Genomic DNA, 121896 nt, shown 5'->3' with positions numbered 1-121896 from the left:
GACTATTTATTCGAAGTCAGATACGCTAACCATTATACCATTAGGGCTCTGTTATTCGTATTAATAAATAATTATATTCATATTTTCGACTTTCTTAAATTATAACAAAAAGTAAAACTCATTTTCGGAAAATTTTGAGTAGTATTATTACAAAAAAAAATGGCAAACGAAGTTTGAAATACTTACCTATCGTGAAGTTCGAAATACTCACCTATTTTTAACTGAAATAATATTGTATAGCTACAGAGAGATGGGGAAAAATAAAATAAAAACAGGGTTTGAGTTTTCAACTTTATTTAAATGAAATCAAAATACATAAAAACTATTTACGAATTACTTGCACATAATTCCATATAATTAATTTCATCTTAAAAAAATTTTTTTGCATCAACTTTTTTTTACAAACCAAATACCACACAAAAATAAAATGAAAATCCAAAAAGAATATTACGTATTTACAATCCAACTTGTTTATCTCACCTATATTTTATAAGAATTTGTTTGTACCTTTACTAAAAAAAAATTAATTAGTTAATTAATAATTTTGTTCTGAAAGGAAAAATGGGATAGAATAAAATAAAACAAAATTTAAAATATATAACGATATTTATTTATTTATATTAATTTGAAAACGTTATCCCGAAAATTGATTTTTTACTATATAAAATAACCATTATTATTATTCATTCAAATTTTTTATAGGTGACATATGTACAAATATATATAATACAAGTGAAAACAAACAATTGACTGAGTTAATTGTTTAAATACCATGCATAGTCAGTGTTGATTTATTTATCACATTACACATACAAACATGTGACACATACATAACTGATAATCAAGTATAGTACCTATTATAAAATTTCCGCCTAATTGGCGCCCTCACGAGTAAACAGTGATGTTTATGAAAAAAAATTTTACATTTAAACTTTTGTTCTATCTCTAACGGTTTACAAGATGGGTCCTACGGATCCAAGACCCAATTCACCTATGATGCTCATTTACGAACTTGACCTCACTTTTTACGTCCTGAGTACGCTGTAAAAATTTCAGCTCGATATCTTTTTTCGTTTTTGAGTTATCGTGTCCACAGACGGACGGATGGACGGACGGACAACCGGAAATGGACTAATTAGGTGATTTTATGAACACCTATGACAAAATTTTTATACTAACATCATTATTTTTAAGCGTTACAAACTTGGGACTAAACTTAATATACTATGTATATTTCATATATACATGGTATAAAAAGAGTGTAAAATTTAAATAAAAGGAAAAATTCATTTTTTTAAAAGTAAAAATTTTATCCATTTTTTTTTGTTGATATGTACTACCATCAAATATACATGTATATTTGATAGTAGTACATATCAAAAAAAAAAAAATTATAAAAAAAATATTTCCCCTACTCTGTCTGGTTTATAGTGAAAAGCTGTGCGTAAGTACTCACTGCCCTGATAAAACCATCCGGCTCAAAGCATGCGCGTTACGACAGAGACAACTTTTTTAATTTTTTTTAATATTAAATTAAACTGACCAATTATTTATATTAGCTGACCAATTATCAGCGAATGCTTCCCAATCGCGCATAGGTGGAGTTTTTTATTTTTTCTGCGAATGAGGTGCTAAACTTATTAATTGACCTTGAAAAACTTTAATCTTTAATAAAAAATTTTCTGATGCTGACCAATTAATGAGACCAACTGACCTTTTATGACCAATTTCTGACCTTTCAGATGGTATAATTGGTCAATCGAAATTCCGCACATGAGGTGCTAAGATCGCGGAGCTAAAATGGCTTTGTTATGCTAAAATTTGAAACTTTTTAATAGGAAGGAGATCATGTTATTTTATAGTTGATCTCACTTATATTCTCCTATTACAAAATATTAAAATTAGTGTAATTATAAATATAAATAAATCACTCGTTAAGACTAAAATTTTGTAACAGGAGAACATGTTATATATTTTATTCCATTTTTTTTAAATAACATATTCGCCTATTACAAAATATTTAAAAAAATACTTATTTTGCTTGTTTTTTTGTTGTTTTATAATATTTGTATGCATTATATGAAATTTTTTAAGATTTTGTAATAGGAGAATATGTTATTTAAAAAAAAAATTAATTATGTTAGTCCCACTTTCACAGTTATGTCATAAATTATTCTTCTGACAGGGGGTGGGAATTAAAATAATCATATGTCGCTCTCTTACTTATTTATGGCTTTTGGTTCTCATAACAATTATCTAAAAAAAGTGCTTAAAAATATTTAATTAAAAATTATTCGGACCAACGTCAGATACGAACCGAGGTACTCTGTTACCGGCAGCGACTTAGCTAGCCACTACTCCACCTTTGACATATTATTCTTAGAAATAGTGTAATATATATACGTTTAACTCACCCTTTTCAATTAAATTGTTTTCTTAAACTTAGTATTTATTTTCTTTTACTTACCTTTTTTATATAAGTTAAGTATAAGTATAAAAAAAAACAATTTTTTTCAATTAAAAATGTAGAATTTATTTATTTTTACATATATACTTTGACAATAAATACATATTGGAAAAAAAGGAACAGTAGGTTGTGGGAGAATAGTTTTCGTATTTTTTTGAATTGAATATTGACTTATATAATATTTTTCAGTTGGTTAAATAATTTACTTAAAATACTAAATTTTGGGAATCTTTCGTCTATTTTATTAACAAAATTACATATTTAAATAAAATTTTTTATTAATTTTATTTTAATCATATATAAAAATCAAAGATTGAGAGCGTTCAAATAAATACACGTAAATAGATATTTAATTTAGCCTTTTCGATCCAAAATGAATTAATAAAATAAAAATTTAGTACAACTATAAAAAAAAAAACTACATCCTCACAGCAAAAAGGATTTGTCAATATAAATTCTAAAAGAATAAATGGATCTAAAATTAACAAAAAAGGGTTTACATGTTTTTTGAACGTTTTCTCCTTTGTCAAACATACTATGATAGTAAAGGCAGACCTTGCCACGAAATAATACTGTTTATAGTGATGAATTTCTTATCAAATGTGTTTTTAGTTTTTTTTTAAAACAACAATGCCAAAAAAGTATCGGAAATTTGCAATTTAAAAAAGCCATTGTTAATTAATAATAAGTTGGTGTTTCCAGTAACGGATTTGATGGTGTTTTTAAATGTTTCCGTCCTAGACTCAGACTTCACGGGCCCAAGCCTAACCTAGATGATTCTGGTTAAATTAATACAACTAAGTAGTGCGTAACGATTTTTACAACGAAATAATGTAAGCATAAATGTGACAAATGTCATTTTTTCAACTACTACCGTACTGGAAACGCCGGCATTTTTTTGAAGACACTGGCTTATAGGTTGTTGCAACAAGGGAAGCCTAATTTAAAGGCAAAAATTTAAATATTGATAATTGAATGAAAATTATAAGTTTAATAATTCCCGATACAATTTTAATACAATGGTATGCAAAAATACATTTTTTCTGAATGTACGTACGCAAAAAAAAAAAACACGATTGTTTGATTCTATGATACTCTTAATGTTGAGTATTTCATGATAAAATTGTTTAAATACCATTGGAAAGTTTTATAATTATCTAAAATTTTCATATTTTTTAATATGTATGTCATGCGTAGATTCGATAAGAGCTGCCTTCACTTCAAATTTTAGCTTGTATTTAAATAAGATCGTATCATAGTTAATAAAGTATACATTTTTGTCTATTGACTTATTAAAATTAATTCAAGATTGAAAATGCATTTAATTCACTAATTTAATCAATTCAAAGTTAATTATCTTATATTTTTGGTAACAATTACCATCTATTACCACTTCTAAAACCGCCACGATTACCAAAACGGTTACCACCATAGCCACCACCTCTATTAAAACCACCTCGGCCACCACCAAATCCTCTATTATTACCGAAACCACCCGATTGATTACCATTTCCAAATCGGCCAAATTTAGCTGGACCACCATCTCCAGTTGAATGGCCTCGTGGAGGTCGTCTGGAAATGAAGGCTGGAGTACCAGATGATTCTCGTTCTATATTAAAACTACCCGCATGTAATTTACATAATTCACGAATTACATTTAGTACCTAAACAAGTAAAATACCGCACATTAGTTAATTTTACACTTCAATCAGTTTTTATTTAAATCATAGATAAATACAATTATTCAAATTAAGGTAGTACGAGCGCCAGGGCAAGTTTAGACTTGTGGTTGAAATTATTTTTACATTTAGAAGATTATTTTTAATGGAGGAGATTATATGTGCATTCATCTTAGTTAGACTGTAGCACATGGATATACAGTAGAATCTCGATAACTTAAACCTCGGTAACATAAAAACCTCTGTTACTTCAAAAAATACTATGTTCCCTTCCCATCAGAGCCCAAAACCTCTATAACTTAAAATACGCAACCTCTATAACTTAAATAAATAATCTCTGTATAGGCCCTCAGTAACTACATAGAAACATGTACATACCTCTATATTAACTAGGGTACATAGAAACATGTACATACCTCTATATTAACCTTTACCTAACATAGACACTTGATATCTTAAAACCTCTATAACTTAAAATATTTTGTGTTTCCCTTGGACTTTAACTTATCGAGATTCTACTGTAGTAATATTTTAAAAGGGATGGAGTGTAACCGAGTGGGGAGTCTCACTCAGGGGAAGAGGCAGGGTATCAATGTGCCTACTTTCTATTGGCTGTTAACTAGACGCATGCTGAAAGTATGGATAGTGCTTTAGACACTCCCTTCGTCTAAAGTAGGACTATATACTACATCCGTACTATAATTACTAGATCTGTGCTGTAGCAGTAACAATAAAAAAAACGTTAGTATGGGTAATAGAACTACCTTATTCAATTCAATTAAAAGAAAATGAAAATTAATATATGAAATATTACCTTGGCATCAACTTCACTTGGTTCACGCACTTGCTCTGGATCCTTTGATGCACGAATTACTAAACTTTCTAATGCTGGTCGTAATGCAACAATTTTTGCTGCTACATTTGGATCCATTTTTAAATTAATCCAATTGTCAAGACGTACACTCCCATCAACCTAAATCAAAATTTTCGATTAGTTTCCTAAAATAAGATGAAGTGGTAGTTATTTAATTAACATCTTACCCAATCAACTTTTCGTGATCCAAATAGTAAAAGATGAATTGGTGTAACCATGGACATTTGTTTACATGAAACTGCACGTGTCCGTATTTTTTCACCAAACACAAAGAATGGATAGGGGAATTTTTGTTCAGTATTGTTACAATTTACTGATGTTTTATGTATAAGTGCAGCTTTACTTTCAGTTGTTAAAACCTGAAATATTAAGATCAAAATTAACCTCGACGTAAACTCAGTTGGTTAAAGCGTAACCAATTTAATTCCCAACGTCACAACAAAAACATTAATTTAATTAATAGTTGTGTTGGGTTGGTGTAGGGCGTGGTATATACATGAAGGAGATGTACGAGGCTTAGTACATCTCCTTCATGTATATACCACGCCCTACACCAACCCAAATTCAAAATAATTGAGGAGTTGATAAATCAAATTATCAGCGGAAAAGGTTATAAAATACATACATATGGGTCCTGTGTCTCTCGTGGGTAGCCAATATAACCAAACCTCACCGTGAAATCTATACTAATATTATTTTAAATTTTTATTTTTTATTTGTAAAGGACAAACTCAAAAACTACTAGACCGATTTTAAAAATTATTTCATTACTATAAAAAATTGCACTAAAATTTTACGGGTGAAATGACCCACACCAGGAATCATGTTAAAAAAGATGCTCCTGTATGTAAAAATAAGTTTAAGCACCATGGTGTCAGTTTTGCCCGTTACAGGTGAGAATATGAATATCACATTCCTTGGTGTCTCACCCGTGCACTAGCAAATATATACGGGGTTGCTGAATACTAACTGCACATAATTATTCGAAGCGAATAACATAAGGTCCGTACAGAAATAAATCACGTAGAGCTACGGAAATTGATGGGAAATCAAAAATTTTTTAACTTTCGGTACCGAAGTTAAAGTCATTATAATAAATAAACTAAAAAACTACTGGACCGATTAAAAAAATTGTTTTACCTATAGAAAGCTAGATTATAACCCACTAACATGGGCTAGGTTTCCGTATCAAAAATTAAAATCCATGAAATTGTGAACAAAGGGGGTTGGGGGTAAATGGGAGCAAGGGAAGTGAAGGCTATACCGAGGTAATCTTTGTTTTTAAAGTTATAATTCCCCAGCGGAGCGGGTGAGTAACTGTTAACTCTCAATAATTAAGTTTTAACAATATGTATATTAAAAGAATTTTCAAATTACCTTTCGTTTTTCTTTATGATAACACACATTTGGATATAATCCCATACACATTAATGCCATAACCATGTCTAATTTTGGATCTGGTCCAACTGCATCTAAAAATTGTATAGTCATCGATTCTTCTGGGAATCCAATGGAAACAAGTAATTGTTGTAATTGATTTTTAGCTTCCCATGTTACTCGTAATGTTGGCATACTTAAGCCTTTATATTCACAAAATTGTTGTTCAGATGCTTCTCCATTTTGTCTCGCTTGTTCCCATAACTAAAAATAAATACATCTAGTTACTTTTTGTTTTTAGAGAGATTTATAAAGGTTGTTAAAAAGCAGTACTGGCCAAAAACCAAAATAAGATGTGACCTTAGCCATAGCCAATAATATTTTAAGTTACACGGTATAAAATTTATCATACCTGAAATCCAATAAGCATGGCCACATGATCAGAATTTCGTCCACCAGCTAACGCTCTTTGATGATAACTTAAACGTCTTTGACGTGGTTCCATTACAAATATTTCAGGGAATGTACTAGAATTTGCTGCCATTGTTGATAATGCATCACCACACATAAAAATACAACCTAAAACCATCATTTTTCCCAAACGTGGATCAATTGGTAATTTAGCCAAAATTCTTCCCAATGGGGTTAATTCATCATTTGAATCTAAGCATTTCATTTCACGAAGCATAACCTTAAAAATAAAAAATCGTTAAACATGAACTTTAATTTCTTATTCCTGTATGTATGTGTGAATTTGTTTTACCTCAGCTTCGATGACAGCATCCAATGGCGGTGGTTCAATAGCTTTACTTAAAAATTGTCCAATTGCACCCAAACGTAATAATTTAATACTAAGTGCGAGTTCATGTAGTGGTGTTCTAAACATTTCCGGTGTCATATGTTCTTCTAATTTTTCAAATCGTGCACGTGAACATAAATGGAAACACATACCAGGTCGAACACGACCAGCACGACCTTTACGTTGTTCCAAATTTGTTCTTGATGCCCATACAGTTGCATAACTTGTCATATTATTATGTGATGTAAAATGTTTCATTTTTGCTTTACAACTATCAATTACGAATACGACATCATCAATTGTTATGGATGTTTCAGCAATATTTGTTGATAAAATTATCTATAAAAGAAATTTAAGATTATTGTAATACGATATTTTTAATAAATACAGCACTAAAATCCTCGCAGAGCTTAAATATGCTTAGTCTACCAAATTTTTTATGGGGTTTTAATGCTAAGAAAGACACAATCTAAATGCGAATAATTCATACATACCTTTGTAACATTTGGAGGTACAGGATCAAATACTTTACGTTGATCTTCTCTAGGTAACTGAGAATGTAATGGAATAATTGTGTATTTTGAAGTACCAAATACTGGATGTTGTGAAAGATGTTTGGACATGGCAAAAATTAAATTCCAACCAGGTAAAAATACAAGAACTGCTCCAGGTATATTTAACCCTTTTATGTACACTAATAAAGCTTCGAATAATTCAAAGCTTATTTCTTTTTCACTTAACTGTGCCATTGCATTACGTGTTCTTGGTGAATAATCACCACTGATTACCTAAAAAGTAAAATAAAAAAAACTTGAAAAAACTAGTCCACATTTTAAAGCTAGTTAATAAATTTTTGATCCAATAGATATATTATTACTTACTTTATTTAAATTTTCATCTGCATCTTCTGGATTTCCACCTTCATCATCGTCATCGCCACCACCTCCACCACCTTTACGTTTTCTAGAATTTTCCAAACTAGGTACAAAATTGGTTAATTCAACACAATCTTCTAAGAAATATTGTTGAACAGGATATGCTCTACCAGGTATTTCAATTACTGGACAATCATTGAAATATTTTGAGAATAATGTTGTATCAATTGTTGCTGACATCAATATTACACGTAAATCTGGGTATGTGTGAATCATATCACGTAATACGACCTAAAAATTTATTTAATGATAATACTAAATATGTATTCAAAGTAATGTTGTAGTTTTTAAATAAAATAAGCCGTTATAATGCAATATCTCTATCTAAGTCAATCTACCCTCATCAAGTTTTCTAATGAAAGGAATATTTTATACAAGATAATGTATATATAGAGTTCAAAGAGTTTCTATGTATTATATATAAAAATGTAGCTAATAACATTAGTATATTACGAGCACGATAGTATAGGGGTGGATTTGATGTCTATTACGGCCGATTATTAAATAGATGAGAAGAAGTCATCTTCAAAGCTATAAAGAAACACCTTATAGTAGCTGTTTTATTAATGAGCGAAATTTTAAATTAAAATGAGAGTAGAAAAATTGACTAATTTAATAAAAACGTTTGAAATTAGAAAAAATATATACCATGATAAAATCACTGTTGACATCACGTTCATGAATTTCATCGACAATAACATGAGAAACACCTCGTAAACCATTTTCAAGTTTACGTAAGAGCACACCAATTGTGCAGAACATAATTGAACCGTATGGCCTTGGTAATACAGATTCAAAGCGTACAGAATATCCAACCGATTGTCCAATTTCCTCACAACGTTCATTAGCGATACGCTCAGCTACTGACACAGCTGATATACGACGTGGCTGTGTTACAGCAACATTACACCATGCACCTTGACCAGATGCAATGTAATCATCCAAAATAAATTGGCATACTTGTGTTGTTTTACCGCAACCAGTGTTACCGCGGATAATAATAACAGGATGTTCATTAATTGTTTCCATAATGGCTTTTCTTGAATTGTGTACAGGTAAATTAGCTCGCCCTTTTATGGATGCTTGTAACGCTGCATTATTTTGTAATTTATCTCGAGATTCACTTAATAATTGATCACTAAGTTGGTCCAACGTTGCATTTGCTAACGGCCCTTCATCAATATTACATCCGGTCCATGGATTCCAATTTGGTTGGGGTGGGGACCATGGTACTACACCAGCTGGTTGTGGCTTATTTGCCATAAAATCATCCAAAACATGTGAACTTAACAATGAAGTTGATTCATTTGATTCCTGTGATACTTGAACTGGATCAATTTGCAAAGCCTCTAATACGCGCGACACTTGATTAACTAAATCTGGATTTACAGCAACTTCGAATGGTACCATTTGATCACCAGTTCGTTCCTTTTTTAATGTACCAGAAAATGCTTCAATGACACCAAGATGGAATAATTGACGTACTAACGATAAAGCACACGATTTACTAGCCGTTTGCTTATTTGAGCCAGTTTCTCGTGCTGTAACAGTTCTACCGAGCTGTTTTACGTAGAAGCTCAATTCAGCTACAAAACTCCTGTTTGATTATGGATGGATAGATAACAAACATTTTAGCAGTTGATCGAATTTCAAACAATTAAAATCCATGATTGACTCTTAAATATGCTCCTATAAACAAACAAGAAAGTTCTAATTAGAAACTTTATTGTATGTTTATATTTCATTTAAAAATTGAAACCATAAGATTGCATTTTATATAGCGAAATGTAATCTCAGGGCTTTCTCTTTAAAAGTCAACCATGAAATAGAAATATTTTTTTTTATCTGCGTTATGATTTATTAACATAAACATCTTTCTAGAAGAAAATGCCTTATCATTTAAATCTAGAAATTTATGAAATTAAATCACAACTTTAAAAATTATAAGATAATTTGAAGTTATTGAAAAAATTCAATACATTTTTCCAAAAACTTCTGAAATAAAAAGTAATTAAAATAATATGTAATATTTATTTTCGAATGACTAATTAATAATATTTACTTACAAAAAAATATTTTTGTGATATATTTTCCTAATTAAAGGCATTTATTTTAAAATATTCTTAATAATATGAGTGCTTAATCATATTTTAATATCTTTTCTACATATTTATTTGTTTTTGAATAACTCATACCTAAATTTTAATTTTTGATTTTAACTCAAACTGACTTTTTACGCCTGGAGTACGCTATAAAAATTTCAACTTGGTATCTCTTTTCGTTTTTGAGTTACCGAGTTGATGGGTGGACAGGCAGACAAACGGAATTGGACTAATAAGGTGATTTTATGAACACCTATACAAAAATTTTGTTCGTATCATCAATATTTCTAAGCATTACAAACTTGGGACTGAAATTAGTATACCTTGATATGTTTCATATATACAAAGTATAAAAATTTTAACTCGGAGTAGTTGCTTTTAATTTTGCAATATCGCATATTCTATTAAAAACCAAGGTCTTAGAACGAATCCTTTGGTTTTATTATACATATTTTTCAGCAAGTTTTTTATCATCTTACTAATAATAAACTTAGAATTCTTTCTAAATTTTTTCATAGCTGAAAGCTGATCCAAATGGAATTTGCAAATTAGTTTTGAAACTAAAAACTAATTAAAACTAAAAGGGGCCGTTCATAAAATACGTCACGCTAAAATTAGGATTTTGAGACCCCCTCCCCCGGGAATAGAGAATATTCATGAAATTTAAATTTGGTTCAAATATTTTTCTTCCGTAACTTTAATGACTGGATATTTCAACTAAACCATTATTTTAGTAATTAATACCTTTTTAATTACTTAAAATTAATTAATAAAAGTACAAATTCAGTGAGGGCATTTAAAAATTTCTAAAACGGAAATTCAAATTTTTATACGGACGTGACATCAAAGTACGGGCTTGTCAAATTTGTTGACATCCTGTATGATATTAATTACTTACATTTTATATGGTATTTCATTAAATTATACTATTCTACGTCTTTTTATTAGAAAACTTAATAATAACGAGTGTAAATTCTATGTTGTAAATTCATTTTTTTTAAATGTAAATATACATTGAACTGTCACCAATTGGTAGATCACGTACTTATACGTCATCAACAGAGAGCGCCAAAAAACTGCGTTTAAATATCTCAAAATTATAATGTATTTTAAATATTTGTTTACACTTATATACAGCATTTTTAAACATTATTTATATTTTTTACTTTGTTATAACGGTGTAAACTATGAATTAACAATATAAAAAAAATACATGAATATTCCCTATTAACAAAATAGAATCTTCAACAAGAAAGAATCACATACCTTGTATGATTTGGCCCAACAGGTGTGTACCTATAATCAGCATTAATTTTATTACTCTGCATAAATTGATGTAATTTTGATTTAGCATTTTCAATTGTCCAATTTCCATGTATCTGTGCATTTACATCCAAATCTTCAGCTTCTTCAAGTCTTTGCTGTTGTTGAACTCGATCCATATATGAATAACTACCACGATCATAATTACCGTCTCTTTGATAAGGACGATACGCTTCCCCCAATTGATTTGGTCCCATTCCTGGTTGAAATACTTCAACTCTATTACCACCATCATCAGATAACAGTGGTGGTGGTTGAATAGAAGATGCTGGTGCCACACTTTCCATAACTTCATCAGGTACATCTTTACGATTCAAAATTCCTTGTCGCACTAAATAGTTAATAAAATCTTTACAAGCATTAGCTTGTGCATCTTTTTTTGATGTTGAATTGCCAGCACCAACATAATCATGTCCATCTACACGTACTTCACATAGAAATCTTTGACGATGTTTAGGCCCTGCGCAAATATTAACATTCAGGTAAAATTGATTATAAGTATGTGAGAAAAATATGTTTTTGCTTAAAAACAATTTCTGTTTTTATCAGGTTTTAGTTGCACAAAGTTTCTGATGGAAATAAGAACTTAAGAAATTACAAATGTATGTATTTACCTGTAGGTCGAATATCAAAACTTGGCTCAACTTTAGTTTTCGAACACCAAACATGAAAAAATGCCTTTGTATCACCCATTTTAAAAAACACAAAATGTAAATTATTTCCTAGATACCGGCTTTACGTTCAATATTTTTTAATGTTAATGATGCAGCTAACTTGCAATCAATAACTGATTAATTTAATACATAATAATATCACACAATTAATCCTTAAAATTTCCTAATTTCGTACAATTAATAATCGGCACTTTTGCAAATATTTTTAGCCAAATCACAAAATCAATTTATGTGAAATGGCGTTAAATTTTAATAATGGTAAATGGCGTTGCTTTGGCGTTTGGCGTTAGGAAATAATGTATGAAAATGACGTTAGTTAAGGTAGTATGGCTTTTTCAAAGTCATACCACTCTAGTCAAATCAAAAATAGTTTATTTTTTTTCAATATAATATTTCTCATAATATTATTATGCGTTTAAAATTTATAATAATAATTTATAAATTGAAACTAACAGGTATTTTTAAGATATAAATTTATATGAATTATTTTGACAATTTTAAAGTTGGTATAATAATGTATTACTGATTTAAAATGTCAAATGTGTGATATTTCAATTTATATTGAGTAAACAAACACACTTGTAAAATTTTAATTATTTTCAATAACAATGGTAAATATAACTTAAATAAGCAGGAGTGGGCGATTTATAAAACAATCTCAACAATAATTGAACTTCCAGAATTTGAATTTAGCGCTCTTAAACAGTCCTCCATTATTCTTTAAATTTATTTTGTATATCTCTAAATATGGCTGTTACCAGAAACAAAGACAAACGCTTAAATTAAAAAAAAACGTTACGGTAAACCGTGTTGATATTCAATAAAAATTCCTTTTTAGTGCTATTTAGTACATCACGATGCTTTCTATTATAGGTGAACTGTATTTTGCATACAAAAACCATATTTCCGGTAAAACTGAACAAAGTTAATCATAAGAGACCGTGTTTTTTGCAAAATTTTAATTAATTATATCTCTTAAACGGTATGGTAAGAAAATCTATTTTATAAAATATTTTCTCTTAACGTAGATAACTCTTTTGAATAAATTTAAAAAAGAAAGTAGTTAACTGTGGCCCTTGATACTGATGTACTACCTTAACCATAGAGTAGTTTTTTTTTATTTATAACTGAGCGTTTCATAGACTGTAACTAAAGTAGACTTTTTTAAATTTATGATTATTTTGTATAGACCTTTAAATTTTAAAATCACGATTTACTTTTGTTTCCAACTAAATGATTTATACCAAATGTGATAAAATGAATAACAAATATCTTTTATCTTAGTTCAACTTATTGCTGTCAGTCCGAAAAGATTTAGAAATTCATTCCGTTATGGATTGATTGTTAAAAATATACTACAGTACTTTAGGATAATTAATGACGTTATAAAATGTCATAAATCACTGGAATTTTTGTACTGCGAGTATTGGCGCTTTACCATATATGTAATACTTCTATTCTAGCCGCCGTTTGAGTCCGTAAGAGGAACAGTCACGGGAAGAGTGAGATGAAAATTGAAATATGCATAGCTTTTTGCGGAGTATTTATTACATGTATGCGTTCTGCAGATAAGGTAACGTACTCTCAGTGCTTGAATCACGTGATAAATAAAAACAGTGCCATTTTTATAATAAAATTTTTTGTTTTATTTAAATTATTTTTATAATAAGATATCACTGTTACCGTTAATATGCGTTAAGTAGCTTGAAAACAAATATTTTTACATGAAAAGTATCCTTACTTTTATTAAAAATTTGGGGGATAATGTTATAACAAATTTGACTTTATCCCCGTTGCGCCACTCTTACTATTATCGGATAAGGTCGGTATGAAATTAGGATTAATAAATTTGAAACCTAAGCTGCATCCTAACAGCTAACAAGCCATCGAATCGTGTTGCCATGAGTCATATTTACATAATTTTTTTGATAAGGATAAAACAAGGAAACATATTTTTAATATGTAGTATATTTTCTTGTCTCTTTAAAGTTAAATCTGTTTATCTAATGTAGCATGTTCATCTAGAAGCTACTGCTGTTCACTTTTATCGCGAGTTTATCCAGAATTTTAAGTATTTATTATTGTACGTAGCAATTTGCAGCACTTGAATTGAATTACGGAAACAGTTCGAGGAAATTTATCCACTCGACAATTTAGATAATTGTTTATTTACATTATATCTAAAGTAAGTACGTAATTATGTATACATTTTTTAAAATACTACTCAATTTTCTGTATCTTATTATTATAACATTTCGTAGACAGTGGAGTTACCAGGAGGTAAGATTGGTATTTCGCAGCAGAAGAGAATCAAGTTATCGGATAATCAAAAGGTTCAAATGATAAAAATTTTTTGGAAAATAATATTTTTAAGTTATTATATTTAAAAATTAAAGTTACTTATATATGACTATAAGTAAAAGCTTGAGGCGCTTAGTCAACTCAGTAGTCATCACCATCAACATCAGTAGTGCCTTGAGGATCTTTTACAATAGCCATGCATATTGATAAGTAACTTAGGAAAAAACTTTGGGATTGTTTTTTCTTGTTGTTGTTTTCTTTTTTATTTAATTACTCTCAAACGTTGTTAATTAATTTCATTGTGACTATTATTTAATGCATAATATATATAGCTAAAGAAATTCCTTTAGTTCCAACCGAATGTCCCTGGGTATCACTAAAAAATGCTTCTTACGGATTTAAAAAAATTAAGAAATGTTAGAGCTAAATTCGATAGCAATACAGGCAATTCAGAAAATTGAACACTGTTCTTTAAGTTTTGATAAAAAAGAAGAAAAGATAATGACTGTTTTAATAAGGCTAATAAAAGATTGTAGAAAATTTCAAAAAGGAAAAGCTAAAAAAATAAAGACTCAAAATAAATTACTTTAACTTACCCAATACTGTATACGGTTTAAAATTGTACTGTAGCTACGCTTCTGTTAATACAAATTATTAATTACAATTTATTAATTAAAATCAAGGAAAATAATTACTTAAATATCTTATCAATAACAATTATCACAGATTTCAACTTCTATAAATACGTCATTTTTCAAAATGAAGACAATAGTGTATAATGAAATTCGTAATAGTGTCAATATTACTTTTGGGAGCAGTTTTTGCTGCACCCAAAATAGATTCACGTTTAGATCAAGCTAAAGAATGTAGTGCAAATGTTGCCTGCAAATTACCAGATTGCCTTTGTTCATCCACAAATATACCTGGCAATTTGAATGCATCAAGTATTCCGCAAGTATGCATACAAAATTTATGATGAGGCTATTTTGAAGTACATTAATTAAGCGTTTTTAAATTATTTATTGATTTTTAGATTGTGTTATTGACGTTTGATGATGCTGTACAAACAGGAAATTATTATCCTTACTATCAAAAAATATTTAATAATCGATTAAATCCCGATAAATGCCCAATACAAGGCACTTTCTTTGCATCACATGAATATACGAATTATTCGTTGGTAAGTTATCATAATTTTTAAACTTCTTAATTAACAACATTATTTTCCTTCCAAAATTAAAAGTCTGCACAATTGCATTTTAAAATAGGCTCGGAAGCCTTTAAGGGAAATTATATATACTGGCCAAAATAAGTATAGGATCTTTTTCTCGAATATACTGTCTGTGTGAGTTTTACTATTTAGTTACTTAAAGAAAAAAAATTTAGTCATCCACTTAAAACTTTATAGATAAAAGAATATTTTTAGCTTGGAAATTTGGCCACTTAAAAGCATACTTCAAGTTGTTGCCGTAACTGATAATGTTTCACTAGAAAATTTTTCAAAAAGTCTATCAAGTTTCATTATTTATATTTAAAAATATAATTTACTTAATGAAATCTGATCAAATTAATTAAAATTATCAATAAATTTTAATTATAAGTATATGATAAACAGGTAAATTTCCAATAATAGCGTGATCGTAAGTGGATAAAAATTTATCAATGCCATCCAAAAATACCTCCGTTACAAAACAAACGCATTATTCATATATAAAAACCATATTTTAATAGTTTGTGTAGGAATTTTAATGCAGTTACCTAATAACTATTTAATATGGTTCTGCGGGGATTACACTGAGCGAGTTTACTAGCTACTAGTAAATTCACCAATGCAATCATAAAGTGTTATCCCAGCTTTAGGCATGGTTAGTTGTAGTTAACTAAATTCGCGACCCCAAGAAGAAGCAATACAGGGCACTCTAACGACATTTGAAGAGGGCGTAAACATCTGTCTCCTTGGTATAAACAAACAAAAACCATAAAACATAATCTATTTTATACCATTCACAACTATATAGTTCGTTAGTCAATTAGTAGAAAATCTTTTTTTATGTCAATTATATGTCAACTCGGTATTTTGGAGTTACGAATAGATTGAAATTTCTACACACACTATCAAATTCGAAGTTTTTGTAGATTGATGTTTGTTTTGAAACAGGTGAGAGTATCTTATACTGTTCTATTTTCCATTCACGAAAGTCTTATATATTTTGAGATTTCTTGGCTTTTTACGAAACTATATAACATAAATGTGCTGTATGTTTTATAGTTGCCATTATATCGATGTTTTTATAAAACAATTATGCGCCCTTATCACCTTATCAATGCTTTTGGTAATAAAATATTTCATTTGATAACCAAATTATATTGCTTAGGAGAAAAATTGTTCTTTCTAAAAAAAACTCTTACAGCTGTAACACATACGTATTTACTCGAATTGGTTGTGTTAATATTCGTAATCTCAGATATGAATTAAAATAAAATTTCTGTGATTTATATTTTTAGGTACGAGATTTGTACAATGAAGGTCATGAAATCGCTTTGCATTCAATATCACATGTACCTAATGTTACTTATTGGCAAGCAGCATCAACTAATCTTATGACAGACGAAATTATAGGTGAACGCGATTTAATAAGTTATTTTGCAAAAATTCCGAAAGAAGATATAAAAGGAGTTCGTTTACCATTTTTACAAATGTCAGGCGACACTAGTTTTGAAGTAATGAGCAAAAACGGTTTATTGTATGATTGCTCGTGGCCTACACAAGTATTTACAGATCCACCATTATGGCCATACACACTAGAGTACAAGACCATCCAAGATTGTCAAATTGGACCATGTCCCGAATCCAGTTTTCCAAAGTCGTGGGTTGTTCCAATGATCGACTGGACAGATGATAAAAACGTACCATGCAGCATGGTTGATGCTTGTGCAAACATGTAATTATTACATTAATATTTCATATTTTCACATAGTCTTAGTGACTTTTATGTCTTAGATCAACGCTTATGGTCTAAGAGACGTTATAAGATCGATTTTCACCCATCTGATAACCACATGACCATATTTTTTATGAAATTTTATTGATTTTTCATAAAAAATATTTCTCATCTGGTTAAGAGATGGGTGAACATCGACCTTATACTGTCTCTTGTCTTCTCTTGTCTTATTAACTATTCGTAAAAACAATGGACTTAACAGTAGATCTAAGACTCTTGGATTCGAATTTAAAAAATTTGTATTTATTTGTATGTGGCATGTGAATTTAAGGCTGTTATCTCGCTATGGTCACAGTATCAGAAAATTCTAAATTTTTTAATTCTTATTAAGGATATTATAATACAATTACCATAAAAATTTGAAGTCGATTGATCGTCTCTAACTCGACGAAGATATATATATATAATTTAATATATATATATATATATATATATATATATATATATATAAATATATATATATATTAAATCTCATTGATGCGATAGAACATTTCTTATAGTTTTTGGGGTGCTGAATTCGAATTCTGTTGCAAAATTTCTCTAATACATAAGCGTTTTCGGTTATATTTAAAATTAATTATATTAAAAATCAAATTTTCGATCGATTTTGTTTTCAGACCAACTGATGTGGATGGTATACTGGCATTCATGAAACGGAATTTTAAACGTCATTATGAAACAAATAAAGCACCATTCGGTTTCTTTGTTCATGCTGCATGGTTCCAAGCATTAGAAGTACATTTTACAGCATATTTAAAATTTGTGGAGTATCTTCAGAGTTTACCAGATGTATATATTGTAAGTAATTAGTCTAAAATATTTTTAAATGTTATACAGATATTTTTACCAAAATAAATAATGAATTTTGTTCAACAGGTGAGTGTTAGCCGAATGTTAGAATGGGTCAAAAATCCAGCAGACTTAAAAAATTTATCAAAACCGTGGCCGAAATGTAACGAACCTAAGAAAACATCTTGTAAATTAACCACATGTCCTCATAAGAAACAAGGAGAATGGGGTGAAGAAGATAGATATATGACACATTGTGAAGCAACTTGTCCGAAATCTTATCCATGGGTTGGAAATCCATTGGGAAATAAGTAATTGTAATTTAATGTCGTAGTGTAATGTCTTGTATTTATAACGTAAAATACAAAATTTTTTCTGAATATAGACCCGAGCTTTGGTTTATTACATCCTTCTTTAATTTTATTGTTAAACAGAAACGACTCTAGTTAGTGGTTGAAGAGAGATATCTATATTAAAAAAAATTCTAAACACCTTGAACACAATGTATTGTATGAGAAATAGTTACGTGGTATTGTAAAGCAACAAATAACACATTATTTGAAGAATAATATGTTATAATATAACCGTGCATATAAACCAAAACTTTTTTCCAATACTGTAGAGGGACAACAAACAGCCTTAAGTCCAATTGTCGGGTAAAATATATAATAAATTATATATACAACGATATGAATGTTTAAATACTTTTTTTTTTATTAGCACAACTAAAATAACGAACAAAAGAAATGCTGTGACAAATATTGTTTAAAGTTTTCTAAATCTTTTGCTATGTCATACACATTTAATATAATTAAAACATCGTGAATACTTACATAATTAGTATAGATAATCTAGTTACACATTTTTTTTTTTGTCTAATAATTACGTTTAATAACTTATATCAATTTAATTATTGATGCTCTGCACTTTCAACAATAAGCATTATAGACTGTTGAGGTGTCTCAGCAGTAACAGCACGTACACATTCAACTTGATGTGATGTCCAATCTTTTCGTTGACAGAATGTCGAACAATATGGTGTTCGTCTACACAATGAGCATTCGGCAAGAGCGTCTCTATTACAATTGGCACACTGTAATAAAAAATTAATTATATTTAATCTTATTTGGTATTTGTCTAGCCTATTTTTCTGTGAATCTGCGAAAACTGCTTAGCTACTAGCATCTATATCAGGAGAGACGGGCCTTTATATATCAACGTGTCATTTTTTTTAAAGAATTTTTTGAACGGGGTGTCTGTTGCCACCAGCAACAGATATTCGTGCCTACAATTTCAGACACGGATATCGGATCGAGCTAGCACGAGTCTGTTGTAATCCTTAAAGGCACGGATATCTGTGGCTGATGGTAATAGCAGCACTCTTTCTTGATATAAGTAAAAATATATAAAAATTATTTTAGAATTTAACTACAAAAATAATAAAATATCCTGACTTTTCTCTTTTTTCACGGAATTCTCTGACATTTCCCTAAATTTCCTAGTAGAATTTGAATTTCCTGACATTCCCAGGTTTTTTTTAAAGCTCTACAGAAAGAATTCACTTTAAAAACCAAAACAGAAAAACATTTGAAATATTCCGCACTGGTACTCCGCTCCATGTTACACTAGTTTAGTACTTTGAGGCGGAAATATTTTTTGTAAATAAATAAAATTTGATGTAAAAACTATAGTTTAAAGATTCAAAAATATTTGTAGTAAAGAAATAATTTTACCTTCTTGTGATTGTCATTATCTAAAGCAGGCTGTAAAGTAGAATCAGCTGTAGTCGCTGAATCCGGTTGCAGTGCCGCAACTTGAGCTTCAACTCTCGCTGCTAAAACCGCTGCCTCTCTATCTCGTGAAAATCTTTCAACTTGTCGTACACACAATTCTCGTGCCTCGTCAACCACTCTCCGAAACTCACTAGCTAATCGCATCATATTATTACTCATTTCTTCTAAACGTCGTAGGGCTACATTTGGATCAGATGGTGGTGTCGGTTCCATTAACTGATAATCATTTGGATCTAATCCCTCTGCTAGGGTCTAAAACGTAAAATAATTTTAGAAAGTATCAATACTAGATAAAATAATAATTTTAGAAAATATCAATATAATGAATATAGCCAAAGAAATAACTAAAATACATCTAATTTAAACAGGGTGTCAGGTGATGCTCTTATTCTCGTAATTTTATTATTACATTTTTTCTAATATTTCGTAGTAAAAATTCAGGTATTATTGACTGATTGATTCGAAATTCGAATTCATTATTAATTTTTAAGTGAGAAATAGATTAAGCAGCATACAGGGAGGACCATTTTAATCTATAATAGCTACTAGCTCCTCGTTTTGTATTTAACCAATCAAAAAATAACTTAAACGAAAGTTGCAGAGCTTGATGAGAGACATCATGTTCTGACGTCAGATTTGACCTAGTTCTCCGGGTTGCTTTAATTGTAAATTTAGACCCTAAAAGTTAAGAGAAAGTTCATCCTCATTTAAAAACTAACATTTTATGTTTAAAACATTTGTTCGAAGGAAATAAGACTTAAATATATGTCATTATTGCATTTAATCGAAAGAAAATATGATAGCTTTAGAAATTATTTTTAGATAAAAGTTATTAAGGACAATAACGATCAACCATCAGAGTTAATAACTTAATAAGACCAGGTAATTTTCAAAATTATTTGAAGATCAAAGTCAAATGATCTTGAAACTAGAATTTCATATCAAAGTCGTGGACACAGGCGAATATCCTCTATTGCCTTCTATTAATTTTTGTGTAGCTAGCGTGTTTTCTTTCAAAAATGTTAAGTTTTTTTATGAGGCTCAACTTTTTAATTTAAAGTGTTATTTTAACTTTTGCCTTTTAGGATATAAATTGACTATTAAAGAAACCTGAATAACTAGATCCAATTTAATGTCAGAACATGGAGGACATCATGTTCTGACATCAAATTGGATCTAGTTCTTCGGACTGCTTTATATGTAAAATTTATTTTTTGATTGGTTGAATAAAAAATTGTGGAGTACAGTCAAGTAATTAGGATTTCTTATTTTTGGAAAATTTTTAGCCTAACAGTTTATTGTTGGTTTGGAAAAGTCGTTGGACAAAATATTAACTACATGACCGTAGTATTTGAATTTATGGATTAGACACTCATATCCAATAATATAATTGATCGCAAACGGCTCAAAACTGTGAGTCGTTAAAATTCAATAATTTAGGTTTATTGTTCAAATACGTATTGTTTCGTTTAAAATTCCTGAAATTTTTATTACGGAATATCTACTGAAATAAAAGTTAAAATAAACAATCTACAATTCTACATTAATTACTCATAATTTAAAAAACTATTTTACTTTAAACTCTCAATCATCGCCATACACCCTATTTTAAATTTTTCGAACGTTTTTCTAAATTCTAATATTTTAAAATTTATATTTATTCTACATCTACTGGAACGTTTGCTATTACTATGACGGAAAATTGAAAAGAAAATTATACTAATTAAAAAGAACTAAGCTGAAGATACTGGTTTAATATTTCTACTATATTGCCAAGTAAGTTTTAAATGAGAAAATGCGATTACAAAGATTATCCTAAAAAAAACTTTTGGAACATTTAAAGAAATTTTTTACGAATGAAGTAAAAAAAATAAAAAATAAAGTAGCATAGCGAAACAAAACTAAATAAAGAGAGAATTATTTTATTAAATTCAAGCAGATATTTTTGTAAATGTATATGCACCTGCCAAGCCTCATCTTTATTTGCGTTTGCTCCGCCATCCATATCACTATCCTCGCCACTACCTTCACGACGCACCTTTATATTTATAGGTCTATTGGCATCCGATTCAATTTCTTTTCTTCGTCGTCGTTTATATGGTGTGAAAAGTCGTACTGGTCCAGTTGCATTGTCATCATCACAACATGCTGCACATGTACAACTGGTCGCATGTGGTGATAAAATACCTTCATCGATAAGTGTTTGTAAACTACGTCCACCAAAACGAATACTACGTTTCCAATCTTTACTCGATGCTCGTCCACATAACGCTTCAAATTCACTAGGTGTATACCAAGACATGCCTAATTTTATACATCGACCGCGACCACCAGATCCAAATCTGGATTTATGTAATTCTGCAGATGTGTTTTTACATCGTACGGGTAATATTGGAAGTGTTGCTGCTTCACTCCAACTACCTCCCATATTGGTATTTGTAATATTTGTTGCATTGTTTGCATTACTGTCATCGGATGTATCTTGTTGTATAACAATATGCGTGGTTTTGAGTTCTGCCCCAGATCCATCATTTGATATGTAGCCATTATTATCAACACATAACATAGGCTTAAAATGTGACAACTGATCTTGGGTGATGACATTGAAGGTACTTGTAATAAGTGAACCAACAGGTAATGTGACAGGTACTCCAACATTCGCATGCCGTCCACCTAACGTGACACGCTGACCTGACTCCGATCCGGAACCGCCATTCTCGCCGCCATCGTGCTCACTCGCAAGATGTTCGGCTTCGGAAATGTCCGGTATAACGACACTGTCCGACGCTGCATTTTCCATAGCTTAATTAATATTTTCTTAATTCGCACTTTATATTTTAACCTTTTAATTCATTACCAATTGCGATTATCCAATAAATAATTTATATGCCCTAAACGTATGCATTGAAGATGCTGTGTTAGTTATCAGTATTATCTACAGATGTCTGCAAATCGTAAACGCATGTAAACATGCGTATTCCATCAGCGGGAATTTCTAATATTTTTCTTGTATGATCATTAAAAGTTATAACACATTTTTTATTTAGCTTTTCAGTTTTATTTATATAAGTAACAATTTATTAGTTATTTTTGGGATAATAATTTATTCGAGAAATTATGTTTTAACATTTTTTATGAAGTATATGAAGACTGACACCTAAAATAGCGGCTAAGCTGTTATAACTATAATATGATACGAACTTATTCTTTGAAAATAATAATGTGTGTATTTCAAAAATATTCAAATTAATATTAAATTAAAAAAAAATTCATAATTTGAATTTAAATCATTTTACATTGATGAATTAGGATCACACATCTATTAAAATATTTAAAAAATATAATATTATTGTTTATAATTTTATTAAAATTTGTTTGATTATAGTTTTAATTTATTTTGATTTACTCTCTTACAAATCGAAAAATCGTTTTATTAGAAGAAAATATGCTTTATATTAATAAATTACGTAATTATTGTCCACTTTTTGTAAATAAAATACATTATTCTTAAAAAAAACCAGTCAACTCTCATGTTTGAAAAACGAATTGCAATATTGATTTTTGAGTTGCAGGGTGTGCATTTAAAATTTACAATGGTTTATTATTAAATATTTTTTTAATCGAATTTTTTAAATAGTTTAGAAAGTCTAATTTATTTGTTGGCATAGATCTTAGAACATACAATCTGGCATTCAAAGACATCGTTAACGAATACCATTGGCGCACCTATCTTTGTGTCTCGGATTATCATGAGCGGGGTGTAGTTACTAGCACTTTTAGCGAGTTAAAATCCTCAACTAAATGCATCCATTAAAATACCTAAATAAGTTTTTGAGATATTCAGAAAAATTTGGAAGGAAGGAGGGGGCTTATTTATTTATTTTGTGCTGCGATTATATTAAACGCAATAATGTTAAAATTTTATATTAATAATATGATTAGTTGTTGGTCGCTGATGTAGTTTGATTCAGGTGTTACATTTTTTGAATCGCCAAAAATAGGAAAAAATAATTATTTCATTTATTGAAAGGCCCTTTCTGTGCTCTATATAATACTAGTTTGCTGATCTTGTTTTTTTTTTTTTTACAATTTTTACTTAGGATTTTCAAATACGTATTCAATGATAAACCATTTAACACTGTTCATCCACTTTTATTTTCAGCCTATGTTATTGTATGTTTGGTGCTTTGTGGTGTTCTAGATTTTAAGAGATCAAACACGTGCGCCTTTCTTAATCATTCGTACGTCATTCACAATATGGCGTCTGGTTATCGCCATATTGAATTTTCGTAGCTCTCATGGCTTTAGTGACACTCGCAGAATTAAGGCAAATATCGATTGACGTAAGAATTATCAAAATTGGCCCACGCGTTTGGTCTTCAGAGTTCTACAAAGGAACGTATATGTTCATTTGCAGAAAAAACATACATGTTTTTTAACTTGTGATATACGTGAAACTCGAAAAATAAGATTAATCGAGGAAAATCGCTTCAAACGAAAAATTATAGTTTCAAAAGGCACACATTTTATACGGGTATTGAATTCGTTGTACATTAATGAAAATTTTTAGGTTCAATTAAAACCTTACTCTGATTCATAACTGGCAAATATTAGACGAACACTTAAATTAGAAAGTTATTCTTTATAAAAACGCAAACATTTTTTTAGCCGAAAACATTTTTTTAAAACTCCTAGATTCTACAGAAACAATGATACGAAAAAACCATTTTGGGTAAAACTTTTCTGTCCGTTTTTTTACCAACAACTTTCTAATTTAAATTTTTTACCAAATGTGGAGTAGACTGTGCTTTTCATTGAGCCTGATTTCCTAGGTCAAGTATAATGTCTGCGTAAGATGTGAGTCTACCCACCCAACATTTTTTGCTTGAAGCTATATCGATAAAATTTATTTTTTGAGTTTCAAGTATATCAACTTAAAAAAACACCCGGTATATATAGACTGATGAACGCATTATCACTACTTTGCGTCGCGCAGTTGGTAAAAAGGACTACAAAAAAATAATACAAGATTTTATTACATCATATGTATTTTAAAAAAAAAGTTACAATATTAACATGTTTTGTGCTTACACAAGTCCCATAGTTCAGAAAAAAAAAACAGTTTAAAAAATGTACAAAAATGTATGGAATACAAATTTAAAGATTAGCTTTAGCTTTATTTTTAAGACCTTCAGCAATTCGTCTTGCAAAATCAGCATCCACTTGAGAAAAGTTACGAATAGCACGTTCTTGAATGAAATTAACAGCACCACTTAAAGATCCAACAATATTATTAACAAGACGAGTGCGTGCTGCCTCATCCAAAGTTTTACGGTAAAAGATTGTAGCTTGTGAATAATTATCTTCATCACCCGAATCATAACGATAAACATCTCCACTGACTGGGAAAGCTGGTTGTAATCTTTGGGCTCTCTCTTCAACCACTGGGCCACTAAAACTGTTGGGATGATAATTAGGAGCACTTCCTTTATTATCAATTGCTTGTGGTCCATCACGTTCATAATTTGGAATGGATCTTGAACGGAATGGACAGTTAACTGGAAGTTGATTGTAGTTAGTGCCTAAACGATGACGATGAGTATCTGTATAAGAGAATAAACGGCCTTGTAACATTTTATCTGGTGATGGTTCGATGCCAGGTACCAAATGAGCTGGACTAAATGCAATTTGTTCAACTTCTGCGAAGTAATTACTTGGATTTCTATCTAATACTAGTTTACCAACTGGAATAAGTGGATACTCTTTATGAGACCATACTTTTGTTAAATCATATGGATTGAATGGTGATTTTTCTGCTTGTTCCTTAGTCATTACTTGAATGTAGAATGTCCATGATGGGAAGTTACCCTTTGATATAGCATTAAATAAATCGCGAATACTATAATCTGGATCGGATGCAGATAATTCATTAGCTGTAGCCACGTCCAAGTTCTTAATACCTTGATCTGTTTTATAATGGAATTTACAATATACATAGCTTCCTTCATTGTTAACTAATTTAAATGTATGCGAACCATAACCGTTCATATGTCTGTAGCCATCGGGTATACCACGATCGCTCATTAAAAATAAAGTTTGGTGTGTAGTTTCAGGTCTTAAGGTTATAAAATCCCAAAACATGTCCATATCTTTTAAATGCGTTTGTGGATTACGTTTTTGTGTATGAATAAAGCTGGTGAATAGAACCGGATCTCTAATAAAGAAGATAGGTGTATTATTTCCTACAATATCCCATATACCATCTTCAGTATAAAATTTAACAGCAAATCCACGAGGATCTCGAACTGTATCAGCTGATCCTGATTCCCCACCGACGGTTGAAAATCGAACAGCAATTGGGGTTCTTTTACCAATTTCAGAAAATACTTTTGCTGAACAATATTTGGTGATGTCATGCGTTACTTCAAAGTAACCAAATGCACCTGCTCCTTTAGCGTGAACAACTCGTTCGGGAATACGTTCACGATCGAAATGTGCCATTTCTTCAATGAAATTAACATCTTGTAAAAGTATTGGTCCATTTTTTCCAACAGTTAGAGTAGCGTCTTTGTACACTGTTGGTGTACCATAAGCTGTTAAATTTATTTCTGGTTTGCCCTGTAACAAAAATAAAAAATGTTATTATAAAATTAATTACAATTTTGTACGAACTGTTGATAAAAAATGTATAATTAGTTCAAATAACTTAAAATAATCTATTTTTCTATATTATCAACTGAAAAAGTATTAAAATACTTGGTGAAAAATTGATAAAATAAATCCATAATAAAATAATTATTAATCGAATTTTTGTTTTTAAAATTTTATCGTTTGAAATTCTACTTAATCATTATAGTGTACTGAAAATACGGTATATAATAGGCCTTAGCAGTTACCTTTAACAAATAGCAAAAATTAGTTTTGATATTGCAACAAATATAGACTTATGCACTGAGTCGAAGGTCAACTAGGAAGGATAAAGATAGATGTGTTAAAATCCATTTCATGACCCCCAGAACATTAGCGAGGGAATTCGAGGGGATTCCCAAGACAAAAAACTGCTTCTTATGATTTTTAATTTCAAAAGCTTTTCCAACTTGAGTAACAGAGTTGAGCTGCTTTTGAAGGTGTCAACAACCCAAGCCCTTCCCCTTTTTAATGTCGAAATATTATGGTTTTTTCACATTTTTAATGGCTTTGAACATCTGTTCAGTCTCTTCAAATTAATTTAATGTTTGAAAATTTATGGAATGTAGAGATAAGGAACTCAATCTTATATGGCTGTTTAAATCAAAAAGTGTCCACAAAATAGCATTAAATAAATGGGTTATAATGGCGCTAGTGTAGCAAAGGATATGTATATCATGGACAAAGAATAAGAAGGGTGGGAGTGTAATTGTACCAGAGAGGGAAAAAGTATTATTACAACTTTATACTCCGTCTCTACTTTTCCTAAATCTATGATATATATTGCATGATACCAATGCTATCTTAATTACAATTATTAATATACAAAGACCAAAATGCAAGAGCGAACAAAAAAATTGAAAAGATAATTTATTATCTTTTTAATATTTATTAATATTTTGTGGTTTATAATTAATAAATAGATTAATAGGAAGATATTTTTGTTTACTAGTATTATAATCTGTGAATTTAATTATCTTGAGGCAAATATCACAAGAAACCATGTATGAAATTTATTATAAATAATTTTTGAATAATTACTTTAACCTAATTGCATAACAACAAATATATTTTACCTTGAGTTAAAATATTATGAACTTGAAAATTACTTTTAATTTTGAACTTGAAAAATACTGTATTTGTATGAATGGAAATTTTTTTATTACTTGCAATCTGAATCATGAAGGCAAGTAAATGATAATAATTACGATGAAAATAAACACTGTTGTTATGCATCGAGCCGAAGTTTTTACCATAGGCTTATATAGATCGTAATACTCCAATCGTTAGCAAAGGTTCTGTGCCCATGAAGAGGTTGGCAAGGGATTTAGTGGGATCATTTTCTATGTTTTTTTATTGTTTTCACATTCGTCTACCCGGTCAGTTTTTCCCAATACCATTTTGGGGATTGTAAAAACACCCTGCATCTGATAAAATTAGTGTATTTAATCTGTTATTTAAATGAAATTTTTCCAGAAGGATTTGTTCTTAAGATATATGGCGAACTGTCTCGCCATCTATGAGTGATTATACAAAGTTATCAAAAACCTTAGTCGGTAGTCCCCTAGAAAAGAGCAAACAGTTTCCCAGTGAAACATTACGACTTATAATTCCAGAATCACGTTTCGGGGAAACAAAAGCAAGCATAGATAAGATAAAAAGTGGCTCAGAAACAGAATAAATTAAAAAAAATTGAAGAAGAAAATGAATTAATTTGGTTTGAAGGAGAATATGATTAAAATTTTTCCTCTATCCAAATAGTCTTTCTAATCAATTTTGAGCATAAAAATCCCTTCTTTAATTTTTACTAGAAATTTGATATAAATACTCCACTGTGCATTGGGTTTCAATGTAATTTTTGAAAAGGATATTCACGAATTGCACAATTACACAAAGTGAGCACGGCTCTATAAATGTATTTGTCTGTTTATAAATTGTATTTGGAAAATAATAATATAATTAATACTTTAATTATAATTTTTTAATTAAATTTTTTTCTGTACAAGGTCAGAGTTTTATTTTATACCATCATTTATTATGTAATAAATTAATATTAATAAAATCAGGTATTTTGTCAAATAAAATATTATAATAATAATTATTTGCGTTATGGGTAGTTTGGTAAAGATCCAAAAGCCGGCGCAGATTACGGTATTTTAAGTAGCCTTAAATTTTCGTCTTATATTGAGAAATGGGTTTAATTTTCTTCATTATTGTTTTTAATACTATCGCTAGTACGCAATTGTAAAATTTCAGCCCCTTAGGTGGACAGCATATTTCTTGAACTACTACATATAACCGAAATTAACGGAATATACAATAGATTGTTATAATTCAATCAAACATAAATCGATTCAGAAAGTTTAATTACATCGAATTTGATTTATTTGATAGGGTCTATCTTTTTATGAGAGTTGAATCGACTTTTCCTGTTCATAAAATAAATGAGATTATATCAAGCGAATGAATCGTTAGTTTTAAGGAAAGATAAAAATCATATAAAGTACAATGTACATAATAAGAAATGAATATTCAACCGCCGGTCCGAGTAACGGTGCGAATCAACGAAGAAATTCGATCGGTCCGTGGAGATTTTTTTAATAATAATAATAAAATTTTAATTAATACAATAATAAAATAAAACTATTATAAACTGATACTAACTGTTGGCATTATTGAATTGTTGGGAATTTATGATTGGCACGTCACTGTGCTGTATTCTTATTCATAATACAAACAACCTTATTCAAATATGAATACTTAAATACGGAAACTTTCCGTGTCCTAATATTTCCGAGAAATGGAATATTTATATAAAAAAAAAAACACAATAGATACAACATTCATAAATAAGAGAGTTAAACTTCAGTTAAATGAAACTGAAATGAAGAAAACAGACCCAGCAGTTTACATACTGACTTTAACAGTCGGGACCCATTATTGGGAAGATTCGAGCCGGTGTAGATTTTAATGAGTCGCGACTGTTAAAGTCGTTATGTAAACTACTCTGGACTACTCGTAGATTACTCTTTTTTTTCAATAGGCTCTAGAAATGTAACAATTTTAGAAATTATTTTGAAATTTTGTTTCTCTTTGACAGTGCGATATTGATGAATATTGGTACGGTGCACTAAAAATGAAGGGGATAAGACGAACCAAGGTTTTCTTATTTGATTAACATTTAGTAGTTAAATTATTATGACCACTATGTGATACCTTGTGCTAATTATAATTTATTATAAAATATAAATAATAATATTAAATGGTTTGCATCTACTTGTAACGCAGTCTACATAATATTAATTAAGGAACATAAAAGATTTTTAAAGTGAAAACTTCTTTAGCGATGTTGAGCACTTTTTGATAGAGGTATATGTTATGGATTCGCGTCATTGACACGCTTATGGCAGTATATCTGTAGCTATACAGCTGACGTATTGTGTAATATTATTGCTGCGTTTATAACAAGTAATTTGAAATTTATGTAAATACAAATACTATCCACAAATCATATGATTGTATATTAATTGTTATTTCAATTGAATTGTATTTATATTTTGTCATAATCTTGTACAGCCCATAATATATTTAAATAATAAAAAACCATATTAATATGCATATAATTTTTGCTCGGAGTGTTAATAGATGTGAAAACAGGATTGATGTTGATAATTTTAATTCAAACATTATGAGATTTAAAATTTTTATACTAAAAATTCTAAGTTTTCACTTCTATCGACAGCCCTTATGACTGCCAATTTTTTGAAATTAAAAAAAAAAGCGCGGTTCAAACATTTACGAAGTTCATACGGTTTGGCTTATCTCACATTTGACTATTTTATGTTAAAATTCATGATATTAACAGAAGTCCGTAAGAATTATAATGTATAAAAAATAACAGTGAAAGTTGTAAGTAAGAAATAACAAGAACATTTAATAAAACACACATAAGTCAACAAATTATCGTATTGGTTTGTAACCTAGATAACATACAATTCGCGCGATAAATTGTAAATACCCGCCACACCATACAAGTATTATTGTCAAGGTATTTTTTATTTGTCTCATTACATAACTTAGTATTTTGTATTTTAAACTAATAAGCCACACCTCAAAATCGCTAATATATGATTTTTGAAAACCTTAAACAATTACGAGGGAGTATTGGGGTATTATACAAGGATTTGTTCATGTGACTTTAGTAACAAATGAAAGTATGTCGTATTTGAGTAACATACTTATTATACTTTGAAAAATAGACAATATTTACTCGGCAGGCATGAACGTACTCAGCTTTTGGTCCAAGGGGGAATTTGTTACATCCACAAAAAATTTTTACAGGTGTCCATACCGAGATATCTATGCAGGGCGGTCTTAATCAAGGGTGCAAGGACTGCGTGGCAAAAAGTGGGAAGCGTCAGGTTCATTTAGGAAGACTAAAAAAAGAGAAAGACAAATTTGTATAAAAGAGCGTCACAAATATGGGAGCCGAAGTTCAAAAACAGCTTTGTACCCTTGAGTGGTGTAGCTTAAAATGCATAATTTATAAAATTATGTTGATAAGTATTAGTGGTATCATTCGCAGTATTTTTTTTCCAAAATTCAACAAATTTTTTCCAAAAATAACCAAGTTATCATACTCTTGAAAATTTTCTCTTAAAAATGAATTGTCATGAACTAATACATAAACGGTTCATGAACTTTTCTCTACCAGATATGAATTTTTTTAATTTGTTTAGATTTTAAAAAACTAATTTTACAATCTGTTAGCAAAGTAAATAACGAATAAGCGATTAAAATAAAAAAATAACAAACATTGTTATCATTTATTCAATAAACAAATTATTAATGGTATAAATAGTTGCATATTTGAATTACATTTATACTAATTATTATCAAGTGTTTTGTTGACATATCAATAGCATAAATCATTAAAAACCTAATAAGCACTTCAATATTTGATAAAATTATTTCAAAATTCAAATTAGCATAAAGAATACATAAAGATGGAATTAAGCAAATATTGACAATTAACGTTTGTAGTAACGTCGAAATAAACTAATCATTCCAAAAAAATGAGTGTAAGAAAATATTTGAGATTTACGTTTCAAATTTTGGAACTTGGGAAAATTAGACGAAAATTAAGAGTACAACTTTTCGATATATATCATAGTTTTTGAAATATTGATGCCTAAGGATTTAGAGAAAATCACTTAAAAAAGAAGTAACACACGAATGCCATTCATTGCATCACTTTAAATGTAGGTACTTATGATATAATTAAAGGAAGCTCAGTATCTTCTTAAAATAACATTCAGACATTTCCAAGAGTACAATTTTACAGGTCATGATTCTCGGAAAAAACAGTTGCAGCGCTTGATGGAGAACATTCGTGCATTTAATCGAAAGAAAACACGCTAAATACGAAAAAATGCTTTAGCCAAAAGTTGTCAAGGGCAATAGAGGAAATTCGCCTGTTTCCATGACTTTAGCCTACAATTATGCTAAACTTTAAGCGTATTTTCTGTCAATTAAATAGAATGAGGATATTTTTATGAAGTACAAACTAAAAAAAATAAAAATAAATTTCATAAAATTTTTAGTAAAATAAAATTTTGAATTCATTCATCATAACTTAATAATAGAATAAAAAGTTGTTTGCCAAAAAAAAATCTTGAATTCAAATAGAGGAAGTTTGTTGTCTTTATATATAAATAGCTGATTTATTTTGAACTTTGAACTTATACTTTTGATTACCTATTACAATTTGATGTTAAAGAATAAAAGGAGAAGTTTCAATCTAGGTTGTAGAAAATCCTTCGGAGGTTTCTACTTAACGATTTAAAGTTTACTGAACTCGACAGTTTGTTAATTAAAGACATTTCTACTCTATATTTAACAGTTTATCTATCAGATAGAGAACAAACTGCCCAAGAAATGTTGTAAAGATAGAAGGGCAAATCTTTAAAGTAGAGAAATGTTTTTCTTAGAACTTAGTTAAGAACCTACCCGTAATATTTGGGTATGGAAAACAAATTTTGTTAACCATTTATTAATTAAATTTAGAATAAATTATATTTTTGTTGTTATGAAATTTGATACTTGAGCCTTGAACTTTTAAAATTCTACGAGTTTTTATCAACACAAATTTTAATGTTCTACAAAATTTAAAACTTTTGAATTTCTATGAATAATACATTATTTGCAATTCTATAAAAACAAAATAAGTGCATTGTTAATTATTTGCAAAATGTTTCATAGGATTTAATTATATTGCAGCATAAAACAGTCACACAAACAAACAAGTTCAAAGTTCAAATAATATATTATGAAGCGACTTTTGAGGTCACTTCATATTCTTACATTGTTGGTTACGTTCAAATAATGTTATTAAATAATATTACAAAATTATATAATAATGGTACCTGATTTTTTTTGAAGGTAAGTAATTGGTCCGATGCCGGGTCTCGACCTGACATGATTGCACAATATTTAAAAAAATAATTAAAAAACAAAACAAGTCACTTTAAACTTCCAATGTGATATGGAACATGCTGTCAAATGGAGACTTGTTTATATAAATATAATGTACAACGTGTCTTATGATTAGATATACAAAACTGGAACTGGAATCAATGCATTGATTGATTGAACCATAGGGATCAGAATAACCTAGATCTACATGATCGAAATTAAAAATTCAGCATATCTGAGGAATAATATCCATAAAACGAAAGTAAGAAAGAAAGTAAAGTCGGAGTTTAAGTCATATATGCTTAGGTTCTTACTTAATTCTGAACTGAATTATTGAATAGAGTTTTGTGTATGTCATCGTAATATTTAATTTCCGTCAGATTGTAAACTAACTAGTCAAATTGTAATTTTGGCTTCTAGTGAAAAGGTCGAAAACGACCCCAACCTGTGCTAACTTAACCCAGACCAACTAAACATAACGCAATGAGTTGATTTTCGTTAATAAATTGAATTGGCGTTCAGGCCCACCGCTATGGCATCCCCTGTTCCATTACGAGACTGCAATTAAATAAACAGAAAAAACAAACAATATTGCAAATATTGTTTGTTAATGTTCAGTGCCAGTTGTTCAAGAACGTAATTACAATATTTTTTCTATTATTAAATTTCCGCCTATCTCAATTAAGCTAATAAAATAATATCCTTTACAACAATTTATATATAAACTAGCGACCCGCCCCGGCTTCGCACGGGTAGGGTTCAGCCTGCGTTTGCAATGTATGCGGAAAAAATGTAATTATTTACGACATCACATTAGAAACCTCAAAAATAGCAGTACTTCTCCACTATTTAATGGATGTTATTCTACATATAAACCTTCTTCTTGAATCACTCTATCTATTAAAAAAACCGCATCAAAATCCGTTGCGTAGTTTCAAAGATTTAAGCATACAAAGGGACATAGGGACAGAGAAAGCGACTTTGTTTTATACTATGTAGTGAAAATTAACAAAAAATTATATTATTTTCTTCAATTTGTTTTTTCATTATTTCCCTGACGCACGTTGTATATGCGTAAATATAAAAATTTTATAGTTTATTCAAAAAATTGTGCTGTTCTTATTAGATATACACATTGTAGATTTTATTCTTTATGTGGATTTTAAGATAAGTTTTCTCTTAACATTTAAATTTTAAGCGACAATGACTTGTATTTTTTTTTTTAATTTAGTTTCTTGAAGCATTAACTAACGGATTCGATTTCGATGATTTTGTAAAAAAAACTATGATCAAAAACTAATATTTAGGCTTAGGATGAAAAATATTTAAAATTAATTTGTTAAACACCACCCATTTAGCATTGAAACGTCAAAAATCTTCGGTTCGAATTTCAAAAAATTAGAAATTCTGGCATTAATTGAATGCCAATCGGAGAGCTTTGAAGTGGCTCCTTCGGAAGTTCAGTCATGCTTTTTAGTCAAGAGATTAATATACATGTTTGGAGCGTAGCACTGTCTATACATGGTGTTTTTATATATTTGAAACTTTTAATACATTTCTGTAAATAAAGTTGCCTAAAAAAGCTAATATAATTTATATTTACTGGAGAGTCAAAATGAGCTGAATGACCGAGATCGAAGGCCTAGTATTCAAAGAAGTTTTTCTGGAAATAAAATACCGTTCATTAATAAATACTTACATTTACTTATTAATTTTCCTGTTATTATTTTACCATACGGAGCTATATCAAAATAGAATGCGAATTAGAATTGTGAAATTTATTGAGCTGTGTAGGTTGCTGAGTCTATTTACTCTCATAACGGCTATTTTCTGCACTTGCTAAGTATGAACTGAATCGATTTCAATTTAAATATCGTTACAGTTAAAAAACAAATCCCTTAAAAACATCAGATATATACGAAACATTCATAGTAATTGGGAGCGGTTCTAGGAATGTTATGAATTTTCCTCGTTTTTTTTGGTTCTAAAATCTATCTTCATGGTTTCAGTAACACCTTGAGCAAAAGATGGAGAAAACCTTGAATATCATCAGTCAATTTTATATAAAATTTTTGAACAATTTCCCTTCTTCTTTCTTGCAGCTTAAAATTGGCAAATTTCAGGCTCCATGTATACTTTTGTAAAAGCATTAAAATCATCTCAGCTTGTTAATTGTCATTTTTTAAATTGAAAATTAAAATTTATAATTCGTAATCGATGACGGAGTAATAAAATTTTATTTATAGTACTATAATATATTGTTACATTATTGTTACAATAAACCATATTTTTAATCAATTTTTAGCAAATCATTGTAATATGTTTAAATTTATGCAAAAATTGAAAATTATGTTTAACATAGGGTTATAAATTTTTGAATGCATTAACATATTAATTTAATAAAAAAAAATTGTTCTTTAATTTCACAAAAATTTAATATTTTTTGGCAATAACGAAGAAACATTATCACGCCTTTTATCCAATGCTGATTTAAGTTGGGAGCCTAAATCTGCATCTACCTTCGAAAACACAGAAACTACACGATCTTGTATAAATTGTGCTGATCTGGAACAATGATCTGCTACATTATTGACAAAACGTTTACGAGCAGCGTCATCGAACACTTTTGTGTAAAGTATTCTAGCTTGTGAATAATTATCTTCATCTCCAGAATCATATCGATAAACATCCCCACTTGCATTGAATTTTGGTTGTAATTTTAAAGCTCTTGGATCTACTTCTGGACCACAAAAACTGTTTGGATGATAGTTGGGTGCTCCACCTTGAGTTTCAACAGTATTTGCACCATCTCTTTGATAGTTTTTAGGCGTATCGGCTCTAAATGGTGAATTTACAGGAAGTTGATTGTAATTTGGACCTAATCGATAGCGACTTGTATCTCCATAAGAGAACAATCTTCCTTGTAACATTTTATCAGGTGATGGTTCAATACCGGGAACAAAATTAGATGGTTCGAAGGATAATTGTTCAACTTCGGCAAAGTATGATGAAGGATTTTGATTCAACACTAATTTTCCAACTTCAATTAAAGGAAATTCAGCATGGGGCCATACTTTAGTTAAATCGAATGGATTGAATGATACTTGAGTTGCTTCATCAAAAGTCATAACTTGTATGTACATAGTCCATGATGGGTAATTCCCTTCAGCAATTGCATTGTACAAGTCTCGTATCAAAAAATCGGGATCAGATCCAGCTATTTGTTGGGCTGAATCAGGATCTAAATTTTTTACCCCTAAATCTGTTTTATAATGAAATTTGCAATAGATAGGTTTACTGTCACTATTTACGAATTTAAAAGTATGTGATCCATAGCCATTCATATGTCGGTATGATGCTGGAATTCCTCGGTCTCCAAATAAGTAGGTAAACTGGTGAACGGTTTCTGGTCTCAAAGACATAAAATCCCAAAATGCATCAAAATCTTTTAAGTGTGTTACAGGATTTCGTTTTTGAGTATGTATAAAACTTGGAAATAGTATCGGATCTCGAATGAAAAATATTGGTGTATTGTTTCCGACTAAATCCCAAATTCCATCGTCAGTATAAAATTTTACAGCGAAACCACGTGGATCACGTACAGTATCTGGATAACCGGCTTCACCTGCAACTTGTGAAAATCGGACAGCAATTGATGTTTTCTTTCCGATTTTTGAAAAAACTTTTGCTGCTGTGTATTGAGTAATATCCTTAGTTACTTCAAAATATCCAAAAGCTCCTGCTCCTTTGGCATGAACCACTCGTTCAGGAATTCGTTCACGATCAAAATGAGCCATATCATCAATAAAATCATTATCTTGCATTAATAAAGGCCCTTGAGGACCCACAGTTAAACTTGCATCTTGATATACTTTTGGAGATCCCCATGACGTTAGATTGGTGGCTGGAGTTTTCTGGAATAAAAGAAAATGTATTTTAATTATAAAACGTAATTATTCATTAAATTAATAAAGTTTTAAGTTAAATTCCATTATGAATTAATTCAATTTGTTTCAATTATTGAGAGATCCTGCCATCTATGTTGGATGGATATAATTTCTACGCGTGGTATAAAAGTAATCTGTAAAAACAATTATTTTGTTTGTTGTATATTGTTGGTACATTGCTAGCCTTTCTAAATCGTAATGGGAAATTTATTGTTATTATAAATTTAATACATGGTAGGCATTTTATAATAATTTCTTCATATACTTCTTTAAACTAGACGCACGCGCTAACAATTATACAGAAAAAAAAACACTTTTGTAATGAAGAGTCTATTGCTCTTTCTTATTTTAGTGCATTAGTCAAAAAACTTCTTACATAATGTATTCGATATTATTTATCTGTATCCAAATATTGAAATTGCCAAACCTCTGACTTGTACCTTAGTACAAAGAGTAATTTTAACAAGTTTCCAGCCTTATAGTTTGAAAACGGATTGGGATATCATAAAACGCAAAAATACGTGTCTCCTTATTTTGTTAGGAGCAGGAAGGGAGGTAGTTGGAATGATTAAACAGTAATAGTTTTTTTTAAATATAGGGGTGTTTAAATGAAATGATTTACTTTTTGTAGCAGAATCTTGCAAAAAAGTAATATATATAAAAAAAAATGTTAGTTTTCAAAAACTAACATCTATTGTTCGAAACATGCTGAGCTTTTATTCAAAGTTGTGTAGAATTATAAAAAAAAAAAAAATAACTAAGGTAACAAAATTTCTACCAAAATAAAATTATGAGGAACGCAATGTTATCAAAATGTTTTTTGATATTTAACGTGGTATAATTTTCTATTAAAATATGATTTTTAGTTTTTACTTACAAATCGAAATCATTTTATTTGTTATAACTAAAAAATTATACAGTCTAATTAAATGTAAAGTAAAAAGTGTGACACCAAGCCCGAAGGACAAAAAATTCAATTTTATTCAACAATTTTTTAGCCAACTTTAGAACAAGAAATTTTTTTAAGCCTCTAATTTATGACCAGGAACACGTGGTAAAATCTGTGTAACGAAAATTATCGAAGAGAGAAGTAATCTCGTTTATTATTAGAACAAAAATTTAACAAACTGTCCATAACTTAAAAAACCCCTGATTACAAATTCTTAAAGCAAAATTCCAACTTTTACGTTGTACTAAAACTTTATATAAATTAATTTATATAGAGTTTTAGTACAAACGTAAAAGTTGGAATTTTGCTTTAAGAATTTGTAATCAGGGGTTTTTTAAGTTATTAAGAGTAGCACTACATAAATACAAAAAGTAAAAATAATTTTTTGTTTTAGTTGCAAATTTGTAGGTAATCAAAGTTTATTTTACGATCTATTTATTCCCTACAAATTTTCTGTTAAATATTAATAAACAAAAATATACTTTTTTGAATGAATATTGACAGTTCTCAGTTATATTTTGCAAGGTTTTATTGGTATAAACAAAAATAAACGTACCTTATGCTTTTTAAATAAAAGTAATTGATTAGCTGCAGCATCTCGACGATTTTTTTCGAATTCAATTTTTTTTTCATCCATACTTTTATAAAATATTTTTAATTAAAGTATATTGTAATATTAAGTATGTATTGTTCTTTTTAAATTCAATATACAAATGATTCGATGATTCGATCACTTTTATGATATTAAAAGTAAATTTACAAAAATAATGATTATAATAAAAAAAATTGTATTTTTATGAGTTAAATTATGTAGGTTTTATAGTATTAACAATAAATAAAAGTATCACCGCACAAACCAATTTTGATTGTTTAATAATAAAATAAGTATACTACGGTGACGATCAATAATTCAATATGATCATTTATGATCGATTATTTTGTTTATAATATTAAGTCTGTTTTCTGTGTAAATAATTTCTCTGGCATGATCAGTGGTGTTTCTATATAAAGTTCACTTAGGTAAATGATCTATCAAACTAGTTAGTAGTTACAGATATAATAGGTAAACAAAATGATTATTATTATTATAACATAAAATTATTATTATTAATTGTAAACAGGTGAGTATTTAAGAAGTACAGTAATTCAGGTTGATATTATTATACAAGTACGGGTTGATTAAAAAAAAAAGCTTAAAAAATTACAAAGTTTGACTGTAAGGATGAAACCTATTGGGCCAATTTTTTTATAAATGTTTTTAAAGGTGCATAGATTAAATATACATCTAACTTGGTGCCGCTAAAAAAGTTTGGCCAAATATTAAGTCAATTATTATTGGAATTCATTTTTGAGGTGATATTTGAAAATTTTAAAACTTTCAACAAAATAAGCTAAAAAAGTTTACTCGGGGATTTTCGAGGTCGCTGATCACGATTCCGAAGCTAGAATTCTGATATACTACCCCCTCTTACCTTAATTCCCACCGCAAGGTCTAAAATAGCAAAATTCTGTAAATATACTACAAAATGTGCAAGAAAAGTACATCCGGGTCCAAACATGTAAATAATCGACAAATGGCCCAAAATGGTTTATTCGAGGGTTTCTGGGCTCATTGATCACAATTCCGAAGCCAGAATTTTAATATACTCGCCCCGCCTCTCGGATAGTTAACCCTCTGCTGATCCAAAACAGCAATATTCTGTAAATATTCAAAAAAATGGGCTAAAAAAGTATACTTGGAAGTTTCTAGGGTCGCTGTTTACGATTCCGAGGTCAGAATTACGATATCTCGTTCATAATTCATAATTTTGCTGTTTTGGACCAGCGGGGACAAATTATGCCAGAAGAAGGTATATCGTAGTTCTGGCTACGGAACTGTGAACTCCGACATAAGAGAGTAGTTTTCGGAATTCTGACCTCGGATTTTCTTCAATTTTAAACTATCAGATTAGTCAATCTGACAATCTTTGAACAACATAAATAACGTCTAATTTTTTCTTTAACTAAAAAGAAGTTTGGAAGCTTTTTATACTAACATGTCTATTTCTTCCTTTTCTTAGCTATACTATTTTCTTAGCCAGATCATTCTATATCAGAAAGCTAAGATTTCAAAAAAATTTGTGAGAAATTTTTAGTTGAAATTTTATTCCGTTTTTTTTTTTTTTTTTTTTTTTGCTTAGTTTGTTGGTCTAGTCCATGACTAGAAAAGAACCAATTTTGATAGGAACTTTCCAAAAGAGTTAAAAAAAATGCTGTAATAAATTAAACTGATTTTGAAGACATCTTCAAACCTATATTTCCAAGGTTGAAATAATATTTGTAGGCTGATGAACTCACTACTCCATTATTTGCTTTGATTCAGAAAATTAAAAACAGATCTTCAAGCGTTTATATTCGAGATTAGTGACCGGTTAAAAGGTACCTCTATAAATTAAAATTTGCATGTCTGACATTATATGTAATTTATTTTTTGTTATTCAAAGAACCAGTTTTTGAGTTTGTTTTTATTGTTGTGATTTTTATTTTGATTTAATAATGAATAAACTTTATTATGTACTTGTCTTGTTCATCTATGCCGGGTTTTTTTCTGAGGATCTTTTTTGCTATAGTCTATAACTATTGATCTCTATTAGAACAGAAGCTGACCCTGAAAATAGTATTGCCTTGCTTGCTTTTTGAATTTTGCAGTCAAAACAAGTATTTGGCTTACATTTTCGTAGAAAATAAATAGAATTATTTATGGATTTAATGAATGAAAATAAATCGATCGAAATGAAGACAGCTATAACTAATTGTAGTCATATATAATTTTCTATCAATTCTATACCTATATTATGCCCAGCGAAGTTGGCGGATAACGACTAATTTGCACTACAATTTTACGTTTTATCACTTGAGGGGAGGCGGGATTAGATTAATTAAGGAATCCGCTCATGAATTTTCATAAAATTAAACCTAAGTAATAAAGTACTCTGAGTAAACGCGTAATCAAACTGAAATACAAAATTAATTACAACTTATAATAGAGGTGTATAATGTATTTTCTCATTATTCATTAATTTTATTTAAAACTTTTGACAGCTGATAGCATTTTTATTTGTCCATATTTTACTATAACATTATAGATAAAATAAAAATAGTGGTATGTTATATTCAGTTTTACCCAGTTTTGTTCCGAATACAAAACTGTGAAAGAGTGACGGCTTATAGCTAAACATTTGGGACCAAATTAAGACTGAAAAATTGTATATGTTAAAATTAGTTTTTGTTTTTTAATCTGCAAGTTTTGTTTCCCTTTTGGAGTCAAAATTTTTCTTATCAGATCCGTAATCAGCATCCCCTTATAACGCCAAGGACATCATTTTTTCAGTCATTTTGTTCATAAACATTTTATTTTTCTACGTTCATTTATTCTGTAATAAGTATAATGTTAGTTTTTTTATTAATTTGGAAAATTTAACTATATTTTACTACCTCTAAAATGGGGTAAACTCACCGATCTATATAAAACACTGGATAGTTTATGACGTCACAGAAAGCGTCGGGAATAGAAGCTATGTTAAGTATGCGTGCAAATATATATGCAAAAAACTGGCCTCTAATGCCGACACATTGGTAACTTTCTGGCATCATTATAGAAATGACTCAACAAAGCTATCCGTTTTGCTTTAAAATAACATAGATATAAACATCGCAGAATGTGATTAATTAAGTTGCTGATTGTACAGTAATTTTTATAATTCAAAAAATTGTTTCAAAAAATTGAAAAATTTTAATGTCTATATATTTTTTACTCCTATACAGTAAAATAATTAAAATTTTAATAGCTATATTACAAAATATTTATTGATAAAAACATATTTTGTGGTAAAAATTTGATTTTAAAATCAAATTTATAAAAATATTGAATGATTCATGATATGCTGGAATTTCCCATTCTTCATTATAAATAATAAATTTTAAAATCTTTTTATTTAGCATAACTGTAGAAAAAAGAATTTGCCACGCGCCACAGTGCGGTAGAAGGCTAAAAATGTGCGGACTGGCCATACGGGAATTCGGGAGAATCCGCACCTGATAATTACCCAAGTCATATGGATTTCTGGAGTTTATCTGGTATATTTATCAACGACATTTTATGGGTAACGGGAGTAAGAATTTAAATAGTTTTTGTTGAATTTTACGAAGGCTAAAGTATCCATTTTCCGCATATTCAGAATACTATACGCAGTTGTAAAATCTATTTACCTCATACGCAAATACTGTATTGTCATAGATAATAATAATTATAATTTATTTAAAATATTTGTAATGCCTGTATAAATATTTCTTATCTGTAGCGACTCTGTCTTTAGTAATACGTAACGGTAAGGTGTATAAAAAGCAACTGCAAATTTAAGGTTAAACGGGAATATGCATGAATCGCATGCAAGAAAATATAACTAATGTTGGTTTTAGAACGATTCAATAGTCGAATGGTAGTAAGATACACCGCCAGGGTAATCATTTACAATCAATATCAGTCAAATCAACAGTTTGATACATCCCACATCTAATTGTCTCTGTATTGGTGAAATAATTTGATAAACAAAATATTTTTTTAATATTCGCATCAAAATTAAATCAATTTACAATCAACTATTGTTTTATGATAGTCCTTTCTATATTATAAAGTGACACCTACTAATTTAATGAATTTGATAGGTCTATGAATTCATAAATCTTTCTATTTTTCCCATAGCCACATCTCCCGAATTAGGCCTCAGATCCAAATTTGGTAAGGAGCTTTTCCATTTGTCTTGATAAGCTTAATTTATTAGTTAAATTTTTTGCTATCAAAAACAGAACACCCTATATATAGTACAGTGAATATCTTTCTTTACCTACTTATAGGACGTAAAAAACAAAAATTGCGTAATCAACACTGTTTATACATGGTATTTCAAGAATTAACTCAGTCAATTGTTTGTTTTCAGTTAATTATTCTTTAAAAGAAATTATTTATTACGAAACTCCACCGAAACGTACCTATCTTCAATATAACATATCCGTACAATACACGAGATAAATTTTTTAATACAATCTTTTTATTAATTTTTAATACAATTAAGATGTAAATATAAGTTAATTTCTTGACATTTGAATGATTTATTTAATCAGTGCGGGTGATGTATACGACCGGTTAATCGTTCCGGTAAATAATTTGTTAATTTAGATAATAAAAAATTATTATTAAACGTTTATTTAAACATTAATAATAGTTTTTTATATGATAACTTTCTCATCAAATAAATTATTAAATTATTTACCATTTTTAGGAGTATATCTATCTATCTATTCCAGATTCTTCCATACATTATATTTTGAAGTTTAATTTATACGAAATTTAACTTATTAATTACTAGCAGTGATCCGCTCGCTGTAATATCAACTCTAAAAAGAAAAACTGACGGTCTTGGGTCCGTAGGACAACCTTGTAACCGTTAGAGAGAGAACAAAAGTTTATATACAAAAAATGTTCCTTATAAAAGTATAAACAACTTTTGTTTGAAACATTTTTTCGTAAATATCACCGTTTACCCGCGAGGGCGCAAATCAGGCGCAAATTTTTTGGTATATAGTAATTATATGGGGATACCAGTTCATGTGTGTGGCTATCTAAGAGTGGATATCTTTCTTTATATACATAACGTAAAAAAACAAACGATTGGATTATCAATACTGTCCATACCTACATGGTATTTCAACAATTGACTCGTCGTTTTCACTTGTTTAATTTATAATTTGTATACTTGAGTTATTTTACCGATTTTAATAACGTAGGTATTTTGTTTTTATAAATGTTCGCTTCGGTAAAAAAACTCAAGTATAGCAGTTAAACTTTAAAAACAAAAACGTAAATATTTACTTAAATATTATACAATGATCATAAATAGTGATGGTATTAAAATATAGGCGAAAAAATGTAGTAAATTTTATTCCCTCCAATTTTACAACGCGAAAAATTTCAAATTAATTTTTTAAAACATTGAAAAATTCTTTACTCTCTTAAACACTCGTGTTATTAATAGTTTATTTCAATAATAAAAATTTGAGGAAACGTCACTTAATTTTTGAAAGTTTATTTTGATTTTCCGCGAAGTATTTTTGTTTAGGTATGCAATAAATTGGTATACATTTTATTACAATAATAGAGAAATCAAATAACAAAAGGTTTCTGTTTGAATAAGTCTATAATAATTAAATTTGATTATTTTTTAAAATATTTAATAATTTTCAGTTAATTAAAAAAAATAATTATGATAAATTATTACCTGTTTATCCTTAAAATCTGAAAGTTGATTTGCTGCTGCCTCACGTTTGGACATTTTTATTAAACAATCTTTTATTGATCAACACTAAAATCAAACTAAACAAAGTTATTATACTTTTTTGTGATAAACTTTTTTTTTTATGTAGGTATGTTTGAAAACAGTTTTAATGAAAAATAAAAATTTTCCTACTTATTTCATATTATATAGTTTCATAAGAAAGCCCGCGTGTACACGTTGTGCAATTAGTATTCAATTTTTTAATAAGATACAATGTAAACTAATTATAATATTAATTAATAATATAATAAGAATAATGCACAATATTTTTTTTATTTATTTAATGATAAGTTCAAACGAAACAAGTTGAACAACTAAGTTTCTTGACATTCAAAAATGTTCACATTGACCACGATTTTATAAAATAATGAAGACTGACTTTCTTGTACCACATCTTATATCGCTGAATAATTCATGGATAAAAAAATTTATTATGTGTAACCTTTTTAAATATACAGGACAAAAATTCGATTTTTTTGATAACACAGGCAAATTTGATCCGATATATTAAAATTTTTTTTTGGAACCCACTAATTTTGGGTCATTGTTTGCATCTATAATGTCAGTTTTTCGCTAGCTATCATTAATGTGCTTAATTCCGGGACCAGGACTCCAAATTCTTGAAACCTATTAGAGCTAGGTTAATTTTGATCACAAATTTGAAAAGTATGGCCCAAATTTAATAGGATTACATATTTCGCTTAACAAAATTGGGTAAAATTTGGATGTGATAGAGCAAAATTAAATTTTTTGGATTTTGATGACGTCACAAAGTTAACAAATTCGATTTTTTTGATAACACAGTCATATTTGATCCGATCTTATTGGAATTTTTTTTAAAACCCACTAATTTTAGGTCTTCCTTTTCAGCTGTGATGTCAGTTTTTCGCTAGCTATCACTAATGTGCCTAATTCGGGGACCAGGACTCCACTTTCTTCAAACCTATTAGAGCTAGGTTAATTTTGAAATTTGAAAAGTATGACCCGAATTTAGTAGGATTACATACTTCGTTTAACAAAATTGGGTAAAATTTGGATGTGATAGAGCAAAATTAAATTTTTTGGATTTTGATGACGTCACAAAGTTAACAAATTCGATTTTTTTGATAACACAGTCATATTTGATCCGATCTTATTGGAATTTTTTTTAAAACCCACTAATTTTGGGTCCTTCTTTTCAGCTGTGATGTCAGTTTTTCGCTAGCTATCACCAATGTGCCTAATTCCGGGACCAGGACACCACATTCTTCAAACCTATTAGAGCTAGGTTACTTTTGATCACAAATTTGAAAAGTATGACCCAAATTTAGTAGGATTACATACTTCGTTTAACAAAATTGGATAAAATTTTTATGTGATAGAGCAAAATTAAATTTTTTTGATTCTGAAGACGTCACAAAGTTAAAAATTTCGAATTTTTTGATAACACAGTCAAATTTGATCTGATTTTATTGGAATTTTATTTGCAATTCATTAATTTTGGGTCATTCTTTTCACCTGTGAAACCAGTTTTTCGCTAGCTATCACTATTGTGCTTAATTCCGGGACCAGGGCTTCAAATCTCTCTGAAAATGCAGCCAAATATAGTGCAAACCTTCAACATTCGAGACTAACTTCCGAAAATGTCTAAGCTAAGACTGGCGTCATCCTATTTTAGTTAAAATTGGGAATTAAACTATATTTATTAAATTAATTGAATTTAGTATAATAAGTTTGCGAAAGCAAGTCCAAGACAAAGACTACTGGTATGAAAGCAACACCCAAATCAATACAAAAACCAAAACATGAAAATATGATTTTGGGTCGTGATTATAATCTTGAGTAGTGTCTAATATTGTGAACAGTTTCATCATTATTGATTGAAAAAAAATTTATAGTTTCTTCATGATTAGTGACAGTAATACAAATATTGACTAAAATTATTATAATTATTTTAAACAAATAACTGAAATTATAATTTATAATTATATGTATAATTATCAAATTAAAACTAAATAAACAAGGATAGATGAACGCTTTAATTAAGAAATTATTTATTTAAAAGTAATTGTAGTGCATGTTTTATCAGGTGGTCAAATATTTGTAAAGGCGAAATAGTTTTTGGACTTCAAAAGTTTTGAAATTGTTGATGTGTGAGTAGAAACTAAAATATACCAATTCATGATTTTCAACTCAGCCTATTAGGTTAGGTTAGAGTGGCTGTCCTGGGGTGGGACACACTTAGATCATAGGGTCCGTTGTGATACCGTTAATGGGTTGGCCCATCCCCGGCCACGACTCCATGAACCATTTGGAGCTGTTTTAGAACAGCAGGAGGGCTTTGACGTCGACTGACTTTAAGTCGGAGAGGTCGTCAAAGAGAGGCTGGCTCAAGTAAGTCCATCTCCTCATGACAAGAACTGGGCAGTGACAGAGAAGATGAGACATTGTCTCCTTCTCGTCACCACTGTGACAGCTCAGCTGCAGTATTCGTGATATACTGCCAGGCCCAAGCGTTCAGCATGCTTGCCGCCCAGCCAGTGTCCTGTGATAGCCGCAACAACTTTGCGAGGCCCTTGGAAGTGAAACTCAGCCTATTGCTTTATAAAGTTATTTACGTAGAATTTAACCCATATTCCAAGTAGGAATTGCAAAGCTAGACGATAAAATTCAGATTAGATACAAGATCCTACGTTATCAACAGGTATTTTTTTGTTTTATTTGGCTGAAAAAGGCAGCTTAAGTTTTCTTTTTAAATTATTATACTTGACGGAGAATTCATGGTAAATTAGTGTTGAATGTAGAAAATCTCTAATTTCCCAAGATTTTCCTTTGGTTGACCTTTTTTGGTGGCTTGCGGCTATCGAATAGAATTATGAAAAACTAATTGTAAAAAAATTCAAAAAGCAAAAGTGTGTTTTATAAATAAAATTATTCGAAATAATAAATTTTTAAACAATTTTATTTAAATTAAATTTCAAATAAACTACAAATAAATATTAGTAATAAATTGCCTTAGTCGGCTTTATTATTATTACTATTTTTATCTTTTGTTCCAAGCTGCAAATCAATTGGTTTATCATAACCCATAATTCTACCATAATGTTCAGGATTTGGAAATAATCGAGGATCAACGAATAGTGGAATACCTTTTACTAAAAATGACGTAAACATTCCGGGTACATCAGGAACACAAACATCATTTGTTGTAAACGTTATCTAAAAACAAACGAAATTAATCAAAATAAGTAACAGGATGAATTGTATGATAAGTGATAACCTATCACATGTTTAGGTATTTGTTCGCGATAGAGATCCCTGTTTGTTAAATGATTTATACATAAATAAAACTTCGTGGTTGGCTTCCTTTTGGCGTGTCTACCAAACTTTCTCTCTGCGACTTTTGAAAAGTGCTGCGTTTTCAAATGAGCATGATAACGTCATATTTAAACTACCATTTTGAAAAAACGGAGCAGGGTATGTTTCGGACTCTATGACCACTTGATAACATTAATAATTTATTAAACAATAAAATATTTTGTCCGAATATAAAAACGCACCGATGAGCTTGTCTACCACCTCGAACATGCCGTACTTATAGTGTCTGACAAATTTCCTGCTGTATGTATTGATCGATTATTTAACAAAGAAATAGATGTCGCGTGGACAGCTGTGTTTGAACTATTTATTAATTATTAAGGTTCTTAAACTACACCGATACGTTCAAACAAATTTTCCACGAATCTATACAATTTATGAAAAAATAATTCAAACAAAAGTTACTTTAATTTAAAAAACAAATTTTAGTGTATTTGAACTTTTATTTGTTACGATTTTAAAGTTGGATTTTAAACTTATTATTATTATTTGTGTACTATTTATGTTTTAATTGATACAACGGTGAACAATAAGACAAATCGAATTCTGGAATAAATTTTAATAGGGTATATTCATGAAATTTAAATTTCGTTCAAATATTTTTCTTCCGTAACTTTAATGACTGGACATTTCAACTAAACCATTATTTTAGTAATTAATATCTTTTTAATTACTTAAAATTAATTACTAAAAGTACAAATTCAGTAAAGGCATTTAAAAATTTCTAAAACGGAAATTCAAATTTTTATACGGACGTGACATCGTAGTACGGGCTTGTCAAATTTGTTGACATACTGTATGATATTAATTACTTACATTTTATATGGTATTTCATTAAATTATATTATTCTACGGCTTTTTATTAGAAAACTTAATAATAACGAGTGTAAATTCTGTGTTGTAAATTCATTTTTTTAAAGTGTAAATTATACATTGAACTGTCAAAAATTGACAGATTACGTACTTATACGTCTATACTTAAGCAGTATATATATTTTTTACTTTGTTATAACGGTGTAAACAATGAATTAAAAATATAAAAAAATACATGAATATTCCCTATTTTATTCGTCTCAAAAGATAAAAAATAATGAAATAAAATTACCTTTCGTTGTCTTAAAAAGAATGTAACCACTGTCGCAATGTATTGATCAGTAGAGGCATTATAATCTAAATGAGTTACATATTTCTTGGTAATTAGATGTAATAATATAGGAGTTACAAACGTGAAGAATCCAACAAACGAGCAAATGGCAATTAAAACAGGTAAACCTCCATTTATTGTTGCCGATTGTTGAAATATTATTGGTTGTGCTATACACCCTGTTATACTTGTTATTAACGAAAACACCTAAAAAAAACAGATTTCTCAATATTGTCATGCTGTGATAAATGTAAATTATGTAACTACCTTAACGGCTTTTATTTGGGGCGTTAAAACTCCATAATATACATTAAATATATTGTCTTTTAATTGGGATGTTTCTTGTTTTTTTAAAGTAGAATACTGAGAATATTTGTTACTGTAATTAGTTTGAACTCCAAGTAAACTACTTAATTTTGTAAAATTCGATTTTATATTTGTATTTTTAATAAAATTAACATTTTTAATTACAAACTGCATTCGAATACAATTTGTACATATTGAAATAGCCATTTTATTGAAAAATTAAATTCTATTTTACAATTTTTTATTAAGTGAGGTTAACATTGACATATGAAATGTCGCTTAACTTAATATAACTCAAATAAATAGAATCTCTGTAATACCAAGACACAAAAATGTTTTATGTGTTTGTCAATAGATAGAATTAGTAAGTACGGCGTGGCGTACCACTTGTTATACCATGTATATATGAAATATACATAGTATAATAAGTTTAGTCCCAAGTTTGTAACGCTTAAAAATAATAATGCTAGGAAAAAAATTTTGTCATAGGTGTTCATAAAATCACCTAATTAGTCCATTTCCGGTTGTCCGTCCGTCCGTCCGTCTGTAGACACGATAACTCAAAAACGAAAAAAGATATCGAGCTGAAATTTTTACAGCGTACGACGTAAAAAGTGAGGTCAAGTTCGTAAATGACCATAATAGGTCAATTAGGTCTTGGGTCCGTAGGACCCATCTTGTAAACCGTTAGAGATAGAACAAAAGTTTAAATGTAAAAAATATTCCTTATCAAAAATTAAACAACTTTTGTTTGAAACATTTTTTCGTAAACATCACTGTTTACCCGTGAGAGCGCCAATTAGGCGGAAATTTTATAATATGTACTATACTTGATTATCAGTTTTGTATGTGTCACATGTTTGTATGTGTAATGTTATAAAGAAATCAACACTGTCTATGCATGGTATTTCAACAATTAACTCAGTCAATTGTTTGTTTTCACTTGTTTTATTATCATACTTTTTGAAGATATGTCTAAAAAGACGTTTTTCATGAAAAACAGAAAAGCTTTTTGTTAATTTATTATGAAAATATAGGTCGAGTAGAGCCTGTAACTCGAAATTTACGCATTTTTAACAATAAAAACACCATGCAAAAAATTGTAAAAAAGTCACAATATTTGAAATAATTTAAAACGATTTTTTTTGGCTCCACCGCACACGTGATCTGTTACGTCAATCGGACAAGCAATGAAAACAGTGTCAACAGTCCTATTAATATATCATTATCAAATTTAAATGACGTCAAACCAACCTTCGTGTAACATCATGTGTTTCCGGATCGTTTTCGCCAATTTGAATTTTAATGATTTTCATTGTCTGTTTTCTCGGCCATATAGCTCCAAAAAAATCGGGGAAAAAAATTAGCCCATTTTTCAAAACATTTATTTTCGTTGTATTAACAATTTTCTAGGGTATGTCGGTTTATTATTTTGTTATTTTTTTATTATTAAACTCTCAAGATAATATTATAATTTATTATTACATAAAATAAAAACCACACAAGAAAACAATTTTTACCGAACATTTTTTAGATTGTACCTTTATAATTTATTTAAATACAAGCAAATTATAACAACTTAATTATCGATGTATTTTTATTTTAAAAAAAAAAAAAAAAAAAAAAAAAAACACAAAAGAAGTGCTTATTGTAAAATATATTATTGTATATTGTGAAAAATAGAATAAATACATAATTTTACACTTATACAAGATTTTTTTTTTTTATTTCTCTTTAAATACCAAGAAAATCAATGCTACGAAACCATAGGACTAGCATAAGTACAGGTCTCTTTCAATTCCTGCAATGTTTGTACAATATTCTATCACGGTTTAATTTATTACAAAGTTGCTATTTGGATGTTAATATGAATAGCTAATTTAGTTTTTGCAGGGTGCTTGCCAACGATACTCCCTGCCTGCCATTAATATTTCCCTGAAGTCTTATTTAACGCAAGCCAACTCTTTTCCAACGATATATATAAAATGAAAAATTTTCATAAATATTGAATATTTAAAAAAAATATTAAAATTTGTCAGTAATTACATAAAAAATACAATATTCATCTTATAAATAACATAATTATTTAAAAAAAATTAAAATCATCACAGAAATAAACAGATTTAGTTGTGCATGCATCGAGAAATAATAATTTCTTTCTTTGTTACTTTAAAAACGTTTATGTACACATTTAAAAAATAATATTAGAATTAAGCATACAGCTCAATTTAACTGATTCGATCTTTTAATTATGCTTTAATTGCACTGTTTTGATTTAAAATTTTTAAGGTTGACCCCTGTCAGTTGATTTTACTGAAGTAACTTATTGATTACACAGGTCTGCGACTAAAAAACTGCATAGGATTTTTTTACATTTTCTTATAGATTTTGACCTCCCAAAAACAGGAATAATATTCAAAACATTCTATCACATAGGATTTTATAGATATTAGTAACAACATAAACTAGTCTTAAGTAGGATTATATAGTATTTTATAGTAATATTATATTAAACTAGTCTTAAAGTATTATTATTGCACGATGAAGATAAATTAGCTTCGCTTCCAATGGGGTATTCTGTGCATATGGAAGAAAACTAACTATAACAATTTGGCCATTATCTTGGAAAGAATCAAATATCAGCTGGCAGGCTATACAAAATGCCCTTGCTTCTTATGCTTATGGGATAGTAGAGCCAGAGAACAGCATTGGACTAAAAGTGATTGGCCACCCCGAGAAACTTTAAAACCTCGAGAGAAAAATGTTATCAATACTACTTTGGTGCCGCCAGAAAAAGTTTTGTAGCCACCTCTCCATATCAAATTGGGGATGATGAAACAATTTGTAAAATCACTGCAAGAGGGTGGAGACTATTTTAAATATCTATGTACAAAATTCCCGAAGCTCTCAGAAGCAAAGTTGAAAGAGGGAGTTTTCACTGGCCCCGATATAAGAAGGCTTTTAACCGACACCCTCTTTGTGGAAAGTATGAATGAGAAGGAAAAAGAAGCTTGGGTATCGTTCAAGGATGTAATGCGAAAGTTTTTGGGAAATACTAACGATCCTGACTACAAAACACGAGCTGCAAGATAAGCCTGTAGGTCCATTTTTTACACTCCCACATAGAATATTTTTCTGGAAACCTGAGAACTTACAGTGAAGAACAGGGGGAGCGGTTTCACCAGGATGTCTGCGATATCGAGAGACGGTACCAAGGAAGATGAGATGTCACTATCCTTGCAGGCTACTGTATAATTTTTAATAAAGGAGTGCTTTTACCAATTTTTTATGTTTGAATTTCAAACCTTACGTGATAGAAAAAAATGGCCATCACTTCTGAAATCAGCGCATTCTAAAACATATAATTCAGTAAAAATATCTCATGCAGCTGACAAAAATTTTTTTTTGCAGACCTGTGTTATTGCTAAATGTAAATTGTAAAACTCTTTATTCAAATCATTGTCATGTAAAACTTTGTCTATATGTTATTGTCACTACGGGACTGTCCATAAAATATGTCACGATAAAACTCGATATTTTCAAATATTATATACATGTTGCAGCTAATTTTTACTCTTGTATACACAAAACAAGTGTTTCCGATGGTAACAAATGTATCGTTTATGATATTGATTGATAAAATTGTCAATGATAAAAATTTTGCCATAATATTAAAAAACCATATAATTAAAATTAAAAAAAGTAAGTCAGTCTGAATAAAAATCGTTTAAAGATTTACAATTATTATCAGCATACTCAAAAAACGGATTATGTACTTCACTGCAACACTTCATCAAAGCGAAAACATCATATTCAGCTTGATGGGCTGTTGGCATATCTTGTTTAAAAATAAATTTGTAAATATCAACTAATTTGTACGAAATTGGTTTCTCTCTAAAAAAGGAACCAAAAAGGTAATTAGTACATATTACTAGATTGAATCTAGTCAAAAGCCAATGAAGCTTAAAAATCATTGAAACTTTTCAGTTCTTATAAACAGAATCAATTTTATACCTTATATTTTTAAGTAGGTAAATCAAATTAAAATTAATTTCGTGTTTGTTCGCATCATGCAAAAATTACTGAAGATTTCGAAAGATAATTTATCATATCTAGATGAATATGCGGATATTATTAATTGGGAAAGAGCTTCTAGTAATTAGATTCGCCTATGATGTTGTCAGAGACAAGTTCTCTAAGACTTATCCAAGTCAATTTTGCCAATTTTAATGTTCTAAAAGTAGAAAGTCATTGTCCAGTCTGCAATGTTCGATAAAAAGATCAATCGTACTTCCCAACTCCGAGAATTATTCTAACTAAAATATGCAATCAATTTCTAATTAGAAAAATTACAGAGAATATTGCCACGATAATTCCGGCAAAAACGGTGTTTTAAACGTTCCCTCTTTGGCAGCGCATTAACAATAATAAAACATAAGAGGGGTATCGTAAATGAGTCCGTAGCACTCATCGAATTCATCAAGCTATCAAATTCTGTCGAGGCCAGACGCTACGCTGAAAATCCACAGCTTCTCCGTTGGAATCTCCCAGGATTAATGGTACCAAGGTTTCGGATCCAAACATTCTGAACCGTATGCCCTGCAGATATCTGCAGGTGTATATATTTCAGCAGGTTCACATGTATGAAGGTTTCATCGTTCTCCATACGATCGACAGTGTAGATAGTGGTGGGACTTTATCAAAAGGTCCGCCATCCTTCTCAACTGTGCTCTGGTAAGTTTCAGGCGAGCACATTCAGTGGCGGCACGTAAGTGAAGAACAAAATTTCTTTCATTTCGTCAAACTATCATATATTAATTATTTAATATGCCTCATATCTAAATCTGAAAGCAATCCATATTTATATTATCAAAACAATCCGAAAAATAATTTTTTAAACCTTAACAATATCAATTCTGTTTATAAAAACCTTAATTGACATAAATAACTCCATTGACCTTACTTGACCTTACATAATATATTTCATTTGCCTTACTTATTATAATCTAGCTTCCTTGTAGCCTTTGAATTGCATGGAACACTTGCATCAACCGCATCATTTACATCATATTTAATTTTTTTAGGATTGAATTTAATATTATTTGAAGTTGTTGCAGTGTTCTTTGGAGTGGATTCGTTTATTATTTGTTGCTGTTTTATAATATTAATAATTTTTGAATTTGGAGAAATGTTCAAATTTTCTTCGTTTTGCTCAGTTTTAATTGGTGGAGATGTAAATATGTGTCTAAATGCTGGTAGCGTATCCATACAAAGTATATCATCTGGTAATTTTTTCCCCAATTGTTGTAACTGATCATTTAAAACCATATAATCGAACTTAAAACCATTATGTGCCACTAAACACACTGGACTCTCTTGATGCTTTAGAAATTTGTCTATAAGTTCATATGATAGAATTGAGAAAGGTTGAATATTTTTCAAAGAATCGTTGCATAATCCTAAAAAATAATTTAGAGATATATTTAATCTAACTAAAAGCGCTAAGAATAATATAATTGTCCTTTTCTTTTCTTTCGTGTGCGGCGTGTGCTTTATATGTACATACCGCACACGAAACGACAAAGCAACTTGGGCTCGGTAGTGCGTGCTGGGGTACAATCGTGTATCCTCGGATTGAACTTAATTACTTATTATCGCCGCCAGATGTTTTGTGACGAGCGTTTGCTGGGGCTTATGGGAGGTCTAGCGGGAGATGAAGTGAACCACATACACCTGCGCAAACTGTAATTATTTTTATAGTAAGTCGTTTGCGCATGCGTAACTCCGTCACTGTAAAACATTGGGATTGATTATTAATCATTTCAGACAAAAAAACAGCTATGGATATTATCTACAAAAAATTCGTTTTGGTAAATTCCTGGATGACAAATAGTTTATGAAATATTTTTAAATAATCATGTCAAGCATCTCAAAAATTCAGAGATAAGCTTTTATTAACGAAATTTATATAATATTTAAAAAAAAACTGTCCTAGCCTTAGACTTGTCAAAACTCTTTGGACCTAGCCCTATGCAATTCAGAATCAAACTATGATTTAACTGAATTACTATTAATATAAAAATAATTACATATAACAGTTTAACTTTTAATTAAATAAACAAAACCAATTAAAATTAATAATTACCAGTTAATTTTGAAGCATATGGAGAAATTTGTTTTTGAGGATAAAAACACAAATTTAATTTATTTAAAATTCGCGGTATTTGTTGCGGAAAATTTGACATTAAATGACAACGATTCACAGCAACTAAACACATTTCAGTTATTTTTGCTTCATGTTTATAATTACGTAATCCAGTTGTTTCCAAATCGATAAAAACAAAAGTCTTTATATTCATTTCCGTATAAAATTGTAAAAGTAAAAAATTAAAATATTTTAATAAGAATAATTAAAAATAAAATTATTGTACACGTATATTATTATTAACAATTATTATAGATAACATTATCACATAGATAAAATATAGTAGTGGGACATTATCAGAGACTATATCAGTAAACTTTACCGATATATTCTCTGGTATCAAATATTATCAAAGATACCCTTAAAAAAATAAATCTTATGAAATGTCAAATATTTGTATTCAGTTCATATTATCTGTAAATAAGATTTTCAAAACTGTTATCATATCCAATTTAAAATATAAATTTCCGTAATTAGACATTACAAATAATAAATAAAAAAAAACTAAAAAATTAAATAATGAATGAAGATTCAATAGCATTATCTGTAAAACGTAGACGTTTAACATTAAATGAAAGTAAAACAGTACAATATGCATCAAAAACTCGTACATATAGACGTAAAAAACGTATATTAAATTTACCAGATGAATTATTATATTATATATTTTCAAAATTATCAATAACTGATGTAGCAAGTATTATATCTACAGTATGTAAACGTTTTGAATTAGTGGCAATTAATTTAATGAACATAAAATTTTTTAATATACATAATCAAATTGAACGATTACGTGCAAAACGAATTCAAAATGTTACATCAAAACAATATGAAGAAAATGTTATTTTTACATATAAAATGTTAAGTATTCTAGATATTATTCATGATCAGGTAATGAACATATATTTATGTTTAATTATAGGTCATAGAATAATATAGGGTGGACATCATGTTCTGACATCAGATTGGACCTAGTTCTCCGAAATGCTTTAATAGTCAATTTAGATCCTAAAAGGTAAGAGATAGAATAACACTTTAAATTAGAAAGCTGATCCTTATAAACAATTAAACATTTTTTCGAAAATCGTTATCTTCCGGAGAGAATGCAACTTAAAATTATGTCATTATTGCATTTAATTGAAAGAAAATACGCTTAAAGTTTATCGGTAATTGTAGGTCAAAGTCATGGACACGGGCGAATGTCCTCTTTTCTATAGCTAGCGTGTCTACTTTCTATTTTTTTTTTTTTTGAGAATCAACTTTCTAATTTAAAGTGTTATTTTATCTCTTAAACATTCATTTTCTTATAAAAATGGGCAAAAAATCGGAGATTGTGTTTCGAAAACAGAAACTCGTTGCACCACAGTCTATATAGGAACACGTCCAAAATGGAATGTTTTTTTAAAATTTTATAATTGGGAATATATCTCAAATAGGGACTATCATTCAAAGATTGGTTATACAGTGGACCCCCGGTAATCCAGCAAACGTTTTGCAGGGCTGTGTCGGACTATCGAATTTGTCGGATTATAGAGTACTACTGCCTAATACTCACTATAGTCCGGAATTTTTTACCGACAATTCACAAATCCAATGATAAGATTCTAAATTTTATACTCTGGAGTACAAATCATACTTCAATACAAGAACAATAGTCGGATTACAGGGGGTGTGGGATTAGCCCGGGGCCGGATTTACGGGGGTCCACTGTATATTTGTACAATCGAATGGTTTGTTCAGTTTGAACACATTTGTTCAGTTTGAAAATAAATCGCGTACCCAAAAAGAATTTTCGATTATAAAATAGCGAAATATACTGTTGCAAGCAATGTTTTTGTTAATTTATATCCAAGTAAAAAAAGCCATCCTTTGTCCACGCGATGAAAGCAATGTTCTGCGTTTCAATCAAAATCTGAGAATGTACGTTTAAGGAATGCTTCATGGCAAGTACACTTATCTATGGTAAGATTGAAAATTCAATGACTTAGAAATTAGAATCAGAAAAACCTAAAAAGGAATTCGAAAAAAAATTAAGCATTGGATGTACGATCGCAATATTATTGCCATGTTATAATCAATTAAAAACGTTTAATAAGATATTTCCTAACATCTACTTTTAATATTCATTTTTCTTTGTTTAGTATAAAATAATAAAAGCATCTACATGGCGATATGCATTTTTTCAATTAGCACCTCGTGAAAATTATTTGGCAATACGAGCTGGTTTAATATTAGATCAATTTGAAGCTCTGTTTAGATATTTAAATAGTAGTGAAATAAGATTAAATTTTATGGCGGAAATATCAAATACAATTGCAATACTTAAAGATTTATCCAAAGAGTATTTAGATAAATTTGAGAAATATATTTGTGAAACGTCACAAAATACACCAGATAAATGTGGAAGCAAAATTATTGATTTGTTGGATTGTTTTAACGGTGTTGAACGTAAAGTTGTTACTGAACTTTGTGAAAATAATACTTGTAATTTAAGTGTGAGTTTTTTTTTTAAATTTCTAGCTGAAAATTTTAAAATAGAAAAGATACAAATACAAAAAATTGATTCGAATACAAAGAAACGTATCTTTTTAGCATGTATAGAACTGAAAAATGTAATTTGAGGGATATTTTTCCGATTTTCCGGGAGGTTGCGTTGTAAAAGTGAAAGATTTCTGATTTTATTAGTACGCCTAAAAGTGCCTTAGAATTTAGAGTCACGGAGTGAATCTGATTCAAATAGGACTATATATTATATTAGATTTTTCCGTTTTCGTTTTAGAGATCATCCTATTTCAAAACTTAGAGTGTTTGTTTAGAATTAGCAAACGGAAAATTAGTCTTTTATGTTTTGGAAGGGAATATCTTGAAAATAGATCCTTTGAAAGAATCACTAGGCAACATTCGACTTAACCCACAAAGATTACTTATACAGATGTTTAAGCCTGTAAGACCCATCACTTTTCAAACTGGCAAAAAAAGTTTTTATACAGTGTGATCATTTCAAAAATATCCACCCTTAATAACTCTTGACATGATGTGATTTTTGTTTATCATACTGTATACATCATTGACCTCATCAAAAATTCCCAATGTAAATTGCACAAAAGATTGAAACTTTTGTCTTTCGTAGAGACAGCTTCCATAACACATGTTAGAAATTTCGATAAATATTAATATTTTAAAATGCCGTTTAAAATTGTAAAAAAATATTCATTCCTAAAAATTCCTTACAAAATTAATATTGTATATTTCGACGTCCGAACATTTCACTATCAGGATAGCCTGATAAATAAATAGACATGGATATTGGAAGCTGCTTCCTCCCTGCAAAGTGCGATTATATGGCTGGTTAGGAGACTAATTTTTAGGGTCATCGCACGTTCCGGTACTATAATTTTTGTCTGTAATTTGGTTTTATAGATAACATATACTCTAGAACGAGCATGGTTTACAGCTTTAAACTTAATAGACAACTTTGAAAATAAACCACATGAGGAAATATATGAAGATTTGCGTTTTATGTATAAAAGAATACGTCGATTAGTTCGTGCACACAATTCTATATATTTTGAAGAGGCAGTATCTTATCAAAAAAATTCACCGTTTGCCATTGAATATTTTCACCCAAATTTTGAAATGTATTGTGGCTATGGAGAAATGTGTGATAAATTTTATTTTTATGGAACAATGACTGAAGGTATTTGAAAAAAATCTTCATTCCAATCTTATTAGCATCTGGTTACTTTTTGTCGATTATTTCGTTTATTATGAACCAACTTTAAACAATTCGTGGTACTAGCTTTTACTCTAATCATAGTAAATTCTTTCTGAATTAACTTTTAATGCTATTTTACTCTAAAGTATCTACTGAAAGAAATTTTGTGAAAGAATGAATTCTGTTTTTCGGAACTCTTTTTCTGCCTTACGTTTCAGTACTGAGGAAGCAACAGAGATTCACATTAGGATATAGACTTATGTCTTTTCTATGTCCTTTCTCAAACTCGAGATTATCTCAGTACCAATCGGTTCATTAGTTTACTATTAACAGATGTCCATAAATTGTATCTCCTTCACCCTAATTTATGAAATGCCAAAACAAAAATATGATTTTTTTAATTTCTTTTTTTTTTCACTCCTTAGACAAGACCTAGTCATCTGCCCACTTCAATTTTCACTTCTAGGTGACGTAAATTATATCGGAAAAAGGGCGGACATATTACATATCACAAACAGATTTACACTTTCACCCTCGCATCCTTCACTCCCGCATCAGTGATTTTAGTCGACATTACGGAAAAAGGTTCTTCCCACACTCTGGCAACTTCTGGCGCGAGAACAACGAGTTATAGTAAACAATTATTAGACAAATATTATTACCCGTTATGCTGTCTATAACTATCATTGAGACTTTCTGCACTAACTTTTTGTTTAATATGTGACTTACGAAAATAACGCATGGGATTTTTTTTGTAGAGAGTGCTATTCTCTACAAAAATGCTTGCTGCACTTTTTTCGCTAAAATTAATAGTATAGCAGTTATTGCAAAAAAACAAACTCACCCCTTCAAACCAAGATGGCGGCCTTCCTCCAAGAGGTAGCATCTTAGCTTTTCAAATTTAAACTTTACCATCCTTACCGTAACCAAAAAGTTGGGATTCCCCCCAAAAATGCGACTTTCGGCAAGGATTACTGCAATATATATACTTGGTAAAATAATTTGTTAACAGGATATATGGTTAATAGACTAGGCCGTGGTATCAATATTAATTTGAATAACGATGACCTTGATGATGAAAACATTAATGAAAATCCTGTATTTGTGGATACTGAAAGAGATAATGCCATAATAATACGTCCACATTCGATTACCACCAAACCAATATTAACATTTGAAGTTAATGTAAAATGTCCTCTACATTTAGCACCGTGGTGTATTTTAAAAAAGTACAATACATGTGGTGATTTAAATATGATGAGTGTGGTGAAAGAAATTCAAGCATCAATGATGGATTCTGTGAATAAACGTGAAAAGAATAATAATAAATCAAATATTTTGAATACTTTTCAGATGACTTTAATTATTACGTCAAATACAGCAAAAGAGAATCGTTTACCATATAAATATAAGTATTGTATTTTACAAAAATCACCGGAGTGTACAACAATTACTGGGGAAGATATTGGAGTAGTGAGATAACAACAATATTTTTAGAATTTGTATCTGTCATTTTGTTTAGTGTTATTAATTTTTATTTAAATGTTAATATTTTGATAATCTCTGATATTTTTAATAATATATATTTTTTATATTTATTTTAAAATGTATTCTTTAAATAATGTATACTAGTTCGACCCGGCCGGAATTTCGCTCCCGTGGGTACCATAAACCGTGATACTATGTACCTGTGGCTAAAAACAACAATAAATTTCGTAGAAAGGAGGTGAACAAATCATAAGTTGTTGGATTATTATTAGGAGAACATATTTTTAAAAATAGTTTAATTTGAAATATCTTTACTGTTTCTGTTACTTCTTAAATGCCTTTAGTATTAGGAGAAAATCTATAAAAACTTTTACATTCGAATCATGTTTGCCTAATACACTTAGGTATTATTTAAACTTATAAAATTTATGTATATTTTTTTTTCGTTAAAATTATTTGTCTAGCTTGATTTTACACGCTTATTTTAATTTCACCTGTATGACTAAATCTCAATCACCGTTGTTAACGACAAGTCTTTAACTTTGCAATTCAAAAAATTTTAAAGAAAAGTAAATTTTGAGACACTATTTAAAACAAAGAAATTCATTAACATTATTTTGTGACTTTGAGGTTGCAGTGGATTTGATTCCCATGTGGTATTTATTGCCATATCAGTATGGATGCCAGGAATATCTCTAATGTTCAATATTTTCAGTCAAAGCTATACTGATTTTCAAAGCAGGGAATTACTCTTTTGTTATAATTTTTAATTAATGTAATATTGCATAGGACTCCATTTCGTAAAATTATGGACTACTTGTATAATATGCTTCAAAGGACTTTTTTTATCTGTTGAAATATAAGTTTTACCAAGTGTTAAAAAATTTGGTGTTAGAAGCTTAGCGTTTTTTAAATATTCCAAAAAATGATCAATGCGATTTAACATATTTTCTGATGCACGTACAGTTTCGTTAAATTTACCAACCAAAGCAATCATAATACTACGAGAATTGAATCCTTTAGTATGTGATCCCATTGTAAGTGCACCACGTCCTTCAAATACAAATCCTTGTATGCCACAAATTAAAAAATTATATGCTATGTCACTGCCATTAGAAGCCATGTGCATTTTCTGAAAATTTTAATAAAATATATTGATTTTGGAATGACATACCTTTAACCGTTTGGGAAATAATGACATTATACCTACCTGAGTACTTGTGGCCATTTGCGTCTGTACATGGTGTCCCGTGACTCAATGGACATAGCAGAGCGGTCTTCTTTGGAAAATTTTAAGTCGAAAGTATAGTGATATTTTTTGTCAAAAACCCAATTTAAAAAGTTATGTACACTATTATGTCCTCGAAAGGTAATAGTCAAGAGGAGCAAACTGAATAGCAATTAATCTGCTGGCCATGTTAATAGGCTACGTGCAGGAATTTGGCAGAAAAAGGAAATTTTCCTAAAGCGAATGCAGAACATCCCGTACAACAAAAAAGTCTTTATTGGTTAAATTCAATAATGCACATAGCTCCTTAACTATTGGGTTTTCGACGAAAGTAATGAGGCTCTCTTAAGCTATGTCCGTCGAGTTACGGTACACTTTTTATAGCTAGATAAGTACACACATAGAATGTAGTAAATAATACCTGAATTCGTAAAATTTCTTTTTTGCATTCTTCTGTTGTTTTAACCATTTTTGTATTTGTTGCGCCGATTAATACGTAATGAACCGGTGTTGATAAAAAAGATTTATTTTTTGGAGGTTTTGCTAGCCATTTAGAACGTCTTACATACCATTCCTCAGAAATAACTGAAATATTGTCAAATTTTTTAAAAAGGAAATATAATTAAGATATCATTTTTAATTTTAATGAGAGACAGCCATGCGAGAGCTTTAAATTTGAATCCTGGTGTAGAAATCTTTGAATATCTATTTTGACAAAATAAGTAAAATCAATCGCGATTTGCTTTTCGAAATGATGTCATAATAATGGACCATTGTAGTTACGAGTGTTTTAAATTAATTGTCCAATTATTAGTAGATCCCAATAGGTACGATTAAAATAGAAAATAAGGGCATCTTGTCCCGCCATCATAAGAAATTTTCTCTTATTTTTGATTGTTTAATCTATTTTAGATATTTTCTTGTACAGTTTTTCCTTTTAAATAATGTTAAAAAATCATTCCTTACAAAAGTCAGTCTTCTCTTGGTTTTGTAATTGTGGATTTGGTCGCCATAAAATCATTAAAGCTGCAATAACTGTTGTCATTATTATTAATGTACCCAAACTAATTCCATACCAAATATGTTTTCCAGAAATTTGATTTGAAGTGATACTTGCACGCTTAAAATTGTGTATTATCGTTGAACCAGAACGCGATTGTTCAGAAATGCAAATGCCTTAAAATAATTATGCAAACATTATACAATCTTTTGAAACAAAAAGGGTTAAATAGCAATTATATTCTTCAAAAGTTAAAAATTGTGTCACAAGATGAGTCCTACGGACCCAAGGCCCAATTGATCTATGTCGCTCATTTACAAACTCAAACTCACACCCTGAGTAAAATATAAATATTTCAGCTTGATATTTTTTTTTTCGTTTTTGAGTTATCGTGATGCCAGACGGGCAGACGAACAGACAGATGGATTTAAGCGTTACAAACTTGGGACTTAACTTAGTATACCTTGATATATATTTCGTATATGCAGTGTATAATGATTAATGACAATTAACAAATTTTTACTAATCTGACGGACGTATTGTTTTTTAAATGTTTTTTCAGACATTTTCACTTTATAATTTAAGGTGTTCGATGGGATGCCTTTTTGTGTTATGAGCTCTTATACCTAATAGATAAATTACATAGATATTATTGATACATACTTTTCCGATGACTATGACCACCAATTAAAAAGTCCTTATTATTTGATTCAAAAGAGCTACGAATTTGATTGACAACCATAATTGGTGTTGCAAACACAGCACTACGAAAATGTAAATCTCTTGTACAATTATCACTACCTTTTTCCAAAAATATTGGCGATAACATAAAACCGGTATCGTAAAGTGTTGATTGTATATCTTTCGTATCTTTTAATTTTGTACAATTTTTATTATTAAAATTATTATTTGTTGTTGTTGTATTATGACAATAACAATTTGAATCACAATTGCAAAAATTATTTTCATCTTCAATTTCCTCATTTACTGTTTCTAACGGTATTCTTAAATTAGTATCTTTCATTATTTTTGAAATTCGTTATAAAAACTAATCAATAGATATAATTTTATTCGCCGAATTTTACATTTTTATATGTGTTTTATTCAACAGTAGTTTGGAAAATGAATCGAATTTAATGTTATTAAAATATAAATTTGATATCAATATGTATACTATATTTATAAGGGTACAATATGTTTCAATATTTTTACGTCGAAAATGTTTGATAGCATAGAATTAAAGAAACCAGAAAAATTCTAAAAAAAAAAAAATACTTTTGAAAGGACAAGCTTTTATTGTACTCAAAAATAGAAAATAATTTTGTAGGAGTCACTCTTTACCTGATTATTTGTAAAAGCTTGATATAAAATTATCAACAATGATTCAGAGCACCTCAAGCTTTTACGAATAGTCATGTATGAATGAGTTTTACAAAATTATTTTCTAATTTTCAGTACAATAAAGGCTTGTCTTTTAAAATGTATTTTTTATTTGAATTTTTAATTAAAAAAAAGGGCATGTATATCAAATATGGTGGGAGCGCCTGGAAAATTAGAAAATTTATTTTTATCAAATATGGTTTAAGCGATAAATCAGGTCATGCTTGCTATAAAAATACGTTGTCATCCAAACTAAACGTGAATACAAATTTTAGCTCAATCAGTTGAAGATATCTGCATAAAATTGTTTGGTAAAAACTCAACCAAGCTTTTATTGTAAAATCATAAGATAAATATCTATTTTTTTTAAAGGCACGATATACTAGCTTCCCCGTATTCACTTCATGGAGTATGCCAAGAGTTTGGAAGGCCGAGTAAGAAAATTTGTTAGAAAGTATCATCGCTTAAGCTCTGTATATAGTTTTTGGAATCGCTACAAATTTTTTGACTTCCTTCAGGAAAGCTTTGAACGCATTGTATTATCGAGTAATTTTCAAATAATGAAGATAACAGTTGATGATGATAAATGCTAATATACTTTATTTGTCAATATTTAGGTACCAGAAGAGGTGGTATTAGTTGTAATTATTCTAGAAGTACTTATCGATAATATTCGAACATACTTCCTTTGTTCATTTATTCTTATTTTTCTAATCTATATTCTTGTATTTAATCAAAACTTCGTACTACTTATATATAAATTCTTTCTAACTGCAAAATAATCAACGGAATTCAAATTCTATCACTATCTAAGGCTATGTTTTATTCTGATTTATGAGCTACATTTTTGTAAAGTTTCATTAAAATTAATTCAGTAGTTTTTGAATCCATCCAGGTAAGCGGGTAGGTAACTGCAATCTTTATAAATTATAGCCTATGTGTTCTTTTGATATATGAGCTATAATAAAGTTTCATTAAAATCCATTCATTAGTTTTCGAAATCTTCCAGCGAATCAGGTGGGTATAATTGCTATTATTTTTTTATAAATTATAGCCTATGTTTTATTTTTATGAATGAGTTATATTATTGTAAAGTTTCATTAAAATCCTTTCTAGATAAATGGGCTGTCCAACACTAAAAGAATTTTTCAATTCAAACCAGTTAATTTCTGAGATTAGCGTGTTCAACCAAGCAAATTTTTCAGCTTTATATATTAGTAAGGATTAACTTAATGTTTGGGTTTAGATTCCTTTTATATTTTAGTAACACTTTATATTTTGGCGCTCCTCAAATGTTGTGACCATAGACTCAGACCTGGAGAGATTTTCCATATATCTGATGTTGTTGTCTCTGACAGGGTTCTTCAGTTTTGTTTTTATGAATTATGATAACACTGTACAACAAAAATTGTGCCAGAAAACATGAATTTACTTTTCGTAAGGTTTCTAACGCTTTGAAATTAAATCAGAGCTCAAAATTAATTCCAATTTGACTCATCATGTTTTCTTTATTTGACTTAAATCTATATATGGTAAAATTATTTTTCCTTTAAAAAAATTAAAGTTTTTCCCTTCATTTTATTTCGAGTATCGTGGTATTTATTTCAATAACTATGTATCTACTTGTTTTTTATTTTCATTATGTTATGATTCTCTAATTGTAAGGTAAGAAATCAAATTAATTATATGATATGTTTATTACGGGTATAAATAGATATTCGCTCCGAGCGTGAATTTCGTTTCCATGACAACGATACACTACTTTAATTATAGAATTAATGGATGCATATATAATTGTGTGGATTGCATTGAAAACTTACATTTAAAATTTAATATTCTTGTTTCACAAATTTAAATAAATAATTACGATAATTAACATTTGAAAAATAATATTTGTACAATTTGATTTCTTATTTTCACAATTTTTAATGCATTAAGTTTAATTAATTAGTGTTTTTCAATCATTTTAATTTGACAGTTTCTATATCATTAACATGTAAATAATTGCAAATTAGTCATAACAGCCCACTTTATCTCCAAAATTTTTCACTTAAAGCGCTGGCATCGATTTTATTATCCCTACCATGACTACGCACACAACGAATAATATATATAAATTTACATTATATCATCCGATTTCTTGGATAAGAAAAAAGATGTTGGACAAAATCAAAATGGATTTTGAAGCCAAATGAATGGTACTATTTGATGACGTAAATCGAAGGGGCCCCTAACTGAGAAATAATCAAGAATATATTTTCATAAAATTTGATGATATTCAAGAACTCTAATCAATAAATTATCATTAAATAATTGTTCATGTTTGGGAAAATTTGTTTAATGAAAAAAAAATTTATTGTATCATTAAAAAGAGTTTGTCCATTGTTTACAAAACACTTTAGAGGCGTAGTTTGGTTATATTTGATGAATTATCAAAATGTATATTTTATTAGATAACAAAAATTATATTTTTCATAATTAGAGTATTCATTAAATTACCCATAAATTGATAAAAAAAAATGTGTATAACTATCTGATATGGTGAACGTGTAAATACTTACCAAAAAGAAAAAGCAATAATTAATAAAAAGCCTATTCTAATCCTATTCGTTGTGTGCGTAGTCATGGTAAGGACAAGAAAATCAATGCCAGCGTTTCCAGTGAAAAGTTTTGGCGATAAAGGAAGCTGTTATGACTTATTTGCAATTCTTTACATGTTAATGTTATAGAAAATATCAAATTGAAATTATTGAAAAACACTAATTAATTAAACTTAATGCATTAAAAATTGTGAAAATAAGAAATCAAATTACACAAATATTATTTTTCAAATGTAAATTATCATAATTATTTATTTAAATTTGTGAGATAATAATATTAAATTTTCAATGTAAGTCATAAATGCAACCCATACATTTATATATGCATTCATACAATTCTATAATTAAAGTAGTGTATCGTTACCATGGAAACGCCTCTAATAAAACTCACACACGGTGCGAATAGATACTGTTTAGTTTTATAGAACATCGGCCATATTCTTCGTCTGTGTAGAGATCAAAATTAACCAACTATAAAATCATTTTAAGACGCACTTCCAACTTTTCATTTTTTACAAGTTATTACAAGCTTTTACTTGCAATGTATGTGTACATGGATGTATTTATGAATGTTTATCCGGGCGGAATCTTGCAATTCCATTTTGCATGCACGCTTAGTTTAGATGACAATACAATAAGGTAAGTGGCGTTCTGATTTTCCCATCGCTTCCACCATATTTGCTATTTAGATATATATATATATATATTTTTCTTTTAGTCTTAAATTAAAAATTTTGATAAAAAATACTTTTTAATGGACAAGCTTTTATTGTACTCTTATACGACTATGCGTAAGAGCTTGAGATGCTCAATATAAAGAATGAATCGAAAAATAAATAAGTAGGCATGTGGAGTGGATGAGGCACTCCGATTCATTCTTGATATTTTAAATTGAGTAGGTACATCAAGCTTCTCCGTAGAGTCGTATATGAGTGAATGACTCATAGAAAAAATTATTTACTACTTTTTAGTACAATAAAAGCTTGACTCATAAAAAGTATTTTTTATTTATACGTTAAACGTATGCTAAGGAATTTTATTTTTACAATGTGTGTTCGTTTTACTTAGGATAGTAGAAGATAAAATTATAATAAAAATCATTTATGCTTAAAAATATTTTTTATTTTCAATAAAACAAGTCAGTCTTTAAACATCTTAATGTAGAACTTAAGTACTACAAAAAATTCATAAATAGTTAAAACTAAAGCTAAATTCACACTATTCAATTGGAAAAGCCGATAATGTTCGATAAATGGTTTTCTGGGGAGTATTCTGGTATCATTAATCATTAATATCACTTTATTGTATTGTTGTATATAGATAGATCAGTGAGAATTTAGCTTATAAAACAACTAATTTTATGTATTTTTATTTTGCTAAAATAATTTTAAATTTTGAATTAAATAGCTTAATTGGAAATTAATAATGACAAAAAAGCACATGCAATTCTACATTTATTCTTTAGTCGAACGCTAAAACGGTTACCACGACAGCAAAAGGTTCAAGATTTTTATTGCATTTATGGCAAAATTTAATAAATAAATCATTGGCACGGCACTTTACGCAGTGCCGTCTTTTATAGTTGCGAGGCCCTAGGCTCAAGATGGTTGAGATTCATGTAAGAAAATTAGCTTTTCTTGCTAATAGCACAGCTATTCGTTCCAAACACAAAATTGTCGTGTACGGTGTTATTTGTAGAAAATTTAAGAATGTTATAAAAAAGAGTGATAGCAGTTTTATCTAATAACATTTTTATACCTATATGTGCTTTTATAAAAACACCTAAATATTAAAAAAAAAAATAAATAAATTTTTTTTAAATTGTATACAATTCTTAAAAGTTATGGAAGTATCAATATTTCTAGGTAGTTGAAAAGTAAAAAGATTTTGTTCCATCTAGCTTTCATCATCAGACCAATTCAATTACATTTGAATATTTGGTACAGTCCATAGGCCGTTTTACGAGGTAATGAGTTCTGTTAACCGTCTTTCTAACAAAGTTGTTAATTCTTTGAAAGTTTCATACAGGTGAAGTTGCACTAATTCTTTTTTCTGCATTCAAATCTGAAAAAAAGTTAAATAATAATAATAAATAAGCTATAAAGTTAGACTAAATTAACTTTTTAGTTTAAGCCCCCGCGTGTAGCTAAAGGGGGTGAAAATTGAATCAATTTGATTATTAATTCAAGATCAAATTGGTATAAAAAAATGATATTATTTCTTACAGGATCTACTTATGTGGGGGTCTAATTAGGGGGAGGGGTAAGAAATTAAACATTTTGGCTGAAAATTCGAAATCAGCGATCTCAAAAACCCCCTTGAACGTAAATCAAAGTCTTAACTAGCAAAAAAAGGTCTATTTCATGTTGAGAGTCTTTCAGACTGTGAAAGGGATAAAAATATTTGTAACGTGTTATATGAATAAATTTAGCTACTGACGATGACTGCGCTGTGATTAAAATATCGATATGTACAATTTTATTTTGAGTATCGTTTTATTTATTTCAATAACTTTGGGTATATTGAATTTGTACTCAATCGATGTAGTAGGCTTACCTTGTAAGATTGTATTCAAACCACTTTCTGTGTTCGCTGCTAAATGTTTGAAATTTGATCCAGCATTCAATTGTTTCAAAAGTTGTGGCTTAAAATCATAAAATATTATGATACGTCCAATTTTTTCTAAATCACCTGCTAACGCATTTAATCCCTAATAAAAATTAATTATTTATAGTTAAATTTTTAAATTTTTATAAAAATATCAAATTGACCAATAGATTTCTGTTACCTGTGATGTAGAGAAATCTCCATGTTCCATATAATGACCATTTAATACGATTGGTAAACATTCATTAAGTTTTGTAACAGAATTACGAACATGATTCACTGCTAAATATGATAAATTACCTTTTGGAGTTACAGATATATATTCAACATATACTGGATCCTAAAAAAATATAATTAGATTAGTTTAATAAGGATCCATTATTTAAGTATAAGTTAATTTTGATCACAAATTTGAAAAGTATGGCCCAAATTTAGTAGGATTATATACTTGGTTTATCAAAATTGGATAAAATTTGAATGTGATAGAGCAAAATTAAATTTTTTGGATTCTGATGACGTCATTAAGTTTAAAAATTTGATTTTTTGATAACACAGGCAAATTTGATCCGATCTTATTGGAATTTTTTTTGAAACCCACTAATTTTGGGTCATTCTTTTCAGCTGTGATGTTAGATTTTCGCCATCTGTCTTAAATGTGCTTAATTCCGGGACCAGGGCTCCTCATTCTTGAAACCTATTAGAGCTCTGTTAATTTTGATCACAAATTTGAAAAGTATGGCCCAAATTTAGTAGGATTCCATACTTGGTTTAACAAAACTGGATAAAATTTGGATGTGATAAAGCAAAATTAAATTTTTTTGATTCTGATGACGTCATTAAGTTCAAAAATTTGATTTTTTCATAACACAGGCAAATTTGATCCAATCTTATTGGAATTTTTTTTGAAACCCACTAATTTTGGGTCATTCTTTTAAGCTGTGATGTTAGATTTTCGCTATCTGTCTTAAATGTGCTTAATTCCGGGACCAGGACTCCTCATTCTTGAAACCTATTAGAGCTAGGTTAATTTTGATCACAAATTTGAAAAGTATGATCCAAATTTAGTAGGATTACATACCTGGTTTAACAAAATTGGATAAAATTTTGATGTGATAGAGCAAAATTAAATTTTTTGGATTCTGATGACGTCATTAAGTTAAAAAATTTGATTTTTTCATAACACAGGCAAATTTGATCCGATCTTATTGGAATTTTTTTTGAAACCCACTAATTTTGGGCCATTCTTTTCAGTTGTGATGTCAAATTTTCGCTAGCTATCATTTATGTGCTTAATTTTGGGACCAGGACTCCACATTCTTGAAAAGTATGGCTCAAATTCTATCCCATACGAATGGTATATTTCAAAAATTTTTATTTTACTTACTTTTATTTTTTCAATTACTATTTTTGGTCTTGCTGTGAAAATTAATACAATCGCTAAATCAAGAGCAACTCCAAATAAAATGCCAAGTTCAACACCTATTAATACACATGCAAAAAATGTTCCAAGTAATGGAATCATATCCAATTCTAAAACAAATTTTTAAATACGATTTTAGGAAACGTTAATTTTAATAAAATAAGATAAAAACGTTCTTTTAGGTCCGGAATGTGGGTAATGATTGAAGTTAATGTTCATATAGTAATTGCTTTTTTTTTGTTTCTACTAAAAAAGTTATTTCAGCAAAGCATCAAATCGGAACGGCTTTTGATGAATACAATTATTTGCAAATTATTTTTAATTTATGCAGGTATAATAATTATTTAATGAATGGTTAGAACGAAATTAATTTTGTGTTTTTTCCACTTTGTACGTCATTCTGTTGTAATTACATACAAAGTATGTGTTTTATTATTTAATATATTTTAAATAGATTAAATAGGTATGTAAGACTGGAATTTGGATTTTTCCGAAAGAAAAATCGAGACTGTTAAAAATAAAAATCCATCTTTACAGTAAAATAATTTAACCAAGCGCATTTGTTTGTTGATAAGTTCTCATGAAGATATATTTAACGTAATTTGAAGAGATATTTTACGTTCAGGGCTACCGAAAATGATTTAACTATATGCAAATCAGAAGTGAAGCAACAAATTTATATTTGTATACTCAATCAAGCGGACTCGGCAGGGGCAGACATTGTATTGCCCGAAAGTTGGCTTACCTACTTTTAGTAAGCCATTCATCTAAATTGGTCCAGCCGTTTACGAGGACTTCAGTCATATACCTACACGGGCAGAAGAATTATATATACAGCGTGTCTACTTAAAAAGGCTACATATTCGAAAAAAATTTTTATTATGGATAAGGTTTACGTAAAAAATCAAATATATTTCTTGTATTTGATTGAAAGTAAATTAGAATTTATGATTAAGTAAACATGAGAACTGTTGCAAAATTAAGCTTTTTTAATGAATGACAAGCAGCATTCGTTGTATTGTCTTATAGAATAATATCTGAACTATGATTTGAAAAAAAATTTAGTTTTATACTCTGAAAATCGTAGATATTTTAACCGAAAATTGCCATTTTTTAAGAATTTTTCCTTTTAATCGTAAAAGTTATCAGTTTAAAAAAAATTTAAATTTTAGTGTAATCATGGAATATTTTCTATGGGCAGTAAATTCAAAATCAACAAAAATTCATTGTAATATACAACGTGTCTACTTAAGTTGGCTACTGATGGAAAACTCTTTTATTATAAGGTTAACGAATAAGTTTTTTGTTTGCGGTTTTTTCCTTGTAGATCTCTCCAAACCGAGCTGACATAGACATTTTTTAAGATATAGCTATGAACACTCTGCATTAAATTATCTTTCAAACAGACAAAAATCAAAATAGATTCATCTATTTTGGAGCTACGATGCCACTGACACACAGGGGTAAACAAGAATTTAAATAACTATTCCTTACTTAATTCTGCTGGCAACAAAAATTCATTTTAATAAAAATTAATTTTTCAATACTTTCAACTTGTTAGACTTACTGTTAGTTTTCCAAATAGGTTTTATCGCAGACAACTCAATCATAAAAATAATAGCACATACAATTACAGATGATAATGTTGCCTTTGGTATATAATAAAAATATGGTGTTAGAAATGCTAAGGCTAAAATAACCAATGCACCAGTATATAAACCACCCATTGGTGTCTTAATACCACTTGCATTACTAACAGCACTACGTGAAAATGAACCAGAAACTGGATATGATCCAAAAAATGAACCAACAATATTACATAAGCCTAATGTCATCATTTCTTGTGTACCATTTACAACACGTCCTTTCGCTAAATTCAGAAAATAAAATTTATTAATTAAAGAAGTTTTTATGAAAAATGGACTCTGATTCGAGTTATCTGCGGTTCAGGTTCAAAATCTGCTTCAAAGTTGATTTATTGCACTTTGAGTACATTTAAAAAAAAAATTAGGCATTGTTCTATTCCAAATTATGATTAATAGGGCAGATAAGTCAATTGAGACTCAATTTAAAAAAAATTAAATTATTTATTAACATTTTTCAAATAAATACTTACAGAAAGCTTTCGCAATTGCGATATTTTGAAGTAAGGCAATCAAAGGTAAGACAAATAATCCTGACCCAAAATGAGATACATTCTCAGTGAAAGTGTGTGTACGATTTCCATATTCAATTGAAAATTGTGGTATTTCAAATGGTGGTAAACCTGGATCAATTTTTCCTGTAATTATACAAGTTTTTGATTAATTAGGAATAAATGAAAGTATTTTAGTAGACAGATTGTGTAGTTATTGTATTACCTACCAGTTAATTTGAACGGTATTGCATTTTTCGCTTCTAAAATTAATGCAACTAAAGCACACACAACTACAATCATGGCATTTCTTGCAACTGATATAAACCATAAGCATTTTTGTAAACGATATTCACTGGTTGATAATGTTTTACCATCTTTTGGTGTTATTTTCACATCTTTTAATTTCTATAACAAAATCATAAATGAAATAAGTGATAGACTAAGTTAATTGTTAAAATATTCTGTATTCGACAGTGTCGAATATTAGACCTTGTATTGTTTTATAAATTAGATTAGTTTAAAAAAATAGAACAATTTATATCAAATAAAATAGTAACATTCTGGCCATCCTTTCGAAATATCGGAAAAAGAATGACCGGAAAAAAAATTTCAAACAGAAGTTGTTTATTATTTTTATAAAGAACATTTTTATATTATCTCTTTTGCTCTATCTCTTACTGAGCACGCTATCAACAAATTTCAGCTTGATATAGCTTGATAATTCAAAGAATGGATTATTGGATATAAACTATTGATTAGAAATTCAGTTAATTCTATTGCACTTACCCTTAAACTTAATAAAATAATGCAACATATCAGGCTCAGAACTGCATCGCCCGTATTTGTTTCATGTATATGAGCAATCAATCCTTTCACTGTATCAATTAAGGATTCAGATTCAAATTTTAATCCTAATAAGCCTTTGATTTGTGAACATCCAATAATTAATGAGGTAGATGATGTAAAACCGATTGTTACGGGAACAGAAACAAGCTCTACTAAAAATCCTGAAAACCATTAAATTATATTACAATATGCTATAATTAAACAAGAAAATTAGCCAAAAGTAATCGTTAATGGGATATAGTTAATATGGAACATAAATTAAAAAAAAAATCAACACCCGCCTCCAGAAAAATGACAACATTCTATAGAGTAAACACGAATAAATGGTCAAATTTTAATGATTCCTTTGAGTAAGTTTAAGTCTAAAATGCATCTTACACTTTTTTCTAAATTCTTAAAGCTCAATAGTTACGGAGATACGAGCAATTTTATACTTCAAAGTACATATACCTAATAAGCCTTGACTGGTATAGCGATGTTCTAAGCGATCTCCCAATCAAGAACTGACCAAAGTAGCATTATTTCAGTGATCGGTCGTCAAACGGTGTTTTCAATGGAAATAATCGCTCAATGCGGCTAAAAAAGTTTTCACTTCAAAATCGCAATTATTTTTTTCTTTAAAAGTTTTTTCTATTTGACAGTTTTGTACCCCCGAAAAGCAAAATCAAAAATCTTTTGTTATCTATATGTCTTAATATATGATTTGAGGTGTCCACAATCCAAAAATAACATTCAATAATGAATTTGTCGCAAAATGTTTTTCGTGTGATAAAAAATTATCAGATATATTTCAAATTTTCTCTAATGAGATAAAGTTGTTATCACACTAAGTAGGTAGTGGAACTCTACAATTCGGAACTCTACAAGATGATAGTATAACCATACCCAAGTAATTCTTTATTATGTTTGATTCACCATTGAGCATAATATATTAATAATAACAACATATTCTATTATGATAAAAAAAGTGAACAAAAGATTTGTAATTTAATTAAAATGAATACAAAAACAAATTTAAATGTAATTATTTAATTAAAACGATATATATTACAATTAATTTTTAATTATTTGTCTTCATTTACAAAATAATTACCAGATAGGTAATTTTAAGTGAATTCAACAAAAAAAAAACACCGATTTATTAGTATTGTTTGAATATCTCGAGGACAACTTGATTAATTTTTAATTATAAGTATTGAAATAGAAATATGCTTGTCTTGGGTTTTTTAATAATTAACTAATGCTAAAAATTTTGTGAATGTATTTATTTACGCATTCAAAATATAATATTTATTTGCTTTTTTTGTTTTTGACTTCTCAGCGGTCAACTAATTTCATTTTTTGTATAACCATGAAAAATTATAGCCGAAGCTATTTTGAAGTATTTTATTCAATAATTTTCTATCATCTAAAAAATATCTTAATAATGGTCTTGATAATGAAATAACGCACAAATTTTTTAGATACTTCAAGATGAAATATATAATTTACACATCTCAAAAAAAAAAAAAAAAACTTTTTTTAGAATTGAATTTTCTAGATGTATACTTACTATTAGTTAGTTTTTAGTAATATGTTTGACGAAAATATAGTTTTATGCACTGTTTCGAAGCCCAACGAACCAGTGCTGGATTTAACTTTTTATTGCCTTATGGGTTGTATAGCAAATAGTGCACTAGCTTTCTATTTTTATTGGATTTTTATTTGAAGTAAATGCAGTACTTGACTGTCGCTAGTAAAGTCAAGTTAACAGCAAAATCCTTGATAATATTATCAAAATTGACGATTGACTACTAAACATACTATTTTTTTCCAAAATTAAACATAATTATTTATAAGTTTAATAGCCGATTTTGCCTCTGGCTTGATGCTCTAGGGTCCTAGACCAGTACCTAGTGTCAACTAGTGTGCCTTATTATCAATTCATTATTACACAGAACCCAATTAAAATGATTTAAGAGATGTTTTGGACGTTCAATGACGCTTCTTTTGGGTGCCTCCAGCGGCTCTTTTTTGCTCAGATGGGCTGAAATTTGGCATGTATGGTTCTTTATTAAGTAGATAGATGACTGTTTTTTCTTAAATTTAGTTTTTTCCTAATTTGAGGATCGTGTATCTAAAAACAGTCAAAATACATCCCCGGAGAATAACTACTAATAGCATGATGACTTGTTAATGTCAATTGTATCAAAAGAAAAGGGTAGGTATAATAAAAAATATGTACTTACCTAAATGGCATATTCCAAATAAAAATTGAACACATCCACATAAAAAGCATAGTAACACAGTCATTTTTTGATCAGTTCCATGTGTATACGTATAAGTTAGTAGTGAAATTAATGCTGTAGGACCAATATTAACTTCAGGCGTTGTTCCAAATATCATATATACAAAACTACCGGCAAATGATGAATATAATCCATACTGAAAAAAGTCATTTATAAATATATTTTAATATAAAATGAAGATATGTTATCTGAATATGCTTGACTATATAAAGGCTTAGAAATTTTTTTTATTAAATTACTAATTCCACAAAATATATAAAGACATTTAAACGATCATAAAAATCAATACTGTTATGTATATTAATTTTAATTGGAGCTGATATTGTGGCAAATCGTAAATAAATTTATGATTTTATGAATACCTATACCAAAATTTAGATGCTTCATCAATATTTCTGAGCGCTAAAAACATAATGAATGTAGGGCCGGACAACTTTATTGAAAATACTCCAAGAAACTATGGTACATACTCAGGTCTTATAAAAAGTAAAAAAAGCGTGCGGTGAAGTCAATGAAATCAATGATTTTTACGAAAAACTGTTTCAATTGATATTGTTTTTTTAAATCATAATTTTAAAAAAATTATCTCACCTGTGGACTTAAACCAGCTAAAGCTGCATAAGCAATTACTTGCGGAATTAATGTTAATCCGACTGTTATTCCAGCTATAACATCAGCTATCGCTTCATGCGTTGAATATTTTGGTAGCCAAGATAAAATGGGTATTCGTGATAATAACATTGATTTTAGATTTAAATGCATGTTCTTACCTGCAAAAAAAAAAAAATTTTTTTATAATCAATATGTAAATTTTAATTAAATTTTAAACTGCGTCTGTTCTAATATTATTTAAGAATTTACCAATATTCACAGCTTAAAGCTATTAAGATTTATCCTAAGCAGGAAAAATTTAAGGAAACAAAGTAATAAGCCAATCTGACAATTTGGCCCGTAATTAAAATCATCATCAGCTAAAGTGGAACAAAATGGTGGAAGAGTTGGGAAGTCAGGAAAGGTTTAAAGTATTTATATTGTAATCTACTAATAATGTAAAAGCCCATCGTCGGAATATCTTTGGATAAGATACACGAATAAGCGTTTCTGTTTAGGTAAATATATGAATAGGCAAATTATGAGCGTCAATATTCTACATTTATATTTGATCCCAAATAGGTCTATTAATTTGATCATGAGGTCATAGTGTCGGACGAATTCCCTGCTGCGTTTTTTTTAGAGAACAAGTTAGGTAGACTCCACCAAAAGGAAGCCACTCATGAAGTTTCAAGTATGCATGTATTAATCATTAAACAAAAAGGGTGCTGTCCTGCAATCACGTTAATTTGAAAACGAAGAACTTTCGGAAAAAGCCGTAGAGAAAAAGTTTGGTAGACTCCACCAAAAGGAAGCCACTCATGAAGTTTCAAGTATGCATGTATTAATCATATTAAACAAAAAGGGTGCTGTCCTGCAGTCACGTGCACAATTGCACAGGTCATTATTTTCTAATAAATATTTATTAGAAAATAACAGTAGGTACTTGCAAATATTCAATATAATCATATTACTATCTTGAACCAAATGTCTGGACTAGTAAATTAGTAGTTTTATCGTCATTGAGATTGGTATTTGAATGATAAGTGTGTGAAATTTAACATTGAAACCATATGCAACATAAATAAGAAGAAGAAATACTTAATTGTGCAATTGTTCAAATTAATTCAAGTCATTTCAAAAGTAAATTGTTTAGAATTATTCAACAGTTATAAGTATAAAAAGACAGGATGTAAAAATTAGAATTAAGGTATTAAATATATAATAATTATATGGTATTATTGTCTCATATTTACAACACGCGTACAATTTACTACGTACTGATTTATTGGAAAAGGGTGAAATGTTTGTTTAAACAAGTGAAAGTTTACAAAATTTAAAAACCCCCGACAAATTTTTCTTAAACTTGCACTTTAAACATATATAAGAGCACTATCTCCATTAAATTAAGTTTTTCCTTAAAACATTTTGAAGATCGTCGCCAATTTTTTATTTATTTCTCGGTTACGGAATCCTAATGTCGCACTTGTAATATAGCTAAGAACACTTCCCCTTAAATTACCTTTCAAACGAAACCAAAAAAATTAAAATCGGTTCATCTGTTTAGTCACTATGATTCCACATACAAAAATACACACAGACCCACACACATTTTTTACATTGAAACTTTTGTTCTATCTCTAACGGTTTACAAGATGGATCCTACAGACCCAAGACCCATTTGATCTATGTTGCTCATTTTCGAACTCGACCTTACTTTTTACGTCCTGGGCACGCTATAAAAATTTCAGCTTGATATCTCTTTTCGTTTTTGAGTAATCGTGATGACAGACGGACAGACGACAGACGACAGACAGACAGACAACCGGAAATGGACTAATTAGGTGATTTTATGAACACCTATACAAAAATTTTGTTCGTAGCATCAATATTTTTAAGTGTTACAAACTTGGGACTAAACTTTGTATACCTCGGTATATTTCATATACATGGTATAAAAAGTTACACATCTTTGCTGTAATATAATGATTAATATTGCATGAATTTTCCAAGATTACAGTGATTATGTTGCCACCGAATATTATCGAAAAAACAAACACGAGCCTTCTAGCAATCTTCGAAAATTGTCCTGTCGTGAATTTTATGGGTAAACACACAATTTTATTTCACTTTTATTACAGTTCGACTCTGTATAGAGATTGTTTTGATTGATGATACCGGATTTTTGTATCTAATTGTACAATTTTATTGGCATGTTGTGGGTTGAAATAGAATTTTACACAGAATTTAAAATAAATATGATTCCATTCATTTAAACTAAAACAATAAATTGAGTAGCTGAAATTAAAGAACCAAAAGTGCTGATAATGAAATTTATGTACCAAATATTGAATTTCGTTATTTGTTTAACCAATTTGTTATTAATTTGAATTAAACAATATCACAACAAACTTAGTATTTATAACTTAGAATAACAAAAAACAGTCAACTTATATAGTGTGATTAAATTAGGATTATACATTTGTAATCCTTATTCTTACTAATATTATTAATGCGAAAATAAGTGTCTCTCCGTCTGTCTGTTACGCTATCACACCTAAACTCCTCAACCGGCTTAAACGAAACTTGGTACAGAGATCATCTAGAGCCTGAGAAAGGATACAGGTTTCTTTTAAATACGAAAAAACGGCTGTAAGGGGTTGAAATCACAATATAGCCCTCCTTTATTCTCCTTTTTGTTCACAATTTTATGGATTTTAATTTTTGTCTCGCTGACATTGTAACTTTCTATAGGTCCAAACATTAAATTAACCGTATTTCTATACTTTTTGGATCAAAACTACCTCATCCACCGAATTTCATCAAATTCCGAAACAACAATTTTTTTCCGATTTTTTCGATTTTTTCAAAGGGGTAACCTTAAAAAAATTGCAAAAAATAGAAAATTTTTTTTCATCTCCAATTTCGATAAAACTCAGTTTATAAGGTAATTTTGACCCAAAAAGTACAAAAATCGGGTGCATTTGTTGACTGGTCGAATAGTTTTTCAGATACGGGCTAAAATCGATCCAAATATTGCGATATCTCAGAAACTTTGCATCCAATCATTAAATTAACCCGATTTTTATAATTTTTGGGTCAAAATTACCCCATTCACTGAGTTTCATCAAATTCCGAAACAACAATTTTTTTCCGATTTTCTCGATTTTTTCAAAAGGGTATGTATCCCTTAAAAAAATTGCAAAAAATCGAAAATTTTTTTTTAGATCCAATTTCGAAAAAATCAGTATATAAGGTAATTTTGACCCAAAAAGTACAAAAATCGGGTGAATTTGTTGACTGGTCGAACAGTTTTTGAATTACGGACTAAAATCGATCCAAATATTGCGATATCTCAGAAACTCTACCCACCCGCTTCGCTGGAAAATTGAAATTTTTAATATAAAGACTATTTCGTTATAAACTTCACTTCATTTGCTATCACTTATTTCCGCTTTCGTTTTCAGCTCGTACCTCAAGTAGTTTAGGAATTTGAAACATATCAAGATATTTTCTGGAGTGTCAAATCTATCCCAGCTATGTAATGTTTTTGGTGGAATTTTTGTCTTCTTTTCCACAGTTACGTAAAACTATAAACTAAATAAAATAATAAACATATCAATATCAATATCTCTCGTAACAAGCAATTGATTACATCATTTGATAATAATTATAATTTATAATTAACAATTAATTGTTTTTTTAAACAGCTAACAAGCAACTTATTAGAAATATTTATGAGAGGAAAAATTAATTTCAATACTAGATCGGTCTGAATATAAATAAAATAGGTTGAATTCCTAATTAAATTATATAAATTGTTATCAAGTATAAAACAAAAATCTTGTGTTTGTAAATATGTAAATAAACAAGTGAAAACAAACAATTGACTGAGTTAATTGTTGAAATACCATGCATAGTCAATGTTGATTTCTTTATCACATTACACATACATAACTGATAATCAAGTATAGTACATATTATAAAATTTCTGCCTAATTGGCGCCCTCACGGGTAAACAGTGATGTTTACGAAAAAATGTTTCAAACAAAAGTTGTTTAATTTTTGATAAGGAACATTTTTTACATTTAAACTTCTGTTCTATCTCTAATGGTTTCCAAGATGGGTCCTACGGACCCAAGATCCAATTGACCCATGATGCTCATTTACGAACTTGACCTTACTTTTTGACGGACGGACGGACAACCGGAAATGGACTAATTAGGTGATTTTATGAAGACCTATGACAAAAATTTTTTCCTAGCATCATTATTTTTAAGCGTTACAAACTTGAGACTAAACTTAATATACTATGTACATTTCATATATACATGGTATAAAAATTGTATGAACATTTCCCGAGAGACTTAGTTATTTTTCATTAGTTGGTGAAATTGGGTATGCAAGATTTTATACACTAAACAGAAACATTGGTATAATCCCCTCCTTGCGAGTAATACGAGCAAACAGAAAAGTTGCTGCTTCAAAAAAGGAAGCTGCTTCAGAGGCGGTCGGATATCAGCTAGTTTGTTATAAATTTTAGTTTTTTTCAATTGGAATTTTATTCAATAATTAATTCCACATTATTTTGCTAAGAATTGTAAGAACATTAACTTTTAGACTTTTTATTTCAACTTATCACAAACAATCCAAAAGCAAAACAAAGTATTTCTAAAAAAAAAATTTATTTAGGTATTTTCAACTTTTTTAAAACAACAATTTTCCTTGTTGTTAACAAAATAGGAAATTTTGAGTAGAAACGATCGAAATAGGCAATAAATAAAAATAAAAATTGTTTGTGGAATCATGATTGGCTTTCATTCAAAGTATCTAAAATTTGTGAGCAATTTTTTGGACAAAAAAAATTAATTTTAGTCAGAAACCGCAAATTTTTTTCTCGTCCTAAGCGTGGGTATAATAAAATAGTGGTTCAATGTCGATTTTTTGTTGGTTTTTCCTCTAGCGTAAGCTAACTGAGTAAATAAAAATGACTCTTAATTTGTCACGTGTAGGTACCTATAAATTTGTCATTTATCTATAGAAAAGCATTTTGTCCTAAAGGAAAGCGGTAGTTCTGCTCCTGCCTTAGTAAACAAATAGAGACTAAATTAATTAATGAGTGTTCCAAGTATTATTTTTTTGGGTGCTAAATTTTGAAGGTAACGGCGAAAAATAATACAAAAAGAAAAATAATAAAAAAACAAAGAAAATATAAATTTACAACCACAAAAATTTAAAGTGGTTCATTCTTAAATAGTTAAATATACCTAATTTTTGTGTAATACTTATAAATTTTAGTACAAGGTTAATTTTGTATTTATATTTTTTTTTATTTGGTACTAATTGTTTGTTATTATAGTTTTTAGTGTTTTTGATAAAATAAAGTTCGATTATTAATAAATTAATCCAAACGCTGGAACGTCTTTTATATGGAATGACAATATGTTGTTGAAAATTTCATTTTCCATTCTTTAATAAATAATAATATAGCATGGATAATAAGCCAATAATTTTTGACAGCAGTGATGATAAAGAAATATCTTAAATAAGTAATTTAAATGTAGCAAAGCCCTTATATTTTAAATCCTTTTATATAATTCAATCACTATTGATTGAGTGACTGAGAGAAATAGTCCGAGCAGCCAGTAGACCCCACCATTTCTTATCGTTGAGTTATTATATATAAAATTATTTGTTATTCAATTCTTTATATGCATAACCATTGTCCGATAACTGGTGAGTTTCAGAAAATTCGTGGTTTTCAAGTTGCCAATTTTCAAAACAAAGGAGAGAGGTAGGTACATCAAAATGAAGCTCGTACGCCCGATCAAAAATTTTGTCTCATGAAATGAGTCTCATGAAAGAGATAAAAAAAGGATATACATCAAACCTAATAAAGCTTGTATAGGTCATCAAAAACTGACACACTTACAAGAATTTTCGTGTATGAAACCATCAATTTCTAGAAGTGTATTTTTCGATGACAAAGTATACTGTTGTCCACCCGGACTAGAAGATGATACCATTATGTACATTTGGATTAACAAAATTTCAAACTGATGCGATAATTAAAAATAAGTAAAAATTAATGTATATACTATTTGTTTACGTTCAAAGCTGCATTATCTTTATAAATTTGCTGACGGTACCAGATGCTTAATTTAAAAATTGTAGAACTGTTACCAAATCAAAATAGATATTCTATTTTGATTTGGTTTTATTCACGACAAACTCTGACATTTTCTCGACCATGAAACGTAAAGATAAGCTGAAAATTTCGATTTTAATTTTCGGACAGATTACAAGAACTTCCCTATACTAGGAAATAATAAAAAATAAAATCCTCAATTTACATAAAAAGATATAATTACAAAATTTTCTATTTGCGGTAAATTTTATAATTTCTTAGAAATTGGAAAATAAAATGAAGGACGATGCGAATTTAATAACCAAAACTTTGTTCTGAGGTTTGATATTATTTTTAAGCAGATTTAAGAAAAATTCTTAGAACCCCTTGAAATAAAAGAAAACGAAGTATTCTTTATATCGGAAATAATATTTCTAGATAAAATTCAAGGCTATAGTAGAATATTAGTTGGGAAAATTTTTAATTTCTATTGTTGGAAATTTTTAATTATTATAAAAATATTAATTTATTATATTAAAATGAATTGAAAAAACGTATCAGATATTAAGGCTCAGAAAATGTAAAAAGACTAAGAATAAAGATAAACAAAAAATATAAATTATTAATTTAATATCTTGAGAATGAACGAAAGTTCGAAACATTTTTAACAATAATATAATAAAACTTGTGGTCACACACCAAGAATAAAATTACTTTTTAATTATTTATTGTGTTATAGTATGTGCTACCAAAAACCAAATATAAATTCAATTAATAAATAATTATATTAAAATGAATTGAAAAGACATAGATATCAAATATTAAAGGCCCGGAAATGTAGAAAAAGATAGAAATGTTAAATAAAAAATAATTAAAGAACTTACAATTTTAATAAACTGCAAAAAAACAAAATTAAACTTCACAAAATTATTTTAAAAAAATGTATATATTTTAAGAATTAAATTAAAAGGAGCAAGTTTTTTTTTAAATAATGAAATTACTATTATTATAATTTTTTCTTTACAATTAATGTAAATTTTTTGGCACTATTTTAAATAAAGTAATTTAATTATATTGATTATTGCTGATTATATACTGAATTTTTTTTTTGCACATTTATTGAGGTAGTTATTTGGCGCGGCGCGGTCACTATTACTTGTGAAGTTGTAGAGTATTTGTTACAGAATAAATAAATAAAAACGTTTTCATTTGACAAATAAAAAGTATATTAAATTTTAGTCATGCTACTGTAATTTTGAGAGTATACAATATAATGTTTAAGATTATTATATGACAATTATATTTAATAATATCCTCGCGAATAAAATCCAATAACAATATTTTTGTTAAAGGTAATTATACTAAAAGCAAATATAGTCTACTCATTTGCTAATATAATGTGAAATAATATAGTGTGATACTGTGATTACTGCGACAATAGGTAAACTTGGCACTTTTTACATGTATTATCTCTAAAAATGTTAGAGAGTTCAATATTTTCATTCATTGCTTAAAATTTAAAATGAAAAAAAACCAAAGTTTGTTCTTTAGAAACATAAAAGGAAAACGGATAAAAATATGAAACTGAGCTTTCAAAATTTTTACAAGAATAGAAATTTGAAAGACTAGGTACTGCATGTTTTCTCTTTACGAAAATTATCACCGCCAGGAACTTCCTTTTCAGGTGGTTCGAAGATTTGATTGGAGCTTTCATATTCAAACAAGAAGATAATATTAAACTCGTTAGCAGCGGAGTTCCATCACCAACTTCATATCCTCATATTATACAGTGTGTCGCATTTAAGATTAAGACACCCTCATATTTTCGATGTGCGAATTTTGTCATGAAAATCGGTTCCTATATGGGTATAGAAAATATATTCTTAACATCTTTTTCTAACAATTTTTTTTCGATATCTCTAACCATCTCTGACTGAGTCTAAAGTTCTGATTTCGGTAAAGTAAAATTTAAAATGTGTAGCCCATCACTTTGTATGACTGCGCAAAGCTTTAATTCGATAGTCCCATAAATAACGAAAATATGAAGGAGTCATCACCTTAAATGCGACAAACTGTATATTTCTTATTAAAAGATGCTTTTTATTGAAATGGAACCCAAAAAGCAAATTATTGACACTAACTCAACGTACATATCGACTTATACAATCCTCTGGGTGCATTTGAAGAGGCTACATAGATAATTAATGCAATAAAAACTTAATATTTCGACATAAGAAAGGGGAAGGAGTACCCCTGCTGACACCCACACGTTCTTGTGGGAAAGTCTTGAGTGGGTGTCAAAACATTCTTGTTTTGACACCCACTAATTGTTGACACCCACAATACACATTCTTGACATTAAACCATCTTACGTGTCGATTTTCAATTATTTAGACCAATTTGAAGTTCAAAGCCATAAAAACTTCGAAAATGCTGTTTTTCCTCTAAGAACCCCTCCAAATTGATGAAATTAGTCCTCATTTTATAGCATCGATTTTCCTAGAACGAAATGATTCTGGAATCTCAATTCTTACTAAGATCCATTATTACAAACCTAATAAAATGCTCAGTTTACCAAAACCAATGATGCAATTTATTTAATTCTTTTTAAATATTTATATACTAATTTTATAAATTCTAATTAAATAGACAAGTTCTTTGCAATATTTATTTATTGGAAAATGTGAAAAATGTATGTATTCAATTATTTATTTATCACACCAAAAAAAAGTTTATTGATTTTCAATTAATTTCACAATTTGCTTCTACTTTACTTTGGCTTTTAACAAATAATTTAAGGTCTTTTAGGATAATGACCGATTAGGACGTCTGCTTACCTTTAATAAGACTGTCCAAAAGAAACTTAAACCTTACTTATTCAAGAAAATAATATGTTTCTTTGTGATTACGGTAAACAAAACCTCCAAATAGATAGTTCACCCAATTGAAGATTGTCGTGACAAATCATGTTAAGTTATTAGAAACCACATTTAAATCAGGAGTTAAACCTTCATTGTCTGAAATGAAAAAAAACAGTAGATAGCATTAGACACAGTGTATCGTGGGTCAGTTTTGAACGAGCATCACGCTACTGAATTTCACTATAGATTTCTTCCAATATTAGTATGCCGGATAAAAACAAAAGATTAAAAGATCAAATCCAAAAAAATTGCTACCAAAGTTTCAGTAAAATTTATACAATATCAATTGATCGTTCAAAAAGAAAATTACAAATTCAAAAAATTATATTTCAGCCACTCTCTTGGCGCGAGTATTTACGCCCCAATTTAGTCGGTGAATGAATTTTGGCTTCTCAACCCCCGTCTGGCAAGAGGCATGTAACAGGTTCAACGTGTACGTGTATTTATGTATCTGTGTGTCTGCTTGTAGCATCGTAGCTACTAAAAGAATGAACCAATTTTTATTTTTCAGGTCCTCTTTTAACTAGTATTTACGTCCCAATTTTGTCGGTGAATGAATTAACCCCCAACTGATATGAGGGGCGAAACAGGTTTAACGTGTCGGTGTATCTGTGTGTCTGCCTGTAGCGTCGTGGTTCTTAAACGAATGAATCAATTTAATTTTTTTGAAAGGTAATTTTATTGAGATCGTTTTAGCTATGCTTAAATTGTGAGTTTAGGGTTTCTTACACGATAACAACTAGAAAAGAAGTGATGACTTTCTAACGGATGAGTAGATGTATAGATAAAATTACTCTCGATAAATTACTTTAAAAAAAAGGAAAATTCAAATCGATTCATCCTTTTAGGAACTAAAATTCCACAAATGAATCTATTAGGTCAGGTTTTATGTCGGGAATATCCAATTTTATTTCATCAGAGAACAACACTTGTTTCGATACGAAAACCGAAAATATATACGTTTAGAAGTGTCTTTAAACTCATCACTTCCCACGAATCAAAAAAAGATTCATGAATAATTGTTCTAATAAATTGTAAAGAATAAATAATTAGCGTCTGTAATATTTTAGACTTTAAGGAAGTTCCTCTTAATTGACAAATGAAGGTAAATATCATATATATTCACATACAATACTGCCCATGGTGAAGGTAAAAATGCATAATATACTAAAACGTATCAAATATGATTAACGTGATAAAAAATTGTTATTAAAAACAATAATAATGTCCTTCCTATTCATAAAACCAAACTCATTGTACTTCAGACTACAGAGCATTTTTTTCTGTATTAAATTACAGGATTTATTTTATTATTTAAATAGGTTCAGTATCACGTTCTGAATGTAAATGCACAAAATCCTTGCAAATTTGGAAGGGGAAAGTACCGCCATTTTGAGAAAAACCGTTTCGGCCCATAAGCCCACAACCGTGCACTTTAAGCCAAAAATACTAATAACCTTTTTTGTAGATAATTAAATTTCCTATCTTTAAGACAATTCTTTTTTTAATCTTAAAAAAAATTTCAAGGGTGGCCTCTGCTTTTGCAGGTAAGAAGGAAAACTATTTGCTGCTAATTATGTCACTAACGTTAATATTTTTCATATATTTATTGAATTTTTATCATTACGCTATATATACTTCATTTTATTAATCTTGCATCCGGTGCTTGAAATATTAAACGGGTTATAACTTCATAAATATTAATTTTAGAAAAAAATGCTTAAAGTAAATATTTTAGGAAATTTGTAGATTTAAAAGTTAAGTTATCATTTTCTTGTTTAAACAAATATTTGAAGACACATCGGTCAAATACTCAATAAGTAAATCGTCATAGTCGTATAAATCATAAACGGTTAGTGATACAAAAAAAAATTTCACAAAAAAGACAGGAAAATTTAATTATCTTCAATAAAGACTATTACCATTTTTGGTCTTATGTTTACGGCTATGGAGATATCTCCCAAAACGGTTTTCCATAAAATGGAGACACTTCCCCCTGCTTATTTTTGTAAGCATTTTGTGTATTTACATTAAATACATGATACTGAACCTATTTAAATAAAAAAATAACTTCTGATATAGAAAAAAATTCTCTGTAGTCTGAAGTATCATAGGTATAGTAGTAAATATTGTGTTATGATGTATTTAAACATGTAATTTAAAATTCATACGACGTAACCACATCGATTTAATGTTGAAATTATAAATTACATTACAGCAAATATTATACATGTACCTTATATTTTATTAAATGTGTATATTGTTTAATTCAATATCAATAGCAAGGACATACTTTAATTATAAACTAATTATTAACAGCAGGAATGTTTTTTTCTAATTGCAAATTATACGAAATTTGAAGATGAATTTGTCGTTTAAACCAGTTATTCAAAAAAATCATTACCCCCTACATGTCAGAAAGAAGATTTTTAATAAGTAGACTGGGTTTCAGGGTAGACCAGGTACGGTTGAAACGGTGGACGGTTGAAATAAAGGTTAATACCTCGATACCATTCGTGATGAGGTGACAGGTACAAGAAGAGAATGAAATAGGCGATAATTTGAAACACGATTAGGCGCGCCTAAAGAAATTTTCACTTCAAAAATTATTTTATATAATCAATTGTTTTTTAAAGTCACTTTAACTAATTGTAAATTAAAATTAACATACATTAATTAAGATGTTTATCTCCGTACAATAAAGTAAAAATGTTGTGGTATAATAATAATAGTATATATGCTTAAAGTCAAATAAAGTATTCTTTTTAACTCTAATGTACAAATGCGAGATATTCAACTACTTATAATACTCTAAATATAGTTGTTTCTCTTCAGCAATAAAATTTAATAACTTTGAGTAATTATATCTCAAGAATGAAGCGGTCAATTATTTTGATTTTTTTTTTCAAAACTAAGGACAATGAATGTTAGTTAGAATGAACATGAATGTTCAGTTAGTTTTTAAAAAATATCTCAAATCTAGTTTTTTTTTTCTGGAATTAAAAAACTTGTTAAAAGCACAACCTATCCTATGCTCTGCATGTTAAGTATCCGAACTTTAATTAAATTTATCTCGAGTTAGAGATGGTCAAGCGACTTTTTATGGTAAATGTATTATTATATTCTTAATAAGTATAAAAAAAGTTTAGAATTATGTCGATATACCCATAGCGAGACAACAGCTAATTGTAAGTATTTAATTTATCAAATTTTTTTGTCATGTCACTTAAGTTTAAAAAAATGCATTTGTTTAGTGGAATTGGACATTACCGGATGCTGTGCCAAACAAATTGATTGTGAAACAATAGTAATGAATGATTTATAAATGAGGGCTCAGTTATCATTTCTATTCATGGTAGACTAGATTATTCACATTCTAATAGAAGTTATTGTTTTCATCCTGGAAATTGAACTTAAAAATTTTGTGGCAAAAATGGCATCTCAAAAAAAGGTCACTTTTCAAAATACGCTAAAAAATGTCAAAAAATGTAGAATTACATTTTATTTCTTCTGTCATATCCTCGTGTTATGATGAAATGTTGTTTTAATTATGGTTTCTGGTTACAATCACCAACTTTAGACATTTAATTATTTAGCATTGTATTTGAAAATGATCTTTTAGGTACCTATTTTTGAAATATTAACGATAAATGACCTCAAAAGCCGAAAATAGTTCTATTTGGTTCAAAAAATTGATATTTGATAGCTGTTTAAAAGAAAATTGTTTTATAAATATTGTATTTTATTGTAAAAACTCTTTATTTTTTTTAAAGAACATCTTTCGAATGGGAAATACATAAATTACAAATTTTCTGGTGAATGCGCCTGTATGTGCTTCTCTATACATCCAAACTACAGGATCAGAACGCCATCGATTAAATAACAATAATTACAAAATAATTATCTCAGCAATAATATATTAAATGTATCTTGAAAACATTTTGAATAATTTGTTTATAATTTTAATATCATATTTCCTGGTCTTGATTTTTTAAATGATTGACTTCAACCTAGGTTGAAAAAAAAACTCAGGTTGGCAAAAAAACTAATGTTAATCACATTAGCCCTACCAACGATTTTATATGTAGAACAAACAATTATACTTCTTTATGTTTTAATAAAATACAAAAAATTTTACCTTCTAGAAACTATAAACATTTATATGAATCAAATCTTCATATGCCCAATAATAAATTGGAAATTGGATTGGATTTTTGCTTTTTTTCTATGGTGACCCACTTCTTAAACTAGTCAAATTAAGAGTCATAGCCATTAGTTTCATAAATAGAAATTATCCATTAAAATTTTTTTATATTTTTATTTCAGTCTGAAAAAGTCTTCTAATGTTTCTATTTTGGACAATTAAAACTATTTAGACTGTCCTTATTTATATTTTAAAAAGTTAGTAAGACAATCAACTTTTTTCTTCAAGAAAATTTGTTTTTAGCATATTCTTTATATCTTATTTCAAGATCAGAGCAGGATTATCTTCATTGAATTCATTTCACTTTCATTTCACTTGTATTTACCTTGTTCATGAACTCACGTCACATTATAGTTAACAATGTACCGTATCAAGTGTCCCACCGGTAAATAATAAAATATCAAATATATATCTCAAACAAAAATTTGTCTGAAAAATTTACCCACACACAGGCCTTTCGAAAAGTATGGGAACATTACAAGAACTTGAAAAACAAAAACACGTGTCTAATATTTAAAAAATCTATCTAATTAAATGAAAATCGAACAATTTGAAAATGAATTTATTGAGTTTTTAAACTGTTCTCATACTTTTTGAATGCCCTGTAAATTATACTACAGTAAAACAGTTTAATGAAGAAGTATTTAAACTTTTTTCATTTAAAAAATATCGTAAAGGCAGTCTTGTTTTGATAAATTTTCTTGAAATAAAGTGGATATTTATAATGAATGCAAATTTAAAAAATTTGGGTATTGGCTATCAAATTTAGAGATTATAAAGAATGGGCATAGTAGTGTGTGCTTTTAAAAAGGCTCAATTAAAAGGCAAATTAATTATTTTTTACTACCTTAAACTACATAAAAATGTTTTAACAAAAATTAATTATTGAGCAAAAATAATTGAATTTTTAAGTCAACTAAGTTAATAAGGTAAATCTAAAGTCAAATTTCCCGATGATTCATTTAGTCACAAAGGAAAAATGACACTCTAGAATCGTGAACTCTGTGAAGGTGTTTTATTTATCAAAATAGTACTGAAAGAGCGGATTCAACAAGAGTCTAGATGGATGTCTTAAGTTACATTTACTTAATTAAATACAAAATAAAATTTACAATTAACTTAATAAAATAAGTTACTCATTTTTTTGATGTTGTGAAACTTTTAGTTTACAAATTGATGTGATTTCATTTTAAAGCTTTTTTAAAATCGAATGCTAAGTTACTCAACTTAGCAATAACGTTAACATTATAGTTATTTTCAAAAAGTAGTTCTTAATATTCTTAGGAAATATATACATATTGAGAAATTTAAAATCGAAGATGTATTTTGGATACTAGGAGCGAGACACTCTGTAATTTACCATACTTCTGAAGGTTAAATAAATGGTTGATTGGACACACTAACAAAAAATATTATTACAGTCCAAAAAAATACACAAACGTTTTAATTTGTAGCTAATATTTTTGTGTAATTACTTACTCGTATACATGAACAACGACCATGCAAAATTATTATTGCACATTGCTGATAAATGAAAATTTATTGTAAATAAATAACGTTGTTAAAATTCAAGAAATTCTTGACTGCAAGTTTGCTAGGTGTAATTAAATGTGATAATAAGCTAACTCTGTAAGAAAGACAACCCACAAGAATGTGGAGTCCTGGTCCCGGAATTAAGCACGTAAGTGATAGCTAGCGAAAAACTGGCATCACAGCTGAAAAGAATGACCCAAAATTAGTGGGTTTCAAAGAAAATTTCAATAAAATTGGATCAAATTTGCCTGTTTTATCAAAAAAATAGAATTTTTTTACTTTATGACGTCATCAGAATCCAAAAATTTAATTTTGCTCTATCACATCCAAATTTTATCCAACTTTGATAAACCAAGTATGTAATCCTACAAAATTTGAGCCATACTTTTCAAATTTGTTATCAAAATTAACCTAGCTATAATAGGTTTCAAGAATGTAGAGTCCTGGTCTCGGAATTAAGCACATTAAAGATAGGTAACGAAAGATTGACATCACAGCTGAAAAGAATGACCCAAAATTAGTGGGTTTTATAAAAAATTCCAATTAGATTGGATCAAATTTTCTTGTTTTATCAATCGAATTTTTTAACTTTATGACGTCATCAGAATCCAACAAATTTTATAAAATTTTCTTTGATTGACCTTAAAAATTGTAATGTTATAAACACTTCAATAATGTTATAAATAAAGACTTTACCGTATTTAGTTATTATCAAACCATATCAGAATTATACACGTGCAAAAAGTAATTATTCATTACATAACATAAAATAATCAATGACCGTAACACGGAAGTATTAAGTATTATAGGCTCCAATAGCTCTGTTCTCTTCAAAATCAATTTATGCTAAATTTTTGCAAAAATTATAAAAAATAGTGTGAAGGTTAATTTTGTCAAAGAGTTTTTACCTTCAAACTTAATATTTTCGTTCGACAATTTACTACCTACTTGATTATAATGTATGCATTCCTAGTACCGCGTACCCATACTAAAATAAATGTGGAATGCCATTTTAATAGGAGAACAGCCAGAAAAAACAAGGACCTACGAGAGGAAGGAAAAGGGGAAATCTCTGGGTTCCGAGAAGGGGCCCTCAAATCGAGTCGAAATTCAAAACCACTTACTTTGCTGAATTAAATTTTGTACTTTGCTGAATTAAATTTGTTTAAACTTTGGGGACGATTTTTCCTATTGTGTGTGTTTCCCTTTGTGTATTTTGCACTATACTTGTAACTGTTGCTAATTCTGAATGATCTTTCTGTGTTCTTGCTCCAATAAAAAAACGCTTTGGATAGAGGCCCCGTTAGCTAAACAGTTGGATATCGGTATCAAAAAAATTGTGCAGCACTGATAGCAAGAAAGCGCATTTTTAATGTAAATGAGGATAAACTATACCAAGAAGAACAATGGACTCACAAGAGACCCCATGATCCACCCTCAGTACACCACTGCTTATATGATTTAATAATTTGGAACTTTTCTGTTGATAATTCACAGGATAAATGATTTATTTAATCATTCTACATTAAAAGATTAAAGCTAATTATCCTTAACCGATGTTTGTCTAGGAGCTACGAAATTAATATTTCCAGTTCTTCTCTTCGAAGGGTAGAAAGTAATTACAGATAACATGAATAGCTGTTAATGAGTTTTGATGTTTGGAAGGTATTCGACCATTTCAGCATAAAAAGAATTAATTTTGATTATCATTTGTTTAAAGTTTTGGTAATTATTTATAAGTTTGTATTAACAAAAGCATAGAATTATATTGATTAAATTACCAAGTTAAAATAAAAATTATACCTATACTGAAGGAAGTTGTTTAACAATATATTAGAATTTAATTCGAATGTTTACTTTAATTAAAAATTGTAATATTATATTTATAAATTAGTAAGAAAATTTAATTTTTTTTTTATTCACATGATTTGCAACGTAGTAACGAAGGCTACTGACGTCATTAATCAAACATTAATATTACCTATACAATAAATGTCTGCAATTGCAATTAGTTTATCGATATGAAAAAGTGACAAAATCATTCATTCTTCAAAGTTGTTGAAGTTTAATTATGCAGGGTATATTAATTTCGAAACGAATTATTGTAGATATTTTTTCATTTTAATTACGCCGCATGCTTATTCTCTACTCCCTATCATAGCATCATATTATAATCAATAAATATACCCTAAAATGATCATTGAACTCTTACAAAGAATTTAGAAAAAGTACCTAATTGAAACCTAATGTTATAGCGTCATATCTTATGACGTTCCTATAAAACAATTTATTAATTGGTAAATAAAAAACGAAATTGTCCAAATTTTGTTACTCAAGGGTTTTTGGGGTCATTCTTTTCAGATGCAATATCTGTTTTTCGCAAGCTATCATTCATGTGCTTAATTCCGGGAACATGACTCCACATTCTTGAAACCTATTACAGCAAGATTAATTTTGATCACAAATTTGAAAAGAATGACTCAAATTTAGTAGGATTACATAGGGGAAGGTGGGGTAAGACGGGGTAGCGAGGTAAGATGGGGACCCTACCAAAACAGATAATACAGTCTCACTAGAAAATTGATTTCAACGCCATCTAACTGTATTTAGCAGTACTTGTCAGTATCACAACAAATTCGATCGTACCAACCCCATCTTGCCCGCTGACTGGTTCCTGTTGGATTTTGCAGTAATCTGTAGCAGTAATCTCACAACGAACACTGGCAGTTCCATCAACAGTAATATCGTCATCTCCTGATCCACAAATGGCCACCGGCATTGCAAATTCTTCAGCAAACACTGTACCTCAAGTAGCTGGTACAAACTCAAATCCAGTACAGCAAGCATCAGTAAATGATTCTTTGGATACTTCATCATTCAATCTGATTAGCGCGAAACAGTTAATGCCTTATCCACGAATGGCCGAAAAAAGACCAAGACAAGTTCGAAGAAGAGGGAAAGCAGCTATTATCACTGCTTCTCCATATAAAGCAGAATTAGAAGAAAGACAAAATAGTAAGAAATAGTAATATAGGTGGGGCAAGATGCGGAGATTTAGTGATTTTGTTAAAATTGATATTTCTATGAGAAGACTTATTATATTTTGTTTTAACTGATTATAATTAAAGAAAGAAAGACTGATTATTTTCTTAATAAAAGTTCCTACATTGTGCAATTAAAACTGAAGGTTTTATTTATAAAATGCCTTAAAGTCCCCATCTTACCCCACCTTCCCCTACTTGATTTATCAAAATTGGATCAAATTTGGATTTGATAGAGCAAAATTAAATTTTTGGATTCTGATGACGTCATTAAGTTAAAAAATTCGATTTTTTTGATAAGACAGGCAAATTTGATCCGATCTTATCGGAATTTTTTTTGAAACCCACTAATTTTGGGTCATTCTTTTCAGCTGCAATGTCAGTTTTTCGCTAGTTATCACTCATATGCCTAATTCCGAGACCAGGACTTCAAATTCTTGAAACCTATTAAAGGTAGGTTAATTTTGATAACAAATTTGAAAAAAATGACCCATATTTAGTAGAATTACATACTTGTTTTATCAAAATTGGATAAAATTTAAATTTGATAGAGCAAAAATAAATTTTTTGGATTCTGATGACGTCATTAAGTTAAAAAATTCTATTTTTTTGTTAACACATGCAAATTTGATCCGATCTTATTGGATTTATTTTTGAAACCAACTAATTTTGGGTCATTCTTAAAGAAAGAAAGTCGCTGATTATAAATATGATTACTAAAATACTGTACCTGGGGACACCAAGTACCTTTGGTACATAGCTGAAATCCAGTACTATTCTTAAATTTTCATTTTGTCACGAAATGCATTTAAAATCTGTACACGCGGGTTTTTGAAGTCTCTGATAACGAATCTGATGTCTGAAAACTACTCAGTATACCAGGGAAAGGAGAGTTTTTGAATTGCAGGGATACTCTTTTCTGCACATGAAAATAATTGAACTTTGGACATTGACGTTATATTTTTAAAAAATCACATGCTTTTATTTATTTATGCATTAAACCAGTGTTAATTTGTAAGAAAATATTTATTTAAGTTATTAACTTCGAATATATTTTGTAAACAATATTATTAATAGTTTAATACCTATTTCTTTGATTTAGCACTTATTATTATTTGAAAAATTAGAAAAGCGTGTGTTGAATATAATCCCATCAAAAATCCAAAATATGTAAAGGGACCAACATAAAGGGCGTTTTTTTACGAATAAAAATAGCAAATCCCTCATATGGAAAAGTTGGCAAATACGATAAGTGGCAAATACCAGAATGGTGATATCTTAATAAATTTTTTCTTTCCTCTCATAGTGTTCATGATTCATTCATTCTTCAAAGGGGTGAAAGTTTAAATGAAACTATGTCATTTTTGAAGTTAGAAATGATATAGTTTCATATAAATTTTCATACAAACTTCCAACACTCATTCATACAAACTTCTAACACTCATGAGACAAAAATTTATTTTACTTTTTTCATAAAAATTCATTCTTTAAGAGGGTCAAATTGGGGATGAAAGTCTATATGAAGTAGTAGTAATTTTGGTGGTGAAAAGGGGATGATAGTTTGTATAAAAATTTGTCATTTTTGAATCAACTACTAAACCTATTTTAAAAATTATTTCACCTTTAATAAGTTACAGCGCAGAGTTTCTGAGATATTGCAATATTTGGATCAATTTTAGTCCGTATCTCAAAAACTCTTCGACCAGTCAACAAATGCATCCGATTTTTGTACTTTTTGGGTCAAAATTACCTTATATACTGAATAAAATTTTTCGATTTTTTTCCAATTTTTTTAAGGGGTACGTACCCCTTTGAAAAAATCGAGAAAATCGGAAAAACATTTTTGTTTCGGAATTTGATGAAACTCAGTGGATGGGGAAATTTTGATCCAAAAAGTACAAAAATCGGGTTAATTTAATGTATGGATGCAGAGTTTCTGAGATATCGCAATATTTGGATCGATTTTAGCCCGTATCTCAAAAACTATTCGGCCAGTCAACAAATGTACCCGATTTTTGTACTTTTTGGGTCAAAATTACCTTATATACTGAGTTTTATCGAAATTGGAGATAAAAAAATTTTTTCGATTTTTTGCAATTTTTTTAAGTACCCTTTGAAAAAATCGAAAAAATCGGGAAAAAATTTTTGACTTGGAATTTGATGAAACTCAGTAAATGGGATAATTTTGATCCAAAAAGTATAAAAATCAGCTTAATTTAATGATTGGACCTATAGAAAGTTACAATGTGACTTTTGTACAACTGACTTTTTTGCACATAAAAAATTTTGCAAGTTTCAAATCATCTCGATCTTCTAAATAAATTATTCTGGCCTGAAATAACGTTTATAGGATGAAATAAAATTTACGTCTTATATTATACAATTTTGTTTTTCTCCTTATTTTGCACGCCTCTAAAAACTGTCGCTATATAGATTACAACCTACTTACCTTATATTTCCTTACTAATATTTCTCAAAAGAGATCATTTTATTGACGTAAGAATAGGAGGGTAAAATGATCCCATTGTATTTTTTACCAGACGGTCCTTAAAATCTATTATACGCCTATCAAAACGTGTTATAATATTATTAAAAGTCAACAGAAATCAAGAGTAAAAAAACAAGCCAGCGAAAACTAGCACAAAAAAAAATTTTTTTCCTACAAATTTGTCTTAACAAAGATCATAAGCAGTAAAATTAATATTCTTGCCGGGAAACACAAAATAGCTTTTACATCGCCATAAATCTTTGTTGAACGATTAATTTGATCACGTGGAAGCCATCTATCGATAAATATACTAGATGACTTTAATGGTTCGCTTAAAACAACGAGGGATCATTTTATCCTGAGGGATCATTATATAGCACTTTCCCCTAATGTTTACAGCCTTCTCTCCATTCCATATTTAAATCAGTAGAGATCAGCCCAATATTTTGGAGTCTCACAAAGTTATCATAAATGAAAAAAATTAGTGAAATACGAAAACAATCGTGGTACGTACTTATTTATTTATAAAAACGTCGTTTCTTAAAAAATAACACAAATTTTAAAATGGGATATTTTATGGAAAAAACTAATAAAAATTAATAACAAAAGAATAAAAATATTATTAAGCAATATGATCACAATTTCATTTAAGGTACATAAGTAGAAAATAATTTTTCACATACTACAAATACTATTTGGTATATTATTCGTATTATTTCCAAAATCACTCTCCCAATCACCAATTGCCAATTCTAATGTAGCAACATTAATAAATAATCCACTTAATTTGAAATCTAAACCACGGCATACTTCTTCAGCTGCACGAGACCATCGCCAAAATATTATTCGTTGTTTTTGCTTTTCTAAATGTTCAACTAATGTTTTCAAATTCTAAAAAAAAAAAAAATCATATAAGAACATTTTAAAGAGAAATAAGAAGCTATCAATTAATTGAACATGCTCCGTTTCTTGTATAAACACTTAAGCACCCCGTCAACGCTTTTAAAATTGATATCAAATGAATGAATAAATTTTCTTAGCATTTCAGCCTGCGCATTAAATATTAAGAGATGATAAAAATGTTTGAGATATTGATTAAAAAATTGGAAAGTTCAAGCTATCGGATAATATCGTATTTCATTCAGACCCAATCAATTTTCGCCTAGATATCCCTGTTTGACTGTCTATCCCCAGATAGACCTGTTTGAAATTTCGAGAAAATTTAAAATTTGTTTAAGTGCGCCTGTTTTTCTTGGGGCAGTATAGTTCCTATAAATAAAATTTTAACAATAAATTTAATTTAACCTTTGCCACTGTTGTGTCTATGTACAGAACATTCCGTCCATCCAGGACAATAACTAAATTATTTTCTCCATTATTTTGTGTATTACTAATAGAACTGTAATTTTTCATGTAATCCAATTCAGCAACTATAATTTCTCGTAAATATTCAGCCGATGGGAAAAGTAAACTTTGAGATGGTGTTACCAACATTACTCGTTTATTCGACACCTGTGAAAAATTTACAAAATTTTAAAACAATATTCTTTATCAGAAAAAAACAAAACAAAGAAACAAATTTCATATTCAATGGACGACATAATCACGGTGATTGATAAACTCATTTATTAAGCTATGACTTAGTTTTCTTTAAATCCAGGCAAAAATGGTTCAAAAAATATTCCATTCTTAATTTTACATACCATAACATATTCAATAGATATATTCGGTCTAGCAGCTCCGTATAAAATCCATACAGTATTTATTCCAATACCAATAAGTATTCCAATTTCTAAACTAGTAAATAGACATGATAAAACTGTAATAATATAGATAGCCAAATCCATTTCTAAAAAAAAAGAGAAATTAAAAAAAAAATTCTTATTGGTCCACTATTGGTGTTAAGTTTTAAGGTGAATTTCCATGCTGACTATGGAATGTAGAGATAAGGAATACAATCTCATATAGCTGTTTGAATCAAAAAGTGCCCACGAAATAGCATTAAATAAAGGGGCTATAATGGCGCTAGTGTAGCAAAGAATATGTATATCATGGACAAAGTAAAAGAAGGGACGGAGTGTAATTGTATCAGAGAGTGAGAGAGTATTATACAACTTTATACTCCGTCCTTACTTCTCCTGTCTATAATGTATTGCATGGAGAGATTGTGTTCCTTATCTCTACATCCCATAATGCTGACGCTTCACGCTAACTTCGAGCTTCAAATTAGATCACGTAGTCAGTTTACGCCGCGTGCTTCTTTCTTTTAAAAGCAATTATGTTGATTTTTAAGTAATGATTCTCAGGGGGGTCGATTTGAGCCCCCGTGCATACAGATCTGTACCTTAAATACAAACTTAAACAATGAACTCTGTAATAAGTATAAAAGTTGATGTTTACATACTTTTAGTTTTCCATAACAAAACCACAGCATGAGCTTCTAACATAAAAATCATAGCTGTGATAATAACTGCCGCTAAAGTTGCTTTTGGTATAAAAGAGAATGTGGATGTTAAGAATCCTAATGATAGTAATACTAAAATTGCAGTAAATATACCGCCTAACGTTGTTTGTACACCTGATGCATGATTCACTGCTGTCCGCGTAAATGATCCTGTTGTTGGCATTGAACCGATAAATGAACCACATATATTACTCAAACCTAATGCAATCATTTCTTGAGTTGCATCCAAACTTCCAATCGCTAAAAAAAATTCATCAAGGTTAGCTGAACTAAAGCACAAAGTTAACTTAGAAAACGCTTTTTTATGATATTTTTTAACTTGCCAACAAATTTAAATGATTTCAAAATTTATTGTTAGTAATAAATATTCTGTAACGTTTTAATAATTACCAAAATTTTTCGCGATTGCCACACTTTCCAAAATCGCAATGATGGGTATTGTCAACAAACTGATTTCAACTTCTTCAATCATCTCTGTGAAGGTATATGTGTTATTATCATGGTGTGCAGTGAAAGGTGGTAAATGAAAACTAGGCAAACCTTTTTCAACCTCCGCTGTAACAAAATAATTTTTTTATAAACATCTAATAATAAATAATGTTAATGAAAAAAATGATTGGTCCAAACTTTCATGACAGTAACTATTATAACAAAGAACACCTAAAGTTAAAAAGGTGAAAATGATCGTAAAAATATCAGATATCTATCAAAATTAACTCTTGAATTTTGTTGAATTCTTATTGAGCTGGCGCATCGCTATAAAAATACCACTTCCAAATTTATATTGTTTATGAATTAGTCTCTTACGATAATGATTTTTATAATAATTTTGCCGGAATATATTTTTGAATCACTAATATCGATCTATCAAAACTGATTTATCAATGGTTCTTTTAGGAAGTCCATAGTTACATAGTTATATTTGTTACTGGCATAGAAGCTAGGACTATAATAATATATACATTCTTACCAGTTAATTCAAAAGGCTCTTTGCCATGCAAACTAAACTGCCAGGCTATAAATGCTCCAATACTAACAACTAATGCATTACTAGCTAGACCTAATAACCATAAAACTTTTGCTATAATATTTTGGAAATGTGTTTTTGAAGGATTACTTTGTCGATGGCCAAATGTCCTTAGAAACTGTGAATTAAGAATTTATTTAAATCATTTTTTTTGAAAACTCAAAAGAGCTACACAGATCCTTCAATGACTGTCTTGTTCAGTTATGGTAAAAATATTGATTTTAGAAAATAATTTGAAGGATTTTTCACTTTTATTAAAAATAGTTTCATTTACGTGCGGTGAATGCTCGAATTTTTCTAATATTTGGTACATATTTCTCATAATACTTGACAAAGAAAAATGTTGGTATCAAAAGTAGAAAAGTATATATAGTTTGCCAAAATATTAATCATGGTGGCCAAAAACAATTTTTCATTAAAAAACTCTTACCCTTAAAAATAATAAAACTATAATGCTACAGCCACCTAAAGTTGCATCCGCCGTTTTTATTTTATCTAAATTGTTGAATACTGTTTCCCAAGATTCTATAAATTGATTTGCTTGTCCTTTTATTCCCAATAAACTTTTTATTTGAGTAGATCCAATCGATATTGCTGCAGCTGAAGTAAAACCGGCAGTCACAGGATATGAGATGAACTGGACTAGAAACCCTAAAAATTTAAAGATTTGTAGAATAATTAATAAACTCGAGTTGGTCAGATTCGTAGATTTTCAATTCAAATATCTATTTTTTTTCTTTTTTAAGTAGATTTGTTTAGTAAATTTGAAAGCTAAAAAGCTAATAGTCAAAAGTCTTTCTTCGACAATGAAACAGTGAAAAAGCACTTTAAAGGGAAATGAGGAAGCTTTTAAGTGCTTTGATCTTGATTTCACCTAAATAATAAACAATTCTTGACACAAGACGTTAGGTTGTGAACAATTATTATAAGAAGTTAAGGTTTAAATCATAGACAAAAGGTTTGTCTTATACTACCATTTTTGTAGTTCAAGGATGAGCGGCGAATTAGATTTTTTTGCCACGACTTTCTTGTATGGAATGAATAAACTCATATTCTCCTACAAACGAAATAATTTCGCTGTAAAATGCAAAAAAAAGGGTAAGTTAAATCATATTATTATTTACCTAAGTGTAAAAGACCAAATAGAAAAATAACACATCCACTTAAAAAGCATAATAAAACTGCAATATCTGGTCCAAATTTGCCTGTGTAACTTTGAATCATCAACGACATAATTGCTGTTGGGCCTATATTAATATCTTTTGATGTACCAAAAATCATATACACAAAACATCCCATAACTCCTGAATATAAGCCATACTGAAAGTAAATTATAAAAATTTATTAAATTTTAGGACTTCATTTTTAATAATTTATATCAGGTGTAAATTACAACAGAACCCTAATAAAAAAGTCCGATTAATGAAACGAAATTTCCAATTAACCAATCGGAATGAATAGGATTCAATTGAAAAAACTTAATCATCGTATATTAGGAGGAAAATGTCCAGTCTCCAGACACACAAAAAAAAAGTTAAAAATGATATGCAATTGATACCTACTTCTGCGGGTATATCAGCAACTGTGGCATAAGCAATACCTTGTGGTATAGCAGTTAAGCCTACTGTCAAACCAGCTAAAAAATCTTGACCTAAATAACTTAATGAATAGTTTGGTAGCCATTGAAGAATGGGAATTCTTTTTCGAACAGTATCCATTGTGCAACATTTTTCTGATTCACGATTTGTTAACGGCGTTTTTGACACATCTGAAAATTATAACAATTAATATAATTATTTTCAATATTAAGATAATTTATTTTTCATAATAAATGTGATAATGTGTTTCTGTTTGCATTTGTATATGGGGCTAAAATCAATTTCCGATTTAAGAGGCAAATAACAGTTTTATTTATAAATATTATTTTTTTAAATGTTATTCTATTTCAAACGTTCAACTCGGGAGGTATCGCTCAAAATTGAAAAATAAACCATTGCAAAGCGTTCGAAAATGACTAAATTATTTATTTGAAAAAATGGCCAATCAATTTGAATTCATATTAATCAGTCTTTTATTTTAAACTGTACTGGACACTGAACACAAATATCTCACTATTAATGTATTAATATTGCCTATATTTTTTATATAATAATATTATTTATTTGAAAGTATAGGCAATAGTATTACAAAACAATGCAATCTTTGTGTGAAAACTAATAATATAATGGAAAAACATAGAAGTTATGCATATTTTCACTCGCGACTCTTAACTGGGCTCCACATAAGTAAATAATGGTTATTATTGATATTTCTGTTGCTTGCGATCTGAAAGTTTAATTCTGTTTACACATAAAAATTTGTCCAAAATTTTTTGTTTAATTCATATTTTATTTTAAAATTACAAAAATCATAAATCCTAAGTATTGTAATAAAAATCATGTGCTTTTTTTTATTTTATTTGTTATACAATAATTTTAAGCTTGGGCTTACGATAAAAATTTTAAATTTATTTAAAGAATACAATACAACTTCAATATCACGTGAATTATATTTAACATTTAACATGAATACTTACCGGATTCAATTGTTGAAATTGCTACATCAGAATTATATCTATCATTATTATCCATGTTTAAGCACACGTATTATTTAATGAATACACTACTACATATATTACACTTCTCTTTTGTTGAATTGAACTTAGTTAATTGCATTAATTAAATTTTAAATTCTTATAATAAAATCCTTTATTGTTAATCCATTGAATAATCAATTAATCCTTAAAAAAGAGTAAATTTATTATCATGTGATAGGTATGATTTATATACTAACATTCTATTTTACTATTGAGTGTTTTATTTCAGAAATTATCATTGTACAAGTTGGCACCTGGATTTTGTTTAGTATGAGAAAAACGTATTATTGTATAGCTCGCAAACATTTTAATATAGCAAACAAAACGGAACAGTTGTTGAAAAAAATGGAAAAATCGTATTTAAGTTTTCAAAAAGTGTTTTTATTTTTACATAATAATTTGAGAGTTACATACAGTTTTAAAAAACTTTTCAAAAAAGAAACAACACCCGAATGGATTTTCGTAAATGTAATTTTATTACATTTACGTCATACAAATTGTCTAGTTTACGATATTTTTGAACTTTATTACATTTACGTCATACAAATTGCCTAGTTGACTACACAATTGACTCCACAACAACCGGACTACCTTAATATTAAAGAACATAAGTTTTTCTAGTAAGAAGGAATTGATAATAGTGAAACTATATTACTCAAACATTTATGATATATAGCATACCTGGAAATTGATATATTTCATAATAAAAAAATATAATTTCAAGACCGTATTACCGTAGTCCAAGTTCACACAATGATTATTTGATGATGTTAATGAAAACCATCTTCCCTAATAATCATAAATAAACAATAAACATTCTTTTATTCCAAAGAAAAGATGATTTTTTTCATTATATTAGTGTGTCTAAAATTGACCTTTAAAAGCCGGTTTGACAAAATAATAAGTTCTTTTTATTTTGAGATTTTATAACTACATGTTTTGTACGTCTTAATGATGTAGGAAATTTAATTCTTTTTGTTACTTTCCAGATTTTGAATAAATTTGATAACTATCAATAATAGCAAAACAAAAAGGGAAGGGGTAAAGTAAAAAGTGCGTAGTATTGTCAGTGATATTTGAATCACGTATTATCGGATTCGTTCTTTCACTACTTCAATTGTTAGTAAAGGTTATAATAATACATTTTACCCTTCTGATAATACCACAAGAGAGAAGGGTGGAGATCTTAAAGACTGCGGGAGGCAACGTAGACAGAAAACCTGCAGCCAGAGGCCACAAAAGGTAGTCCCTTCAACATGATCGGAGGAGGTAGGCTAATAACCTGCTCCCTCTTAAACTCAACCCATTACCGAAATTACAACAAAGTAACTGTAATTCTAATAAAATGTACCTTTTTTATAGTAAGAACTGACTTCTAATCTAAATACAATTTTTTTTATTCCATTGGCGTAGAAATTTGCGGGATTTTAGTACTTTTGATGATTTTTATGGATTTGGATTTTAAGTTTCTAATAAAGCAGTGTCACTAAACCAATTTTTATTATTTTTTAGCTTAATTATATCTGGTACATTTATTATATCTGGTACATGAACCTTTTAGAAAGGGACACCCTATATACACTCTACATAGTTAACCTATTATTTACAATGTATAGATAATCTCTATTATCTTGTATTTGTTTATTTTTTTAAGAGTAAATTTAATTGCCTAAAATTTTTAGATTGTTATCAGTCATATCAAGTAAGTACCAAAAATAAAATACTGAGTGTGCCAATTTTTAGATAACATATTATTTTCGCAATTCCAAGGTTATGGAGAAGCTGTTATAATGGGTCCGAAAGTTTTATGGCCTAATATAACTCATTACTAACCGGCTGGCTATAATTTCTGCCTCTTTCTATCTCTCTCACTGCGGTCAAGAATTCACTTATTGTGTTTCCTATGTCTATACATCTCTATGGTATTATCACAATGGTGTGTCGAAAATTGATCTGCGACAGTAATTCGGTGATGTCTGACCAACACGGTAATCGATCCTAACGACATCTCTGATCTACACGACAATTGTTCCTCACCACATCGAGCCTTTACGGTGAAAATTTCACAGACAAATCCATCAATTGCCGTGCACAACTATGACGTACAAAAAAGTTAAGAGTGATATTTGGGCAGTAGTAGCAAGATACTTTTAAAAAAGTGAACACTTTAACATCAATCAGATAGTTGATTTAATGACAATCATTGATCTAAAAAGGTATTTAAATTCAACGCATTATATTTTAATTCATTAAATCTCTTAATAGTTTGGTCTTAAGTCTTTAATTACTTTAAAACTATTGCAACTAATTACGGTAATTAAAATAGTTGATTTTTAATTTCCAATGACTATTGTAAATATTACACAATATGTTTCAAAAAAGAGTTTACCATTATACTATGTGGGAAACAAACATTCTAACTAAGCGACGCGCGTACGTAAAAGTTTAATGTTCTTTGTGCACTTAAGATATCATTAAAATGTTACTATACAGAATGTTCGATTTACATTTGGACATATAAAAATCACGAGTATGACAGAGTACATGCGTTAAGCAATGCATCTAAGTAAGAGGTATTATAGGTGTTATATGAAATTGTAAAAGTGACTTGTATCGTGCCTTATCTGTTGTAGTTCATCTATTCAACTAAGAAACTCAAACTCTCCAAGCGTCTTACAACTATCTCAACGCATATCGAAGGTTCAACACATGTTAGATGTATTTCTTAACGCATGTGTTCTGTCATACTCGGGACATTGCTGTGCCTAGATGTAAATCGAACATTCTGTATAGTATGGAATTTATACCGTTTGCTATGTTTACATATATGTGTAAAAAAAAGCTCTTATGAATGTAAATGCATAAAACAGAGAAAATAGTTCTCGGCTAGTCTCCTATGTTGGTTTTGGTAATGCCTGATACTTAAATTTGATGATCGTGTTTTGAATATAGTACCTATAATCGATATCAATCGACACACTGGTGTATGCCACTTTGTATGCCGAACTTTTTCTTACACGCTTAACGGATGTACTCTGTCATACTCGTGAGAGATGCCTATGCCAAAATATAAATTAAACGTATGGTATACTTTCTATTGTTTGTTTTATGTTTATTTTTTTTTTATAAAATATTTCTATTTATTTGGTGTATACTATTTTTGGAACTCAAGTGGATTACTCTAAATTATCAAATAAATCATTCATATAATATAAAGTCAACATTGACCTGATTTTAGTTTCCAAATTTTTGAAATCTAAAGTCCGTAAAAATAAAACGCAATTGATAAACTTTAACAAATTGTAGGTAAGTATATCGAAAATGAATCATACAAGTTTATTTTGGGATATCTCTCACCTATTCAATCTTGCGAATAAAACCTCTGTATATTTGTTATCTGAAATTTGGTCCTTTTGACTTGATTGTACAAGAACAACATACTTCAATGAGTACATAACTATATCAGTATCTTTATACGTGCCATTCTTAACACCTACTGTATCAGTGCATATATTTATACCATGCATATATATAATATGCAAGGTATACTAAGTTTAGTCCCAAGTTTGTAAAGCTTAAAAATATTGATGCTACGAAAAAAATTTTGGTATAGGTGTTGTTCATAGAACCATCTAATTAGTTCTCATTTTCGGTTGTCCCTCCGTCCGTCCGTCTGTGAACACGATAACTCAAAAACGAAAAAAGAAAGCAAGCTGAAATTTTTACAGCGCACTCAGAACGTAAATATTGAGGTCGAGTTCGTAAATGAGCAACATTGGTCAATTGGGTCTTGGGTCCGTAGAACCCATTTTGTAAACCGTTAGAGATAGAACAAAAGTTTAAATGTAAAAAATGTTCCATATCATAAATAAACAACTTTTGTTTGAAACATTTTTTTGTAAACATCACTGTTTACTCACGAGGGCACACATTAGATGCAAATTTTATAGTATGCATTATATGGGATTATCAGTTATGTATGAGTGACATGTATGTATGTGTAATGTGATAGAGTAATCACTGTCTATGCATAGTATTTTAACCATTAACTCAGTCATTTGTTTGTTTTCACTTGTTTTTAGATAAATATATAGTGCACGTACATTTAATCAGTAATACTCACACTTATTGAATCTGTTTAGAATCAAAGTCTTATCTTTTTTTAATTTTGAATACCTAGATATTAATATTGATTCGGATTTGTATGGGAAAAACAGTTGAGAATTAGTGCGAGATGGTTGCGCCGAAAGTTTTATACCGGTCAAAGAAATCGACTTATCTATCCTTTAGCTCAAAGATGTAACCTAATAAAACGAAGATATTAAACTCCTAAATTGAAGTAAATTCCTTGAGGCTTTTGAAAAATTGTTGCATCATAAAACATAGACAGATAACGGAAGCGATAAATCTATCTACCACTATGCCCCTTTCACGGTCCTATCTTCATGTAATTGATGTTTTGAAAAACATAGGCTATAACTTATAAAGATAGCAGTAATTTCGAAAACTACTGCATGCATTTTAATGAAACTTACAATAATATACTTCATCTGAATAAAACAGGCTACAAATTATAAAGATGCCGGCAATGACCCGCCGATCTGAAGGTATAACAATCCGGTGGTCTTTAATTTTAAAAGGAAAATTGTCCACCGAAACTAGACGGTATAATACTAGTCTAATAATAAAGTAAACCTCCCTTGTAAAAACATAAAAACTACATCAATTAAGAAAGGCCATGTTTTATATGTATATTTTTTCCCTGATCTGCATGTGAAGGTTAAAATCACTGTAAATTATATAATAATAATATATAAAAATAAATAAATTGTATCAATTTATATAATATTTATTAATTCTGTAAAGAAAACAATGCTCTAATAATCTGTAAGATGACCCTCGTTCAGAAAAAACCTTGTGAAATACTACATATTATGCTTACATGTTATTTGTATAAAAAATTATCTACATTTATTATTGAAGAAGACTTTATTTCAGAATTCCATTGATAATAGATATAAAGATTGTATTCAGAGATATAATATTATAATTATGTAAAATGCGAGAGTTTTAAAAATTGATACAATTATTTTATATGTTAATTAAGTACGCATGGATAGCTCCGATTTTATTGGAATTTATTTTGATATCCACTAATTTTGGGTCATTCTTTTCAGCTGTGATGTCAGTTTTTCGCTAGCTATCGCATAGGTGCCTCATTACGGGACCAGGACTCCACATTCTTATAACCTATTAGATCCAGGTTAATTTTGATCACAAATTTGAAAAGTATGATCCAATTTAAGTAGGATTACATACTTGGTTTATCGAAATTGGAGAAAATTTGGATGTGATAGAGCAAAATTAAAATTTTTGGATTCTGATGACGTCATAAAGTTAAAAAATTCGATTTTTTTGATAACATAGGCAAATTTTCCAGATATTTTGAAATTGACTTCAAAAAATATATATATTCAATTTCAAAAATTTTCGTAAACTAAAGCTTTAGCCTTGTAAAAGAATAATACGTTAATAAAATGGGTAAAATAAAAAGCTGCATGTGACGTTGTCTGCGATAAAAATATATTAATTGTTGTCTAATAAAAGAGGATTGTAAATTTTTATTTTTATTATGGCGATAAAGTTTACAGTTTATGATTTTCTAGGCTATATATGCTATAAAAGCATTAGCGCGGCCATAGACACGATTAAAATATATGAATAAGATAATTCATTGTAGCTAGATAATTACAGTCTAACTTTATTGCAAAAAATAAAAGATACGATCGAAAATCTTACTTCACAAAATCACTGCCTTAACGAGGCCATAGAGACAAAATTCCTCCCAAGAAAACAAAATAGCTAGATAATATTTCCGATTTTATTATTTTCAAGAAAAGAAATACTATTTTTTATTCCGATCGTGAAGATGATAGCTTAAAAATTGAGAGATATAACAATATGAAATTTTTATTTCGTATTCTCTGCCTTAAATGTGACTTCGAACTCGTGATCGAATATATCTCGAAGTAGATAATTATATATATCTGTGGTTAAGAGGATAAACAATGATTCATTAGTTATATTTTGATTAGAAGTTATTGATGTAGCCTTTAACCGAATTTATCATGAAAAGTTTTCGGTTTTTACAAAAGAACAAAAAGTTCGATTCAATTAAAAACTTTATAAAATCTATGTCAAGCTCATGGACTATGGGTAAGTACTGTTTACAGCATTCCGTACAGATAAGATATAGAAGAATGTGGGGATTACCAAAGTATCATATATACAATAAATATTATACAATATTGCACAAGTTATTTAATATTGTTTCACATTAAATTTTCATAGATTACATTCAAACTCGAGAAACGAGTATAGATGTTTATGTATGTACATACTAGCTTGATACCCGCCCCGATATGCTGGGCTTAAAAGTAAAGATTAGTAAAGATTTAAATAAAGAGGAAGATATTTGAAATTTGATGCCATTGTTTAGGATCGCCATAGACATTATATATAGAAGTGTTTTGCAAGAGAGAGGCGCTATTAAAATCAAATGAAGCCTAAGGATTCCATCGAGGCCAGACCACACAGAAAGCTCACAGCTTCCCCGTCGGTGTCTCCCCCAGGATAGATGAATCTCAGGTTTTGGACCCGAACATTCTGATGCCCAGCAGATTTCTGCAGGAGGAAATAACATGTATGGAGGTTTCGTCATTATCTATACGGGCTCTTCAAGTAAGAACATTAGAGATCCTCATATTGTGAAGGTAATAGTTCAATCGACAGTGTCCAGTCAAGAGTGCTACCACCTTTCTCAACTGTGCTAGAGCACAGTTGTGGTTATACACAGTTTGGCCTGTCGCATACCCTGCGTAAAGTCTCAGTAATCAAGATGGACTTGTCGTAGCCATTCTTTGATTCGTTATATTACAGAGCATCTTGCTATGGGAATGACAGGATCAGTTGAAAAGGGTAGCATAGTGTATGTTTGATATCAATCCCGATTTAAAAAGTAAAAGAAAGTAACACTGATACACTCTTAATTTAAAGTTAAGCTATACACAAAAATTTAAACCAGGATTTAATATTATAATTAAACATAATAATAACTAGTTGCTACCTTATTTGCTTTAAAATTTTTTGTATACAATTTTGCCATTAATCTAAAACCATGACCTTGCAATATAAATGATGTTTTTAATAGTGTCGTAATTAATTAGATTTAAATGAAAAGTATTAAGTACTTCCACATATTTTCTCATATCAATTTATAATTATAATAAATCAATCGGCTTTTTGACTAAGGGCCAAGGTCTCGCTAAGAAATTCATATCTTCCTATAATATTTGATTCCACTCAAAATAAACATGCAATTTCATTTACACGCAATTTAGTTGACATAGTATGGATAGTTATTGATGAATGCCTGTGGAACGTGATAAATTTCTTCTTGCAGCCACTAGCACTATAAAGAAGGCATATTTGTTGTTTATGTATGCTTAAAAGAATCGATTTATTGAGTCGATATGTAACAAAAAATTTTCCAATCCAATGTTCATGTCTACAAAAAAATGGCGCCAGTTTATAGTTATTCTCTTTACGACAATATTATATAGAGTATTCCCAGATACTTTTGGAGTACCTGTCCCTATACCATACTAGCATTGTGTAATAAACGCCACGCATTTCTTACGTGTGGAATGCAACAAATTTAGCAACAGCGTGAGACTGTGAAAATGTTTTCATGCAAAATGACATTTTCATTTTTTTTATGTTGCTAGCAACTATGCTTGTAGATAATTAGTTCTGAAGGTTATAGCTAGTATATTCGTCGGCTAATATTGCTTTTGAACTCCCCTTATGCCAATCACAATATGGATTATCAAAGACATTTGTTTAACTTTGTCTGACATTCTGACTAATGATAGAGAATCCAAGAGTTTCAATCAATGGAGATCTTATTCTTTTCCAGTTAATTTTCAGCAGGTCCCTTCTGATGATCGAATGTTATAGTCCTAGCAAAGACCTTACAATTTAAGCTTTTCTCATTGTAACTAATTAAAGAGCACATAAGAATCCTTAGCCACTCTTTAATGAGAAACATCATTTAGGGAGGGCTACATACAAAACAATTTTTCTCATAAACAAAAGTCGTTGGGTTGAAAGGGACACATCTTGAAAAGACTTTCTATTTTATTTTGATCATTGACGTTTTGTTGTTTTGATGATTTTGACAGAGTCATTTAAATAAGTCAAGGTGCGTAACTGATAAGAGATAGGTCAGTCTAATTCAAGTTCACTAAAGGATGTACTCTTTGACCTCCACAACCATTCAAGAAATTTTTTGTTAAAGGCTAGCTGAGAACATACTCAAAACTGTAATAACAAACTTAAATTTATTCAAAAGTTAAATAATTACTATATAAACTTTACTAAGTTATTTTTTAAACGAGATAAAAGAGGCTTGTAAAAGTGAAATATCTAATGTTCTCGCACGTTTGAAGACTAAAATTCTTCAAATAGTATAATAAGATACTTTGTAAATAGTATTATTATAATATTGCACTTAATTAAAATATATATCATTTTTTTGTCTAATGCTTACTTATGCCAATATTATGTCTCATTTGTTATGATTTAATGTAAACAAATTAGCACTTTCTACTGATAATTTTATAAATTAATATTCACTTGTTATCACTTATATATTGTTTTATTATTCATGACCAAAGATAAAAGAAAACATTTTAGGTTACACAACACCAAATAAATAAGTTAAAAAATCATGTCTTGTTTGTATTATACCTAACTATATTCCATTTAGTTATTATTAAATTTTTTGTCATCAAATTTTAAATTTACTTGAAAAATTATTAAATACCATTTTAAATGTCATTAGTTGTCAAAACACTGTCACGTGTGCACATCACTATTTTAGTTAGACAGATAACATAACCTATAAAATAATTTTACGTTTTGGTTGTTTTAGTATACTTTTATTTATTTTGTACATTCCATTCCAACAACCTTTCACTCTCAGTTAAACAACACAACTGAGTAACACTGTAACAGACGAGTAAACTGAGTTAGTAAGTTCAATAATTATAAATGAAATAAAGTAACATAAGCATGTAAATAATTTATTATACTATTCGTAATCAAAATAACAAGTAACTTCCTTATGTTTAATTGAAGAGTCTTTTTTAAACCATGTATATGAAATATACATAGTATATTAAGTTTAGTCCCAAGTTTGTAACCCTTAGAAATATTGATGCTACGAAAAAAATTTTGGTTTAGGTGTTCATAGAATCACTTAATTAGTCCATTTCCGTATGTCTGTCTGTCTGTCGTCTGTCCGTAAATGAGCAACATAGGTCAATTGGGTCTTGGGTCCGTAGGACTCGTCTTGTAAACCGTTCGAGATAGAACAAATGTTTGAATGTAAAAAATGTTCCTTATATAAAAATAAACAACCTTTGTTTGAAATATTTTCTTGTAAACATCACTGTTTACCCACGAGGGCGTTAATTAGGTGAAAATTTTGTAGTATGTATTAATATGGGAATACCAGTTATGCGTGTGTGTGGCTATTTAAGAGTGGAAATCTTTCTTTATTTACGTGACGCCAAAAAACAAACGATTGTGCCATCAAAACTGTCTATACATGGTATTTCAACAATTAACTCAGTCAATTGTTTGTTTTCACTTGTTTTCAGTTTAAAATTTGTTCAATCTCTGGGCTTGATTCTCTTTGCTCTCTAAAAAATATCAATTTTATTTTAAATGTCGAAAATTTATGAAAATGAAATGTAAATGCAATCTAATTTTATAGCAATAAGAATTACCTACGATGTTTTTAAAATCATCAATTCGTAATGAAACTTTGGCTGAATTGGTTCACTTCATTCCATCCATTGAATAATAATTGTTGTACTCTTGTGCTCGTAGTAAGATAACATTTTAGACTATGGCCCGACCTATTAGAGACTATTATGTCTTTATATCTCCTACTCTATGGAAGCCTGGATGTTGGAACAAACAACTGACCACATTTATAAATTCAATTAGCTAACAGTATTGCCAGATTTCTCGTTTAAACGGTAGGTCTAGCCAAGAACATAAATAATAAGGACATGAAACCTCCTATGCCGAGATATGCTTAAATTTAAGATGCCTATCTTGGAGAGGTCTACTTATCGGTCGTTGTGTACTTTATACTGCGCGTCTCAGACTGTTTAAGTGCTTGAAAACATGTTTTCAATCGTTTCTACCGTTTCATTTAGGTGGCGCTACCGTATTTTGGCAAAACTCGGCTGGTTATATGGTTTAAGCTGATCTTTGCACATCATTCAGCTGAAGTGAGACATAATGAGTGGAAAGATAGTACTGAAACCTCATATATCTTGCATTAATAAACGATATTAATTACCATTTATCGGTACTAGCACTATTTTGGCGAACCTCAACTAAATGCAGACATTCAATCAAAGATTTATTTAAATAAGCTACGAGAACGAATCTAGTGCGAAACTGCAGATATCGCACAGATTTTTCCCGTACATCTCCCCAACCAGATAAGGTATATTAGAATTTCAAAGGGATAAAATATTGAAATCAATTGACATATTTCGTTTGTATTTATTTATAAGTGCATATTATTTTTAATAACATATAAATATGACAAATATTTGTTTTTTAGTTTCGTAGATCAATCAATGTCTTTTTTTTTTTGAACATTTCACATACACGTTTAAAATAAACTATAATTTACGTAAATAGAGCGATTTCCATTTTCTTTTTTTAGTATTATTAATTATATTAATAATAATTTAATTATAATATTGGATTGTTCCCTTTTTGGTTAAAAATATACTTTTGAAAATATTTTTTTTATTATTATTATTCAAGTTTTTTTTGTGTGTGTATATTTTTTCTTTTTAATTTTATTATTACATTGTAATAAGCATCGATATATCTTAGACCTAATAAAAATATTACTTAATAAGTGATAATGAAATATAATGATCATGAATAAATATTCATAAATTTTTTTTCATATATTTATTTATTTACGTTTTTGTTTTTAAATTTATGTAAATAATAATCGATTATTATTATAATTAGAATATCTATAATTATAAATTTTAGTACATAAAATTTATAATATACAGTGATTTTTGAGAATTGGTCGATTGTAAAAAGATCAAATTTTTTCAATTGTTTCTCTACGTTATGGTAAACAACTAACTAATGGTTTTGCAAAAACGGCACGTTTAGTCGTAGCTAAAAACAGTGATAGGCGATAAAAAATATCTAGTAATTTACTGTATTTTTATTTATAGGCAACTTTATTACAGATATGACATACAAATTGCATAATGAACAAAATCTTAATATTATTTTTCTATTCTGTTTTTTCTAAGCAGCATATTTTTAGGAAGAGAAATAAGATATAAGATTAAGAGTGACATAAAAAATAAGCAAAGTTAGCAAATTTTGATTTTTAATCCAAATAGTAGGTACATTGACTAGTAAGTTTCTATTAGCTTTCATTGTACTTAAAGAGTTAGCAAATAATAACGTACATTTAATGAGACAAAAACGCTTTAATTTAATTTAATTTCTAATAAATCTTTTTAATTGACCCATTCATTACCAATCAATCAATCTGTATATTATATTCAAATATATAAATATATATACATGTATAATATGTAGATATATTTATTAATTTTAATTATTATAAATATTCATAATAACATTTAAATAATTATTGATTTTTTAATATTATATTTTTTTTTTAAATTCGAATATTAATTCATTTTATATTGATTTTTCTTTTCTTACGGGAATACACACATCATCATGTACGGCGTTCTAAGATACTAAAATGATAATAAATGCACTTCGAAGTTTCGAAGTCTTGTCAAGTACCTACTCAAAGAGGTTGAGCCATATAAAAAAAGGTTGAGCCATAGAACTTTATTCGGATTCGTATCTAAAGTAACTTGATGTGTACCCTAAATGAGAATGTCTAGCATGTTTCCATATTCTGGACGACTTTTTGTTATGGAATACTTATGCATATTATTCTGAAAAAATAATTTCTTGGCGCAATTTATATTCTTCTTGAATCAAGAATGGTTTTCTTGAACAAAGAATTCAAAAGAAAGAAAACACTGTTTGGAAACGCTCTTTGTGTACTGAAATTTTTGCCATTCTCATCTATTCTGGAGTCCATTGTATAAATAAATGCGGTAAAAGCAAGAATATTCTTTTTATTTAGTGGGGACTCCAAGTACAAAGTAACTGTTTGCTCTTTTAGCAAGCCATGAATAAAAGGATCAGAAAATTTAATCAGAAAGTTAGGCCTTAGGTAATTTGTTAGCCTAAAGAATTAATAAAATACTCATTACAAAAAAAAAAAAACAAAATTTTACTAAAATTTCGAACAGCTGCATCTCTGCGAAAGATCATTGATTTGGAATCTCAATAGCTCATTTGAAAACGTGTACTTTCATTTTCATCCTCCCTAATGGAAAGTTTTAGAAATGTAATTCATAAATTTTATACAAAGATTAGAAGAATACAAAAATTTTAAAAATTATTTTACAACAAACCTGATGAAATCCCTCGACATTTTTGTTTAAACCCATCCAAGGTTTTTAAACTAAGATATTGCCTTTTCAAACAATATTGCTACTTCTGAATTTAAAATCCTGCATCCTGAAACTGCCTTCTTTTAATCCCTTGCATATTGTTTTGTAAAAATATTTGAACACTCTCCCATTTGTCGTTTTAAAAAACAGCAGTTTCATAAATTTTAAGCGTTTTGCATCCTTCTAAACTTCATATAAAATGAAGAAATAACATTTCTAACCATTTCAACTCTCCATAGAAAGTGTTAAAACGGAAAGAGGTAATAAAAATCTTGAGCAATAGATTCCAAAATTAGACAGTGTAAAATTTCAAATGAGCTATTTGAGGTTCTGAATTCGACGATTTTTATCAAACATAGAGCATTTTGAAATTTCTGTAAAATTTTGCGTTTTAAAAATTTTTCTTTAATACTTTTGATGAGTATATTTATAAATTATATAATTGCATGAGAATGCCTCAGGTGTGTATTTAGTTAAAAAAAATATAAAATTTTCATAATAAATAAAAATGTTTTAATAACATATTAAGTAATACACAACAAAATAAAATTTCGTAATTACAATATTAATAAAAATAATAACACTAATATTTAATTAAAAACACTATTTTTAAATGTTATTATGAATTAATTTGCATTTTTTTAAAATGCTTAAGTATAATTATTTAAAAATTATTTGATTAACAAAACTATTTATAATATAATTGAGCACATATTTTGTAATGTTATTTTGTGGTTTTTTTTTCTTATCAAAATTCTTTTGTTCAATTATTTATTTTTTCTATATTCTCTGTTTCTGAATTCTCTTTTTTAATTAAATTACACTTTACACTAAGTTTATAGGATAAGCCAAATACGGCTGTCATATTTAAGTTATGAAAATATTAATTTAAATTGAAAAATTAATCTATTGAAAATATGACATCTCATTTGATTATCCTTCTATTTACAGCCTTTGCTAGAAATCACAGATTTCTATACCATATCTACACTAAACGATAATTAACGACTAAAAATGAATATCGTACCAATAGATTTTTTATATTTCCGCGTTTACCTCCTATTCAATGACCATAAGTGAAAAAGGTGATTTTATTGTGAATCTTACCATAAAGGTGAATAAGATTTATAATTATGGGAAAATAAAAGACTCTTATACACGAGGGCAGTATTTGAAGCCATTTCCTGGCTTGGAATATGAAATTCAAGCCAGAATGATTGAAGTGACAAAAGTGTAGTAAATCAGTAGGATTAAGCAAGTTAAAAAAATAGAACTCGTTCTCTTTTATTGTGGTGGTTTGGAACGCTGAGTGGATGATTAAACTGGCTTGGTGTGGGTTTCAAAAAAGGTTATTAATCTAACAAACAGCGCAGAAAAATTATTTTTCGAATAACTACAAAAAAAAAGCAAGATAAAAACCATCAAAGATTTCTTTGTATCTCTTTCTTGCAAAGCACAATTTACTATGGAGTTCTTATGGCAAACATAGTATATGACGTCAAATACTATGTCCAATCTCTCTGTCTAATATCTGTCCAATTATAAGTTTAAAATGTTATCGTCCATATTTCTTTGCCGATTTTAATTTTAATTTCACTTTTTATCATCTCTTTTACGATATTTTCATATTTTGTTAGGAAATGTAAAAATTTTTTTAAATGAATATTCCCTTATTGGTCTTGCGCGTATGTGGTTTGCTGAAGGTAAACCGTAAAATCATATAACTCATTCTTTTTTATTGTACTGGCTTGGAACACTGAGTTGATTACGTGGCTTGCTGACTTCAAAATCAAGATCGTTTTGTTAATACGAAGTTTTAATGATTTGCTGTTTTGAAATACCAGCCTCGTGTGTAAGGTGCAAAATGTTACCAAACAAGTTATTTGAATGTCCTTGATGAGGTGCATTTCCTTTATAAATAATTAATGCTTCAATTATTTGCATCAATGGAATTATTTAGTGATAATACGATAAGAAACACTGTTCTAAGAAAATCTTTTGGAGAAAGATTGTAATCAACGATTCACGACACAACATGATTTATTGATTGAATTTCTAGGAGGTTATTTATACAATTCCAAAAGGAGACACTCGAATTTCCAGCAAATCTTGGTAAATCTCACCGTCATGTTATACAAAAACAATTGGTATACAGAATGCCCGATTTACATCTAGGCATTCACGAGTATGACAGAGTACATGCGTTAAGCAATGCACCTAAGTGAGAGGTATTATAAACATGTTTTGAAGCTTCGATATACGTTGAGATAGTTGTCGCTTGATAGTTATAAGACGCTTGGAGAGTGGGAGTTTCTTAGTTGAATAGATGAACTACAACAGATAAGCCACGATACAAGTAACTTTTGCAATTTCATATAACATCTATAATACCTCTTACTTAGATGCATTGCTTAACGTATGTACTCTGTCATACTCGTGATATTTATATGCCTAGATGTAAATCGAACATTCTGTATATTTCTCGTACATTATTATAAATATATTATATAATCTTAATAATAAATACACTTTTTTTTATTCAATAAAGAATATATTTTTATTATGAATGACTGAGCAAGAATATGCGATTGTAATAAATACTCTATGATCCAAATTTTGAATCTTTAAAAAAACCTCTTTTAAGGCGGTTAAGGCTAAAATTATTTTTTATATGTATAGCCAATATAAAAAAATTGACATTATCTATAAAATTCTGCATTTTTATTTTCTATCGAATTATGTATATTGTTTTGACACATTTTAATACAAATGGTACCTATAAACAAAGATATGTAGAAATCTATGGGGCTCGTGGGAGTGTGAATAATCAAAATTAAGTTATAACTTTTATTATTCCAATAACTGAGATTGATTATTAATAGATCTTACAACCAATGAATATAGAAAAAATTTTATAATAGGCATTAATGTTAGACGTTTTTTAAATTTAATTTCACCATAGATACTACTAGATACAGGAGATACATGTTTTGAACTCAAAAATTTTGGCAACTCGCTGAAAACAAGCACAAAATTGGGTATTATACTATTTTTGAAAAAGTACTTCAAAATGTTGATTTTGCTAATAAAAAGCCACAAAAAATTTATTACGGTAAAATACACACGCTTTCTTACCAAAAACTAAAATTAAATTTTAAACCTTTTTTAAACTGTCAAAAACGCGGGCATCCAATTTGATGACGTAATATCGGTATCAATACACGAAATAACACAAATAAGTTTGACAGATATATTCATAGACATCTGATTATAATAAATATAAATACTTATTATCTATGGATATATTATACTCAGCTGTCAACACTGAACTAATTGATGGTCTATGGCTCATACCGATATGACATCACAGCAGGGCTTGCCCCCGTTTAAGGTCACGTGATATACAGTTTAAAATTACGATTTTTAATTTTAATAATTTAAAAGAAAAATGTGCTTTTATGACTCGAAATCAGAATATATTTTTACATAAATTTTAACTTTTTTCAAATTTCATCATTTATTTTTGACCAATGATAATACCCTTACAATTTTGATTCCTTGAATTAAAAATATTGAAAAAAATTTTAATCGAATCATAATGGAGTATATATATATATATACATCATGTTAGTGTCTAAAAGTCTTCAGATTATTTCTCAATTTTCCAAAATTCTATGTGGCTAAAATTTTGACATGTTATATTATAGCCTTTTAAATACCTATAATGAAAGATTCAGCGATTGACTAAAATTTTTGAGGTCTTAGTTTAATTTCTTAATTTTTCTTTTACTTCGAGTAAATAGTTCGAGTAAGTACCTATACCTAGTTGGTACAATTCCGGATATCTTTACATTCAATTAATTTGGGATCTTAATTACTGTATTTTTTTGTGAATATTAATAGAGTATCTGACATTTATCATACCATAAAATTACAATTGAGTTTATTACAAATACAAATAAGGTATGTAGGTTTTGGTAGGTTCTACTTAGTTTTAATAAAATCAGCCTTATTTACATAATAAAGTATCTGCTTCTTTGTGTCTTGAAAATTTTTAAAATCAAATCGAAACATTATACTAGCTTAGTTTACCCTAGTCAATCATAACTACTACCTCGCAAGAAAAATCTACGGAAGCTTTAAAAAAATCAAATTCCACGAAAATTACAACTATTCCATTATTTTACGGCACGTTTTATCGAATTTTTTATAGGCCTTTCATTAATTAAACACTTACCGAAGGACAATTCTAAATTGTTTAGTAAAAATATTAGGTGAAGGATCTAATTTTGGAACAGAGCTACCAAAACCATCAAAAGGGTATCAAAATGGACTACGCAGAAAAAAATAAAGATGAGCTTACCAACATTTAAGTGAGATTTGTTGAAAACTACTAACTTTTTAAATCATATCTACCACCAAGACATATTTCGGGTTGATAAAATGCAGGTGCGTTTAACTACAGTTCAATCATAGAGATAATACCATAGAGCTGTATAGACGAGTCTTTATCAGTCTCTCTACAGCTACTTTATATGCCTCGTCTCGCTACTGCGATCAACCGTTTGGGCGGCTACTTTAAAGCTCTACGGTATTATCTCCATGAGTTCAAAAGATAACTGGATGCAGTTTAATACATCGCATTGACTGCAAGAAATTGTAATCTTATGAAAATATGAAGTTCATCTGATAGTAAGACGTCTGAAAGTGATTCATGGATAACAAAACAACTATATGGCTTCTTTTCATTGACTAAATTTTCAAGACGCAAACAAACAGACTAAAATAAAACAAATTTATTTTTGGGTATTTTAGCATATCTATTAAATACATACTATACATACCTGTAATTAATTATAAAATACGGGTAATTTTCACCGTATTCAGTCACTAGGAAATTTTTACATATATAAAGGAATTTCTAATATGGATAAATTGTTTTGTTAATTGAAGAATGTTTAGTTAGGCACATTAGAGAAGGCTCTAGAAAGCAGGCATATAGTTTTGTATAATTTTCGAATCTTTAAAGGCATTAAATGAATAATTGGTCTACTAAAATAATAAATGGGATTTTTGAGTAAAATTGGTCATGTAAATATGTATAATAATAGAGCAAAAAGTGGCTCTACTTTGGCCTAAAAATTACCTAATCTCAATAAAAGTCATCTGTTCAATGTATATTAAATAGAGAAACATGTCTGCTATTAATGAAGTCATGCTTTGTACATCGATTTTGACATTATTTAATTTTATACATATTAATTAAGGGTCTTTGATTATTTTGGTTTAGTCCCGTCCAAAAAATACTCGCAAAATGCTACTTGCATATTTTAAAATTGTATTGTTTTACTATTAAAGACTAAACCATTCAATAAAGGAATTAGAATATCAAATTCTAGAAGATTTAAAGATAAGAAATACACCTAGCTTAGTTCTAAATAGACGCAAAGTCATATTCTACGTAATCAATACCTTACCTATACATATTTCAATTTCAACATTGCTCTGTTATTTTACATGAATTTTAATTTTGAACGTGATATGTGAATTTAGAAAATAAAATTTTATTTTTAGGCCTTACATATATGGACCTATTATTTGACTTAACTTTCATGATAATATATCAGACCGGATGGTTGTAAGTTTGTTTTTAACCTAAGTTTCATATTTAAAATAGTTCTTAACTTAAAAATATATTTAATATAGTTCCACTGATTAGATAATAGAAAGTTTTATAGAATAATTATTAATTCATATATGTTCAAATATGGCAGATATTGTAGCAATCACAAATTCTGCCACGTTCAAATCTTGAAAGCAATAATAAATTTAAAATTATTCTTGTTTTATCATTTTAATTTTTTTATTATTATATTGTATTATTGTATTAGATAGAATTTTTAATTCTAAAATTGGCTGAGGCCTTTTTTTGA

At 28.9% G+C, this 121896-nt stretch overlaps 10 protein-coding genes across 13 annotated transcripts; 1 reads left to right on the top strand and 9 right to left on the bottom strand.

Annotated features, from left to right (window-relative positions):
- Positions 1–2757: 2757 nt before the first annotated feature.
- On the bottom strand, positions 2758–12435 carry LOC123295354 (dosage compensation regulator). Its single transcript, XM_044876671.1, has 11 exons — positions 12171–12435; positions 11500–12016; positions 8780–9728; positions 8078–8362; positions 7691–7984; positions 7161–7535; positions 6810–7088; positions 6398–6661; positions 5188–5379; positions 4961–5119; positions 2758–4131 (listed from the first exon to the last, which is right to left on the bottom strand). Exons 1-11 carry the CDS (start codon positions 12247–12249, stop codon positions 3844–3846), a joined length of 3681 nt encoding a protein of 1226 aa, XP_044732606.1. The 5' UTR covers positions 12250–12435; the 3' UTR covers positions 2758–3843.
- A 2847-nt stretch (positions 12436–15282) lies between these two features.
- On the top strand, positions 15283–18706 carry LOC123295378 (chitin deacetylase 7). Its single transcript, XM_044876712.1, has 5 exons — positions 15283–15486; positions 15565–15711; positions 17037–17473; positions 18151–18331; positions 18410–18706. Exons 1-5 carry the CDS (start codon positions 15310–15312, stop codon positions 18635–18637), a joined length of 1170 nt encoding a protein of 389 aa, XP_044732647.1. The 5' UTR covers positions 15283–15309; the 3' UTR covers positions 18638–18706.
- A 348-nt stretch (positions 18707–19054) lies between these two features.
- LOC123295375 (deformed epidermal autoregulatory factor 1) lies at positions 19055–23048 on the bottom strand. 2 transcript variants are annotated; one of them, XM_044876708.1, is made up of 3 exons: positions 22079–23048; positions 20056–20367; positions 19055–19415 (listed from the first exon to the last, which is right to left on the bottom strand). In XM_044876708.1, exons 1-3 carry the CDS (start codon positions 22913–22915, stop codon positions 19233–19235), a joined length of 1332 nt encoding a protein of 443 aa, XP_044732643.1. In that variant the 5' UTR covers positions 22916–23048; the 3' UTR covers positions 19055–19232. The 2 variants fall into 2 exon arrangements, with proteins under 2 accessions (XP_044732643.1, XP_044732644.1); XM_044876709.1 differs by having other exon boundaries at positions 19056–19415; positions 22154–23048.
- Positions 23049–25145: 2097 nt separating this feature from the next.
- On the bottom strand, positions 25146–33363 carry LOC123295371 (catalase-like). Of its 2 annotated transcripts, XM_044876701.1 has the most exons (3): positions 33228–33363; positions 29982–30018; positions 25146–26708 (listed from the first exon to the last, which is right to left on the bottom strand). In XM_044876701.1, the coding sequence occupies exons 1-3, from the start codon at positions 33279–33281 to the stop codon at positions 25273–25275; spliced, it is 1527 nt and encodes a 508-aa protein (XP_044732636.1). In that variant the 5' UTR covers positions 33282–33363; the 3' UTR covers positions 25146–25272. The 2 variants fall into 2 exon arrangements, with proteins under 2 accessions (XP_044732636.1, XP_044732635.1); XM_044876700.1 differs by lacking the exon at positions 29982–30018 and having other exon boundaries at positions 25146–26733.
- Positions 33364–35640: 2277 nt separating this feature from the next.
- Positions 35641–44656, bottom strand: LOC123295367 (catalase-like). Of its 2 annotated transcripts, none has more exons than XM_044876696.1 (2): positions 44487–44656; positions 35641–37190 (listed from the first exon to the last, which is right to left on the bottom strand). In XM_044876696.1, the coding sequence occupies exons 1-2, from the start codon at positions 44538–44540 to the stop codon at positions 35700–35702; spliced, it is 1545 nt and encodes a 514-aa protein (XP_044732631.1). In that variant the 5' UTR covers positions 44541–44656; the 3' UTR covers positions 35641–35699. The 2 variants fall into 2 exon arrangements, with proteins under 2 accessions (XP_044732631.1, XP_044732632.1); XM_044876697.1 differs by lacking the exon at positions 44487–44656 and adding an exon at positions 38729–38789 and having other exon boundaries at positions 35643–37190.
- A 2881-nt stretch (positions 44657–47537) lies between these two features.
- On the bottom strand, positions 47538–49615 carry LOC123295948 (transmembrane protein 70 homolog, mitochondrial). The gene is made up of 3 exons (XM_044877410.1): positions 49312–49615; positions 49006–49251; positions 47538–47741 (listed from the first exon to the last, which is right to left on the bottom strand). Exons 1-3 carry the CDS (start codon positions 49555–49557, stop codon positions 47538–47540), a joined length of 696 nt encoding a protein of 231 aa, XP_044733345.1. The 5' UTR covers positions 49558–49615.
- Positions 48524–83900, bottom strand: LOC123295364 (sodium-independent sulfate anion transporter-like). The gene is made up of 13 exons (XM_044876691.1): positions 83867–83900; positions 76856–77034; positions 76205–76400; positions 73917–74137; positions 73358–73535; positions 73110–73274; positions 72561–72863; positions 70958–71103; positions 69755–69913; positions 69523–69676; positions 68525–69030; positions 60183–60186; positions 48524–48535 (listed from the first exon to the last, which is right to left on the bottom strand). The coding sequence occupies exons 2-11, from the start codon at positions 77024–77026 to the stop codon at positions 68987–68989; spliced, it is 1737 nt and encodes a 578-aa protein (XP_044732626.1). The 5' UTR covers positions 77027–77034; positions 83867–83900; the 3' UTR covers positions 48524–48535; positions 60183–60186; positions 68525–68986.
- On the bottom strand, positions 53058–55765 carry LOC123295947. The gene is made up of 3 exons (XM_044877409.1): positions 55496–55765; positions 54347–54809; positions 53058–53244 (listed from the first exon to the last, which is right to left on the bottom strand). Exons 1-3 carry the CDS (start codon positions 55707–55709, stop codon positions 53058–53060), a joined length of 864 nt encoding a protein of 287 aa, XP_044733344.1. The 5' UTR covers positions 55710–55765.
- LOC123295946 (N-acetylmuramoyl-L-alanine amidase-like) lies at positions 61319–64010 on the bottom strand. The gene is made up of 5 exons (XM_044877408.1): positions 63935–64010; positions 63650–63856; positions 62953–63162; positions 62408–62571; positions 61319–61890 (listed from the first exon to the last, which is right to left on the bottom strand). Exons 1-5 carry the CDS (start codon positions 64008–64010, stop codon positions 61525–61527), a joined length of 1023 nt encoding a protein of 340 aa, XP_044733343.1. The 3' UTR covers positions 61319–61524.
- Positions 83901–97765: 13865 nt separating the features above from the next.
- LOC123294877 (sodium-independent sulfate anion transporter-like) lies at positions 97766–103423 on the bottom strand. The gene is made up of 10 exons (XM_044876060.1): positions 103236–103423; positions 102223–102428; positions 101785–101980; positions 101091–101311; positions 100604–100778; positions 100024–100188; positions 99574–99873; positions 98873–99018; positions 98475–98681; positions 97766–98060 (listed from the first exon to the last, which is right to left on the bottom strand). The coding sequence occupies exons 1-10, from the start codon at positions 103288–103290 to the stop codon at positions 97845–97847; spliced, it is 1887 nt and encodes a 628-aa protein (XP_044731995.1). The 5' UTR covers positions 103291–103423; the 3' UTR covers positions 97766–97844.
- Between the last annotated feature and the right edge of the window lie 18473 nt (positions 103424–121896).

This window comes from Chrysoperla carnea, chromosome 3 (assembly GCF_905475395.1).
Source record: "Chrysoperla carnea chromosome 3, inChrCarn1.1, whole genome shotgun sequence".
Lineage (NCBI taxonomy): Eukaryota > Metazoa > Arthropoda > Insecta > Neuroptera > Chrysopidae > Chrysoperla > Chrysoperla carnea.
Note: the sequence above shows the minus strand (reverse complement) of the source record. Positions and strands in the feature narration are given on the sequence as shown.

What these genes read in the sequence shown, in the direction of transcription:
- LOC123295354 (XM_044876671.1), bottom strand. Translation starts at nt 12,249, where the DNA reads ATGGGTGATACAAAGGCATTTTTTCATGTTTGGTGTTCGAAAACTAAA. An exon ending in TTTTGATATTCGACCTACAG is followed by an intron (nt 12,017 to 12,170) that starts GTAAATACATAC and finishes ATATTTGCGCAG; the next exon opens with GGCCTAAACATCGTCAAAGA. An exon ending in TCAACAGTGATTTTATCATG is followed by an intron (nt 8,363 to 8,779) that starts GTATATATTTTT and finishes ATAAATTTTTAG; the next exon opens with GTCGTATTACGTGATATGAT.
- LOC123295378 (XM_044876712.1), top strand. Translation starts at nt 15,310, where the DNA reads ATGAAATTCGTAATAGTGTCAATATTACTTTTGGGAGCAGTTTTTGCT. An exon ending in ATGCATCAAGTATTCCGCAA is followed by an intron (nt 15,487 to 15,564) that starts GTATGCATACAA and finishes ATTGATTTTTAG; the next exon opens with ATTGTGTTATTGACGTTTGA. An exon ending in AATATACGAATTATTCGTTG is followed by an intron (nt 15,712 to 17,036) that starts GTAAGTTATCAT and finishes TTATATTTTTAG; the next exon opens with GTACGAGATTTGTACAATGA.
- LOC123295375 (XM_044876708.1), bottom strand. Translation starts at nt 22,915, where the DNA reads ATGGAAAATGCAGCGTCGGACAGTGTCGTTATACCGGACATTTCCGAA. An exon ending in ATAAAGATGAGGCTTGGCAG is followed by an intron (nt 20,368 to 22,078) that starts GTGCATATACAT and finishes TTTACGTTTTAG; the next exon opens with ACCCTAGCAGAGGGATTAGA. An exon ending in ATAATGACAATCACAAGAAG is followed by an intron (nt 19,416 to 20,055) that starts GTAAAATTATTT and finishes TTTTTATTACAG; the next exon opens with TGTGCCAATTGTAATAGAGA.
- LOC123295371 (XM_044876701.1), bottom strand. Translation starts at nt 33,281, where the DNA reads ATGTCAGGTCGAGACCCGGCATCGGACCAATTACTTACCTTCAAAAAA. An exon ending in TTACCTTCAAAAAAAATCAG is followed by an intron (nt 30,019 to 33,227) that starts GTACCATTATTA and finishes AATTAGCACAAG; the next exon opens with GTATCACATAGTGGTCATAA. An exon ending in TAATAATTTAACTACTAAAT is followed by an intron (nt 26,709 to 29,981) that starts GTTAATCAAATA and finishes TAAATTTAACAG; the next exon opens with CTTATGGTACACCAACAGTG.
- LOC123295367 (XM_044876696.1), bottom strand. Translation starts at nt 44,540, where the DNA reads ATGTCCAAACGTGAGGCAGCAGCAAATCAACTTTCAGATTTTAAGGAT. An exon ending in CAGATTTTAAGGATAAACAG is followed by an intron (nt 37,191 to 44,486) that starts GTAATAATTTAT and finishes CTTTTATTCCAG; the next exon opens with AAAACTCCAGCCACCAATCT.
- LOC123295948 (XM_044877410.1), bottom strand. Translation starts at nt 49,557, where the DNA reads ATGGCTATTTCAATATGTACAAATTGTATTCGAATGCAGTTTGTAATT. An exon ending in CCCAAATAAAAGCCGTTAAG is followed by an intron (nt 49,252 to 49,311) that starts GTAGTTACATAA and finishes TGTTTTTTTTAG; the next exon opens with GTGTTTTCGTTAATAACAAG. An exon ending in TCTTTTTAAGACAACGAAAG is followed by an intron (nt 47,742 to 49,005) that starts GTAATTTTATTT and finishes GTTTGTTTTTAG; the next exon opens with ATAACGTTTACAACAAATGA.
- LOC123295947 (XM_044877409.1), bottom strand. Translation starts at nt 55,709, where the DNA reads ATGAATATAAAGACTTTTGTTTTTATCGATTTGGAAACAACTGGATTA. An exon ending in ATATGCTTCAAAATTAACTG is followed by an intron (nt 54,810 to 55,495) that starts GTAATTATTAAT and finishes ATTATTTTTTAG; the next exon opens with GATTATGCAACGATTCTTTG. An exon ending in AGGAAGCTAGATTATAATAA is followed by an intron (nt 53,245 to 54,346) that starts GTAAGGCAAATG and finishes TTCCTTTTTTAG; the next exon opens with AGAGAAACCAATTTCGTACA.
- LOC123295946 (XM_044877408.1), bottom strand. Translation starts at nt 64,010, where the DNA reads ATGAAAGATACTAATTTAAGAATACCGTTAGAAACAGTAAATGAGGAA. An exon ending in TGGTCATAGTCATCGGAAAA is followed by an intron (nt 63,163 to 63,649) that starts GTATGTATCAAT and finishes AATTATTTTAAG; the next exon opens with GCATTTGCATTTCTGAACAA. An exon ending in AAGAAATTTTACGAATTCAG is followed by an intron (nt 61,891 to 62,407) that starts GTATTATTTACT and finishes TAAAATTTTCAG; the next exon opens with AAAATGCACATGGCTTCTAA.
- LOC123295364 (XM_044876691.1), bottom strand. Translation starts at nt 77,026, where the DNA reads ATGCATTTAAATCTAAAATCAATGTTATTATCACGAATACCCATTTTA. An exon ending in AATACCGTTCAAATTAACTG is followed by an intron (nt 73,275 to 73,357) that starts GTAGGTAATACA and finishes GTATAATTACAG; the next exon opens with GAAAAATTGATCCAGGTTTA. An exon ending in TAGTAATTGAAAAAATAAAA is followed by an intron (nt 69,914 to 70,957) that starts GTAAGTAAAATA and finishes ATATTTTTTTAG; the next exon opens with GATCCAGTATATGTTGAATA.
- LOC123294877 (XM_044876060.1), bottom strand. Translation starts at nt 103,290, where the DNA reads ATGGATAATAATGATAGATATAATTCTGATGTAGCAATTTCAACAATT. An exon ending in AGAGCCTTTTGAATTAACTG is followed by an intron (nt 100,189 to 100,603) that starts GTAAGAATGTAT and finishes ATTTTGTTACAG; the next exon opens with CGGAGGTTGAAAAAGGTTTG. An exon ending in TTTGTTATGGAAAACTAAAA is followed by an intron (nt 99,019 to 99,573) that starts GTATGTAAACAT and finishes CTTTTTTTTTAG; the next exon opens with AAATGGATTTGGCTATCTAT.